The sequence below is a fragment of the Nyctibius grandis genome, chromosome Z (genome assembly GCF_013368605.1).
Source record: "Nyctibius grandis isolate bNycGra1 chromosome Z, bNycGra1.pri, whole genome shotgun sequence".
In the NCBI taxonomy this organism is placed as follows: domain Eukaryota; kingdom Metazoa; phylum Chordata; class Aves; order Nyctibiiformes; family Nyctibiidae; genus Nyctibius; species Nyctibius grandis.
In genome coordinates this window covers 68,065,263-68,209,441 of record NC_090695.1, presented here as the reverse complement: position 1 = coordinate 68,209,441, position 144,179 = coordinate 68,065,263, and the positions used below count along the sequence as shown (strand labels likewise).

General features: G+C 39.8%; 1 protein-coding gene across 4 annotated transcripts; it reads left to right on the top strand.

Moving 5' to 3' along the window:
* Positions 1-27,053: 27,053 nt before the first annotated feature.
* Positions 27,054-86,069, top strand: ERCC6L2 (ERCC excision repair 6 like 2). Of its 4 annotated transcripts, none has more exons than XM_068423705.1 (19): positions 27,054-27,523; positions 30,963-31,387; positions 34,477-34,596; positions 36,008-36,201; positions 38,393-38,554; positions 39,789-39,996; positions 41,429-41,569; positions 43,112-43,225; positions 44,735-44,854; positions 53,947-54,018; positions 55,203-55,348; positions 60,398-60,493; positions 61,872-61,971; positions 65,273-65,425; positions 66,545-66,625; positions 67,658-68,855; positions 69,573-69,727; positions 83,450-83,637; positions 84,855-86,069. In XM_068423705.1, exons 1-19 carry the CDS (start codon positions 27,505-27,507, stop codon positions 85,828-85,830), a joined length of 4,668 nt encoding a protein of 1,555 aa, XP_068279806.1. In that variant the 5' UTR covers positions 27,054-27,504; the 3' UTR covers positions 85,831-86,069. The 4 variants fall into 4 exon arrangements, with proteins under 4 accessions (XP_068279806.1, XP_068279809.1, XP_068279807.1 ...); XM_068423708.1 differs by having other exon boundaries at positions 83,450-83,525; positions 84,855-85,046; XM_068423706.1 differs by lacking the exon at positions 34,477-34,596.
* Positions 86,070-144,179: the final 58,110 nt, after the last annotated feature.

The following is a 144,179-nucleotide window of genomic DNA, read 5'->3' as shown; positions in this document are numbered from 1 at the left end:
AACCATTACTTTGTGCGATGAAGAACCCCACTGCATTGCACAAAGTTTCCTCTTCACATTACATGCACAGAATAAAATGGACACATATAAATCACTATCACTTTATTTATCAGCTCTAGTACAATTTGATAGATGTTCCTTTGTTTATCCTAATATGTTTCTCCTGTTTAAATTGTTCCAATATGTAAAGCAGTCTTTGTGGAGTCATACTAGAAGACCAGAAGATGCTCCACAACAATTTCTAAATCATGAGTTATCCACTAACATGTCCTTACTTTCCTTCTCTGCTTACTTTATGCGGCAAAGAAGCCCCCAAGAGATACAATAAGAAGTTAAAGTCTAGCAATTTGGGTATGGCAGTTTCTTTTAATGATCCACAATGTCCCCTCTCCATTTGGAAGCAGAGGGGGATGGCACCTCTTCTGGTTTAGGTGAGAAAAGGGAAGCAGCACCCTGCCTGCAAGCCATCTTCTTGTTCCAGAGGGGGCTCTGGAGGAGGCCACCAGATACTTGCTGGACTCTCCTCTTCTCGTGCTTTTAGGAAAAGCAACTTAAACTACCAGTGACTGTAGAGAGGAGTTTTCTGCCACACACCACTCACAACAATTGGTTCAAGTAAAGCCCCACAAACATGGGTATATATTCTCCATTCATATTAGTTTGCTTTTGTAAACAATCTGAGATTTTTATCTCTTTTATCAAAGTGCAGGAAAATCCTATGAATCGTCAGGAGGAGAGATTTCCATGTTAACATCTGCCTGGCCATTCTGAAATATTTTTGAGATGCCTGTCCTACAGAGCACAGACAAAACCATGTGGCTTATGCCTGGCTGTATTACACAAATAGTATTTCAAGGTGTGGTACAGATATGTGGAAGCAGGTAGAAGGAAAAGACCCTCCTGCTGTTACTAAGCTGTGATTTTTAGACCTAGCTGAAACATTTTTTAGATAATTCAAGGAAAAGAAAAGTTAATGAAATACTTTTTGAACCATTTCTCAACTTGCTTCAATGACTTCATTCCCCAGTGCAATTCGTCTGTCACCTTTATCAGAGTTGAATTCACCAAAACAAAACAAAAATGAAGGGAATGTATTCTACATTTAGTTACAATTAAAGGTTTAGATTTAGACAAGCTGCCACAGGGAGACGTAATTTGCACATCCTAACATCATCCAACCCTCCTATGCCAGAGGGGGCAATTCATCACTGTAGAGGGGTATTTGCTGTTTTGTGAGAGCCCTGCTGGCAGTAGGCTCCAAGTCAACACCTTTGTTAGACATCCTAGTCATGTCCTCTTCTGGACAATGCTATCCGCTCCTTCAGCTGCTCCTTCAGCAGCCGGGAGTATCTAGGACTCTATACTGATATTATTTATATTGAACCAGCAGTCTGCAGCTGAAGCTTACTCACACATCACAAGGTGGGGAGAAGAAAATTCCTCAGCATTAGAAACAAGATTTCATGCCACACACATAAGATCACATGCACTTATTCTTTTAATCTAAATTTTTGCCTACATGAGGACAATAAAGAGAAGTTCTTAATGAAAAGGTGGACATAAAGGTGAGACTGCAATTAAACCTGGAGTTGGAATGGTCTTAAATGTATTTATTGAATCACCTTCTCTTCTGTTTCCATGGTGCTTACCACAGATTCCTTCTTTCCAGCTCCATTTTGTATCATGCAAAAATTAAGTGATCAAAAAATCGATCTGTTATAGATACAGCCCCATCCTGTAATATTTATTCAGGCCTCAGTTAATAACAGTTTTGTATTTCTCACCTAACGCTTGAATATTTTCATGATGTGTTCGGTATTTGATGAAGTAGTTCTAGCCCCAACGAACTCCACAATGTGGAATATCTTTTCAAAATAGAATCACAGAAATAAGATGTCCAATGTTAGGAATTTTAAACATGTTTCTTTTGTGTGGAATTAAGGCTGACCTTGACTTCCTCTTTTTGGAGACTCTGGATGCTGTTTAATACAAAAGGAGTTATTTTGCTAATAAAGACAGCCTACTGTGACCTTTACGTCATCTGTGATACAAAAAAACTCCCAGCATAGCAGAAAGCAATGTCAGATTTAATTTAAATCTTTGCAATTCGAACTGTCATCAATGATAAGTTCTTCCTCATCAGCAAGAGGGGAAAATATGTCCAGTAGTTTGGAAAAGTGTGAAAACCTTCATGTTAATGATAGCAAGTTAAGTATCGAATTCCAGGTTAAAATTTTGGTTGTATAAACTTAGGATGACTAAGCACAATTTTAATAAGGCAATAATATCTCATGTCAAAAGACTTCAGAACACTTTAGGAGACCAAAAAACTTCAACTGGTAATGACTTAATCTCACAGTGCTAACGCTGATCAGTATAATTGCCTTCTTTTGGTGACAGATAAACTGAATGAAGTTAAGATGCTCTTTTCTGAGAGATGTTCCTGGATCATTTTTTGGTGGGCATTTAATCTGGAATTAAAAATGCTTCGTTGATATAAAAAAGACGGCCTGAGTGCCTCATGTGAGTGTTAATGTATATTTAGATCAGTATCTAGCGTGTCTAGCGGAGTCCCTCAAGGGTCGGTACTGGGACCAGTACTATTCAATATATTCATTAATGACTTGGATGAGGGAATAGAGTGCGCTGTCAGCAGGTTCGCTAATGACACAAAACTGGGAGGAGTGGCTGACACACCGGAAGGCTGCGCAGCCATTCAGAGAGACCTGGACAGGCTGGAGAGTTGGGCGGGGAGAAACTTAGTGAAACATAACAAGGGCAAGTGTAGAGTCCTGCATCTGGGCAAGAACAACCCCATGTACCAGTACAAGTTGGGGGCAGACCTGTTGGAGAGCAGCGTAGGGGAAAGGGAGCTGGGGGTCCTAGTGGACAGCAGGATGACCATGAGCCAGCAGTGTGCCCTTGTGGCCAAGAAGGCCAATGGCATCCTGGGGTGGATTAGAAGGGGTGTGGTTAGCAGGTTCTCCTCCCCCTCTACTCTGCTCTGGTGAGGCTGCATCTGGAATATTGTGTTCAGTTCTGGGCTCCTCAGTTCAAGAAGGACAGGGAACTGCTAGAGAGAGTCCAGCGCAGAGCCACGAAGATGATTAAGGGGGTGGAACATCTCCCTTATGAGGAGAGGCTGAGGGAGCTGGGTCTCTTTAGCTTGGAGAAGAGGAGACTGAGGGGTGACCTCATTAATGTTTATAAATATGTAAAGGGCAAGTGTCATGAGGATGGAGCCAGGCTCTTCTCAGTGACATCCCTTGACAGGACAAGGGGCAATGGGTGCAAGCTGGAACACAGGAGGTTCCACATAAATATGAGGAAAAACTTCTTTACGGTGAGGGTGACTGAACACTGGAACAGGCTGCCCAGAGAGGTTGTGGAGTCTCCTTCTCTGGAGACATTCAAAACCCGCCTGTGTGATATGATCTAGGTAATCCTGCTCCGGCAGGGGGATTGGACTAGATGATCTTTCGAGGTCCCTTCCAATCCCTAACATTCTGTGATTCTGTGATTCTGTGATCTAGTGGAATGACTTGAATCTTGGACAATAATTTCGTCTCTGTTCATGTCATTCCTGCTACCTTCTCAGGAATTTGTAGCTAGGGAGTTGAGAAGATCATTATTTACAAAATTCCTGGCAGTACTACATAGTTCATATTTTCTCCAATGGACTTACATGAATATTCATTTCACTACCATTTTATCACCACTGAGCAGAGAAACAAAATAGAAAGTGTTTTATCCTCTCCCTGTTAAATATCTAGACCATGCTTTTTACAACTAAAGGTTCAGGTTTTAAAATCACGTATTTCATGAATAAAGGGTCATTACAAGTGAATGTTATGGCATTCCTTTTTTCTGTCTTTCAGATCCACTCAGTAAACAAAGTAAATACAAGTCACAGAAAAAGGATGTCTAACTGCAACTCTAGTTAAAGAAAGAAAAAAAATTGTATATCCTCATTACTGTTTAAATAACATAGGTTTTATATAAAGTACACAATAAACTTTGCTTCTTACCAATTTTTAGTATTTTTATACTGGATATTTTTTACATTTTTCCTTAGGAAATGTTTATGTTTCTAACAATATTAAAACTCGTTCAGGATGGCCAACTAATTTTTGTGTAAACAGTAAAAATAATCATAAGACACCATGCTGGAAGTCCAAATTACCACCCAACGTGTATCTTATTTTTAGATGTCATTACTCATGCATTTACTTTAGATATTCTTTTGGCTTTACTTTCAGCTTTAACTCCACAACTCAGCTTGACTTGCCTGCCATTTTTGTATGCCCACTGAACCAAACTGCAGTCCTCTCTCTGACAGAGCAACATCTTAAAATTTTTGAAAGTACAGCCTTGTTTCAAATGTCTTTGCTCCTGAAACCTTAGTTCTTCTACTGTGGAGAGATAAACAGTTTTTAGGCAATATACCCTGCCTGGAGCATTGGGCAGTTGTTACAATTACAGTCAATTGTCCACTCCCCTACCCCAGGGAAACTGCACCAATGCTAATAAAACCTCTCTAATGCCTTTTGGACTTTGTGTGACAACATAGTTTGAGAATGACAGAAGAAAGATAATGGTGGTAAATTCAATCCAGGAACATTACTCGCCAATGTAGGTGAAAACAGGATTCACATCAGTTTGCTACTAAAAGTGGCAGGAGATCTGACATGAGGATGGGGACTATGTTGACAATCTATTACAGTATTAGGCACTAGGAATAATACTGAGACACTAGGCTTAATAGTGTCTTCACACACTTCAAAATATTAAACTTGAAAGCACAGGACAAGTCACCATTCTTGGTCAATATCAAGCATAAATATTTCTACTGCATATTCAGTTAACAAAGGAGAACTTTGCTTCTGCAAAATTCTGAAAAGCAATCTTTTAATTTCCTAATGTATAGTTTGTAATAGATGGCAAAGATGTTAGTTTGAATAGTCACAGAAGATTATTTTGGCCATCTTGTTGGATGATCAAATAAGTATATAATCTATAGTTCTTAAAGAATAATGAATTTGGGAGTGTGCATTAGTATATAGATGCATACACAGCATATACAGCACAGACAAAAGCTTCATGGCATATTTCCATACCTAAGGATTTAGATGTCTTCTGTGTTTATCAGAGCCATGGAGTGAAAAGAAAAAAAATCATCATTCTGATGATCCTTCTCATTAAATGTCACTCAGGCAGCTGGGAAGGGTATGCACAGCACTCTAAAATGACACTGAAGAAGAGTACAAATGTTTTTACTGTACTCTCACTCTTGGCAGGTCACTGTGATGACTTCTTTTTCCTACTTGACCTTTCAGCTTATACATGTGGCCTCCAGAACAGCTCTCTTATAGGGTCATATAAAACTCTGTCCCTTCTTGTATACTCCGAGTCCAAAATAAGCATAAAACCCCAAACTCTTTCACCGCTTTTGGGCCCAGACTTTCACTGGACTCTTCACTACCACTAGACTCTATAAATGCTTCTAGCCTGCCCAGGTTCAGGCAAGACTCAGTTGGTTTTTGGCAGCTAAGTAATTAATCATCTCCTATCAAGATCTACCTTTCCACAGGGAGCAATCTTCCTTAGGTCCTGGCACTCAGCTAGTGCTTTTACTCCCACAGTAATAGATAAAAAAACCTGTCTTCTTCCCATTCTTAAAGCAAAAAAAAACCCCAACAGTGCTAGGCTTCTCCCTTTGAATCCTCCAAGAAACTTAATATTGGTCTCAGCCACTCCAGAGCTAATTAAGACCTTCTGGGGCTTGCCGTGTATGTCTTATGTAAGGGTGATAAATCCCACTAGAGTTTTCTGTACCTCGGAATGTCTAATTCAAGAAAAATTAAGATGGGATGCCTTTTTTTCTAAAAGAAAAGGGTGTTTCTACCAGAGGTGAAAATGAAGACCTCATCATCGTGCACGGTTCACACCACAGATCTTGATGCGAATAATTTCAAGAAGTGCCTTAAAGTGTATAGATTGCATTTATACCCTATATACCAACATACTGGGGGAATGTGCAAGAAAAGATGGAGCAATAGGCATTCCAAATACTTCACTGTACCAAGGAAATTACAAAGGCATGTGGCAGTAATTAGACCAAACAGCTTTCATCCTGGTGTTAACTGAGATAGACAGGAAAGCTCTAACAGGTAAGAGTATGGGTTCATGGGGTAGGTGTACAAAGGCAACAATCTGATAGGATTTTCTGATACTGTGATTGTTTCTTGCTGTTCCAATCCTACTGTAAATTAGAACTAACACATAAAGGTGGTTGGGGAAGCTCTAACCCTGTGCCAAAACTCTAGCAGCATAAAACTCCATACATAGCAACAAATCCATACCACGCAGTAAGATCCACCTATACTGGCATTTGCTGACACCATTGTGCTGATTTGCCCTAATAGCTCAGGTTTTACTGTCAATGTTTATTATGTAAAACAGTACTTCAGGCTGTTGGTACCTTCCATATCCAACTTACTACGCATTTTGCAAAAAAAAAAAAAAAAAAATCTCCATTGTATATACCTTTCTGCCTGTTTATTTTGCTGCTTATTGAAAGAATTACTATATATTCGTTGTGCCAGCTCCACTGCAGATCACAGGATTACATCACTGTTGACTTCTAAGGGCAACTGAATGCCTCATATGCTTGTTCCTATTGGTGGAGAACTCCTTAATGACAGGTACAGTAGCAGGAAGCATTGCAATTGTAAGAACAAGTTCTGGGAAGCGAGGAACATTACTTTTAAACATTTTTGCTAAGCTATCCTACCTCCACACAACACACACATCTTTCAAATAAAAGAACACGGCCAGATGTTTAATGGCCCTCCAGTGTGGTGGGCTGCTTCCTACATGTGATGTAATTGTGAATCATAATATATCATAAAGTTACTCAGTAACAATCCAGCTTATTTTCGAGCATTTTGTGACTCTACATAGGAAAAAAACAAAACAAAACCAAACTTTTACAGTGAATAAAGTGTTTGGGGTATTCTTAGCCAAAGAATGATTTTACACAGGTAAAAACAGCTCCTCACCAATACTTGCAGTGCAACGGCCTATTACAATTCATATTTACAACATCCTGCCTATATATTATAAATATTGTGCCATTGCAGACTACACTTTTCAAATGAGACTAAAACAGTACATTATGATCAGTTATGATAACTAAATAATTTGGTTTTTTTTTCAAGAGCTGGCATGGCTGCTATGGCCTTCTGACTAAAATCCAGCCAAGAGTATCTGATATCTTATACTTATTGAATATTTTATTCAATTTAATTAGCTGGATACCACGTGGACTTCCTGACATATATACTTGGTTATAGCAATGAAATTCTAAGCACAGCTGAGGAAAGACATATATATGAAACCTTTGCTTGCTCTGTGATCTGGTATTCATGCAGTGTAGTGAATGGGTTTCTCAGGAGAAATTTATGTCTGCTTCTAGTCTGTGTTCCCAAAAGAGGTTCTGGATGCTGGTACATCAAAATAACCCAGGTTTATGCTCTCTTTTCCTCAATTATCCATCCCTCCTGAAAGCAGATCCTGCCTTCAGCCTTACATGCTTTCTGTGGCTAACAGTGCTACCTTTGCAGCCCATATGTGATAGGATTATCCTACAATTGGATATAATGTACCTAATGATTCAAGCTCTTTTCTTCCCTAGAATTAATAGTCCCATATCCAAACAAGAAGAGACTCCATTTCAGAGACAGACAGAATGTGTTCAGTTATTATTCTAAAAGACACTGAAGTTTGTGGACACAGTCTGAAATCAGTAAACATTTTAAATGTGCATGTTCCCCTTGAAGAAGCAGGCAGGAATGGCAAATACGCTGAAATGGAAATTATGCCTGTGCCAAAGTCAAGACATTTATCCAGAGAAAGAAAAAAAGGAAAACAGACTTGAATTATGCAATTATTAATCTTTTTTCTTCTGCTTGCTTCATGGTTTAAAATATGGTTAATATGAAAAACTATCCTTTTATTTCTATATCAGACTAAAAGGAAATTAAGATTGAAGGAACATTCATTTCTGAGTGATCTCTACCTCTTCCAGTGCATGTACATTCTATTCCAGATAAAGCTTTTGGTTTTTGCTCCCACTTTTCCCTTCCATCCATTTTCATGATTTGTTTATCATTTAGCATTTTTCACAAGACTAATATGTGGCATGGATCCATTGGAGGACTGCTTTCAAGCCTTTTCTCCTTATCTTGCTGTATTTGGATGCTCTCCATGTTAACTCACCAAGGATAGCAAGGCTTTCTTCTTGAGCCTAGGCATGTGCTTTAGCGCTCCACCTTCCAAGTGGGAGTTGTTTATTAAGCAAAAAGAGCAGACATTGCCAACCAGAATTGAGAACTTGCTTGACAAGAAGCAGAAAAGAGACATAAGATCGGATGGTGCACTCTAGCTAAATGGGGTGTTGCCATTTCCTCTCACTCGACACCTAGGTTGCCCTCCCAGATGTTAGTGTTAAATATCAAGCAAGTGTAGAGTGATTTCTTTTGGCTGCTGAGTTGGATTCCTCTTCAGGCTATGTGGCACAGAATATGAAAGATGAATAAATGATGATAGATGAAGAAATAATCTGTATGGCTTAAGTTTCTAATCTGAAAACAAATCTTTATCTGTAACACTTGAATGCACATCTTTATAAACCTGTACAGCCATAGGGATTGTAACAGTATGTAGAAAATTTGGGCCTAGGGCCTGATAAGATTTCTAATGAAACACACCTAACTAACTGAAAGCAGTAGGAGTTGGCCCTACAACTTCCAATAAACTTAAGATAAAAATCCTCCTCAGCTACTGAGGAAGCTATGAAGAACTTGAACAATGCTGACATCAAATGTTTAATAATTATCAGATCTTCTCAGGTTGCTTTTAATTTCATATTTTAAAAGCACAGAGAAACTTCAAGCCCTCTGTATTAGGACTGGTATGCATAGAGCTAAGGTGTTAGACCAAAATAGTTTAGGGAACAAAATGCAAGCTGAGACACAAAAGACTAAAGAGAGGTTAGCATTGCAAAAGGTGAGAGTCAGACTGGGGTCAGTTGGATAAATGACAACAGACAGCTTATTAGCTCTCTCTAGTTAAGGCGCAAACAAACGCTTCGGTAAATTGCAGGGACCACAGATGCGCTAAGTTTTAGAGAGGCCAGCAAGGGGGGGAAATAATTCATCCTTGGGGCTGAATCTGGCTTCTCCCTCTTTTGACAGCTACTTCAGTTTCATGGCAGTCTACTTTTTCACAGCAGTCAACCTTCCAGCTAGTTTATACACAGTGTAAACTTTACAAGTAGTACCCATAAGAGAATCCCACAGCAGTGTCAGGATCCTGATGAAGGCTGCAGACCTTTTCCCCAACCAAAGCAAGAAAAGGAGTACAAAGTAGACAGAACCCGCATGCAACCTGCACCTCATGTTTCAATTCTTCTATTGCCCAGTTTAGTATCCTTCCTTTGTATAGCCTGCCTCTACTGTCGTAGGAGCTTAGAATCTTCCATGTGTTTAAGAAAAGACTAGATGTGGCACTTAGTGCCAAGGTCTAGTTGACACAGTGGTGTTAGGTCAAAGGTTGGACTCGATGATTCCAGAGGTCTCTTCCAGCCTAGTTGATTCTGTGTTTCCTACGGGCATTCAGAAATAAACTGCCCACCATATAGTCCCATGTCAAGACAGGGCTTACAGTCTCACAACTAAGCCTGATTCACTAGCCCTTACAAGATTAAAGTTGGGTGGCCTTCCCATGAACTTGAAAGACACAATTCTGAAATCTTAAATAACAGTGCTTCAGGCAGCAAGGAGAACAATATTCAGGCACTACTGTAACACAGAAAAAAAGTATTCCTTAAACAAAACACGAGGAACTCTAAAGCCAACATCTCAATTGCATTGTAAACCTTCTTTTTCTGGGTAGCTTTCAGCTGAGCTGGCAGATAGCATCAATTTTTGTTTTCTGAGAATGCCCTCAGTTCTACATTAGGAGCATGTCCCTGGAGGATAAAATTTTACTATCATTTACATAGAAAAGATGCATTATCAACACAAGCTGCCTTTCAAGAAGAAAAGTACATCATTTTTTTTACCATCAAATTATCTTTGGTTCATACTTTTGATAACATCTGTCAGGCATGGCTCACTGGTGCTGGCAACAAGTGCAAACTTCAATGTATGGTCAAAAAGGAAGAACTGCCTTAACTCATGACATAGGGGATGGAATATATGAAACAGGCTTTGTCTTCTCAGCACCTGAAATTTCTCAAAGTCATCATTATACAAAGCTATAATTATCAACTGCATCTCTCAATCAAGGACCACTTGTGATTCAGAAATTCAGATGTTTTCTGATTCAGATCCTGAAGGGTTTGTTTTCCACAGAACATAATTTCCACATTCCGTAATATTTCCGAGTGTTATTCTATTTAGCTCCATGAGCACAAGACTAATAGGCTGATACACCCAACTGGTTCATATGGGATCCACAGAGAAGCATTTTTATTACTTTTAGTCACAGAGGCCACTTTTGAGGCCTACCTTTCCAGACAGGGAGCATTTCCATTGTTTGGAAGTTGGCCACAAATAGATCATCTCCTGTAGTAAGACAAACATTTTCCATAAAACATAATGCAGGGACTGCAGCCTAACATTACCACCACTGTGGATCATAAATGCAACTAGAAGTTATTCTCCCTGCTGTTCTTGAGGCCCCACGCCCATATTCTTGACCAGCATGAATCTCTTCTTCATTTCTGAATCTCTCCTCAGTCCTTAGGTTTTAGGCAAAACTAGCAATTCCCCAAAATGAGCTCCTAGTCTTGAGAAACCACTTGCACAAGTCTTGAAGGTGGGCTGATGTAGAGCTGCCTGTGACTAAGAAGTCCCAGTATATTAGCAATTGGTCTGCAGCCAAAAGTGTGTGAAAAACTGTTGAACATGAAATGGACGATAACAATAATTTTAGGACACACACATCACACACACCCCTTATTATCTTTTTTCAGGTCAGTGAGAATGGCTAATTACAGGGCAGTGGTGAAATTCCAGAAGATGTGTTTGAATTATAGTGTCCTTTGGGGATGGCAAATGTCTTCCAGCTCCAATCCATTTCTCAAGAGGGAAATAAAAATGGAAGTCCCTACATGCCACAGAAAGTGTGTCTGGATTGTGTCTCTCTAGGACTAGAGATGTATGTGTTTATTAGGTATAGCAATGGAGAACATTGCAGGGAGCTGAAAATGTATTTTGGAAGGCAGAAAACCACTACCAAAAAGCAAAGTCTGCCAGTGTCATGCTACAAGATTAGACTATTGATTCATAATGGTGTTTACTATTATCCTCAGATTATGTGGTAGGGAATATGACTGCAGAATATTTCAGCTACCAGCTGTCAATTTGAAACTCCCCCAATCTACAGATATTTCATAGAAGAGGAACTGTTGATTGTCCAGTTTTGAGGGAAGAATTATCTATCTTCAAAATCTACCAATGCAGCTAATTCAGTTAACCCAGTTAAAGAATTTAAATCTTTTAGTTACACATGAGTAAGAATTCTCAGGAATGTACAGTCTACACAGCTCCAGCCACTTCACTCGGGGCCTCTGTCCATGGTGCCAGCCCAGGCACTTCCTTTTGTGAAGTCTGCTAGGTAAGTAGCACAACAGAAGATCAGAAAGTATAACTACTTAGGGATGAAGTATCGGAGGAGACTGAAAGACACAATTTAAGATGTCTCTTTAACCTTCTGGTGGATCCTAGGAAAAATCAAATTGCAGCCTTTTGTCCTTTTTCTAAAACAAAGGCTTTAGAATAATATTAATGTAACTCTACATGTGAAGAAAATGCCTTTGGTTCCAAAAGCCTACAATACAGGCAGATAACAGAAAAGGCAAACCAGCAGAAGGCATGCAACAAGAGTAGAATGATAAAGCAATGACACTGAGCCTGTGTCTCTGTTTTCTTCAAATATGTTCTTTGGGTTTTTTTCTCCTTCTGTATTAACTGCCATATTGAAGAAAGGATTGAAGAAAGTAATGAGCTAAATGCAGTAGTATTAAATGGGAAGGAAATGAAGCTCAGCAAACTCAAAAGCCACTTTTCTGCATAAAACTCGACCTAGCAGAAGCTGTACCTTTTAAGCTGAACTTTTCTGGAAAATACTTGCTCCAATCACACAGAAGTAAATTGGCAACACAACATAAGGCATCTAAACAAGAAGGCCACTTGTGGAGATGCCATCGCTTCATCTTCTGTGAAAGAAAATGGGCCCTTACAAACTGGATTATAGCTCCATCTGTAGGAAGCTTGGACATAAATAATTTTGTGAGTCAGCAAATACACATATGAATATGTCCCTCAGCTCTGAGATTTCTTGTACCTGTTTTTGAAAGGCTGCAGTCTCTAATTCTAGCTCCTCTCTATTCCTAGGAATCCTTCCTGGAGTCAGGAGGAAAACAAGCAAAAGGGAAGGCAAGAAAGAAATAAAAGTGGGATCATAATCTATGTCTTCATCATGGTTACCTGAACTGGTTTATATTACCAGTTCAGGTAACTGGGAAAAAGCGTTTTTATAAAATACAGGATTGTGATGTGACTGGAACACTTTTCAAGATTTAGTTCCCGTGCCTCAAGCATTTTTCTTTGTCAACTCCAATGTTAAGACAATGTTTTAAAGTGCGAGCCAGTTATGATTGTTCAATTAGAATAAATGTTTTTTTTTCCTCAGGGAAAAATATGAGTTCTGTAGGAACTAGGCATATTAACAAGCCTTTTCTCCCTGTCTAAGTGCCTGGGCCTTCACTCACTCCATGAGGCCACAGCTATGATGCAACTGAAAGTAAATACACAGCAATATCAATAAACTAAGTAGGTATTAGCATATTGATCTAAGAGTTTCAACTGTGCCTGAATACTGAATAATCTAAGCTACCTTCAAACTGGCTTGCTTGGTGCAGTTATCTGTATCATTTCAACGAGACAGAGCACAGTGCAGGCTGCAAAGCCTACCGGAAAAAATACCCCTTGCTGGGGTCTTTTCTGATGTGGCTGAACTGCTAGGTGATACCCAGATGAGCTAATTTAAAGCTAGGTCACTGTGGACAAGCTGAAGAATGCATTTCCCGGTACAATTGCTATAACTACATTGGGGTACTCTTTTAATTTAAATACAATAGAGAACTTTTTTGGGAATAACTTACCCTATTTACCTAAACAAATTAATTCAGTAATTTCTTAGTCAAAACACATTGTTAGAAATCATACTCCTTATATATTACAATACTGGGAGAAGTTTTCAGTATACATGTAGACTAGCTGGTTTTGCCAAATAAAACTGCTTTTGTCAAATGACAGTAGCTAGTTTTGGTGGTGTATTTTCATTGAAAGTGATACATAAACTTAGTAAAACAGTACTCCATTTTCTTATCTTAGAGACATATTCATTCCAAAACAGAGTGCAGAGTCAGTCACTGAGCCATATAGTCTTTTCTGGTTATGCTATAGCAATGGCCACACTCATTTTAGTTGATGTAGGAGAACGATTTCTGTGTTGACATAAGATTATTTTCTTGGCATGAATGATGCTGTTTCACTGCAGATTTGTATATGATGTATTTCTGCAGCTAAGCTTGCAAGTGAGTTTGGGGTCCTTTGACTTCTGTATAAATCTCAAATTTTTAGTAGAAAACAACATAATACCAGTAAAAGTTGTTCTTAGAATTTGAGTTTAGCAGTGTAAACCTGGAGTTTAGAAATGAGAAACTAAGAATCAAAGGACACTTTATTTCTGGCTACAGTAAGAATTCCTTTATCTCTGGGGCAAGTCTTTCACTTAACCTTCTCACATTTGATTGCTTAACTATGAAATACATTGCTGCTCTCGGTACACGTTGCAATATGTTACTGCTTAGGTACCAGAGATGCTGTGAAGGAAGATATTGTTACTATTAACCAAAGTATTTGAAGAAAATTAATTAACAACATCTTCATGCAGTTTATAGTGTATTTCGTTTTCAGTTGTAGGTTTATCCTGTCACTATTTTGCATTAGTACATTCCAAAGTTGGTAATACAGCAACGTGGAGGACTGGGTAATCCCATAGGCGTTTTCATAACATACTGCTGTTTGTTTGCTATTTGTAAGCTACAGTGTCCGACAACAATTTGAAAATTCCTGTAGGCATTTTTCCCAGTGGCTAGGTTTGTTTCTGGTGAGCAACTCAAAGGCACAAGATCTGTTTGCCTTCTTATTGCAATGGTGACAGAACATTAGCATCAATTCTAATCCCTGAGAATACCGTAATCTAGATTTACCCTGCAGGAAATCCCCCCTAGTGAATAAGATGAAAGCAGTTCATTTCTCCTGAATAATCATTCCTCGTCATTTATGAAGTGGGAACAGAGTGCCAAATATAACGTATGAAACAAAGTACATACCAAGAGATTTTGACTGACTTCTCCAGATCAGACTTTTAAAGGACCTCTGATAACAATGAATTCTGGTTGTTCCAGCGTGAGCTGCAAAGCAGTTCACAGGGTGAACTAATATTCAGCTATGTGCACTCTGTACTTTGGATCTTTTTTTATATTGCACTCTATGTGCTGTAAACTTCCTTATGACTTTGCAAAACACATGTGATTGCATCATCTACTAGTCTCCTCTAATAATCTCGAAGTTTTTGGGCCAATTTCAACTGAAGGGAGACAGAATCACAGAATCTTTGACAAAGCTAGTCAGACTGAGTTTTTGGGTGATCACACATCCAACCTCTCGCTGAAAGGCCTAATTTCACGTTAGAATATGTTGCTCAGGACTTTATCTGGTCAAGTTTTAAAAATCTTTGTTATAACTACATTTCTAAAATTTAATGAAATTTGTCATCTCGGTAGAGAGGTCAATACGAGTGTTGACAGTCCTTTCCTCTGTCAAAGGAAAGGCAGATAGGAGGCAGTTAATGCACATTTTGCTTGGCTTCTGCTATTCAGCTGATAGCTGATGTTATTATGGCCTATGGAGGAACTGGCAAGAAAGAACCTGCTGAACATAACAAGGGAAAAAAAATACACTTTATTAAGTCCCCTGTTTCCAGAATAGGATGGAAAATGAAAAAAAAAACCAAAATGGTAAACCAAATTTTCTTTTTCCAACTATTTCTTCACTCATGAAATGTAGTTCCACTTCATGAACAGCATTTTCATATTAGAGATATAAGAAGCATATATACATAACTTGCCCAGATTAAGAAACCTTAATTGCAGACCTCTTTCAAAAAATGTAAACCACCTAGACAGATTTAACTAGAATTCCATTTATTTCTAAAGGCTGAATTCAGATGGGAAGGTCTGGTTTTGTTACCTACTGTCTAATCTTGCAATTCTTTCACAAGTCCATCATTTTGCTTGATGTAGCAGAGTTCATTTAGAAATGCATCAGAGCAAGAAAGCATCAAAGACTACAAAATGGATGTCAGCATCTCTAGTTAGGCTGTAACACAATTCTGTGGATTCATACAGATGTACTCAGACTTTTCTAAATCTAGCTAAACCTAGATTTATGAGCAAATGTCATGGAAGAGGCAAAAAATGGCCATGTGCTCTGCTTATGGTTTTCACCAGAAAGAAAAACGTTATAAATGTAATATATTCTTATCATATCTTAGAGATTGTAGACTTCTGGACCTCTGAATGTCTCACTATAGTAAGAAAATACATGAAGGTTTATTGAGTGGGTGACTGGCATGCCAGTAATCGAGCAATGGAAGACAAAAATCTTTCTAATGCAGTTTTTCCCGCACATTTTATTGCACTCTATCAAACACACCTGTCAATAAAAAAACCTTAAAATAATTGATATAATTTAGTACATTACATCAGAGGCATCAACATTGTTAAAGACCTCTCCAAAGCAAACAGCTTAGACAAAATTTGTTTTTCAGACTGACTTCATTGCTCTTTGAATTGCTACCTAGCCTCTAAATATTAAAGAAAAATAGCTTAAAATGATAGAAATAAATCTCAGTATAGAGGTAAAGGCTTACATTTGAACCACCCCAAGAAATCAGCTGTAAGTCTAGTAACTGTAATTTCTGCATACCAGCACTGTTTAGCAATCCAGCACTATGTATTCTTGAAAGGGAGAGTGACATCAAAACCACTAAGCATTTCAGGGATCCAGTAATACAGACTGATTTCTTCTTATTTCAGATGTGGTTTGTTTAACTGACAAATTGGATTTTATTTCCTATTCAACTATATCTTTCAATGACCGATCATCATCCAGCCCTGAAATAAATGTTACCTGATTAAAGTAGTAAAGGTTAAGACATTTAAAACACATGCCACAGATCTCAGAAATCAAGTCAAGATGTGTAAGGGTAAGAATTATTAGAGGATTTATGAAATCCACCCTGAACAAATTAATTCATCAGTTTAGTCAAAGGCCTGTCAATGAATTCAAGAGCTTTTCAAAAAATAGAACATCTGTTGCATATTTAAAGGTTCTGTTTATATGTGAATGTAGTGGATTATTCTTTCTGTGGCAGGATACACAGTTTACATAAATGTATTTGGAAGTTAATTTGGAATTGCTCTCAGGTCCTTGAGGATCAGGGGTAATCCATGGAGGATTCCAGCACTCTCTACTCCTTGAGCATTTGGAGTGATTAAGGAGAATTAGATCTTGAGTGAAGCTGCAACATACATCCATAAATCTGGATAATGACATTGTCAAAACAACCTATTACCTCACAGGAGTTAATAGTAGCCTTCCTTTTTTTTTTTTCTTTTTTTTTTTTAAAGGAAACAAGATTACAAGGCTTTTCAGAACCAAGATGGAAGTCTCTCTGCCTTCTGTGGTCTTTCTGAGATGACATAATAACCTAGGCTCTCATTTGTCCTAATATTAAGTACTGACTAAACTCATTCTGGTTTAGAAAATCACTTAAGCTAAGGCTTAAGTCCACTCAGCTAAAAGACTTTGTTGTACTGTCTTTGTTGTGAAAGTATGGTACTGATCAGAAAATGTGCATCAAGCAAAAGTTTAAGCACTTAGCTTTGTTCTTCTGTGTATCTATACAAATATTCTGTTGCAAATGAACACTCCAGATTCTGCAGAAAACTGACTTGATTGTGCTACTTTGTACTAGCTATATTAATTTCATATACAAACAAGTATAAATGAATACAGCCACCTACTAATTGAGATTTTTTTAGTCTTTCTATATTTTGCCTAAAGTATTAATAGAAAACATTACACCAATGCACATGAATGCAAACGCTATTCCTACCATACAGAAGACACAGAACCTCACAACTATTTGGCTTAGAAGATCTTTCCTCTGCCTCATTTTCTATGGCGGATGCTGCTACTCCATTTATTTTTATGGCTCCAGTAGTTGTAGTAGTTAGATGATAAACATCAGTGAAGTCATAATAACAGTACATCTGTCTTAACACAGAATTATTCCCTCCCACCTACACACACAGAGCTGGGTACAAGTGACAAGTTAATCTCTTCTTTAAGAAAAAAAAAAGATATGTAATATGCATGACTGGCTGTGATAAGAATGCTCTTGGGAATATTTTTTCTGCTATTTTTTTCTCTTTTAATTACACCTACGACTGCAGATTTGGATTTTTTCCATGTCCTTTTTTTTTTTTGGTGGAAGTCAATGGACTACATTTGACAATTGGCCTGAGGAGTCAGTTACTTGTGCCTTATACTTACAGCCCAAGACCCACATGGACAGAATCAGGCCCTACGACTCACTCAGAAGGGATGGCTGAATTTGAAAAGGGCTGATAAGCTCTGGACTGGCAGTAATCTTTAATGTTGTGGGAATACCCTGGCAGGCCTGTACAGAAGAAGCACAAGCAATTGAATGCTGTATATTTTTGTCCTTCTCTCTGGCTTTTTTTTAAATCCTTTCAGCTTTATTTATTTACTATACTTAAAGCATGAATCTTCTTTGTTTTTGGAGGGCAAAATGAAGCATTCAGCATGAGAGAGCACCGTGCTGAAGAAGGCAGGTCCATTGCTCGGTGCTGCCCTGTGGCAGTGCAACTAGCTTGATTACAAGTCTACTTAAAGTCAGCAAATAATCATCCTCAGAATCAAAAGTATTCTTCCAAATGCCCCTTCTTTGGCCCTGGTCTGTTCCTTAAAAGGCACTAACAAAACCGGTAATCTAAAACTAATTTAATAGCAAATATTACCAAAAAAATAGAAATCTGTTTGGTTTAAAAATAAGAAAAAAACATTAAGGTTGGGGTCCTATCCCAGAGTAAGACAGAATATTTGTTTTTTATTTGGTTTCAACAATTTTTTTTATAAGGAAGCCTATTACCTGTCTTTCAGATAAATTAAAGCTAGAAAAAATATGTATGTTTCTGACAGTAATAGCAACCCCTTTTGTAAGCCATATTGTGTCTTTCTGCGGTTTATAAATAACTTATTCTGTATGCTACATCTTCAAAAAAATCTGATATCAACTCAGAATTTACTGGATAAGGTGAATCACAGAAAACAAGAGAACAGTGCCCTTCAAAGTAGCTGAGAATGTGCTTACAGCTGCAGAAGCTACCTATGTTTGATTTGGACAGTAAGACTTAGCCATTATGGAATATGAATCAAGTTTAGTATTCTGTGACTTTATTACATTTTAATTGTTGATACTTGCACTTAGAAGCCTTAATTACAAACTAGGAATGGGTTTCAGTTTGTTTGGGGGCCACAGCATATGCATGCACATGTATGTGTTATAGATATGTTGTTTTATAGATAGACAGGTTGTTTTGAATAAACCTAACAGAGATGTTACCTATTACAATGATCAGATAACTGACAACAATTGTGATATTAACCCAATAAAAGGCACACATGGCAACTTACCTTTCCATTTAACATATAAGTATTTCTGATGATTCCTTTAAATTACATTAACTTTTAATATAACTGGCTTAATAATTTCTCTGATGCTTCAGTAATCATATAATGGTATTTCTCCTATTTTATCTTCAATGTTATTCATAAGCAAAGAGTTGGAAAAGTCTACCAGTAGTTTTACTAGTATTGTAATTTGTCGCTGGTGTCACAAAATTTGGGGTTTTTTTGTTTTTAATTTTTTTTTAACATAACAGTGAACATTGGACAGCGGCTTAAAATCAAAGATATACTTCGCAGTGCAGTTCCCATTGTGTTATGAAATGTCTCTGTGCTTGGGTTACTGGTTTCATGTATTTGTTATATTAAGAGCTGATTCAGCAGAAATAATCTCTGACATACTGGTCCCAGACGTTTGTGGTTTCTGGCACCAACAGCAGTCTGATCCTCCTAGTAAAAGAGGTTAACTGACTTCAGAGTTGGGGAAAAATCCCCCAAGAACAAAAATATCCCTGCCTTCCACATGAACATGCATCATTCTTACATGCTTCAGGGGAACTGACTGGTGAATTGTTTGACAAGCCCCCAGTTTAGCTTGTCTAGCTCCAGTTTACAGCTTTAACATATTTGTACACAGCTATAATATTTCCCTAAAACCTTCCACTTCATCAAGCTACCCTATTTTGCTAGATGTGTTGTATAGATAACACAAAGAAGAAACCCAGGAAATAACTTGTATAAAGCACTGCATTCTACTCACAGTATTGGAATAAGATTATTTTTGTTTAAACAGGAGTTGTATTTTTTTACAGAGCTTCAGAGTTGCTTCCTAATATGCCTTTTTCTCTGTGTATGTGTGTTTGTCTCTGCATGTTTCCTCAAACCTGTAACACATCAGGTTATGGCTCACACAATTAATGAGGCAAACTGCTTAAAACAAATCAGAAAGGAAAAAAAAAAGATTTATCTTTAGGAGGGTAACTATATACCATTTTTCTTTATTTTTGGATCATCACAGGAGCCTAGCAATTCACAGCTGGCATCACATTTCCAAGATGACCCTACAGTTTCATTTGATTTGAGATGCTTTGGCTAGGTTGGACCTGATGAATAAGTCAGATGGCTGTTTATAAGGGTTGTGTATTCCAGGTTTTGTGATTTTAGTTATAAAAGCTGCATGTCCCAGTCTCCCACACCAGATCACATTTGCATGTTATTTGCTTAGGAGGCTTTAAATCATGACTTTCTTGAGGACAGCTTACCATGTTACCCCACAAAAAAAGAAAATAAAAAAACATGTCTTCCCAGTTTTAGCCTTTTTTTTTGCTCTCTTTCTGCGTGTGTGGTACTTTTAAGTCTTTCCCTTCAGGATTTGCTGTCAATCAAAACTCAAAAATGTGAAATCAAACCTGAGGAAGCAAATACTTTTTATTTTTTCCTCAAGGAAAAAAAGGATTACGGGAACCAAACTCAACTGTAATCTCATAAATCATTTCTATGACTACTACTCCTAATGGAAAGCTCTGTTCCATTTCTGAAATAATTTTTATTTGTAAAGTGAAACCCGTAACACATAATAAAAGATCCTCTGAAGAACAATTATGCTGATTCGGTTTAACCAGACCCAGAGCATAACTGAGACTGGTGCACAAGCCTTTCAAATGTCCACATATTTTTCTGAAACAGTCAAAACTGCTCTACACAAATATCTGCTACAAATCCAATGGAGCTGACAAGCCTCATTATCCAGTTCCCACTCCAAGCAATCATGAAATCTGAGTGTTGCTGACATGATCCATTTATATACAATACTTATTTAAGGACAAAACTTTACATTTTCCTCAAGTCCCTCTTTAACCAGACACTCGAAGGAAATGAATCAATACTTCGTAACACTTGTGGAATCAGTCTCTCTGGTTTATTCAAGCTGAGTAACACATCACCTGGCAGACAAACTTGAAAGGACAATTTTGCAGCAGGTTATAAGAATTATACTACCCCGGCTTCTACGAGTTAGTAAGATTTAGGACTGGCTAGACTCTTTCTGAAAATGAGTTAACAATACAAGGGATATCTGATTTACTGAGTTAAACTCTCAAGGTGTTATCTATTTCTCATGTGTTGTACACACGTTTAAGTGTTGTGCAGCATTTCCAGACATCCTTAGTTAGCATTTTCAAGCTTTTATTTTCTGATGGATGATACAAAAGAGAAGAATGACTTGAAGATCTTATGAGTCATTAAGAATAACTGGAAGATGAGCTTGGAAATATGCATATAGCTAGGTAAGCATTGGTGCCATGTCTTTTGGCACTGGGCTACAGGGCAAATAGGACTCTGGCCAAGCAATCTGTCTGGTATTTAAAGCTCTTAATTTTTAAATAATAGACAGCATAAGCAGTTAGCCACAACTCAGTTTGCCCAACAGACTTCTTCAAAGAATCACAGAACGGCTGAGGTTAGAATCATAGAATAGTTTGGGTTGGAAGGGCCCTTTAAAAGCCATCTAGTCCAAACCCCCTGCAACAAGCAGGGACATCTTCAATGAGATCAGGTTGCTCAGAGCCCTGTCCAACTTGACCTTAAATGTTTGCAGGGATGGGGCATCTACCACCTCTCTGGGCAACCTGTTCCAGTGTTTCACCACTCTCATAGTAAAAAATTTCTTCCTTATATCTAGACTGAATTGACCCTCTTTTAGTTTAAAACCAGCACCCCTTGTCCTATTGCTACAGGCCCTCCCTACTAAAAAGTCTGTCCCCAAGGGTCAGAAGGCTCTAGAGAATATCTAGTTCAACCTCAAAGAAGGGTCACCTGCAGCGGGTTGTTCAGGCCTATGTCCAGTTGGGTTTTGAATATATCTAAGGACAGGGATTCCATGACCTCTCTGAGCAAACTGTGGCAGTGTTTGGCCACCCTTGCAGCTGAAGAGCTTTTCCTTATATTTAAACGATACTTCCTGTTCCAATTTGCACCCATTGTCTCTTGACTTGGGCACCACTGAGAAAAGTAAGGCTCCATCCTCTTTATATCCTTCCATCAGATATTTATGTCCCCTGACACTTCTCTTCTTGAGGCTACACAATCCCAGCTCTCAGCCTCTTCTGGTATGGTCAGATGCTCCAATCTCTTAATCTTCATGGTTTTGGACTTTCTCCCCTATGTCCATGCCTTTCTTGTCATGGGGAGCCAAGAACTGGACATAGCACTTCAGCTGTGGTCTCACCTGGGCTGAACAGAGGGGAAGGATCATCTCCCTTGAACTGCTGGGCAATGCTCTTCCAAGCACAGGCCAAGATACTTTTGGCCTTCTGTGCTGCAGGGGTCCCCTGCTGACTCGTGGCCAACTTGAAGTCCACTAGGACCCACAGGTCTTTTCCTGCAAAGTTGCTTTCCAACTAGTTGATCTCCAGCCTATACTGCTGCATAGGGTTATTCCACACCTAGTGCATGACTTTGTTGAACTTCATGAGATTCCCACCTGCTCATTTCTCCAGCCTGTCACAGTCCCTCTCAGATGGCAGCACAAGCATCTGGTCTGTCAACCACTCCTCCCAACTGTGTGTCATCTGTAAACTTGCTGAGGATGCACTCTGTCCCACCATCCAAGACACTAATGAAATGGCCAGTACTGGCCCCAGTATCAGACCCCAAAATACTCCACTAATAATAGGACTGTAGCTCGACTTTGTGCTGCTGATCATGATCCTTTAAGCCCTGAAGTTCAGCCAAGTTTCAGTCCACCTCACTGCCCATTTATCTAGTTCATACTTCATCAGCCTCTATATAGAGGATGTTACAGGAGAAAGTGGTGAATGCCTTGCTGAAGTCAAGATAAACAACATACACTGCTCTCCCCTAGTTTACCATGCCAGTCATTTCATTGTAGCAGGGCAACGGGTTGGTCTAGCACGAGTCTGACCTCCTGAAGTCCAGGGTTATGGTCCTGCAATTTGTCTTGTTCCCCTCTCTCAAAATCCTGGACTCCACCATCTCAAGGTCACTACAGACCAGGCAGAGCTCCATGTATCCCCGCTGCTCTCACAAAAAAACACGAATTCTGCTCCCCATTGTCCTGACTCATCCTTCCTAGCCCAGGTCTGTCCACAGCAGCACTGCAGTCACATGAGCTATCCTGCCACATCTCTGTAATCTCAAAGAGACTAGCCCTGCAGCTGCACACAAGGGCTCAGATGTCCCTTCTTTGTTCCCTGTAGGGTATGCATTAGCGTACACACACTTCAGAGCGCCGTTGGCCTGATTTTCACAAAGAACTCTGAGGGCTTCTTGAATACTGTGTAAAATACTGTGGCAAATGAACTGCTGGAGAGACAAAAGGCCTTCCAAAATGTTAATTCAGTGCAGATCACATTACCTAGTTCCTCTCTGTAGCACTTCTAATGCTGCCATGCTTAATTAATACCACTGAATTGAACCACCTCTTCTTTCATCTAGTATAGAATTAAAAAATTGACTTTTGCATTTTCAAAAATTCTAGGCGCCTGTACTTTGCATGGGCTTCAGTCAGACTTGCAAATGCTGACTGCATCTGAGAATCACTAACTTGCTTTGTTTTCAGACAGACTGATGTGGACGATGCTGTAAATGTAACTAAGCTGCCCTTTTTCGATGTACATCAGTTAATTTATCTTCTCTCTGTGCCAAAGAAGAGTGAACAGGAAGGCCACAATGTTACATGTGAAATGCTTTCAGGGATATAGCACATATTTAAAAAGTGCTTATCCCTATTATTCTATTCTTTTTGGTTGTTATCTGAGCATAACTCTTCTCTTATGAAATCTAAACTAAGTCAAACATGAGCAGAGTTCAAATTTTCATATGGGGTTTGGATATATTCATCCCTGCAGAAACATGGTGTGAGACATTTTCGACATTGTGATAAATGATTAAGTCCCAATAGGATTAAAATTTATAATTTATTAACAAATAGAGATAAGCAAACAGCGCTGGGTGCGCCAGGAGTCTCCGCTCCACCAAGACGCACCCCCTCATATTCAGTTTCCCTCTTTTTATACATTTTTCTTAAAATCTCCTCCCTCTCTTTTTCCCGTCATGGGATATCCCATTGGTTCTTCTTTCCCGCCATGTGACATCCCATTGGTTCTTTTTTTCCCGCCATGTGATACCCCATTGGTTCCTTATACTAATACATATTTATAACTATTCTAAGAAAAGTTGATCCTTGTAAATAAATTCCAGGAGTAGACATATCTTCTTCAGCGTATGCACTTCCAGGAATAGGCATATCTACTTCAGCGCGGGTGTTCTTCACCCCTTAGGGTCTTCTTCAGGTTTCTCTTATCATTATGCGGTTAGCAACAAAGCCGGTTAAGCTGGTATACTAAAATATTTGTTAGGTGGCTTTTGTAAGAAACAGGAATTATATACATACCATCCTGCTTCCCCTATGTCTGTGCTCATACAAGGAAGAGACAGAATGGTTACATATACAAAGAGGGTTACATTTCATCATGCTACCCTTGTATTGTTTCATACTGACACGAATCAGGAGAATATATTTCACAATCCCCCATTTCCTTTTTTTTATAGTATTGATTCGTGTTTTCATTTCCAATCGAGTCAACACTTGTTGAATTGGTTTAAATTTTAGATTTTCTTTTGTTTTTATAACCATAAGGGAATGAGTTTTCTTTTTCCCTGGTTCCAGATCAATAGGTATTGCAGATATCTGCATTCCTTGTATAACCAAGTGGATCAGCCTAGTGAAACAAGGTATTAAGCATGGAATTATTAACAGTCCCCCACATATCCCTATTATTGCGTGTTTCATTCCATAAGTAACCTCCTGTCTGTGTTCTGATAGTTCCTCTTGTCTATGCATTTGCTGTTAGTTGGTTGTGCTGATAATTCCTTATCTAGTTACAAGCTTAGCATATGTTATTTTAAACCTACTATCTTATCTAACAGGATGGTTATCCTAGATCTAGGAACACATTTTTCTTGTTACACGAATTATCCCATTTACGCCCCCCTTTATACAGTCCTTTGTTCCTGCATACGTGGCCTCCAGAATCCTCTGCGTTGTGTCTGTGTCCACGTCCAGTTGCTAGGTGGTCGTTATCGGCCTCCTGGTGGTCGTTGGGATGAAGGCCGAAGTCTTCCTCAGGTGTCCTTTAGGAGACCTGGGTCCTGTACACGCGCTGTGGGAGTATCTCTATATATTTGTTATTAGTCAAGCAAATAAGTCAGCAGTTGTTTCTGTATATGGCATTAGTCAGCAAGCAAGTGAGCAGATTGTTTACTCATCAGGATGTTTGCGGAGCAGATGTTTACTTATCAGTATGTTTGCGGTTCCTCTTAGCTAAGTTACAGTGAAGCCCTCTATACCCACATACGATTTTATGAACAAAGTTAACCTGTTTATTACAGACATCCTAGTAAATAACTTCTACCTTGAGCTAGAAAGATTTCCTGAAAAGACTTTTATACTCCAAAAACTTTCAAAGATACATAACAGAAGAAAATAATTCTCTGGCCTCTGAAAACATTTTCATGATGGGCCTTGTCCTAACCTCTGTGGGCCAGTTTGTTTTCTAGCTTTTTTTCCAAAGTGGAGATACAGAAACTTCTTGTAATCTGCGAGAAGAATTTTAATGGCAAGAGGAAAACTACCTGACTACATGCTAACCAGCTGCTCCTGTTAAGGGTGTGATCCTCCCTTTGTTCTCCCTCCTTAAGGGAAGAGCTATAAGAGCATACCTAGCTGTAATGGGGACTCATCCTAGTGACTTCACTGGGATTTTCAGGTGCAATTCTGTTTCCAGCTAAGCCACTGAGGTCTTACCACTGACATAAAAGCAGAACAGGATCCTTGGAGTGTAAGCAGAATTTTACTGCCTGTTTCTTAGAAAAATTAAAGTGTTTAAGCAAGAGTTTAATCTGTTTCTTATTTCTTTCTATTGTGAAGTCATAATATTGTATTTGTGACTATAAAATAACAGCTGTACTCTGCATTGAAGAGTCCTTATTAAACACAAATATCTCTGTAAGAATCAAATGCAGCATTGTGTTTGTTAAACAAACACCTTGTGGTATAAGCACACATCTATCTTCAAACATGATGCAGTTTAAAAGCTTGCCTTAGAATCAGAGCCTATATTCTCACAGATTTCTCTAAGATGCTCTGAGGGCTGAAGCGTATTAAGTATCTGAGGTCATGGTAAAGTTATATTATGTTTATTTTGCCAAATTTTTACTCTGAAATATCATCCTGTTTTCAGCTTTGGTTTGATGATGGTATAGTTCTCGTCGCACTCCTTTGGAATTAATGCAGTTAAATGCATGACTACATGTATTTTTTAAAAACAATGTAATTTATTGGTTCTATATTACATTTTTGAACAACCTCCCGCAACATACATGGTGCCTGATGTTCATGCAGTTTATTGTTGCAGCAACTGCATTAGTGTTTTCATGCCTGCTATTCTCCCATTACTCTAATGTAACTGGCCAATCAAAGCCCATACATCTTTCATTAACTTCTGTTAAACAAAATTCTGGCTAATAGCACACAGTTTAAAGAAGGAACTTAACATTGCTCCAGGTTGCGAAGTCCTCATTACTCTTAGAGCAGGCAGGTAGCTGCCTGCATGTCAGCTGCACACAGGAACAGCACGTAGAGCCATGTACTTGAAAATGTATTGCCTTGCCTTGTTTCTGAAGATATTGTAGGATGTAGAATTTTGATTAGCCAGTCTGACTATCCATCTTCATTGCACGCAATTTTACTGCACATGCCAAAAAGATCATGTTTTATTCTCTAATGCTTTATCTCTCCTTAACATGTCATTAAAATGATTTAAGTTACTCAATCCCGCGTCCCAGGCCTGCACAGCACCGCCACACGCACCGCAGCCCACCCGGGCGTTTCTGTGCCCAAGCGCACCGAGTTTGGGGCGGGTGACACGGCCACAGCGCCGCGACGGGACAGGCCGTGAGCCCCACGCTTTGTCCCCGACACTTCCCCGCACCCAGACCGCTCCCCGGCCGCCTCTCGCGACACCACCAGCAAACCTCGCGATACTTCCCGCTCCTCCCCCTCACTGCCGGCTCCCGCCGGAACGCCGTACTTCCGCGCTGCTCCTCCCGCGGTACGGCTCCCTCCCCCGGGCCCTGCAGTCCGGCTGTAGCCGAGCGGCCGCGGCGGTGCGGGGCGACAGGCGCGGGGGCGAACGGGCCGCTTGTCCCCGTCCCCGGTTCCTGCCCGCACCCTACAGGGGCGGGGAGCGGGGGCCGCCCGGCTGTTATCGGGGCCGGCCGTGGTGCGGAGATGGGGGGAAACCGTCCCTTGCCCTCCCTGACACGCTGTGAGGTGCCCGCCGGGTGACTGCTCGGTGTCCCCTGGGTCGCCTCAGCGCCTTCCCGCTGTACCTTACCCGAGGGAGCGTGTGGCCTCCAGCGAAGGGGTGTGGGCGCTAGAGCGGCCCGCGTCCCCCTCCTGCGGCGGTAGGCCCCGAGAGCGGCGGGCCCGGCTGGCTTCTGGTCCCCGCATGCCCCCGCGTGCCTCCGCCCGCGGGCCCTGCTGGGCTTTGCACGGCCAACAGTAAAAATGTGTGATGATGTCCCAGGTAAGCATCTTCCGTGTGTCTTTCCAGAGCGATGTTCAGACGCTTATCGCTTACTCACGTTAGCCCAGGTGGAAAATGAGAGCAGGTGTGGAAGTTACGAGGAGCTTGGTAACCCATGGTGGGAGCTGGCTGTCAGTGCCTTGTGCGCACATCTCTGTGCCACAGTGCTGCGGGGTCTCGCCTGACAGCAAAGCTGAGGCGTTTGGATGTAAGGTATGGTGGTGTATATGTTTTAGACATAATCAGAGAGAAAACTTATTAAATCGGTTGTTTATCAGAAACATTAGAATTTGTTTCTTGGGACAATGGGGACAAGGGGGAATTCGAACCATCTCATTTGAAAGACATTTTAGGGATTGTTAGCCTCTTATTTACAACTTTGTAGTAGCTTTGCAATTTAAGAAGGGCAATGCTATTAAGAATTTCCTTGAATTTTGATTTTACGGTCATTCTTTGGAGTGTAAAAAAACGTTTGCACTCTACATTAAGTGGTCAAACCTATATAGTTAGAAAGCATCCATGGTACTTTTGCCTTTTTTTGTAGAGGAGTAGTTGTTGAAATGACCTAGTATGTGACAGTAGGCCATTATGAGCATAATTTAGTATGGTCAATACATATAATGGCACATTTCTTTCAACTGTGATAAAAGGGGTAAATATAAGCAGACATCTTAAATACCAGCTTTCTTCATTGATGGCAAGTGTGCTGTACCCATGCTAGGAAGCCATACCAGATAATTTTCTTCATTTTTAAAGATAGTGCCCTACATAAATTATAGTTCTGGTTCAAAACCCAAGAAGTTAATGAACCTGGCTAGTTAAAGTAACAACTCTTGCTTTGGCTTGTACAGCATTATTTTCTGGGGTTTTGTAGCAATGGTGTCCTTAATGCCATTGCTTTGCTTTTCTTTCCCTTTTTCTCATTCTGTTCCTTGTTTCTCACTAGATTTACAGTTTGGTAATAGTGAAACTGTTGTCCAGTGTGATTTATTCCACTTTGCACCTGGAACCCAAATTCTGACGAGTCATATGCAACTCATTAAACTCAAGTAAATGCTTAGTTAAAAACAAAGGCACTGTCATCTTAAATCATAGTTTTAACTTGAGAGTCTTTAATGTCACGTCACTTCAGATATTACTGTAAAAGAAAGTAATTACGGAAATGCTCTTTCTTACTTTAAACTTTGTTTTGCATATTCAACAGTGTATTGTATATAGCTGGTTTCATTTTTTCAGTCTTGCTTTTTGATTTTGAGAAATTGCTCAAAGATTAGATGCTACAGGATGAAGTTCGTGTGCACATTTCTTTGCATGGATTTGAGCATGTGTGAGAGACAGTACAAATGCCTTAAACTTTATAAGAGATTAGTTATGTATGATTTGTTGAATATAGTCTGTGTACTTCACCCTTTGCCTCAAAAAGATACGTTTGAGCTTCAAGTCTCTGAGAAGGTCAGCAGGAATGGCTGAAGGTATGGAGCAGCTTACGTACAGGTCACAGGGTGTGCGGTTGAACTTATCAAGGATGATGGGGGGTGTTACGAAAGAGATCTGCAAAGTGATGAGTCTAATGGAGAGGTTGTGGTTTATGATCTTGTTAGTATAAGAACTAATGGGCCATCAGTTTAGATTGTGGGATCCAAGTTCATAGCAGGCAAAAGCTTATCAGGTGTTAGAGAGCAGACCTGCAAAATTCATAGTCAGAAGACACTGAATGCAAGAAATCTGCATATGTTGAAGGTGGAATGGAGCTACTTGAGAGAGAAGTCCACTGGGGTTTGCTAAACAGACAAACCACACCTGGACCAGGAAATCTCTGTAGCTAAAAGAATACTTTAAGGACGAAGAATTTTAAAGAGAGGTATTCTGTATACTTGTGCTATTTTTATTGTTCCCTGGATGTCACCGTATGGCCACTGCTTGTTGCAGAATAGCGGGCTACGTGGATGTTTTTGTTTTCTTTTAGTGTATATAATTTAATTAATTTTTAAAAATGAAGTATAATTATCACTGATCTAACTAATATGTTGTGGAGAATAATCCTGTGACCATACGCTTCCAGGACCTCAGGAACTAGTGAGAAGAACCTATCTTCTCCTTGATTTTTTTGCACTGACACATAAAAATGGGGGAAGGTGGAGTTTCTTGCCTACAGGACTTCCTCTTTTCCTTACCTCTGAAAAGTAACTGAATTGACATACCCAGAAAGTTGTACTACCGCTGGTCATAGTTATGAAGTACGAATACTTGCTCTAATGCAAGATTTTTTGTCTCTCTCCTTCACGTAAAAACCTTAAGGTGCCTCTCACTGCTGCTGATAATGACTTTCTCAGAAGTCTTCAAGAACTTATTCCAAAAAATAGATAAGAAACAATGAAAGTTCTGAAAGTAAACATATTATGTTCCTCTCTTTGTTTTGGGACAGCTTAGAAGGGGAAGGTTGAAAATTGTTTCCACAAACACAAAAGGCCATCACTTCCTCAATTCAGATTTGGAAAACTTTGTGTGCAACCGTTATGTACTAGGTCTCTCTTTTTTACTATGAAGAGTGAAGGCCTTGCTTATTCTGATAGAGATATTTTGTTGGGTTTTTCCATGTCAGTATGATGTGAATTATTTGGACTCTGTTACACTGCTCTTCTTATCTTTCTCTGTTAGCAGCATTACACACCACTTAAAAAATTATCTTTGTGCATGAAATGTAAAACTGAGCTGAAAACGAAGCAGCTCAGTCACCTCTGTTGTTAATATTTGATATGCTGTATTAATATTGTAGTGAGACTACATAAAGGAACAGATTTTAACGGTTCCAGACTGGACAGCTATGTAACCAGTTTACTGAGAAATTAGCCACTTTGATGAACAATATAGGCAAATTATATGCTACTAAGTGTTCTTTAGAAACAACAGAAGTGTACCTTAACATAAAGTTTTTTTACCCCTTCCAGACTTTGTTAGGAGAAAGGTGATGTTTTGCTATGCGTTTATGTTTGTAAAACAATTTACTGACACTACAGTACTACCTTCAGGTAGATCAGAAGTGTATCTAATACAGAAGGCCTTTTTGACGAGTTCACATGATCTGTTAGTTGGACACTAAACCTACAGGCATCAGGATATTGGTGTTTGCCTGTGTGAAGCCACTGTGGAACAACTTAATGTATCAGAATATGACTTTTACGTGAGATTTTTTTCCAATAGACTATCAGATATTTATAAAATAGCAGCACTTCATCAAATTATAAGTTAATACTTAGCTCAGGATTTGGTTCTAAACAGTAATCAGTATCCTAATTCTAGTGCTGCCTTCAGTAAAATCTTTTATCTGAAGTTGTATGCATTTTGTCAAATTTATGTCCCATGTTTTATTAGCGTGACAGAATGAAATACTTTGTACGTGTGGCCAGTTTATCACTCTCTGTGTTTGTTTTTTTTATAGATAATTGGCATATTGGGGAGAAATGCCTTGCCCCTTGTCTTGAAAATGGGAAACTTCACGAAGGAACAATATCCTCTATTGAAAAGGACAAGAATGGAAAATCATTTGCTGTTGTATCATTCTTGGAGTCCGAAGAAAGGAAAATACTAATAACTAAACTCCGTAGAGTCAAAACCAGTAGGGGACCCTGGAAGAGCTTAATATTTGATGATGGTGATCTGGAAAAGCCTTATTTTCCTGACCAAAATCTTCCATCTCCTGCAGTTGCTTTTAAATTATCTGACAATGGCGATTTTATCCCATATACAATTAACAGATACCTGCGTGATTATCAAAGGGAAGGAGCCCAATTTCTGTACAGGCACTATGCTAATAAAAGGGGGTGTATTCTTGGAGATGATATGGGCCTTGGAAAGACAATACAGGTATTCTTTTTGATTGTTACATTGTGAGAACAGATCATTTTTTTGGCAGTGTGTTTTGTGTGAGATGTAAATCTTTTTTAAAAATAATGTATTTAAGAAAAGCCACCTCAGTGGAGCTTAACCTTCCTTGTCTGTTGTGGAGTTGGAGGAGGCAGGACGCAACCGTCCAAGACAGCACTTAAAGCCAGGAGCTGTTGCTATATTTAAGATTCAGTTCTGACAGACCACAAAACTGGGTTGTGGCCCCTTTTAGTGTAAGTACGGGCAGTTACATTGGTTAAAATGTTAGTATTCATTTTATGTTGAATGTACTTTGAGGATTGCTACCTGTGCATCATGAAAGTAATTTGCACTGGAGTATGCTAAAACTACAGCTCTTCTATTGACTGTAGCTTTTTAAATGTTTTTTTCCTTTTTTTCTGTGGAAACCAATAGTTTGACTGTACTGGGAGCGAGAAGGAGCAGACGCATTTACTCTGATCTCTGGAATAAGTGCTTAAGATGTTCTATGTTATTTTTATCGCTCTTTGGGAAATACAACTTGGGTTGATGAAAGGACAAAGTATAGCTGGATTTTTCCATTATGCCTTGAATCAGTGTGGCCCAAAGGATTTATTTATTTTACTAAAATTAGGCTGGTTTTATGTTTGAAAATTCTCTTTAATCTGTCTGGTTTTAAGTTAGCAGCTTGAATCTTATGGTGGCTAGTCTTTGTCCCCCTGTCTTTTCCTACCTCCACATGTCAAATGCAAGCTCATTCCTTCACTGACAAATCCTGGCTGTAGGGTCATTTCCCCTTCTATTTAGGAGAATGTCGACGGACACCCATCAGTGCAAAGAAGTATTGTTCTGTAGCAAACTTGACAAGAGGACTGACTGAACTAAACTGGCAAAGTTTCTGGGTAGAGCATTTAGAGGTGCATCATGGATTTGTGTAGCTGCTGATGATCTGTTAATAGATGTTTATTAAAACTAAACCACATCCATTTACCTTATGTTTTACCTAAGCTTGACCATGTTTCTTGTCCATGACAGTTTAAGAACTTGGTAGTTACGGAAGTTTGTTTCTGCTCAGAACTGCAAGTATATGATTTCATATAGTAAGAAGTATCTATATAAGGTAGCAGTAAACTGAGGGGGAAAAATTCTTGTCTTGCTTCCATCTCTTGTTTTTTGAATCTCAGAACTGATTCAGTAATGACCTGGTCACATTTATCACAGAGTGACAGTGTGTTCTTGTCTGGAATTCACATCCAATAGTTACTTCTTTTAATCACAGTGTCAAGTTTGCAGAAGAAAGAAGTATTGAAGAATATCTTGTGTGTTTTTTATAAAACACAGTATTTGTGGTTTTCAAGTTCACTATGGGAAAGGCAGTTCAGTGGATATGAAGTAGGAGAAGATTTCACTTGTTTAGAAGAGATTAGTATGTATGAAAGAATAAATATTAGTTAAACTTCATCAAGTAGCAGGTAACTGATCTAGTCTTGTAGAAAACTTGTCTTATGTTTGTCAGTTGGCTGAACCTTTTTATTTCTGAATTATAGGTTGATTTATGAGATGAAGACTTTTCTAGAAAACTTTTGCATTTTAATATTCTTTGTACTTCTGACCTGTTTTTTGCTTAAATGGCCTGACTGTATGGCTCTTTCATTTCAAGCTGAAGTTGAGGTGGATGCATATAGAATAATGTTGTTTCTTAACATGGTTGCAGTAAGTTCAAGTTTCCTGTTAAGACCCTTAGGTTGCTTCCTGCTTTATCTGGAAGAGCCAAAGCCAGAGTTGTCCTCTTACAGCCTGTCGCTATTCTTACAAATTTGTGATGCATAATTCTTCCAAAAATGGAGGATCTGGAACACACATGAAGATTTTATGTTCAGTGGAATTTTATTCTTATTCTTGAAAGGATGACAAAAAAAAATTAAAGTCAAACAACATGTGCAAACTTGCAGTTCCTCTTAGCATCAGTTTATATGAAATATTATGTATAAAAATGTTTGGTTTTCTTCTACATATCTCTTTCACACCCTGTGGTCCCATATATGATGGGTTTCCTCTCTCTTCTACTCATCTGCATTTACCCTTCTCAGTTATTTTTCCTGCATTTCGGCAGTCTTGGCTGGTTCTTTTCCCCACATCGTTAGAGGGTGAAAGCTCTGGAAAGTTCCTCTTTTTTTTGGAAAGCAACAGATGACAGTTTTACATCTGCCCTGCTGTGAGCAGCGGTGTAGCAGCTGCAAAAGGAAGCAGCTGGAGCTGGCTGCTCAGAGTAAAGGGGGCCTGTTGAATTTTCGAAAGAAGGGCACCTCTCTGATAATGCATCTGCTTCTTGCTGCTGCTTAGCCCCATGGATACCAAGTGGGTTTTACAGATTTGAATGTTCTGGCCAGATATCTCTGTGCCTTCCTCCTGTTTTGGATTACCATTGGACCAGCTTGGAATAACCTGTGCTGGCATGTTTGTCCCCACTGGTCTATTATAAGTGTTTCCTTATAATCAAAGGGAAATCACCTTGACTGGTTTGAGGCAGAGAATATAGGCCCAAACACAACAGAAAGAACTGGTTTTGAAGTTAACAACAGGAATTGGAAGGAATGGAACATACAGAAAACAACATATTTGTAAAAATCTGACCTCTGGTTTAAACCTCTTCTTTCTTTTGCAGAAGTAGTGTTTGGAGTATAGTTAGCAAGTGTCTCTTCCTTCTGTTTTCTCATCCAGGATTCAAGTGTCCTCCTGAAAATGGAGGAAAATTGCAAGATGTGCCTTATCTCTAGTTTTTGCTGGCTCATTCATAATCTCTTTTGTGTTTTTGGAACTTCTCCACTTAAAGGGTGAAAGAGTACCATAGAGCAATTAATTGCTCTTATAATGAATTCAGGATTCTCCAAGGGAAGGGGTTCCAATTTTAAAAACAGATTGATTTCAAACAAACAAAACCCCAAAACAAGCGAAAAAAAACCAATCCCCCCAAACCCTCTTTCTAAATCTCATCCAGGATTTTGTCCTAAACGTTTATTTTCAGTGGAACTGACTCACTTTCTGTTTGCATTTTTGTACATAATCACTGAGTTGTTTTCTTTCTCAAGGTCATTTCGTTTTTGGCTGCAGTGTTGCACAAAAAGGGAACACGTGAAGATATTGAAAATAATATGCCAGAATTTTTACTGAGGACAGTGAAAAAAGAATCAAAATGTAACCCCAAGAAGGTACAGCTTTTAGTGATACAAGCTTAAGGATTTTGGTATAAAGCAATACTTAGATTTTTTTTTTCTGTTTGTTTGCTTTAGGAGTTCATGTGTATTCATTTTTAATATTCAGCTACTTAGGTAGATTAGGGTTTCATGGCATTCCTAGCAGTGTTAGGGAAGCCTTCAGTTTTCCAGATTGTCATAATGCATTATCTAACTGTTACTGTGCAATCTGTTAATACTGTTGATCTGCACTAACACAAAACATTTGGAAATATCTGGATAAAATTTGTGGCTGGAGTACTTTGAAAAGCCCATGTCAGTGAGTAGAAAATTATAGTTTTGTGTTTCTAAAGTACAAAAAGCACGTGTGTATATATTAACATAATATTTGAATAATTAAGGCAAATGAACGTCTTTCGTAATGTCAGAAGTAAGGCTGACTGATAATCTAGGTAATCAAATACAACAAATGAAGGTACATGTAAAAGTTCTGTGTGAACGAGAGAAATCTGAAGATCATTTTAATTCTACTCATCACAGGGCCCATGCAATTTCTGTTTTCCACTGCTATTTTTATTTTACTGGAATAATTGGAATATTTAAATGGCAGAATGGTTCATATGACACTGGCTCTGTGAATAATGGATATAGGTTCCTCAGGAAAGACTGGCAGAGAAGAAGAGATGAAGGAATAGCACTTCATGGTGAAAAAAAAAATAGGAATGCGTCCAACTGGAAATAAGAAGAAATTCACTTTGAGGACAATTAAGTATTGGAACAGGTCACACAGAGAGGTTGTGGATCACCCCATCCTTGGGGATTTTGAATACCTGAGTAGGGAAGGCCCTAAATATCTGAATTCAGTGTTGCACCAGCTTTGACTAGAAAGTTGGATTAGAAACTTCCCGAGATCCCTTCCCACCTCATTGATTTTATTATTCTATGATATTATGTGATTTGTACGAGCTGTCTTAAATTTTTAAAGCCTTTTCAGGTCTTTCTGTTTTGAAATCATATATTGACTAGACTTGTGGATTGAAGGAGGCTGCTTACCCCCTTCATCCTTTTGTTTTCTCCATCTGTGAAACATTTTATGGTACACAGATACGGATGCTATAACAAAGCAAAGTGATAGTATCTCATGTCCTGTTGCAGTTGTTAAAGTATAATTTGAGTAAGTAGCACTGCTTTGGTATCTTTTGTATTATTGTTTTTCTTCTGTACCGTTTGGATAATCTGAGTAAACTGATTACTTTTGAATTTATATTGATTCTTCAGACATTTTCTATACTATGCTTCGAAGTGACAGAATTAAACATTCAAACTATAAAGCAATAAAATAAATCTCAAGATTTTGACTTTTCTTACTGAGATAGTGCTGTGTTGTAGTTTCTCCAGTAATATTATAACAGCTATTTGTTTTTAGACTTTCCTCATAGTGGCCCCTCTTTCAGTGCTGTACAACTGGAAGGATGAGTTAGACACATGGGGGTACTTTAAGGTCTCTGTCTTACACGGCAGTAAAAAGGATGATGACTTGAGTCGCATCAAGCAAGGGAAATGTGAAGTTGCCCTTACAACATACGAGATACTTCGCCTGTATTTGGATGAATTAAACAGGTATTGATTTTAATGTATTTTTCTACACACAGAATTTTGACTGTCTTAAGTGTGCATTGTTCTTTGCAAGTACTTATTCTTTCTGTGTAATGTATTTACTGTTAGACCCAGTGACTCCTGTTGAAGAGGAGAATCCCATTTAACTATCTTTGGAGAGTTTACTCTATACTTTCTTAGTAGTGAGATGCTTGGAGAAGTTTGAATAGTTTTCATGAAGCTGGTTTGCTGTTAACTCGTTCATGAAGTATTCTCCGAAAGATGCAGGAATTGTCTGCCTAGAAACTGGTGGTAGCTAAAAGATATGCAGAAGATATTTCTATCATTCAGTATGGTGTAAGGAGAAAAAAATCTGGAATTTTTAGCAAATGTTCAAAATGTATTTTCCTTGTTATTTGCACTTTTCACCAGCTTGGTGAAATTCTTGAGTCCTAAAAACTTCGCAGTATAAGATGTGTGTATGTGTCTGTGTGTGTAGTTCTAAATACCTGATGGACTTACCAGAATCAAGGTCTTTCTGACAACAGATTGTATTGGACATCCTACTTTATTTGCTCCATAGGTGTCAACATTTTCAAACTAGGAGCGTTGCCTTTCCTTTGGCTATGTTCAGGAGTACTTAGCCTCTCATCTCATCCTAGTGGTCCTCTTTCCTTACATCATCTTGGAAGCAGGGTACAAGTTGCTTGAATAGCTAATAGTAGCAGCTTGCCCTTAGCAGCTGGTGTTGTCAGTGGCTCTGCAGATCTTGTCGTTTTAGGTGTTGGGAGAGGTCCGGGCCACTGCGAGTGTCCTAGTCTTCTGGACAGCCATCACGAAAACAATCAGATCTCCAGCTCTGTCTGTGCTCAGGTCTGAAAAACAAGTGCAGATGGGAGAAGACTAAAGGCATTGTGTTACCAGTACCCTAATTCTTACTGTTGTTTTTCTGAGGAACTCTTCAAGATTGGTCATTGAATAGACAGTGATCAGGAAATAGGTGCATGTGCAGAGCAGATCTGGTGTGTGACTGATTGCTTGCAAATACGTTACTTCAGCATGCAGCTTTACCAAACTGTTTCTGCAGAGCGTGGGACTGAATGGGCCTATGATCTTGACACTGGAAGAAGCTATGTGTCTTGCTTAGCTAGAATGATGGATTGGCCTCAAAAACTGGTCTAAAATGGTTAATTATCACTAATAAGAATATGTAGACTGAGTTATGTATGTAAATCAGCATAATGAGAGATTAAGTTGAAGGAGCTGGCATATGGTTGTCTGTTAGGCTCCTTTCAGAAACTCCAATTTTTAGCAGATTTTATGAATGTGAGGAACACAGATATGAATGAATGTATTTAGCAGGCGTCAAAAATGACCCGAGATCTGCCTTCAGATTAGTGCAGCCTTCTCAGGAGAGAGGTCTCCTAAAAATTTTTGCTGCTTGAAGATTCATCAAAGTGGATGTAATTTTGTTCTGAAATATTTATTCATATATATAAAAGGATCTCATAAAGTTAATAAATCTCTTCCTACTGACTTCATGATTTAAATTAGGTTCACAGTATTCAGGTCATTCTACCTCCAAGTTTTATGCCTGAACTGACTGCAAAATATCTTTCGGTCCCTGCTTCTAGATATGTTCCTCCTAGTCACAAAAACACAAAATATTAAAACTCCTCTGCCATATTGGTATCATGTAGATATTAAAGAAGTTGCATGATGCTTTCATGTAGGAAACCAAGCAGATTGAAATGCTTTCAGTCTGCTGCTCAGTACACGGGATAGGTTTTGTTGGAAAAATGAAGCACAACTGTGTTAAGCGTGTTTCAATAGTTTACCTTCAGAGATTTATTTAGTTTTTCTACATCTTACTTATGAGTGGAAGCAGTGCTGGTGAGATGTGGTGTATTGATTGCTCCAGATATTGAAAGCTGCTTTCTTCACAGAAAGCATTTGATACACTTAAGAGTAGTCCATTTATTTGGCTGTATAGTTTAGCCATTATACTCAACTATGGCGACTGAATTTACTAAACAAACAGAATATAAGGAAACTAAGTACTATAATACAATGTAAAACAGGAAAACCAAGTAGCAGTGTTTTATAATAATCACAGCTACGTGTGTGGCTGACTTCACTTTCTATGTGTATGTGGGCTGTGGGCTGACGGGATAAGTAGTTTCAGTGAATAACAATATTTGTTGTTGATCTGCAGTGTAGAATGGTCTGCTGTGATAGTGGATGAAGCACATAGAATCAAGAATCCAAAGGCTCAAATAACTCAAACCATGAAGTCATTAAAATGCAGTGTTCGCATAGGTCTTACTGGAACCGTTCTTCAAAACAATATGAAGGAACTTTGGTGTGTTATGGACTGGTAAATAAAATATCTTTTTTTATTATTTAAACACCTGTATATGTTAACCATGCAGTGGGACTGGGGTAGGGCTGACTGATTTGGACGCATCTGTGTCAAAAAAAACAATAAATCACAACCCTCCCCCAAAAAAACCCAGGTTTTTTTGAGAATGTGAGTATGGTTTTCCATAGTTATACTGGAGGTAAGCTCCTGGTAGATACATCTGCAGTATATATTTTGCAGTTATTTAATAAATTTGGTGCTCCTTTTATCATGTTTTCTTTGGGGAATTTGGGAAGCAGTTAAAGTTATTTTCTTTTTTCCCCTATGTTTACCTTTCTTTTTTTAAGGACACTATTTTCTTCTTGTTCGTTTCTCTTCTACACTGTAGATTGAGAATCATTACACAGTTTTGAACAACGTTGTGCCTTTGCTCTGTCCATGTGCAGGTCGTTCTGACTTACTTGGAAGTTGAGAGTAATAATATTTTGCTGTTTTTCAAGATGCACAAGTGCACATATTTGGAAAGCAACAGTCTTGTCCAGGAAAACTTTTAATGGAGAGGGAGAGATGGAAATAAACCTAGATATAAATCTAAACATAGAAGACTTACTGGGCATGCTTTACAGAGGAGGAAAAAAGCAAACATGCCTTAAATATAAGGAAATACAGACTGATGAAATATTAGGAAAGAAATACTTTTAACAGTAAGCTTAGTGTTGCATCCTGTGCTGATAGTAATAGATTGTTCTAATACGTGGTGCTGCCAATGTTAACCAAATTTTTTCCTGTTAGGTTTGCTAGGATTTTATTTATAAACTGCAATAGCTGCATAACCTGATTTTAATAAAACCAGTAAAAATTGAAAACATGACTGCTTAGCTTCCAATTTAGGCTCCTGAACAGTAGCAGCCTTGTAGTTTAGAGGTTCTATATACTTGTGACTTCTGTTGCTCTGCTGAGCTTTAGTTGTTTTGGAGATGGCAACCCTTTTCTAAGGGACTCTCTTAACATTTGAGGATTACAGTAAGTAGATAAAAAAATGGCATGTCTGGCAGTAGTATTTGTTTCTATTTATATACACAATTTTTATTAATTTCTCTAGTGATTGTTAATTTAAGATCTCTTGCTGTTAGCCAGAAAGTTTATGGTATGCTTTTAATCAATGGAGAAGGATAGACTGCCTTGGAGTAAAGAAAATGCTGTTATTCCTTCGCACACACACATACACCCCCTTTTGTTTTTTTAATAGGGCTGTACCAGGACTTTTGGGTAGCAGACTACATTTCAAGAAGAAATTTTCTGATCCAGTGGAGCATGGCCAGAGGCACACTGCAACTAAAAGAGAGCTAGCAACAGGTCGTAAGGCCATGGTGAAGCTAGCAAGAAAAATGTCTGGCTGGTTTCTGAGACGTACCAAAGCGCTTATCAGTGATCAGTTGCCAAAAAAGGAAGACAGAGTAAGAGCGCCTGCACATTTCAAATACAATGCTAATGAATATATCTCTTCTTTCTTGTTTTTGTTGCGTTTTTTCTCTTTCATCATGCCTTTATTAGTTTATGGTTTTCTTTTGGACTTAACGAATTTAAGAAGAACCCAGAGCCTTGGAAAAAATGCCCATGCAGTAGTGTGCTTTGTTCACATAATTACTACGATTGCTTGTTGAAATGGAGTTAATCAAGCATGAAAATGCTTGGCTAGACTTCTGACTAGTGATTTACACATCTGGTTTATGTGCAGTTTTGTATTTATCTGTGCAAACCCAATGCAATGTATGTAAATCTCTTGAAATTCTGTGTAGGACTTCTGAATTTGCAGCTTGACACGTTGTACATAGAACAGTATGCTTTTCATTTTTAACTCCCTCATTTTCGATCAGTAAATTAAAGAAAACCCCCAAACCTAAAGCTGATTGTTGATAGGTCTGTAATCCTGTTCATCTAATGGTATTATAAATATTATATAAAGTAAGAATACTTATGAGTATAGCTAAGAGTTCTGATAAATTCTTATTAGATATATTTGTGCTTTCCTTCTAAGTAGACAAACACATTCGTTTGCAGCTGGTTTTGTTTTCAAAATTTTGTATTTATTCTTCATCCTTAGTATATAATAATGTTGTCTAAACTGTCTTCTGAAGGAAAGATTAACACAAACGTCAGTCAGTTGCTTTTCTAAATCTAGCAGGTTTTATTCTTTTCATTCTCTTGTTCATGTGAGTATATGTTCAAGTTACTGCTGTATTATTACAGCTCAGCATGATGCTGCTGCTGTGTGGGTGGCCTACCTTAAGGAATGATCTTGGGATTTCTGTCTCCTGCTGCTTAAGACTAAAGATGTCATGGAGATGCCACCCATGGTCTCTAAGAGGGATAAGAGTTTTGGCCATAGCACTGTGTAGATCCTTGCCTTCTCATTGCTTATTCTGTTTGTCCTGCCTGTGGTAGTGCCCTACAACAGCTAGTGCCTAAAAAGAGGAAAGAAAGGGTAAATTAAGCAACTGGCAAAGCAGAGGGGAATCCTTAATTACAATTATGCATTTATTTCTCGTGCTTTTCCCTCCTCCCCCTATACCTCCACAAAAGCCATACTGAAAGATTTATAGAAACCTAACAGCAGGTTGTTGTACCTTAATACTGTTACTCTTTGTAGAATTTTGGGAGGGGATAGAATAACTATACATACATTTTTGGCTACAATTTAATACTATTTTTGTGTCAAGATCCAGATTTTTTCATTTGGTGGTTGAATAATTTAATGTAACTATTTGAGCAAATGTGTTTTTGTTTTCTACTGTATTTTCAATGTTTCATGTTTTTTGATGCAGTGCTCTTTGCTTTTCATAGTATGCTGCACATAATTATGTTTTGGGGGTTCTCTCTCTTTGGCAGATAGTATACTGTTCCCTGACTGAATTCCAGAAAGCGGTGTACCAGGCTGTGCTAGAAACAGAGGATGTAAGCTTAGTATTACGAGCAGGAGAGCCCTGTAGCTGCAACAGCGGCAGTAAAAGGAAGAACTGTTGTTACAAAGTAAGAACTTGCACTGTTTGGATTTTAGAACATAGTCTTTATGTTTTGAGTGGTGGATTGGTTTTCTCGAGAGATTCTCTGCTGATGAAGAGCTGATTGAAATGGCTGTGTGGTTGTAGGCCTCCTGTTTGGGAAATCCCAACTGGAAACGTGGGTGGTTGCATTGCAAGCATGATGGAGTTAGGCACTCTGGGATTACAGCAAAGCTGCTTTGCCTGCCCTGAGCAGGTGGTTGTTATTTATGTGGTAAATTCTAGATTTGTTGTATTAATAAGTGCACCTGTGAAACAGTTGATGTTCACAAGGATATTGCATTAGGATGCTTGGCATGTGTCAGGTGTGCTGCTCCCATGCTCCTCAGGCGGTCAGTGCAGAAACTGCAAATCAGAGGCATCCTGGACCCAGGAGGTTGGGCTTTGCTTGTGTTATAACTGCAGTTGGATTGTGTCTTTCTGTGCCACTAAACATGCGCTTTGCTGAGCTTCATTGAAGAGAGATCTCCTGACATAGAGCCATAGAGCACAAGCAGAACTTTGTTCACGAGTAACAGCTCTGTAGATTTCTTCTATCGTCTCTGGACTTCATTAACACTCAATTAGTCTAGCTTTGTATTTGTTTTGTCCATATCCCTCAGTCACCTCAGATTAAGCACGTGTTTTTAACGTTTAGAAGTATATGTCTCATACTTCTCCCTATTTTCTTTCTGGCATGTTTTGATTCTTGTATAGTGTTTTTTTTTCCAAATGATGTAGCGTATTCAGTCTTCTGCATCTTTCTTTAAAAACAGTCCCTCTACCGGACTATTTAATGTTCCATGGATCCTAGCCTTAGTTCTTTGCATGCTTCTGTTTCTCATGATGTTTTGTAGGAAGAAGTAAAATGCTGTTGAGCTAAATTCACAAAGGGCATTAGGCAGGCCTGCAGATACTTAAGTGCTCTTGTGGACCATCGTATTCCAAAGTTAACCATGAAATTTAGTAACTTGAGAAGGGAAAGGAAAAAGAATATTGGTCAAATCGGCCAACCATAACCAGAAAAATAGCTGATGCTGTTGCTGCTGCGTTGTAGAATGTTTGAAGTTGTTTGAATTACCTTACTTGAGATGTTTATAAAACTTTATACATTTCTGCTGTAGAGAAAAGTAAAGTTAGCAGTTGTAGGGTAAGAAGTCATTCAAACAGCTCTGGTTTGATTTACATTTAAATCAGTTGTAAAGTTACTGTCTTTTTGTCTACCAAGGAATTCTTGCTTATCTTAGTAATTTCTGTAGATATCACGCTCTTTGAATGTTTAGCGAACTATGAACATAGCTGTGGGTTTTTTCTCTTTTTGAAAAGATGTTTTCTATCAATAGGATCACAAAGGCGAGGGGGGAAAAAAACCTTGTTGCGTTTTTGTTAGAAATATAGTATGCATCTATTTGGGATTGCTAATGCATTAAACCTTGTAAGAATAGCACTTATTTTAGATTGTTTCTTATTTTCAGGATATTTGCATAAACTTTTTCAGGATTTGCATAAACATTCTTTTTTTTTTTAATAGGTAAATGCTTATGGTGAAGCGATTAAGTCACTGCGCTTCAGTTACCTGACAATCCTACAGAAGGTTGCAAATCATGCTGCACTGCTGCAGACGGACAACACTAGCAAGCAGCAGGTTAGTTTCAGAAGTATCTAAAAAATACTTGTGGAAAATGGGATGAAAACTCTTGAACGGAAATTGCTGCTGGCCTCCTTTTTAAGTCTTAACTAACTGAAATTAAGATATTTTGCAAAATTCCTTTTCCATTCAGTAGTTCAGTATGTAGCCCTTATTTAATAGATAGAAATGCTGCACAACAGTATGTTGATTTAGTTGATGCATATCTGAAAACAAGGGTTATAGAAACATTAGAGAGCTTTAGGGTGAAGAGTAATTTTTAGTGATTTCTAATAATGCCTTTTCTGTTCCATTTATGATAAGTGCCTAGTAAAAGGAATGTCTTTGTGCAAATGAATAAATAATAAGCAATTAGAATGTGTTGTTTTTCTCTAGTATTTTATATTCAGAGCTGAGTTTCGTTAAATAACGAGAAGCATGTTTTAGTAGAAAATGCTCAGTAAGAGAACAGAATCAGTTTATCCTGTTACTGTGGCAAGTAACCTGCAAGACCCACAAATGTCAGAGTTCTTAAAAATGCTTCTGTGTGATCCTTAAGATCCAAAAAGGAACAAAGGAATTTAGGGATGTTACCACTTCTCAGAATCTGCAAGGGGATGGAAATGAGAAAATTGTAGCTAACTTTGGCAAGTTTGTTCCATTAAAGCAGTTTGGCTTTTTAGGAAATGTTACTGTTAGTGTCCAGGGCCTTATACACAGTAAATATTCAAATGTTTTCAGGGTTGTAGTTTTTTTTTTTTTTTATATTGTATGTGTAGTTTTTGTTGTAATAAGATTTGAGAGTTTAAATAGCCACTGAAATAACAATATATGAGTATTTTGAGACTTACTATGTTGTACGGCATACATAAATTATTAACCTCTCCAAAAATCTACTGAAGAAACTGGTAATTGGCAGTATTTCTTACCTTTAATACTAAAGTCCATCATGTGTATTATTTTTAGGTGAGAGATGAGATCTTTTCTGCTCCGCTGGTAAAGTAGGCTTAAAGTGTGTGGGCACGTTGAAGTTGAGAGCTACCCAGATTCAAGCAGTGGAGCTTTAATGTGGCTTTTGAACAGTTTAACTGCATTTCCCATATTGTTTTTTGTCATATCGGTGGGACAGTATGTAATTCCCGTATTGGCTTATCATGCCAGAGACTCACGAGAAATGCTGGTACACAACTGTTGGGTTATGCAACCCTCAAGCTGACAGAATTCTTGAGACTGACAATTCTGACCAGTCCTATTGCAGTCTCTGCTCAGGAGAAGAAATTTTGGGCATCTCTTACTCTAGTAACTGGAATCCATGGTTTCAGATTAAGATCCTCTTTCTTTTTTAAATGAAGCAAACCAAAACACACAGGAAATGTTTTATCCAGCACTTCAGTAGTGAACTGAATAAAAACACATAACTTTCTGCTTGAAAGAGCTTCAACCTGTTTAACTCCTTGTACGGCTTACTGGTATCCCAATGTAGCTCTAATTTTTAACGCCTATTCAAACTTTCTGCTTTTCTTCCAGGAAGCGCATATCAAACGGGTGTGCAGCCAGGTATTTTCCAGTTTTCCAGATTTTGCGCAGTTAAGCAACAATGCAGCCTTTGAAACAATTTCAGACCCAAAGTACAGTGGAAAAATGAAGGTAAATCTGTTCTTTAGAGGAAGAATAAGCATTAGTAATAGTAGTAGATCTGCAGCTGTAGTATATGGATATAAGAAAATATACACCTAATAGTTGTGGTTTTTTAATCATTCTGTTTATGGTGGTGGTACCACAGCAGAGATCTCCTGTCTTCAATCAGGGTGCCTCTGGGCAAAGCCTGGATAAGAATGATCTGTGATGCTGAGGTATCCTAAGATGTTAGCTTCACATATTTAGTAGTGGTTGCGGAAATGAACCTTGCAGTCAAGGGGATTGGGATCATAACATTATGACAGATAGTTCCATGAAACCATCAACTCAGTGGCAGTCGGAAATGTTTGGGGAAGGAAAAGAGAGCAAAACAAAATCCTTATGGACTTAATGATTTGTGCCTGCCTTCAATACTGTGATTGGTTCCAGTCCCTACTCTCAAAATGCATGTGTTAGACCTTTCGAAGGTTCAGAGGAGGGCCACTAAGGTGATCAGTGCTGTGGGACAGAAGCAACCAAGTAGACTGGGACTCTCCAGCCTGCAAAAAATGTCTGAGGATGAATCTGAGAGGGACGATCATGAGTAGTATGGAACCGGTGAAGCTGTACTGAGTGCTTACTGTCTTTTCTAACCCTTTGGACATCAAATGAAGCTAATGGGAGACAGGCTAAAGATGAATGAAATAAATGTATTAAGTGTAAACCTGTAAAACTCCTTACCTCAGAAACTGGTTTCAGAGGGGAACAGGATGAATAACTGAAGGATGTCTAATGTAGCTAATTAAAAAGAAAACCATATTAGGTTTAGGAGTGTTCTTGAGCTGAGAGTAACTGGAGGGTGAGAAGCTATGCAGAATGGAGTGTACTATATTTTTGCTCTCTCTATAAACCTGGATATTCGCAGTTACTGGTTGGGACTGGAGGAGAGGCAGTGGCCAGGCCATGTTTTTTGTAACAGTAATGGTTGTTATCACTGTACTGATTTGTTATTATGCAGGCAACATCCTTCTTTTCTGTTATTGCATACATGTGAAAGGCCCGCGTATTACCTTTGTTATATACACTTTGTTATCTCATGAAAGTCAAATTTATTTTAAAATTATCTACCAGCAAATATTTAATACATACCTGTTAAAACTAAGACCATGATCTTTAGTGATGCTTATGAAGCTCTTCTTTTATTGGTTAAAACTAATTTTGCTTTCTCTAGAAATTTGTCTTTTGGGGCTATTGCATACTTTACTCCAGCACTGCCTTATGACATTTTCATTTTGTTTTTGACACACTAGTGAACAACACAGGCAAGCAAAAATGCCTGAGTTAAGGCAGAAGTTCAAACATTATGTGCCTTTAAAGTCGGCAGCTTACAGAGCTGCCTCTTGGGAGGAAGCTGTTCCAAACCGTGGCTGTAAGTCTGAGTTGCTTCTGGGACAGCATAGACTGCAATGTCTTCTCAGGGGTGGAGCTGGCTGTGGCTGTGTGGGTCGAGTGTAACCTTGTCTGGTCACAATAACACTCTTGTGCGTGTCTGCAGTGGCCGTGGGTGCTCAGGAAGAAAGTTCTGCTACATTGCAGTGCCGGACTAAGAACATAGCTGAGGTGGCAAGAGAGCAGGGGCTGTAATCTTTTTAAATATACTGAGCTTGGTCTGATGGCTTCATACTGATGTCAGGCAGGTTGAATGTTTACTTTTGACGTTGAGAGGTCCACATGGTTAGAAAAATGAATCTCTGAGCTACCAGTAGGTAAGTGCCAGGCCAATTTAAATTTCTGGATAAATTACCCAAACATAAGTAGAATAATAGAATAGTTTGAGTTGGAAGGGACCTTTAAAGGTCATCTAGTCTAACTCCCAAGTAGAATGAGATGAGAAATATGTGATTGGAAATAATGAGCTACTAGCATGGTGGTTCCTCCTTTTGTGTGTTTTTTTTATTGTTAGTGAATCGTCTAATGCTTAACCTCCAAAAACCAGAACAAGACAAAAAAACCCACAACCTCCCAAAAAAACAAAACCGAAGTCCTAAATAAGCACATACTCTTGAGAAGAGCCTTGGTATGGAGAATTTCAATTTTTAAAAAATGTGCCGTGTATATCATGGAAAACTGGATTTTAAAATCCAACCTTGTGTTTTTGAAGTAATATTTATATTGAAAAAGATTTCTTCAGTATGTTTGGTAGATGAGAGATAAGTGCAATATAAATTTCTGTAGAAAAGTAAGAAACGAAATAAATAAAATTCCTGTAAGTCTTTCACAGAACATTTTATTACTCTGACCTTTTAAAAAAGTCAGATCAGACACTACACCGCAGTAGTAATAGGCAAAGGTACAAAGCAATACAGATCTTTCTTTTCCTCCAATGTAAGAAACTATGATCTGATATTATTATGAGGAGTTCTACTTGTTTGGTTTGTTTTTTACTTTATGAATTATAGAATAGAAGCATTTTCAAATGCAGCATTTGTGGCAGCCCAGTAGATTTACAGAATAGGCTCTCCACCCTGGACTTCAGGAGAACAGACTTTGGCCTCTTCAGGGACCTGCTTGGGAAAGTCCCTTGGGATAAAGCCCTGGAGGGAAGAGGGGCCCAAGAAGGCTGGTTAATATTCAAGGACCACCTCCTCCAGGCTCAGGAGTGATGCATCCTGACAAAGAGGAAGGCAGGCAAAAACGCCAGGAGGCCTGCATGGATGAACAAGGAGCTCCTGGATAAACTCAGGCAGAAGAAGGAAGCCTACAGAGGGTGGAAGCAAGGGCAGATAGCCTGGGAGGAATACAGGGAAATTGTCTGAGCAGCCGGGGACCAGGTTAGCAAAGCTAAAGCCCTGATAGAATTAAATCTGGTGAGGGATGTCAAGAGCAACATGAAATGCTTCTATAGGTACGTCAGTGATAAAAGGAAGACTGGGGAAAATGTGGGCCCTCTCTGGATGGAAACGGGAGACCTGGTTACCCAAGATATGGAGAAGTCTGATGTACTCAACGACTTTTTTGCTTCAGTCTTCACTGGCAAGTGCTCTAGCCTCACCACCCAAGTTGCAGAAGGCAGAGGCAGGGACTGGAAGGATGAAGAACCGCCCACTGTAGGAGAAGATCAGGTCTGAGACCATCTAAGGAACCTGAAGGTGCACAAGTCCATGGGACCTGATGAGGTGCATCCACGGGTCCTGAGGGAACTGGCGGATGAAGTTGCTAAGCCGCTATCCATCACTTTTGAGAAGTCGTGGCAGTCCAGTGAAGTTCCCACTACTGGAAAAGGGGAAACATAACCCCCATCTTCAAGAAGGGGAAAAAAGGAAGACCCGGGGAACTACAGGCCAGTCAGTCTCACCTCTGTGCCTGGCAAGATCATGGAGCAGATCCTCCTGGAAACTGTATTGAGGCACATGGAAATCAAGGAGGTGATTGGTGAGAGCCAACATGGCTTCACCAAGGGCAAATCATGCCTGACAAATTTGGTGGCCTTCTACGACAGGGTTAGAGTGCTGGTGGATAGGGGAAGAGCGACTGATGTCATCTACCTGGACTTGTGCAAAGCATTTGAGACTGTCCCGCACATCATCCTTGTCTCTAAATTGGAGAGACATGGACTTAATGGATGGACCACTTGGTGGATAAGGAATTGGCTGGATGGTCGCACTCAAAGGGTTGCAGTCAACGGCTTGACGAGTTTGGTGACGAGTCGTGTTCCTCGGGGGTTGGTGTTGGGACTGGTCCTGTTCAACATCTTTGTCGGCGACATGGACAGTGGGATTGAATGTGCCCTCAGAAAGTTTGCTGATGATACCAAGCTGTGTGGTGCGGTCAACACGCGGGAGGGAAGGGATGCCATCCGGAGGGACCTTGACAGGCTTGAGAGCTGGGCCTGTGCAAACTGCATGAAGTTCAACAAGGCCAAGTCAAGGTCCTGCATGTGGGTCAGGGCAATCCCAAGCACAGATACAGGCTGGGCAGAGAAAGGATTGAGAGCAGGCCTGAGGAGAAGGACTTGGGGGTGATGGTTGATGAGAAGCTCAACATGAGCCAGCAGTGTGCGCTTGCAGCCCAAAAGGGCCAACCATATCCTGTGCTGCATCAAAAGCAGCGTGGCCAGCAGGTCGAGGGAGGTGATTCTGCCCCTCTACTCCACTCTCGTGAAACCCCCCCTGGAGTACTGCGTCCAGCTCTTGGGCCCCCACCATAAGAAGGACATGGAGCTGTTGGAGCGAGTCCAGAGGAGGGACACAAAAATGATGAGAGGGCTGGAGCACCTCTCCTATGAAGGCAGGCTGAGAGAGTTGGGGCTGTTCAGCCTGGAGAAGAGAAGGCTCCAGGGAGACTTCATAGCGGCCTTCCAGTACCTGAAGGGCCTACAGGAAAGCTGGAGAGGGACTTTTTACAAGGGCAAGTAGTGATAGGACGAGGGGGAATGGTTTTAAACCGAAAGAGGCCAGATTTAGGTTCGATATTAGGAAGAAATTCTTGACTGTGAGGGTGGTGAGACACTGGCACAGGTTGCCCAGAGAAGTCGTGGCTGCCCCCTCCCTCGCAGTGTTTAAGGCCAGGTTGGATGAGGCTTTGAGCAACCTCGTCTAGTGGAAAGGTGTCCCTGCTCGTAGCAGGGGGGTTGGATCTAGATGATCTTTAAGGTCCCTTCCAACCCAAACCATTCTATGATTCTATGAATATTTTTCCACTTTTGATGACCTCTGTTTTTCTATATATGATGCTTTATTTTAGAAATGTATAATGTCTATTTCAGTCCAATGCAAACTGGTTGCATTTTATGTAAGAACTACTGAAAGAATTGCTTACTTTAAGGGGAAATTGATTTTTCTCTTCTAAGGGAGACTTGAATTTTGTGTTGGTTCATGAAATATATCTTAGTATAAACAGAATATTCTGATCTGTGTGGTGATCTCTCTGTGCCTGGAAGGGGAAGTTTTATGTAATAGGCCCAGTAGCCATCATTGAAAAATAAGGTGGATTTTGAGGCCATGAAATGTGACTTCAGAATAATTATGATACCAAAAATTGGTTCATATGTGTCTGGTATTGTGGTGGCTTTTTTTTTTTTTTTTTTTTTTTTTTTTTTTTTTTTTTCTGCTGCTGATTGCATTGGAGGTTTGTCTTGTGAGAAAAGATTGTCTTAACTCTTTAGTTTTCTATTCTGGATTTTAAAACAGAAGGTGTTTGGGGTGGTATTGGTTTTTATGCTCTGGAAGCAAAGTCATTCAGAAGGTATTCCATTTAGAAAGTTCTCTTATCATCAGAAAGTAATCAGAGGAGAGTCATCAGATACTAGAACTTGAAAATTATATATTTTTAGCATGTTTATTTGGAAATAAATGAGACAAATTATAGTAAAGTGTTTTTAATAGCGTTGTCCCACTAATACTTTACATTTTCTGTTCTATAAATAAATTCTAGAAACTAATCAAAATACTTTTGTAACTTTTATCTGGTAGTATAGACTGAACAGGTATTATTTAGTCCTTTAAATTAAAATTTAGTACAAGCAACCCAGAAATTTTGGCACAGGTGATTATTCTTTTGTAGATGAGTGTATTTGGAAAGGAAAAGTTTGTGGCATTTATTTAAATTTATTCAGGGTGGGGGAAATGCTGGGATTTGTTGAAGAAGTTCATTAGCTAAGCAGTTGTAACTGTTTTGAAGCTTTGAAAAGGTTAACCTGTCTGCTAAAATACCTTCTGTTCTCTCACCATGCAGAGATAAAACACATAGGGAAACATAGCTTTTTGTACTGTGGAATATGCCTACTGCCACCAGTAAAATTAGAATTGCTTGGACAGAAGTGGGAGAGTGTGGCATATTGGTGTTTGTGTCCTACCTTGTGCTGTGGCTGCAGTCATCTGTACGTGTTTTGCAAGCTGTAGCGTTTACAACATGCCACCCCAGGTTTGCTGTTCAGAATGAAAGATTATAACAAAAGCCTGGAAAAAACAGTCCCTATAATCCTAATGTACACTTATAAGCATTGGTGGTATACCTACAGCTCTAATACATCCTTGTGGTGGAGGTGGGTAATAACACAGTAACGTGATCTGAACTTCAGCTATTTTTCTGGAATTATCCCTTCATTTTCAATCATACTGCAGAACATAGAGTTTCGAGAAGCTTTGCTTACACTTTCTATTGCAAGGTGAATTTCATGCCCAGATTTTTAACTTGGAATAGTTGAATATGTGAGAATTGAGTAAAGGAAGTGTACTGCCTTGCTTGGAAACCAGCCTTTTTCCATCATGAATGTCCTGGTTTGGCCTAAACCAGGCCAATTTTCCTTTCAGTGATTTTTACTTTCAGCTAAGTCTCCTCTAAGTAACTGCACTTTCTGAAACTAACTGCATGTTTTGCAGACAGTGTCTGCTTCCAGGACTGATAACGCTCAAAGTTTGTAGTTATCACTGAGGCACCGGTAGGGATGTTGTGCAGAAAGGCTCTTGCTGTACTTGTTCTTAGAGAAACCAAGGTCACTGCTGAATTCCTCACTGCTTACGAGTGAAGAGCCGAAGGGAGGTTGCAGCTGCAGGGGGGAGCAGACAGGGCAGGTGACCCAAAATTGACCAACGAGGGTATTCCATCCCATACACGTCTTTCTCAGTATAAAGCAGGGGGATCACGAGTGTCTCGCGTTCTTTCTGCTATGGCCGGTGTCCGAAGAGGACTCTGTCCGTTTTCCTGCTGCCCCCGATCCCGATCCGTGCATCCCTGAATCCAGTTCCCGTCTGTCACTGGGCCCAGCCTGGGCCTTCCTGGAGCCTGCCCTGCAGTGCTGGTGGGGACGTGGCTGACTTCAGGGGAGCTCAGTCTTGGTTTTGTATATATATTTGTATATACTTGATTATTTCTATTATTGTTATTATACTCTTTTTCATTATTATAGTTTATTAAAACTGTTTTAACTTTCCAACCCGGAAGTCTCTCTCCCTTTTCCCTTTCCCTTTCCCTTTGGGGGGAGGGGGGGGATAACAGAGAGCATCTGCCGCAGGTTTAATAGCCGGCCCAGCTTTAAACCGTGACAATGAAGTAAGAAAGTGAGGACCTGCAAAGTGTAAGGACAAGTGATTCCATTGCTTTTTAAACTCAAAGATTAGAGATTGTTCACACAGAAGTATTGGGGACTACTTGGAAAAGAAGTAAGAAAAATGAGGGTAGTTTTAAAAGCCTACAGTAATTGTCATTATTACTTTGATTATTTCTACAGTTTTGTTAAAATTCTGGCTCAGAGACTATATGCTCTCTGAGTGAAAAGGGCTATTAAATGTCTGGGCACTTGAAATAACTTTTTTTTTTTTAAACTACACATATAATATTTCCACAGACATCCATTTGTGGAGTTTTGGAATACTGTTCTTAATTAATATAAATATCTTAGGAATAACTATTATTGGATTGATTATTTATTTTGCCTGGCATATTATCACTATTTTAGTAGGAAAATGAAAGTCTACCTGAGCCCCTTGCAAATAATGGTAACTTCCACTATTAGACATAACCCTAACCCAGGCAGGCATGGTTTTGAAGGCTTAAAAACATTCTAGGCTAGCTTGAATGTCTGTATACAAACAAGGTATGCTCAGATGTGAGAGGTAAAATTTCATCACAGTCAAAAAACAACTCACAATGTGTAGTAATGGGAGATACGCATTTAAATCCATGTGGACTCTTAGGAAGAGCGTGTTACTTGTGCTTGAGTATGATCAAGTATTTCTTTTTCAGACTAATGACTTTCAGGATAATACTCTAGTGTGCAAGCATAGAATTTATTTCTCTTTGGCGCAAAGCCATTCATTACTTTTCCCTGTTCATCAGAGCTGTTCTTTACTCCAGAATACCTAAAATCCCAATGGACATGACATTGATCCATTTTATTTAAACAGACTGGGTGGATTTGTTTATGTGTTCTCCTATAGGAAATTCATTATTTGACCTATACTTTACTCTAATAATAATAACAATAATACAATACTCAAATTCCTTCTACTTTAAAAGCATGTCACTGTTTTTCTTCTGTTTCTTAATGTGGCTAAATCAAATGCAAATTTAAGTCATTTAGCTCTTGTTAAATTACCTGATGTGGATTTTTTTCTCAGTAAAATAAATCCTGGTTTATATGTTGTTGTACAAATGAAACCAGGCAAAAACTACCTTGTGTGTACCTTGTTTTCACATGTAGCTGTCTGGCTTATGTATACAAAAGGGCTTATAAGTGATGTGGAGTTACTATTTTATATTCTAGATATTATCCAGAATTGTAAATTTAATATAAACGTTCCTCATTATTTGGTTGTCAAAGATTTGTTAGGCTTTTAGTGAAATCAGTGTTGATTAACAGTTTATGTATTTATCACTGAATAAATATAATTTTTAAATATTTATTGCCCAGTGGGAGAAAATTCCTCTTTCCCCTTTGTGTTATTGCTTCTGCGCAGTACTCTGGAGCTGCCATTGCCAGGTGTGGACATGCTTCTTTTGAAAGTAACAGTATCACTATTATACACAAGGCTCTGGATTATTTGCTTCCCCACCAGAAGAACATTGTGTGTGGGCGGATTATTGGCATTTCAAGGTCTGTGCAGAGTCTGGGAAGCTGGATCCTACTGTAAACAGAGCAACAGACAAGAGTGGGAGCAGGGAGTGGCATACATCTCACTGATTATTTTAAGAAGACAAGTTCCAAGAAGTTCTGAACTCAGATGCAGTGCAGAAAACTTAAACAGACCTTCCTGTTTTCAGAAGAATTGTGTACATTTGCTAAATGCAAAAATTCACAAGCTGAGCTAACCACATGAGATGAGTAACTTCTTCTTGCAGTCTATGCACTGACACAAATAGGTTCTGAATTTACCTGTTAGTAGTATGATTGCCTTTTTTCTAGCAGGGTTTCCATGTAGATCACTGAAAAATACATAGGTCAGGTATCTCCATTACCTTTGGCACATTTATTACATTAGTAATGTTTTTTGTTATGCCTCTGTTTGGCTTTGCAAACAATTAATTACGGTGTAGCCTGATTAAAGGCTGAAAACGCAAGTAAGTGTGTATGTGATGACCTGTAGATAAAATCTCTTCATTTGTATTCTGTGGTTCATGTACAGGTCCTTCAGCAGCTTCTAAATCACTTCAGAAAAAACAAGGATAAAGTTCTTCTTTTCTCCTTTTCCACAAAGGTGAGCTCCGTATGATTTTTATCAATTAACTGCAGTAGTAGGTTCTGAAGCTTAAAGCACTGAGGTGACAGCTGTCAACCACATTTCCATTCTCTCTGTACTACGGGAAGTAATGATGAGAAGGAGAGTGTGCCATACTCCAGAAGCATGTTGAAACCCTATGTTATCTCATGATAAAAAGGTGATGGCAAAACAAATGTAACACTCTGCTGCCTTCCTTAGAGCTTTTTAAAATTGTTGTATTGCTTCAGGTGTAGATAGGTCGTACTGAGTTCAGCTGTTATGTCTTTAGTTAGAGCAGTGTTGCGGCAAAATATGACCGAAGTATCATACAGCCTTTGTGTTAGCACTGAAAGTAGTTAAATTTGCTCTGTTCTACTGGTTTTTGACCATCACCAGTGATGAAACTTCAGCCGTGAGACTTATTACACCAGTTGGTTTGAACTGAAAACAGTGTTTACGTGGAGCAAGAGGTGTATGCGCATTTCACTTTTAAGGGACTTGCTCCTTGATTTTCTTGTTAGGGAATAACATGTTTTCCTGAAATGGTGCACACTGTAATATGGTTTTCTTTACTTAAATATTCGTAATGATAGCATTAAAAAGTATTAAAAAATAATAGTGTGAATGACAGTTCAGAGTCTTAAATATTTAATCATTTTGTGGCTTTAAGGCAGACTGCAAGTTTAATATTTAGATGTCGTAGTCAAATGCTTGTGTGTCTTAGGCTGTGCTTCATGGTGTTCAAGACCAGACTGACTGCTGGTTACTGCAGTCTCTTTCACTCTGACCCTTTGAACTCTGACTGTGCATACCAGCCTCTTTCTCTCTGCTGTCTGTGGTGCTCATTTACCATGCTTAAAATCATTGTAACTTGCTAAGATGGTAGGAAACTGTTTAAGTTGCCTTCCTGCTTATTGAGTTGAACTACATCGACATCACTGAGAGGTGGGACAGGCAGCCAGGGTTGGAGGATTGAGTGAGACCACGGCAGACCAACATTCATTACTTTGAGTGCTGTAGAATCACAGCTAAAGAGTGTTGAGGATGTTATCAAAATGGGGAAGATTTATTTTCAGTGCTTGGTCTATTGAAAATATATTTGAGAAACATAGCCTCTGTGATTATGTTTCATTAAAAAGACAGTAGTAAGCACTTAATCTTTTTTTTATTTTTCCACCCAGTTGCTGGATGTGCTGGAACAATACTGTATGGCATCTGGGCTAGATTACCGAAGACTTGATGGAAATACAAAACCAGAAGATAGAATCAGAATTGTAAGAGAGTTCAACAGCATTCAAGAAATTAACATATGTCTTGTATCTACAATGTAAGAAAATTTAACTTGTAGTCTGTTTCACTTTGCCTTTCTAGTGTTTCGTAAATAGGTTGCTCTGCATTTTGCTTGATGACCTGGTAAGGGATTGCTTTTTTGAGAAAGTGAGTTATTCTCTTGTGTGTTAGTATATATAGACGCACTACTGTGGACTGAAGCTTTTTAAAATATCCGAAGACTTCCTCCCTTCTCCGCTACTGTGCTTTATGAGGATTTCTAAGATCTGAAACAAGTGGGTCTTCTGAATGCTAGTTTTAAATTTCCACTTGCTGTAGGAGTGAGGAAACATGAAATGCTGTATTGAACTGAAAAATTATCGTAGTGTTACTGTAATTTATTATCGACATTAATTAGCATATGTCTATTTAAAATACTTCAAACAAACCTTGGTTGTCTTTTAAAAATGTATTTGCCTATCGGACTTACTCATCAGTTTATGAAGGATAGTGAATTCTTTTGAAATAGAGCAATATGTTCAATTAATGAAAAAGTGATTACTTTTATTTATTTATTTAAATTAAATAATTTTTTAAAAAAATTTTAAATTCTGGTTACTTCCATGTTTCATCTTGCGTGAAGTTTGTTACCAGGCAAGGGCAGAAAGTGAACAGAGAGAAACTTTAATCTTCCTGCCCAGAGGATAACTCAGTGAAACTCAATGAAACATGCAAATGTGCTGTTCTTGCCTCTGCTGTCACTTTGGTCCTTCTTTACTGAAAGCGTGCATGTCGGAGTTAGATAGGAGGATCCAAACTACCTCTGTTTAATTAGATGTAATCTTAACAACTGTTACAAGTGCATGTCAGAACTGTCTTCAGATACTGTCTGGCATACGTGGGTAGGGTTGTGAAGAGATGTGTTTTGTTGGTCATGCACATTTGTTTGTAGTCTCCATTAGCTGTGGAACTTGGCCATCAGATTCCCTAAGACCTTCGTGGGTCCCTATTCTTTGTCCCTGAAGACAGCAGGGAATTGCTGCATCTGTAGCATTAGGAAAGACTCCCTAGTTTGTACTTCTGTCAGTCTAGTTTAGTTGCGTAATTATAACCTTTTCAGTTCTCTTCCATTAATTTACATAGAAATAAAAATAAAGGTCAGGTAAACAGAGGTGGACATTCTCATTTCTGCTATTAGAGCTCGTGAATACAGAGATTGGTGAGCTTTCCATGCCTGCTGGTGGTGCTTGAGACGAGAGTCTTGATTCTATTGTTCTTAGTGTTTCTCATAGTACTGAGTAAATGGAAGGAACAAACAATGACGGAATTGCAGTCAATATAACCAGTGTTTACTAAGAGAAACAGAAGGTGCAGTTCTTTGTCTAGTTTATCACAGATAACAAAAAGTTATCCTTTTCCTTGCTTGATATACAGTAACGGAAGCAGGTTTAATTTTGTAATCGTTTGGAAATCAGAAAGTGATTTATCCCAGTTCTATTCCACAAGAGATTCATCCTTCGTCTTACGCAGATTTCAGGCATTAGGACTTCACAGTATATTCTTTATTTCTTAACACAGTAAGTTGACAGAATTGAGTCATACTCTGCTGTCCATACTTTCTTGCAAAGTTTTTGGCCAACTGTTCCGTTGTCAACTTGTACGTATCCTGAAAGTCCCATTGCTCGAAGAGCCAAATGTTGATTTTGACTGAAAATACTTGCACAGTCTTTTGGCTGCAAAAACACATTCTGTCAAGGATGAATTCCCTGCATAGTGATCTTGAGTCTGTCATTATATTCCATTGGCATAATTAGCATACAACTTTAAACAGGAAGCCCCAATCTATAAATTAGTGAGTTACAGTGATGATGACTTCACTGTTAAATCTACAATGTTCCTGTTTTGTATTCCATTTTTATACTGGCAAAACACTGTTCCTGCCTGGAGTTGCCTATGTATAGCCCGTAGACATTTGGAAATCCTAATTTTAATTGGTTGGTGCATGTTTTGAGAAATAGGGCCTTAAAGAATAAAGTAAAAAAAAAAAAAATCAGTCTATCTATATCTATATAGCTTAACCTCAAGTCTTGTAGCTATTGTTAGCATCAAACATAGTCATATAGCTATCCATCATACTTTTATGGATAGCTATGACTAATACAGCTGTGTGGATAAATTTATTTTATGGGTGTTTAGAGAAAATGTGATCGATTTCTTCAGAGCTTGTAAATTCTATCAAACCAGGTAGGTATAGATTATGAATTTCAGACTTGAGCTTTATGGAAATATAGGTATACTTCTGTTAGAACTTCTAAGGCTCATGAAGTAAAGTCTATTTCAGAATACTTCAGTCTTGTACTGATGTTGCTGGGAAAATGTATGATTATTTGGAAGAAAGGAAGGGGAGTTTTGATCATGCTTAGAAACATTAAAATAATTGCTGGAGTTGCTGTGAATTGATAGGAGAATGTCAGAGCTTGCAACTTCATTGATGCTACTTAGCTGGAAGAACGGGAACTGCATATGTACAATAATGAAGTCTACTCAGTCCTGTTCCATTGCAGTGTTCTGGAAGAAATAAGAGCAGCAAGTGTTCCCACCTTTAAAGCTAAATCACTGTTCGCTAGGTTTTCCACTCTAGATTTATTCCTTCAGAATAATTATAAATGAAAATCTATTTCTGCTTCTCAGTTTTCTTTACTATGTGAAGTGCTTCGATCATGAAGAGATGATGGTTACAGAAATTTGTAGACAGTTTTTATCATGAAAGGTTACAATATGCACTTCCATTCTACCTGCAGAATTCTCAATTACTGTCCATTACTGGACTGCTATCCATTACTTTGTAATTTTTCACGGCTTCATTTAACTTGAATTCCTCACAACTACGTTGTAAATAATTTTTAATGTGCATGTAATCACGTTCAAAGAACTCTCAGCCATAAGATCTCACTGAAGCAGAGAAGTTACAAACTATAGAAAACTTAGTAAATAAAATTATGTAGTCACAGCTTTCATGGAAACTTTCCTAATATGATATTGTTTTGTAACGACTGAACATTGTGGTATTAAGTTGTCAGTGACAGGATATAAAAACAAGCCATTTATTTAACACAGTGTGCAGTTTTAAATAAGATGATCTTTTGAAAACTGTTGTTTGTAACAGAACTGTTATGAGACATTTCATACAGGGCTCTTCATTTGAGCTGTATTATAGTAATTTGCATAGACCATCTTGCAATAATGACTTTAACCTCTGGTTAAGATGATATTTGAAATGGAAGATATTCTTTACAATGCACAGGCTAACTACTGTGTTCATTCTGTCCAAGAAGGATGTAGGATCCATTCTTTTTCTGTTTTGGAGTATCTGAATTTTTGTTGCATACCTAAAAATATTGAAAGGTAAAATCTTTATAAAGCTAAGTAACCTGTTTAGTTAATTTTCATAGTCAAGTCTGTTTTACTGACACTAAGGCTTTGCACTGAGGTTTAATTCCTATTTCAGTTCCAAATATTGCAATTTTATGAGAAAACATTTGGAAAAACATGTTGACTTATGCTTCAGTCTGACTGTGGGGTTGGTTTGATAAGCTGAGAGGCTGAATTCTGTCCTCACTAAAAAGAAATACACCAAAATTCCAAAATACAGTAAGGTATTCTGAAAAATATATAGATTTTTAGTCAGCATTTCAAACTTCAAGAGCACTCATCCTCTGGAAACCTCCGTTAATATTGGCAGGTTCCCACATCCTCTCCCTTTCCAGATTTAACTAACTCAACACCACACCACACCTGGACGGAAGAGGCCACAACTGTATTTACATTAACAAGGATTCCATAAAGACCAAAAGGTGGTGGGGCTCCATGAGCTTTTGGTTTCTGTCTCTATTTATTCACTTCCCTAGAAATTTTACCTTTCCCACTGCTTTAAACAAGCAGAATATAAAGTAATCTATTAAAACCAGGTGCTTGGTAAACTAAATCGGATTGACTTTTTCAATTTTGTGGTACCTCATTCAGAAAAAAAACACCCTTGAAATTAGTGCTGTCTATGTCAATGTAAAGAATTGTTTTAATAGTTTAATTAATTAATTAATAGTTAAATTAATAGTTAACTATTTGGCATGTGCTATATAGGAACTTGTTTCTTATTGTAGGAATGTTAGTTGAGCCAGTTGAAAAAAGTTTTCAGTATTTGCTTGTTTTGCAGCTGGATGAGAAGTGGTATTTTCCTCGTTCTTGTTTCTATCAAATCATCCAGCTATGTGCATGCCAAACTCCAAGTAACTGAGCAGTTTTGTTAGGTTCAGCAAGGGCATTAGTTAGCTACCTCAGGTTAAGCATATCCTCACATTCTTTGACTGGCTTGCAGGCTTTACCCAAAAGCACAGTACAGCTGTTGAATGTTTAAGACTATGTAACTGGTACCCCTGTGACTCCTTACCCCCACAGTAGACAATTTTCTTATAGTGACTTTTTTCCTTGTAATGACAGGTATGAATGTTGCTGATATGCAGCTGTGTGGCCAACTATATTTTTAACAGTTGACTTACATATTGTACAAATATACTTGTGACAGTTGTTAATTCTTATAGATATGACTTACCCTAGACTGTGACCATTTTAGTGGAGGCTGCGTAGCATTATTGTCAAAACTGTGTTCTGGGATTAGAGGAAGTAAAATTTAATGCAGACTTTTTAATGAAGCTATAGTTTTCCTGCTTCTTTAATGTTAACTGGTTATGAATTTCAGTATAGTCAGTGGGGGAGTTGGCCTGTGTAGGGCTCAGTGAGTACGAAGCAGCAATCAGGACTTCTACTATAGTAAGATCATAGCAGTTGATATGACTCAGCTAGTCATACAGTTTGTAATCTTCTTGCTACTTAGGTGAGACGACTGCATTTTACAGTAGTGGTTATTTAAGTACTTGGTGCCTCTTAAGACAACAGTAGCACAAAGCTGTACCCCACTATTTTCAGTATCTCTGTTGTGCTCTTTTTATCTTGGGGAAGGGTATGCTAGTATGGACCTAATACACTGAAAAAAAATTGTTCTGTTTTTCTTGCTGTCAAACAGGGTTTTTTTTAATTTTTATTTTTTTAGGGCTGGTGGACTGGGTCTTAATTTTGTTGGTGCCAATGTTGTTATACTGTTTGATCCTACATGGAACCCATCAAATGATCTTCAAGCTATTGACAGGTACGCTCTCAAAATATAGAACTTGATCCATGTTGTACTCTTCTTTTACTTTGATCCTGTAATCTAATTGTACAACTAAACTTCCCTAAGCAAAGAAATTTTTTACATAGTCTGACTTGTCCACTAGACAGTAAGAAATGTCCAGCTGAAGTATTTTTTAGCTTTGATGTTCTTGTTTTTAACCCTGTATTATATTTCTTATTTTCCATTTTATTTTTGTGGCACTGGGATGGTGGGCTCATTAAAAAAAAAAAACCCACAACTTTTTGTGATCTCTAGAACAATTGTGGGTATGTATACCTGGATGGCATTTTTCCTCTGTTTGTCAGTACAGAGTACGTTGTAATTGACCCTAGTTCAAGTGATGTTTTGAATTCCAGAATCCTTAAAGAAAAACATTTATGTTCTTTTCTGCTTCACCCTTGTGGAGATTAGCGTCTTTTCAGTGCTCACTTCCATCTCTGATATTACGCCATTGGAGGATTTCCATGAATCTGAATTTTTATTTCAAAGCTTTTTGATCATAGGATGTTTCCCGAGGAATTTAGGACACACTTTTGAATAGCTGATGTAAAGAGTATTGGAAGCCTTCAAAATTCAGTAGATTTATATATTTTCTTGAGCAGAAATAAACTTGTTTCTGTTGTCCCGTCCAATTATGTCCTTCCACTTTAAGGGTCTTTCTGACTTCTAAGAGGTGTTTACATGCACCTATTCTGGAGAAATATGTGTATCAGAAATGTGTACTGTTGAAAGGCAGTGTCTTTAAAGAATCCTTGTCAGACCACATTTCTACAAATTGGTTCAGCCTCTCTTGAATTTTCAGAATATAATCTATTACACATATCAGAATTTGCCATTTAGATAGAACACTGCCTGTTCATAAGCTGTTTTTATGTTGTAACTTGCAAAATGCTTTACAAAGTTAAGAAAGAACAGACTGCTCCAAGTAATCTATCATCTAACTCCTATATAAACCAAATAGGAGAATATCTTTTGCAAGAGCAGATGGAGACTGGGGTGGGGCGAGAGGGTGGGAGGAGACCTGAGAATACGTAGTGGCAGATGTGTTTTCAAGAGAGATGGGAAACAGACCTTGTCATACAGATTGAGGAGAAAGCTTTTTCAACTAGATAGGCCTGGGAGGAAACTTGGCAAATGAAAGGTAAAGGAAAAGGGAATGAAATACTGGAAAAGCGAAGGGGGAAAAAAACTCAAAACAACCACAAAAGCAAAAACCAATCAACTTGTAAATGATTTAGAGTACTCCTGTTTTAGTAGGATGCTTTTGTTTATTTATTTTACTACTCCTAAGAGCTCTCTTTTATTTTTTTCGCTGATAAAAAATACGTTTTTTAATATGCCACTGTCCTTGCAGAGCTTATAGGATTGGCCAATACAAAGATGTTAAAGTGTTTAGATTGATATCCTTGGGAACTGTGGAGGAGATGATGTACTTGCGACAAGTTTATAAACAGGTAAAGTTCACAAACTATTTTCATTGAGAACTCTTTTTAGCTGTTTCAATGACTGAAAGCTAAGCTAGCCTATAGCAAAATTGTAGTTTACCTTCGTTTTATGATACATACTGTCACCTTAGCTTGTTAAGCAGATATATCATTTAGCAATTGTCAAAGAACAAAACAGAATGATATTTATATTCAAATTTTTCTGTAACTTTTGACAGTTTAATTATGCAATGTACATTGATCAGGTTATATAGAGAACAGAACTATTTTATTTAAAAACTTGTAAAATGTATCTGTGAAAGTTGTAGTTAGTAGCTGCAGCAGTCTAATTCAGGCAGCTTTTTCTTTTGAAAGCCTGGAGAAAGAGAGCAAAAATCTTGCTCGTGCTATAGCAGAAAAGACATTGCTACTCTCCTGCCTTTGAAAACTTCCTTGTAAAAGGAGGGGAAAACAGCGTGTAGTTGCTGCTATTATGAAGATAAGAAGTGATGTTGTCTGCCAGAATACTCAACCTGGAACAATTGCTCTCTCTAAATTTTGCTGCTTGCATGATAGGTTTAAAAACCTACTAGTGGGAAAAACAAAGTGTGTGGTTTGAAAAACACATACTCTAGCAACTGTTTCCTGATGAGATCAGAATTAAAACAAAAAGTAAGCAAACTCAAACATGAACAACAAAGAGCAGGCTGCAGAATAATAAGAAACTAGGTGAAATATAGACATGTTTTTCTCAACAAAAGCTGCAAGTTAAGGAATAAGGTGATTGGCTTTAAGTTAAGGTACTGACATTAGAGGCTTATAAATTTGGAGACAGGAAGAAAAGCAGTGAGATACAGTTGTCCTGAAGAATGAATTGCATAGAAAAGGCAAAGTAGGTCACCTCAGTGTGGAAATGATACCATATATTAAAGAAAGTTTTATGAGATTTGATGAATTAACCTAATAATTTCAATTTTTGGCCATAAATAGGAAAAATTTGGTATTAAGTCTTCTGTGAAAAACACCCTCTTGTAGCTGGGTTATTTACAAGGAGGAGGTTGGAGGCTGAATGAGTGCGAAATGCAGTAATAGACAGATTGTCATTATCCTCATACAGATTTAAGTAAGTGACAAATAAGAATAAGGTTTTAAGATCAAGTATTTGGATGCCATATCTGATTTCACAGAGCAGATAGTCAGAAACCCCACAACTGGAAGATCAAATCTTGAGCTGCTCTCAGTAACGTGTATGGCCCGCTTTAAAACGTTACTTCAAAAGTGTAACAGTGACTTTATCTCACGTAAATTCAATGTTTTGTAGGAGCCAAAAATAATTATAGAGTTCTGTTTAATTTTGAAAAAATGATCCAAATAAAAAAAGAGGAAACTTGTTAAAAAGAAATTAAAAGTAGTAGGTGATGGGCTGACGTCCTTACAGGTAATTGGGCAATTTTCAGAGACTCTGTATCAGAAGCTCAGAATGAAGAAGACATTGTATTAATAGTTGAAATAATATACTACTGAGGCGACTTAAATATAAAACACAGTAAGTCCAAAAACTACTTTTGAGGGACAGTGGTCTAAAAACATAAAAGCTAATAATTTAGTTTTTGAACACATCAGGAGCAGGAATTGTATTGCGGTGGCTGTGACTTTAGCAATGTTTGAAGGAGCGTTCATTGCAAAAAACCCACTTGATTTATTCTTTATATCCCCATTCATGGAAAAGCTTAGAGAGCATCCTGTTGCAAAGCTTTTCTTGTGCAAAGTACTTTTGAGGATTCATTTCAACAGTCAGTATCAGTAGGAGAGATCTCTGAAAGGCTAACAAAATGATCAATAGCAGATTACGACCAGCTGTATTCACTAAAATCCTGAAGGAGCAAGTCATGCTTCACAGAGATCTATGGAGTTGGTGATCTTGTAGATAAAGAAGACCTGGATGATATTGTCTGTTTGGCTTTCCAAAAAGCATGTATAAAACTTTGTGAAAGGCTCTTTTTTTTTTTTTCCCCAAATTGACTTGTGTTTTTCAAGTTGAATAAGAAGCAATAAACAGAGTAATTGTCAATCTGGGAATTTTTTTTTTTTACGTCTACACTTGGATTGCATTCCCTGCTATTGACACTTGAGCACAGTTAGGAAATTTTCAGTAAGTTGTGAAGAAAAAGCCTTTATCTACTATTGAAAATTCAGAAACCGTGAGTACATGTGGACATGTGGCTTTTGGTGAACTACACAAATGTGCTCTCAGAGAGCTAAATGTTGTCATCCATCCTTTTCATGAAAAGAGTTTATGTGAAAATGCTTTATCATGTTTGTAGAGTATTCTTACTGAGGCGTCTATTTGATTTTAAAATTGCTGAATTTTTTTTATTAGTGGTGTTTGGTTGTCTGACCTAGCCATATGTGACTGAAGAATCTAATGTAAATAAAATTGAAATCTAACATAATAGAAACCTGAATAAGTTTTATATGTGTCCTAAAGTATACTTTTGTAAATACCATGCATAATTCATGAAAAAGTAAACTGTGCTTAGCTAAAGTTAAACTAGAATTTGACTGTGTAGTTACTGGCCTACAAAATTCAAGAGATGTGCTGTCTAGGAAAATGCCTATCCAGTGATAGAACTAGAAGTGAGTAGAACTGAAGGACTACCAGCTGCTTAGAGACGGGTGCAAAAAATTTTACAAGTCTGGTATCCATAAAACCGTAGTTTTGACATTCTTCCACTTAAAGTCAAATATACCAATTATGTAAGTATTGAAAATTTGCAGTCGTTGGAATGCAGCTAAGCCTGCCTGGCTCCAAAAATGTTTTAATTCTGCCTGACAAACTATTTACTTGTCTTTCCTTTTCACCTGGAAGATTTTTAAGTCACTTCTGTTCAATCTACTTAGCAAGAGTGCATGACAATTAAAATATTCAGAGATCAGTAGGAGTAATCTTGTGGCTTTTATTTAGTCCTTACGAACTAAGCATGCAATGGAAAGGAGTATGAGAAAAATAGTAAGAATTTCGTATTGAGGAAAGATGAGTAGTCAAGACATAGAGGAGTGTCAGTAGTGTGTATAGTAGATGGCTGGTATTAGGCAACAATGAAGTAAAAGACTTGAAATTTTTTTTTTTTAATTCAGTAAAACCAAGCAGGTTCATATTATACCACAGTCTGTTATACCAATATCTGCCAGGGAAATTAAAACAAAATATCCTCCCTTAGGAATTTCTGCCTGCTCCAACTAAAGCTGTGTATATAATGTGGATGCCAGGAAATTCTGACATGTTGTTGGAGCAAACACTTCTGAAATCTCTTGTGTTGTTCTGTTTTAGCAACTTCACTGTGCGGTGGTTGGAAGTGAAAATGCCAAGCGGTATTTCGAGGCAGTGCAAGGATCAAAGCAACATCAAGGAGAGCTTTTTGGGATCCATAACCTTTTCAAACTTAGGACTCATGGGTCCTGTCTTACCAAAGACATCCTGGAGGTGTGAAGGCCTACCCTTTTACTTCTGGATATTAATTTTTCCTTTCCTCGTGAGATGTTTCCATGCAAAATTATGACAAAATACTTTATAAACCAGAGAAACTTAAACAGTACCAGTCTATGCAGTGCCTTAAATGAAACAGGCATGCTAATTTCTCGCTCTGATGTAGACGAGATAAATTTCCTTAAATTAAACAAAAAACTGAAAAAAGTTTGGATTATAATATCTAAAAGTTTGCTAACATATTTCTTTTCCTAATAAAAATAAAAACTTATTTTTGTGATACTTTCACGTATTGTCAGCTTTGTGCACAAACACCTTTTATTCACCAATAGCTCAGAGTGACCTTTTAAGCCGGAATTACTTATAATCATAGTAACCTTTGTATAGTACATTATGAGATGTCAAAAACTGTTTAATAAAATATATTTTATCATGCTGGATTTAAAAATGTTACAAGGTGGAAGTAAATAACTGACACTTCATATTTTAATATTAATTTCTTAGTTACTCTAAAAAGACTGTTGGCACAATTCCATAGCATATACTGCACACAAGTTTTAATTATATGCAGTATTATACATTTTTCTATCCAGCATGTTGGCTGCAGCTAACTTGCATCTTGGAATTTATTACAGCTTTATTCTAGGTTTCTTTCTGTCCTTCCCTTTATTTTGTTGTTTTCCGTATACTAGGAAGAGGCTGGAGAATGTGATATAGCAGCATAAAGACAGCATAGCCAAAAGAGTAGTGTAGTGTAAGAGCATATACTTTGGGGATATTAAGCTCAAAAGTTCTCTAAATCTAAATCAAAACAGGGTGTAATATGAACATTGTAGCAGGTATTCTGCTGTGGGAAAAAAGTTTAAAATTATTGAAACAGTATATGCATAAGATCTTCACAATTTATGCAATATGTTACTTTTCCTGCAGGTTATGTGTTAGATCAGAGAGCAGTAAGTGCCAAAATGTAAGTCTTAGTCTGGACTTTGCTGATTGTACTTCTGATGCTTATATCTCTGTAGAAAAAAAAAAACACCACCCTATTTTTTTCTGGGCTTGCCTTTGTTAACTTGAACAGATAGAGGTTTTTATTCTATACATTCTTGATTGTTTTAGAGGGAAGGGCGAGTAGAAGCAGGAGTCATGACAGCAACTACGTGGCTAAAGGAAGAGAATCCTCCATGCAGCTCAGCAAAGGTGAGGTGTCTTTGTGGAGTATGGACCAGAGGAGTATAGTTCCTGATACTACAGTGGCAAATGTGGACAGTATGTCGTTAGGCTGGTAATGCTTTTACCCTGGATTGCACTTGTCATATTCTATTGTGTGCTTGCCTTTGGTTGTACATGTTGTAAAGCATTAGATAATGTCATGCTGTCTGTATTTAAAGTGGAATATTCTGAACATCTGGTAATAGGGTATTCTGTGACCTTTACAACACTTGGATATCCTCAGTCTTAATGAAGGTATTACTAACATGCTGTTATTATGGAGCTTGTCTTAAATGCTTTTTGATAAGCAGAGTGATATCAGTATTAATGTATTAATTTTAAAACTCCTCTTCAAGTACAAAAGTTTAGTGTTTACCCTTCTGACTTTTCATTTACATAGTGTCATAATTCTTATCTCAGTAGTACACAGTTTTGGAGTTGTATTCTAGACTTTTGTAGCTTCAAAATATTTTAAGGTTGCCTGGAGGTAATTTTTATTTGATTACAGTAGGCCTCAACTGATTTTCAGAGCAGAATGTTATGTATTCATAGCTCTTTTAATCTGTGTTAGCCTGCATATACAAGGAGGTTGACCACTACTGGGAGACTTTTTTTATTAATGTCATTACACACTGTTAAGGTTTGAATCATGAACTCACTTTTCAAACTACCTTTGAAAGATGAAAAGTTGCAACAAGATCAGTATAAACTAGAAAAACATGGGTATGGATTGTGAAGACATAGGTTGTTTTAGCAGTGTGCAGCATATATATTCTCAAATGTATATTTTTGGTTATTTTCATTGTTCGGCTAAAAATTTTGTTCTGCCAAAGACTTTCATATAATTTCTCTTTATGACTTGTTATGTATTTGCTTTGTGCATTGTAATACTATTTTGTTTTTTTTTTGATGGAGTAACATAATGAAGATCCATTTCTTCTACACCGCTTTGAAATTAACTGTATTCCATATATTATTTATTTTTTTAATACCTTTGCTGTAAATTACTTTTCTTTTTAGTATGAACAACCAGAGTGTAAAGAAGATAGAGATCCTGGAAGCATTCAAGCAAGATTAAAGAGAGAAGAAATGGATTTTTGTGATTACTTTAGTGATGATGATATTCTGGAAACTTCTGTGAAAAAATGTGACAGAAGGAAGCCTTGCAATGCAAATAATTTAATGGTAACAAAGGGACAGCTTTCCTTAATGCAGTGTGGATTCTCTAAGTTGTTGCAGAGAGAAACTGAAACTACTGAAGAAGAGTATAGTAATTATAACTCTCATCATTCAAATTCTGATAATCAGACTATAAGAACAAGTGTAAATAGCAAGCATAGTGATTTTCAGAAATGTCAAAGCCATGTGCATGTTTTGGAGCACAGGAAAGCTGCTCAGTCACCAGCTGGAACTGATAAACAAGATACACGTAGTGCAGACTGGCTTGTTTTACCAGGCTCTGAGGACGAAGGAGACAGAGAAAGTGAGGATCAGTGCATTTCAAAGCAAAGTGATGTAGTCATTGAAACTGAAGGGAGTTCTGAAGAGAATGATTATGTCATCTTTCCCACCCAAGTTCCAGCATACCAGCAACCAATGCTTACTAAAAAAGTTGAAATTTACAGGTCAGAATCTAAAAATTGTGAAGAGTTAGCAAAAGAAAAAGATGGGTTGGTATTTAAGGGAGACAGTAGGCAACGTGGATTCCATAGTACTGACTCAAATTTCAGCAAAGTCATGTCTTCTGAAGACGTCAAGAACAGCACAAGCGATTTGAAAGGGGCAAGCGATATAAGTGATGAGTCTGATGATATTGAAATTTCACATAACTCTGAATCAAGAAAGTTCAGAATGTTCAGCTTTCCGAAATGGAAAGAAAGACACGCCCATAACAATGGACTAGGCAACTTCTCCAAATCTCTGCTACAATCAAAGAAGCCCAATAGAAAAGAAGAGGAAGGTGATTCTCAGAATATAAATGAATTTTCATCCTCTGAAGATAACTTACCAGTTGAGAAAATTCATGCCAGAAGGCAAAGCTGTAAGTGTAAACGACAGAGAGGCAGAGTTCAGTTTGGGTCTAAAATGCTTCATCCTATTCAAGATACCTCGGTGGCACAAATGAAGTCTAGGAATTATGCTGTGTGTAGAACTTCTGCAAGTAAAACTGAATTTGAACATCACAAGCAAAAAGTGCAATCAATGGACAGATACTTAGGTAACTAGTAATTTAATTTCTTTGCTTTTGTTTCAACTAAAGTAGTAACATGTTTAATTTGTCATTGTTGGCACATTTTAATTTCTTCCTGCTAGACATGTTTTTATTACAAGGTACTAATAAATGCTCTGCTAAATTATTTAGTAGTGTCTTTCTGTATCTCTCTTTTTACCTATTAGCCTTACTTTCCTGTCTTCTGAGGTGATGGGTTGCTTTGTAATATTTTGTTAAACACTTACTGTCTGTTGAAAGATGCTAAGATTGAAGATTTATTAAGAATTTGCAAATCTAAATATTTGAACTGTAAACCCCTAAGTCTTGATGGGGCTGTTAATTTTTTTTTCATGGACATAAGTTTTCATTTAAGTGGTTTGAGAGTTTGAAGTACCATGTAGAAGATTTTATTCCGTTAGAGACTTTAAACATTAATAATGCAGCCATTATATTATAGATACTTTGAAACTTCTCCTTTGTCAATCTGAAAAAAAACCCACTGAAATGGAAGCAGTATTAAACTGTCTGGATAAATCTGAATAAGTCTAATGATTGTTGTTTGTTTCATAGATCTGAGAAACTTGGTGCTGAGGGAAATAATAACAAATTTTACAACTTTCATGTAAAACTTTTTTAAAATTACAGTATTCTTCTTCAATGCAACTGTGTACCTTCAGGGTTTTGGAATAAATCTTTGATTATATCTTTCTCCTAATATATCAGATGGTGTTCAAGAAGTGGCATATATTCATTCAAATCAGAATGTGGTTGGATCCAGCAAGGCTGAGAATCGCTTGAGCCGATGGGCAGTGCGAGACGTATTTGAGTTGAAGCAGTTTTCCCAGCTCCCTGCTAATGTAGCAGTCTGTAGTGCCAAGGTAAAGAAAAATGTTTGGGAAATGTTATTTTTACTGGTTTTATCCTCATTTTTAATCTTAAAAAGCTCTAACAAATTTGTTTTTCTGTTAATGGCCACCATGAATGATCAAAGCCACTGAGGATGGGAGGAGGAGGCGGCTCAAATGGAGCTCTAGTAAATTACTTTTGTGTTTTGTTTTGGGTGGTTTGTTTTTTTTTTTTACATTGGCCAGCTCTGAAGGAGTTGGGAGTTAAGCAGCAGAGCACCCTCTGTGGGATTTTTTCTGAGAGCAATGGTAAGATTAAAGATTGGGTGTTTGAAATCAAATTCTGTGCCATGTTTTTCTGATTTGGGGCTTGAAAAAACTTCAATTTGTCTTGGATCCAGTTAACAAAAATTCAGTTGCCACAGTACATGCTGGAATCTCTGTGGCATAGAAAGTCAAACATAAATCAGTTTGCACATTTTTTTTGGCGGGGGGGAGGTGGACAGATGCAGTTGCTATAATGGGTTGAAGTATTGGTCATTATTGTCTATGCTTAACGTCTAAAACGTAAAACTAGAGTTTACTGGGAGTGCTCATTAGCGGCAACAGATACGTTTTAAGCTTTTTGTTTGTCATGCATTTTGTTTAATTACATTCGAAATACATACAAATCTGGAATAAATTCAGGTACAGCTTCCAGGTTTTTGTTCTTATTACATAGTGGTTTTAATCTGCTCAGATTATCTGAACACTTTGTTGTTTGCCCTGTAGTAAACATTTGCCATTTCCTAGACTGATTCTTAAGATAAACCACAAGCATAGAATAAGTAATTGGTGAATGTGGAGTTTAGTCTTTACAGACATATCAGCAACCACTATAGAAATTGTAGACAGAAGACTATGTCGTTCTGGGGCGTTGAATATCTGCAGTGGCTAAGAGTTTCTTCCAGTGTTGTTGATGTACTGTATTTAATTAAGCCATTAACAGGGATGCCGAAGAGTTTTTGCACTGGGAAGATCAAACCAGACAAACCAGTAGAAGTGAGGCCTTTTCAGTTCTAATACATTTGCATTAGAATGTCCCGTATTAACAGAAAAGTTGATCAAAAATACTGAATACTGTGGAAAGGCCCTTATTTAATGGGAATAGCTGACAACATTAATAAAACTAAATATAAATGAAGGAAAACTCTGAAGGGAGTACTTTGAATGAAACATCTGTTGATCCACCTCTGTTCAAAACTAGTTTGTGGGAGTCATTTGTATTGTTCATGTAATTTACATCTCATTATGTACAGTTTGTGTGACTGCAACTGTTACAAATTAACTTCTCTTTATTAACTTCAATCAGTTTTTCTAAGGTATCTATTTTTCACTCAGAAGCAACAGTAGTATCAATTCTCTTGGAGATTTAAGTAGGAAGAAAAGCAGCAATAATGATGGACAAGGCTGCCTCTTCCTTGGCTTCCTGTTCTTTCTTTGATGTAGAGGCACTAATCTAGAAGTAATCCCTAGATTGCTGACTATTCTTAAATGTGGAGCTTTGAATTTTTTGTGCTCAGCATAAAAAAAGAGCTGACAGAGCTTCAGAGACAACTTTGAAATATGATCTACTTAAGAGTGTTACTGCTGCTATTTTCCTTTCTTCATTATTTTATTTTTATTTTAAAAGGCATTCTGTGAAAAACATGATCGTTGTTGCTCTTCTGGCCATCAGTCTTTGCTGGTCATTTTTCACTTATTTGCCATCAGTTTAAGCTAACGCATTCCCTGTCAGAGCAACTAATTATGTTATAAAGAGAATGCTGGTTTCAAATAAAGTTTTATAAAAAAGGTTTTCAACAGATTGAAGTAGCATTTTGTGTAATATTAAAAATACAGCAGAACAGTTTAAATTTCCATCATTATTTTTGATAAATAAAATTATCGTATTAAATATTGGACTGTTAATTGTAACCTGGTAGGTATTGAAAGAAAACCCAAACTTTTATCAGCTGAAATTTCTCACTGTTGTTGCTTTCTAGCATTATTGTTCTGTTTCTCAGAAATTGCATAGCTGTTTCTGTTCGCTCTGGGTATCAATGATAACATTCTTGATCAGAAGCTTTTTTTACAATGTATTTGTATTGAAGCTTTATTTAATAGCATCATGAAGGCTCCTGAATAATGCCCTGATAATATTTATGTCCCCTTTTTAAGCACATTTAATCAATTTGTCTTATTTCTAAATAGAAGGGTTAGAAAAAGGATCTGTCATTTTATGGATAGGTCTCTTTGGGACAAAAGTAAAATATCCTTTGTGCTGTTCAGTTCACCTATACCAACTCTGTCTTCCTGCTTTGCAATTTTGCGCTGCAATCTCTCTATAATAATTAATTTCTGACATAAAGTTTAAATACATTTGTCAAGAAATGACTAATATCTCTGGGAAAGGGGTTCAAAAACACTTAAAAACTAACCAAATATTCCATTGAAGTGGACGAATTTTAAGTTGGGAAATACAGCTTTTCCTACAAATCTTGGATGAAGACTGAGTGAAACATTTTTGCTTATTGCTTACATATGAATCCAGAATGACATGTGTAATAATGTTATAATAGTTAATAAGCAAAAAGTAATAAATAATAAGCAAAAGTAATCAATTAAGATAATCTCTTGTAAGAACATTGACATTTTGTTAATTTCTTGCTATTGACTAGTCATCTAATCACATTTTGGATTCACTAAACTCCCATGAACTTTTGCATCCTAGATTAAGTTCTTTAGGTTCAGTAGTTAAGTTATGGAAATGAGGTGAATATAAGCAACAGCAAAAATAAGTTGCTGGAAAGGAGTGTAAAAGAAATCTTCTTCCTGGTTTTCTACCTGCAGTAGATAAAAGGGGTATAAATTAGGTTTGTTAGTCCTTCCTTTATTGCTGAAGCATGGAGACTACTGTAGCCACTTGAGTTGTAGAAACTGCTTAAAACTGGAGCAGACTGCAATACCTGTGAGGGCTCTTCCTTCAAAGTGAGAGAGGCTGCATGGGAAGAAAGATCCTTGAGAGCCAAGGTAGAAGGTATGAGAAGCAGGGAGTTTTGTTCCTCAGAAGAGAACTTTGAAGGTATGTAGAACATCTTATTTAAGAACATAACTAACTAATAAATAAATAAACTTGGATTTAAGTTGGTTATAATAAGTGTAAGATTTGAACTTTGGGTTAAGAAAAGGTGTTCATCTTGGTGAGAGTCTCTTTTCTTAATTTTACTTCAGAAGGTCTGTGTTAGATCTGAACTGTTGGCACTAACGTAATTCACAGCCAAATCTCTCTTGACCTTTTAAACTGTAGGTTTCAATCAAGTCTATTTTTTCATCCAGTAATAAGTAGTCAGTCTGTCCTTAATGTTACCTGTACTAGTATTCATATAGCCCAGCTACCTTTTCTCTGAAGTAATAGAACATATTGTTTTAACCTGCTATTGTTCTGTACCATTAAAGGCTTAAAGAAACAAAATCTTGGGTTTTTTTTTAGGAGAAGTAGGTCTTGCTAATATTTCTTCTGTTCTTACTTGCTTTGCGCTCCAGGTTCTGTGACAGTCCTGGTACACTGACTGCTTCAGGGCCTTTGACTCTTCTTTCTCACGAGGTGGTAGGGAGCACAGTCATACTCTCTATTTTTGTTTGTTTTAAAAGGAATTGTGTAAATTGGCTAGTTTAGGTAGAAAGTTCATGTTTATAATACTGAATGCTTGTTTAGTGTGTATTTCCATAAATTCTATATGACTATCGAAAATACAGTTAGGTAGCAGCAACCAGAATATGAAGTCTGCTGTTGAGAAATAAAAATGGAACATCATGAGAGCTCTCTCACAACTTATCAGCTATGAAAGGTGAGATAAACTATAAAAGTAGCAAAAGTAACAATATAAAGTATGCATTAATTATATAAGCAGGAGCATAAACCATATTTTCATTGAGTATCATTAGTCAAAATAAGTTCTGTCCAGCATCTGAATTAAAGAAAGATAACTATTTGAAGCTAGTTTATGTATGACAATAGTAGAAGCAAACCAATGTGAAAGGCTTCATCGCATGATCCTGAAAAAACTAAAATAAATTGTGGTTTGGCAAATATGTTCCCTTTATCACAGAAGTCCATGGGATTGCATGGAAGTGGAAGAAGACTCTGTAGTTGTAGGTGAGTTGGAGTAGCATTTTCAATGAAGAGAGATACTGTTGTGTTGTTATAGAGGGAGCTTTCGTAAATAGTCATTTACAGCAGCGGATATGTGCTTATACGTTGTTTTGCAAGTATAATCAGAGGGGTACTTAAAAGACTAACAGGGTTTTTTTTAGATAGACGTGGTATTCATATACTTAGTATTCTACATTTAAGGGATATCTAGAATTACAGTAAAAATATTTTAACTTACTACCAACAGTTCCTGAATTGTACATATTATCCTGTGTCTGAAGGTTGTCCATATTCTGACCATTGACCACAACTTGCAGTGTCAGATCAATGTAGATTTTGAGAAGAAGGGACAGAAGAACAGTATGATAATCGTCCCTCAAGTAGCTGATGTTTCTGGTAGTGTTGCTTATGTGGAAGGCACTGAAGCGTGAATAATTAGAGGTGTTTAAGAGCCTCAGTAATTGAAACAAAGCCAGGGATTTTTGTTCCGTGCAGAGGTGTGGTAGACAGCTGTTCCTGAAGAAATTTTGAAGATACAGTTTATACATCTCAACTTCCTCCGTAGTTCTAAAAATTTGTTGTACGTCCCAAAACCTGAGTGTCTCAGAAAGCAGTCAAGTGTCTCTTTTTGCTCTAGCTATTTGTAATCTTCAGCAAATCATAAATGTTAAGGCAGAAGTTATGGTCAGTTCTGTGGTACCACGATGCAGGGAGAATCACACCAGGCTTCTGTATTCTAAACATCTGAGGGTCAAAAATGAATGTCATTTAGTGCGGCAGATATCTACTCCATTAAAAATTACTGAGAGCTGGTCTTTGTTACTTCCATATGCATTCGACTAGAAAGTACACTTGATGTGCTGTTTCATAGATTATTAGTAACAAGGGTTTTCTGGTCTTCTATGTAGAAGTCTGAGTGAAGAAGATTATATTAAAAATTAATCTATTGGAATAAATAACTTGTTTTTCCTGCATTGTTTTGTGTGTTGGTTTTAGGATGATTTAATGCCATTGAGTCATCTTTGTTCTGCATTTTAGTTTCAATTCAAGTCTTCTGTTTGCAGTTTGGTTAAAAATTTATTGTTTTTTCACAAAACAAGTGGAAGATTATTGTCTCTATTACCTCACTACTATCTGTTCAGATGATAGTTCCTAATTTTGTTTTGCATCTATGTTGTGTAGCTACAGAAAGACGGGTATTAGAAACAAAAGCTTCTAAAAGAAAACCTGTGAAATGAACCTGTAGACTCGACGTGGTGGACTTACAAACTCAGAAAATAATTTTCAGAGCAGATCTACATGTATTTCAGCCTTTCAGAATAAAAAAAAAGTCTTGACTCATTCATGTGATATTTTGCTCAAAATTATGCTGGGAAAAAATGAGTGTGTTAACATTTTCTCTAAGACCTTAGTCATCTACTAAGTATTTTTAGAGGTTTTGGGTTTTTTGACCTTTTTTTTTTCTGATGGCTTCCAGGTTCCAAAGCAACCTAGTTGATTTTCAGTCCAGGAGCTTGTTACTTTGGGTTTTGAGTAATTTGCACTGTTATTTGTGAAGCTTTTTCTTAGCTACCATAAGAAATAGAAGCCTCCCAGAGGCAAGATTAAATATCTTCTTTTAACGTTTGTGATCTCTTCTGAAGTAAATTACTGCATTCCTTAAATAATTTCCTAATTAATTTCTGTGTTAATTGGCAAAAACAGCCCATGTGAAATGTTTTACGTAAGTACGGAAGTCTGGAATAGGCTTTCTCTAGTTCTTATAAAGCTGAATTTGTGTGGTATTTCTTCAATAGGAATCTTGGTGGTGGTGTTAGAGCCTGGGGAAGACATTGGAGAAGGCTTGGAGGTGTCACAAAAAAGACAAAAATGGAAACAGGACTAGTAGGTTTGAAAAACTGATGATCTCCCAAATTAGAGCTAATTTGCTCTTTTTAATATGTGGAAAAGTATTAGTCATAAGAACCTGTAGTATACCTGTTGATTACGTGGAGTCTCTTTTTTTTCAGTCAACTGCATGTTTTCAACTTAAGTTTACTTAAAGTTTTACTGAAAAGAAATGTACAAAGACAGCCATTCAATTGAGGATTAATCACTATGGCAACAGAAATGTGGTGACTGAAAAGGGGGAGGATGTATTCTCCCCTCAGCTTCCTGCCAGCTGTCATATTCAACCTCTGCAGCATGAATTCAGGCCAAAATATAGACTGTGACCAGCTCTAAGAAACTATATCTGTATTTTTATAAATTGGTACAAGAATCGCACTATAAAAGAAGACTTAATCCTATGAATTGGATGACAGACATTTGGCACTCTTGCTGGTGTTTGACAGAGAAATAACGGGATGCTTTGTAGTAAAACCTGGATTAATGGTAAACCCCTCTTTATGTTATTTCAGTGTGGTGTAAATGAGAGAACTAAGCATGCTGTCAGCCGAGGAAGAAACATGCCCTTTGTATCTCCAGTGCAGATTTAAGTGCTGCTGAGAATACTGTAAATACAAAAGTTGTGCTATTAAGAACCTCTCTTTATCGTATTTGTATTACATTGACTTTTGGGGAGATTATTTAAACAAAGATTTTCTATCAGTTATAGTAACTCTGATTGCAGCATGTTTGCACAGCTTTCAGATTCAACAAGTTTAGATAGTTGTTTATGAAGAGTAGGCTTTTGGGAGATAACATTCCATTTTCCTTGCTCTTCTGGGATGGGGAATGCTATTCAGCTTTAAAATAGTTGTTCCCAAATGACTGGCCTGTAATGCTGCTTTATTGAGTTTACAGTTTCAGCTTACAATGGAATTAACAATTTCAGTATGGCTTTTGTTTTTTTGTTTTTTTGTTTTTTTTAGTGAAGTGAGTTCATATGTGGCAGTCTGTGAGGCATGTAGTTGCATATTCATTATGGTGTACGTGCATGGCTTTTTGTTTTGCTGATGTTTGATGGAGGGGTGAGAGAGCGAAAGAAGATAGGTGCAAGTCCACAAGCTTCTGCTGGAATAACCAGTTAACTTAGCTTTGAATTCCAAAACAGTCTGATTACTGTTGTGAATTAAGAGGAGACAATAATAACTATATTGATATACGGTCAGATTTTTGTTGCAAGAAAGTGATATGGCTTATAGCAGTTCTTTTTGTTGACGGGTCAACAAATTAAATAAAACTGCTCCCAATGAGAAATTCTTGCTTGGTTACCTGACTGGAGAAGAAGCAGACTCAGAAGTAAATGCAAAATAGAGAGAACACAATCAATCCTCAATTGACTTAGTAGTCAGTTCTCCACTACCAAGCAAAAGATTAGAGTTTATGGAATGTCCTTGGTCTCAGTTTATACAAGCAGAAAAGCTAGATATGACAACTAGGGGAAAATAACTACATATTACTCTGATTAAAATTTCTTTACTTTTATCATCAGGTATAGGTAAATACTGGTCTCATGGTGTTGGCAGAATATTTTGGAGGAGTAATTTGGACCTAGAATAAGTCTAGCGTTTTTCATAGCTTGAAGAATATTTCGGCTATTGGTCTTCTGTGATACAATCAAATATTAGATACCTTGGTATTCAGAGCCAACATCCTGAGTAGCCTTGTTTAGTTCAGAAAGTTTGAGTATAAATGTAATTGTCCTAGAATATTCTAAAATTTTAAGGTAGGTTAGCTTCATTTTCTAAGGCAGTTGAGGTACTAACCACTAGCTATACAATTACCTCTAATTCTCATTCTACAATCCTGTTTTGTTAGAACAATAGACAAATTCAGTCTGAGTGAGACTGCTTTTCAACTAAGAAAGTTAAATTCAGAGGGAAAATTAATGTCCACATCAGAAATCATTCTAAAATACGGTAAGATTCAGGCTTATTTCAAACTGTGGAATGTGTAAGTCACGATAACACTCTGAATAACTACATAGTTTCTTCAGTAGTGTATCCTCTGTAAGCAGAAAAGCAGGTTTTATTTAAGAATCAAGTGAAAGTAGAGACATTCTCATTATTTGATAACTTTTTTTAATTATCTTAACCATATGGACTTCATTTTTAGAGAACCTACAGGAAGTATTATGCGGACACTATTCTGCTTTGCCTTCCTTGGCATGCAGAATAATTGTTGTTTGACATGTGTATGTGTAGAAGAGAGAAGGAAACAAGACTAAGAATGAACAGCTAGGTAGCAAACGTTTCAGGGTATTTATATATGTCCTGACAAGTAGAGGAACCATAGGTAAAATAAAAACAATATCTAAGAACAGCGTATGTTCAAGAAAAGTATACAGAAAGGTCTTAGTAATTCATACATATTATGGGAAAAGCTCCCGGAGAAAAAAATGAGGAAAACTATAAAGGAAAAAAAGATTGGCTTAAATAATTTAGAGTTGTAATTTGGGCAGATAAATTTACTGTAGTGCAGTAAATGTCACCTGATCAAAATAATAACGATCACCCAAAACCCACTGAAACTCACAGTGTATCTGGAAAGTCATGTGTTTTCTCAGGTTTTGAGGAGAGTAGGAAAATATAAAGTAGAATATGGCATAAGGGTTTGTTGTTTGCTTGCAAGCTGTGTTTTAAGAGGACAGTCATACTGAATTCACTGTGTTTCATGCTTTTGTATGATTTAGGTGACTGTAAAGCAGCTAGAGATTTCAGAAGGCCTTTCTTGTTTGTTTTAGAAATGAAAACAAACAACGAAACTGTGTAATGGAAAGTATCCTGGATATCTGGCAGCAGTGGTTTCATGCATACCTGAAGAGAAAAGCCTGTTAACACTGTATGTAGTACAGTGTTATTACACTTGATCACAGCCTGTATGTAATATGTAACTCAGAGAAACGGAAACTCATTATTGGCATCCAAAATTTGATATTTACATTAGAAAAGAAAGAAAAGAAGTACATAAGAAAAGAAGTAGTGCTGGAGGAAAATATCTTCTGTGCTAGGAAGATACAATGTGTTTATGTTGAAAACCCCGTAGAATAAGTGGAACATGAAAGATGAGAAGTGCTTTCTTTGGTGTATTTTTTCATGCGTGGTAAGAGTCCCTAGGTTTTCGGAATACTTTTTAAGCTATTTTCTGCACAACTACGTAGTAATCCCTCTTCTTTCCCACTGCAATATATGGAAAGCCTCTTCAGAGTGAGTGCAGTAAATGAAGAGGGGATAGGATAAGAAAACAAGTGTAAGACAGGAAGGAATGGCTGCACTCTTACATGTTGTTTTCCATGAAGTGTTGCAAAGCACTTCAGAATTTCATTTTACTGTACTTCCATTAACTTTATTTCTTTCCATTTACTGGGATATTTTCTGTACTGTAACCTTTTCTCACATAAATTTTTGAATCAAAAAAATGTTGCCTTCTACTAAACAACTTGCATCTGTGGCTCTTTGTCTGATGTGTATGCCTTTGAAAATAAATTGTTTATGTTGAACTTCGTGTGAAGATGTTCTTGACAATGTGGAAGTGCACAAAGTTGAATAAAACAGTAAAAATGTTAAATTCAGTAACTCAATAGAAATTTCTCTTTGATATCGAAGGAATTATTTTGCTGTACCTTTTCACCCCAGCAAGGTACTGGTTTGAGAAAGGAGAAAATATGAAGAATGCAGAAATGTGTAATGGTATTACGGATAATTCAGTATAGGCACACTGAATTTATCAGATGATGAGTAAGTATGTGGTCAAGTTTAAGTGAAACTTTTCCACTTAGAACAGTGAAAATTTCATAACATGCACTGCAAATGCGTAATGTCTTCAATATAGTTAAACTTTTAGTAAAGACTGCTTTGATGATTGCTGTCAATCTTTTTGTAAAAGTTCTTTTAAAATACATATAGCAGATACTGTATGCTATACTAAGTATTTCTTTAGCTTTGCATCGTGTATTTCAGAAGGCTAATCAGAAGAAGTGCTATGCAGTGCATGAAGAATATGATTTAACACAGTGTGTATGTGTGATGGTATAATGTTTGGCAAGAAAGCTTTTGGATTTCGATATTGTGATTTTTAGTTGTCATTCAGAATAACTTGTTCATGTATTTGAAACTTTTAAGCATATGTACGTTTTAAAGTGAGAGAAGGACGTGCTATTACTTACTTAGGCACTGGATAGAATCTTCATTCCAGGAGAAAGAATTTGTGATGCTATTTGTGCAGTTTGAGTTTTTTACTATTTTTCTTCTCCCTGTGTTAAATTGGTTAACATTTTTTAGTAGTTACGTGGCTGAGCCATAAAGCAAAACCAGCCTTGCTATTTCGCAAAACAGTTGGATTTTTTTGACAAAATAATTGACTTGTTCTTCTTAGTTCTCCTTTCTTCCTTTCTATTGAATCACTCTTTCTAGTCCTGAGATATGTTTATGGACTGATCGCTATTGTCTTTCCAGTTTTCCAATAACAGGTTGAAAACGCTGTAGTCAGATCTTATATCATTAAAATGTTCTTTCGGGAAGTTTAGCAACAGTTGTACTTACCTAAGTACGTTAATTAATATACTGTACTTTAAGTTCAACAAAGATAATACGCATTTCCAAATGCACAGAATACTTCTTGTGTTCCAGGATTTTCGTTTCCTTTATTATTCAGTTTTTTTGGTCATAACATTTATTGATACGTAAAGGGTCTGACATTCAATAATATAAATTCATTGCTAAATGCACTAGTATCAGTAGTGTAAGAACAAGAGTCAGAGGTTCCTAGCTGAATCAAATTATGTTAATTTCAGTCTTGCTTTGCAAGATTGCCTTATACAAATGTTATACTTGATAATTCAGATGAACAAGACCAGTGCTGTAAAGTCAACATGGCATTTCACGTAGCAGCAAATAATGGGACGCACACAATAGTTTGGTAGAGAAAATGCTTGAGGAACAGAAAATAGAAAGCTATTGAAAGGAAATGTTTATCATGGAATAGATTTCAGTTGCTGAGTTAGAAGACAAACACTGAAAGAGTTGTAAGGAAATCAACCATGAGAGGGAGGAATTAAGGAGAGTAATACATGAAGTCAAGTTCAAAAGGAAGGAAAATAGTGTGGAATATTGACAGTGCTCGAACATTGACTGAAGTTTTCACTTTTTTTAGTGGTAACGCTAGTAGAAAGTTACAGGGAATATCGTCATCTGTATGTGTGTAAAGCTTACCTCTACCTAGAGCCTCATTAATGTATTGCTCAGAGTAACAAACTTCAGATTTGACCTTTAATGAAAATGGAGAGATCTTAAAAACTGAACTAAGTGTTTTAGTTTTACTGACAAAATGTTTATCATTTTTGAAAAAGAAATTACTGGATATGGGATTTGGGGGCTGGGTTTAAGTTGGCAAAATTTCAAAAACATTCATAAGTTCAACAGAGCCAGTTGTTGCATTTCAGCCTAACTGGGTTCCATTTAATCAATTGACTTTGCTCCCGAGAGCTGAGAAGTTTTTCAAGAGTAACTCATAGTGGCTGTGAGCTCTTGAGGTAACTTATTTGTAGTAACTTTTTCTGCCTTCAGGAAAAAACTTTAATCAGTTAATTTAGGTAGAAGAAGAGGAGCTCTTTATGTGTATATGGTGGTATTTTGCTGCTGTTATTTCGGGTTTGGCAGTGTGAGTCAATGTACTTAAAAGTTTTGTGCTTCCAGAACAAAATATGCCATTTGTGAGTTTATTTGCAATTAGCAGTACTTTTTACATTAATTCTGATTCTTTGCAAAGACAAGCAATTTCATGACTTCTAGTGTGTTTACCACATTTGGCTTTTTTCCCAAATAGATTTTTAATCTTCTGTGTTTGAACAGATGTGTAAACCAAAGTATTGCTGCCTCATATACTTTAGTCTTATTTAATAAAAGGGAGATGGATGCATGTTTATGGGGATTTAAAATACTTTTAAAACAGGCATTGACATGGTTAGGCTTGTATTCTACACAAGTTATGCTTGCTTGAATTAAATTACACAATCCTGACTGAGTGACAAATACATTATCATAGTGAGATCTGAATACTATAAATATTTTTGATGCAAAAATTCCATCAAAATAAATATTTTAAAACTAGCATTGCTTTCTTCTTTCAAAATGCATTTTCCAAGTGAAGTTTTGTATTACCTATGCGTTTCTTTAAAAAAAAAAAAGTAAACATTTTAAATGCATACAGAATTAGCAAGATAACTGTAGAATACTTATCCTGTAGATAACATCTGCTAATTCAATCTTAATTTTGTTACTATGATCATAACATTATTATTGGGTCTTAAGGTTTTTATCTTAACTGGGGCCTTGGTTTCAGTTTTGTGTAGTATACCTTTTAATAGTGCAGTGAAATTCTAATCTTTGGAGTTGTGCATTTACCTTAAAGAGTGAAAATTTATTCCTGTAGGTCCCTTACTATTAATATCTCTTTCTGTATGCTAGTTTGAGGTTACTTGCCAAAGTAATGGATTGAGAATAGATGTGAGATCCTAAAGCTTAAGAACATTGGGAACAGCCCATGGAAATAAAGGAACTGGACATGGATCAAATAGAAACACATTGGGAAGAAACATTGTAGATCCAAAACCAAATTTTGAACTGCAGATGACAAGGTGTGAACACAATTTGTGTTTTCATCTCTCAAGTAGTGTTAGTAGGGGGACTGAGGACATCACTAAGCAGTTCTTTCCACTGATCTCATTTGGAAGAAGAAAAAAAAAATTCTTTAAAATAACTAAGGTGTAAATAGGATTATATTTTTGTGAAAAATGTTGACTGTGAATGCATGATGAGTTGATCTATAACACGATCTTCTTGAATTTGATTAAAACATTAGCTTTTTGTGACCATTACATTTAAAATTTTAATCTTACCAGTTTTAGTCTTATCTGTATTATAATGCAAGTGTAATGTATTTTTTTTTTCCTGTTCATTTACAGGTAAGTATAGTGATAACCACTTCTGAAAGTGTCTTTACGACTCTGAATAATTGTGTTGAATAATTGTGTGTATGTGTGTGCATTAGAGATTGTGATATTGACAAAAATTATTTTACCTTAACTTTGGTATCTTTGAATAGTGGTGTGATTATTTATGGTTTTTCTTTGAGTGTTATATTGCTAAAGTAATGAAGAGTTCTGAATATGTACTGTGCAAAAGTTGTGTAACATACATTAACAAGCAGGAAGCAGTGAATCCAAATAATCCATTAATCTTGATACACAATATATATTCCTGTATTAATTTATCTATCACGACTGTGAGCTATTAACACAGGCATTTTCTATTTTATAGTAATATTTGGAGGTTGTAACTGAGACTTGAGTCCTGTGGCGCAGGATTAAGTGTTTGTGTAACCCATTTATGCATTAGAGAACTTATATAGATCTTTAATTTAGCCTCACAGTTAACCTGTTTGGAAAAATATCCCACCTTATTCTTAGAGAACCAAGACTTGCCTTCAGTGTGCCTGGGAGTTTGTGACTGAGTAGGGAGTTTACACTGCAGCTCTGAATCCATTTCTTAGCACTCAAACCATTGAATGCTAGCTAAGAGTGACAGAATTGGGCATAATAGAGCTCATCACTCTGTCAGAGACACAGCTGTTCTGATGATTTCCTTGTCTCATTTTACTAGAAAAATGAAGAAAACCCAGAAGAAGACACAGCAGAGAAGAACATTATTAAGGGAGAGCAAGAAATATTGGCAAACAGTAAGCAACATCACCTGTATGTTATATATCCTGTGACCCAGAAAAACAAAAAAGTACACAGAGTAGGTTCAAGCACCTTCTTGATTGGAAAGACACCCAAAGAAATCCGCAGGTGAGACTATTTCGGTGAGGTGGAAGTAGAATTCTAAGCTTGAAACAAACTTCCCTCTGGGCAGTTGCTTTTGTCTTTGCTTCAGCCATAATCAGGGAATATTGATGATTTTCCATGGCAGGAGCAGAACTAATGGGAAACTTCCACTCACACTATACAAAGAGTACCATAATTGATTAATAAAATGAGTTGAACCCACAAATCACTTTAACGCGTTGATTCAATGTGTCATATATTACATAGCTGTGCAGATGTCATCACCACCAGTATTCATGGTATGTGCACCATGCAGTATTACAAACCAATGTTTAAACTGTATAGAAGCGAGAAATTTTATAGTGTGAGCTTCTGACTGCCTACTGGTTTTGCCCAGCTCTCATCACTTTCATTGAAAGACTGATAAAAAAAAATTAGACTTTGTATTTATTTTTTAACATGGGGCTCAATATTTTTTAATATTTCTTTTAGTATGTTGTTTCCCCCGTCATGTTTGGAAGGATAATAATTTTTGTGTCTCCTCATTTTCCTGTTTTCCCCAAACTATTGCTATTAGTAATAGAAATACTTACATTCCATTTTTACATAGGTAGAAATTCAATAGCAGTAGCCAGATAGTATGCGGAAATAGAAAGCAGAAAGCTGTAGCTAACGAGGGAAACCTATAGAACTGGGATTTGGTATATATATTTTTAATTTAGCCTTGAGAAATAATAAGTTACTATATGAGAGTCGGTATTTAGGTAGTATCTCTGAGTGTTCAGAATGTGTCATATTAGCCAGCTGGCCTCAGGTATCCAAACTGTTACTATTGATGTGCCAGATTTGCTTATTATTATAGATATTGAAAATTCTAAATATTAGAGAGGCAGGTAGAGGAGAACCCTTTATGCTAAAAATACTCAAAATTGTAATCATAGTTATTTATAACTTGTTGAGGTAAAAATTTTTAAAGGCAATCAAGTAATTAAGGATGTTATTCAAGATCCTAAAGCCGTATCTAGCAAAAAGCTGAAGCACATTCAGAAGTCACTTTGGTTCTTCTAAGGTCATTATTTTCTTCTTTGCTAATAAAAACAAACAAAGCTCCTAATAAGGAAGTTACTTTTAGTGATTACTTTCTGGGAGATGTGAAATATGTGAATTGAATGAATTGCTTGAAAGCTGCTTTTGTTTCTAGTTAAAGCAGTCAGCATGTTTTTCCTTCTTTATAATTACAGGAGACAATTTGAGGAAATGGTATCCCACTTTAATATGGGATCAGTGGAAGAACTGGCAGAACATATTGCAAAAGCTACATCAGAAACAAGGCAAAAGATGTTGAAGGAATTCTATGTTTCCAGGCATCCAGAGATGGAGTCTTTCTTCCCAGTTGAAATACCAGCACAATCTTCACATGACTATGAGGAAAGACAATTGGGTACAACACGCTCCAGAAAAAGAAAATCTGTTGATAACTTGGGAAGATCTAAGTCTAGATCTTCATCAGCTAAAGATCTACTTCTGAGTGGAATTACAGAAACACAGAGCCAGCAGAGCTGTAAGGGAGAAGTAGGGCAAGTTCACAACGACTGCTACATGCAAGATACATGTGTTGATGCAAAATATAAACAATCACCCACTGTTGCTACTCAACATATCGAAAGGAGAAACAGTCAGGCATTCAAGGATTTTATGGCGTCTGGCTCATTAAGCAGTAAATCAGAAATAATTGAGGTGCTGTCTGTAAAAAGCTGTGAAGGACAGCAGGACTCCAAAGTAACACAGCTGCCAAGAAAAAGATCCCTGTCTCAGTCAGAAAATGGGGAGAGAAAAGCTCAGACTTGTAAGAAAAAGTCTTTTGGGGACTTACTTGGAGATACCTCTATTCTCAGTGACCTCTTTGGAAATGATGGAAACGGGCCTACAGAACCACCAAGGAGATTCCCTTTAGGGCAGGTAGAAAAATCAAAGGAGAGACCAAAAGACTTCTGGGACATGCTGAATGAGCAGGATGAGGAGAGCCTGAGAAAGCTCACGGACATAGCAGTCATAGAGAAACTATGTGAAAGAGCACCTCATTCTCCAGTGACAGAAGAGAGAGAAGTGTGTGAAAATTCTCTTTGGAAAAAAAATGAAAATTTTCTATGGAAAAAATACAGTCCAGACGATTCAGATGAACCATCCACTGCTATATTTTGTAATGTAGTAAAATGAAAATTTTCTATGTGAGTTGCACTATAATTATCTTAGTTAAACATTAAAATATGCACAACTTCAGCAGTATGCAGCAAAACATGACACCTCCATGAAGTTAAAGGCAAAAGTGATGAATTCATATTTATGATGATACTGATATATGTTTTAGAGATGTGAATATATATGTAATTATATATGTAATATATAGTACATATGTACTGTATATTATTAATTTTAAATTAAATTTTTTAACATTTTCTGAGTGCACTTTGCTTTCTTGCATCCTGATTTTATTTCTAGACTCAGTAGCAGTACTAAGTAATTTTTCCCCTTTACTTCCATTTGGACACCCTCCGTCATCTCAGCAGAATCTAATGATATTAGAAGGGTTTGACAATGGTACTCTGTAGAGGTTTGGTTGAGTGAGAAGGGGCACGATCCTGTGTCAGTCACTGAGCAGTCTGAGCAACCCAGGCTTTGAGCAAGGGTTAAGCCCAGAGCTAGCGACCTTGCACTCCCCTTGCACGGAGCAGAACAAAGAACCTCATGGTGCCTGCTTCGCGGGAAGCAAAACTACGTCCGGGAGGGGAGGGGGCGGTCACGGCTCTGAATATGTAAACCTATGGACCAATCACAAGTGCGATCGGGGCGCGCGATTAACATATGCATAGTCTATATAACTACTGCTTTCTTTGTTAATAAACGAGAAGCTTCCATACTCACATTGAGATCGTGAAGTTTACTCCAGACCGTTCCCCAGCACCCGCGAGCGCGCCTCCCCCGGTTTTCCCCGTACTACAACTGGTAGCAGAGGATGGTTCCCTTCGGCGTGCTCTCTCCGAGACTGCGGTAAGCAGCGAAAAGGAGGTGTTGGGAAAAAGACGGCTGGGAGCGGTGATGTTCGGGTCAAATAGGGCAGAACAGACACTGGAAGGGTTGGCCACCCAGCTCCCAGAGTTCAGGTGATGTTCAGGTTCAGTTAAGGACAGAGCAGACACTGGAAAAAGGGCAGCTATGGAAATAGAGGCTGCAGTGGTGCTGATTGCATATATCTTCTCTAAGAGAAAGAGCAAGACAGCGGAGAAACAAGCTAATTAAGCTGATAAAGTTGGGCCAGCGCTGGGGACATTTTAAAGACACAGCGCTTGTATTTTCTGTGGAGGAATGGAAAGAAGTGGGAGACATTATGTGGGAAAAGACTGTTGAGAGGGACCCCGAGGAAGAAGAAATTAAGGAGGTGCGTGAACTCTGGCAAAACGTGATAGAGACTTTAAAAAATATGAGGGCAGAAGGAGAGGTCGCCCGCGCGGCTGCTGAGATGCGGCCGGCGCCACCGGAGCCCAACCCCCCCGCTAAAACAGAGAAACCTGGGGTTCTGGCTCGTTTCTTCGGGTTACCGGCGGTTAAGGGCATGTCGGCAAACATAAAGCCATCCGTGGCTGAGGTTCGTACGGCGGTAGAAGCGGCGAACTCCGGGGAGAAATGGCGCAGCAAGAATTTAAAGGAGGAGGTTGCGAACAAAGAACCACGTGGCACTCCTAGGACCGCATGGCAAAGGGAGCGGAAACAGGAGGGGGAGGGGTGGTCAGCCCCTCCGGACGCTGCGCGGCTGGCTGGCGGAGAGGCGGGTGGGCTCATCCCCTCTGCGCCGCCGGAGTACCCGCCCCTCCCGCCTTCACCCTGTCAATCAACATCGCCAAGCGCCGTTGCGAAAGTGGTCTAACCGCTAGGTGTCTCGGTTTTCACCCCGGCGGCCCGGGTTCCATTCCCGGCATGGGAATCACGTGATTGGAAAATTCTTTAACAAACAAAAGCTGCAGCTACACAGTATGGAGTAAAATCAGACGCTGTAGCAATACCAAATATACAGGTTTAGTACTTTTTTTGCCTGTTAGTGAATGTTTTACATGTGTAAGGTTTTGGTTGAGATGTTAAATGGTGGAGGAGTACTGTGGATGTGAATGTGGGAAGTAATTTTAGTCATGTGTAATTGGTTATAGGGCCTAAGTTGCAGTAATTAACTTGTTGCTGATTTATGCAACAATGCCTTGTTGCTTTGTATGCATTAATGTTTGGGTGTAAAGAGTGTGTATATCCAACAGGGAGACACAGTATTTAAATTGACCAACCTAATGTTACAACTGCTTTGAGGTGGCCTATGACTGAAGAGTGACTGCAGATTACTAAGGGACTGGTAGAGGAACAGTTAAAAGCAGGACATATCAAACCCTCAGTTAGTCCTTGGAATACACCCATTTTTGTCATCCCTAAGAAAAGTGGAAAGTGGAGATTATTACATGATTTACGGAAAATTAATGAGCAAATGCAAGCAATGGGAGCATTGCAACCAGGTATTCCGTCACCTAACATGTTACCAGCAGGATGGCATATATTGATTGTAGACTTGAAGGACTGTTTTTTCACCATATCTTTACATCCTCAGGACACCATGAAGTTTGCCTTTTCTGTTCCTGTTATCAACAAAGCGGAACCAGCTCAAAGGTATGAATGGGTAGTTCTGCCACAGGGCATGAAAAATTCACCTACGTTATGTCAGCTTTATGTGGCATGGGCACTGAAACCATTGCGCCAGCTATGGCCACAGACTATCATCTATCATTATATGGATGATATTTTGTTATGTCAGGCTGATCCTTTTTCAGAAGAAAGTCTCCACAAACTAACAACAACGTTGGCGGAGAAAGGTCTCGTGATTGCACCAGAAAAGATTCAACGAACTGATCCCTGGAAATACTTAGGATGGACAATTTCGGATGCTCAAATCCGGCCTCAAAAGGTGGAGCTACATACAGATTTGAAGAACCTGAAGGATGTACAAACACTTCTCGGAGATATTCAGTGGGTCCGTAACTGTGTCGGTATCTCGAACACCGAGATTGCCCCCCTCACCGAACTGCTGCGACGATCACACCCTGCTGACACCATACAGCTGTCTGAGACTCAACAAAGCGCGTTGCGGTCAGTCATCGCCAAATTACAAACTGCATGGTCATCACGACGCATTCGTGAACTACCTGTGTCTCTGCTTGTAATTAACAGTGAAAATATGGTTTGTGGTGTCATTTGTCAGTGGCAAAACAAAAAGGGGAACTCCCCCAGGGCTACAACCAATGCCACTACAAATGCCACGATAAAGATGAAGCTTTTTGGGTGTTGGAATAACAGAAAATGAGGTAAAATCTATTGTTCAAGCATGTCCGAGGTGTGGGGCTCAGGGACCAGGCATTGGTATTGGTGTAAACCCGAAGGGCTTGGCAGCACTTGAGCTATGGCAGATGGATGTAACACATATTCCAGAGTTTGGGAGACAAAAATATGTACATGTCACAGTAGATACCTTCTCGAGGTTAATCTGGGCATCTGCAATGTCCAGAGAAAAGGCGCAACAGGTTTGTAAACATTTGTTGGCGTGTTTTGCCAATATGGGGGTGCCAGAACAGATCAAAACAGATAATGGGCCAGCATACACCAGCCAAAAGTTTCGTGTATTTTTAACACGCTGGGGAGTGAAACATGTTACTGGTATACCACACTCCCCGACAGGTCAAGGGATCATCGAACGCACCCATAGAACCATAAAGGAATATTTAAGGAGACAGAAGGAGGTAGATACTGATCCAACATTGCGGTTGCATAAAGTGTTGTTTACTTTGAATTTTCTGTGTTTAACAGGGGACCGAGAAGAACCACCGGTTGTTGTACATCACCAGCAGTTGAAATTTAATAACAACACCATTATACCTCAGTTACAGGTGATTTATCGGGAACCTGCTACAGGGGAGTGGAAAGGACCGGTGCCAGTGATCCCTAGTGGCCGGGGATATATGTGCGTGGCTACAGACCAGGGACCACTTTGGGTGCCGAGCCGATCAGTAAAACCACACCTCCCCGAGAAATCGGATGGGTGATGGAACTGGTAAAAATGGTTCTTACAGGAGTTCTTGTGATTGCAGTTATCTTGTTAATGTTACCATGTTTATTTTCTTGTTTGCAGAAAGCGTTAATGAAACTTGTGAATCAGGCCTGGCTTGCTCACAAACAAGAAGGGGGAATTGTAGAGGTTTGGTTGAGTGAGAAGGGGCACGATCCTGTGTCAGTCACTGAGCAGTCTGAGCAACCCAGGCTTTGAGCAAGGGTTAAGCCCAGAGCTAGCGACCTTGCACTCCCCTTGCACGGAGCAGAACAAAGAACCTCATGGTGCCTGCTTCGCGGGAAGCAAAACTACGTCCGGGAGGGGAGGGGGCGGTCACGGCTCTGAATATGTAAACCTATGGACCAATCACAAGTGCGATCGGGGCGCGCGATTAACATATGCATAGTCTATATAACTACTGCTTTCTTTGTTAATAAACGAGAAGCTTCCATACTCACATTGAGATCGTGAAGTTTACTCCAGACCGTTCCCCAGCACCCGCGAGCGCGCCTCCCCCGGTTTTCCCCGTACTACAGTACTCCACATGTTTTTCTGACCTAGTAGAGACTCAGGGTCTTCATGAGATAGGGCTGATGTTTTTGTGTCTAATACCCGCCCTCCCCCCCACTTCCGCCATGATTTTGCTCAGTCTCTGTTTGAAGCTGTGGAGCTTCTAATTATCTTCAGTATCCTGTAGTAGTGAGTTTCTCAGTTTGGCTGATGTGAAAAATCACCAGTTTTTGTTTGTTCACTCTTTTTCAGTGCAAGATCTACAGCACATTAAGTGATGTTAGATGTCAAATTTCATCTTTCACTACACTTTCATCTCCCATTTTTTATTTTTATAGACTTCTGTCATGTCTTTGTGAGGTGGTTCGGTCTGGACAATACTTTGGTGGTGTTTACTTTTCTATGCAAGGAAGGAAGAACAGGAATAGTCTTTTAAAATTAAAAAAATATATACACCGTTTCCTAGTGAATTTGAGGAAGAATCTAATGCCATTCAGTAATTCAGACTTACTGTTGTCTCCGATTATTTCATTGATAGGAAAAAAAACAAATACAGTTTATACGGGGAAAACATTTCTTGCTTGCCTTAATAAATGAAACAATTTTCATTTTGTGAGCATTGTATTCTGAAAAACTTCAAAATACGTTGATGTATTACATGTGCACTTAGAAAATATCATGCAATTGCATGTGCAGATTGCTGATTGTTTTTTTTATTTAGTTATTTAAAATATGAATATTTTAGTATGAGCAATTTTGTGGGCATTTGTGTGGCCACATTTTTTTTAAACTCAGGCATGCATAGTCTTGAAATCAGTGAGGTAACTTTTTTAGGAAGTTAACTGTAATCTTCTGTTGAGTTTTGCTGTTGACACTGAATTTTACTGTTAAGTGTATTGCAGCTTGAATTCAGCTTCTGATGGTTGTCAAAAGGTTTATCAGTCATATTATGCTTACATGATTGTAATTCTTGCTGTGCTACATCAGTTTGCTCCAATGTGATACTTTAATCATTCCTTCAGCAGGAAAAACCTATGAGTGTGTCTCGCAGACACTTCACCAAGGATGTTGCTTAGCACATTTGAAGTACACAGATTAGACTAGATGCAGCAGTTAGCTACCTGGGGACATTTCAAGAACCACAGAATCACAGAATGGTTTGGGCTGGAAGGGACCTTCAATTATCATCTAGTCCAACTCCCCTGCCATGGGCAGGGACACCTTTCCACTAGACCAGGTTGCTCAAAGCCCCATCCTACCTGACCCTGAACACTGCCAGGGAGGGGGCACCCACAGCTTCTCTGGGCAGCCTGTTCCAGTGTCTTATCACCCTCACAGTAAAGAATTTCTTCCTAATGTATAACCTAGATCTACCCTCTTTCAGTTGAAAACCATTACCCTTTGTCCTGTTACTACAGGCCCTGGTAAAAAGTCTTTCTCAGTCTTTCTTACAAGCCCCCTTTAAGATTGAAAGGCCGCAGTAGTAAGATCTCCCCAGAGCCTTCTTTTCTTCAGGCTGAACAGCTGCAACTCTCAGTCCAGCCCTTTGACCATTTTTGTGGCCTTCATCTGGACCTGCTCTAATAGGTCCATGTCTGTCTTATACTGGGGACCCCAGAGCTGGATGCTGTACTCCAGGTTTGATCACATGAGAGTAGGGTAGAGGGGGAGAATTACTATCCAAAACTGATGCCTGGAGGACTCCTGTAGTGATCAGTCAGCCTTACGAAGGTTCAAGTTAATCACCCAGTTTCAAGTCAGACCGTTCTCTCAAGCTACTCCATTATCTCATCTAAGCAGATGACCAGCAATTCAAGGAATAAATTACTCAAGCACACTGGGTGTGTACACCACGCTTCCCTTCACCACTGAAAGCGTAGAGAATCTGTGTTCCTGATAGTATCCCACTGTTTAACTCCATTACCCTTTGAGCCTGTTTTCAGGTAGGCAGCGGGAGGCAGTTGTGGATATATTAATCAGCAGGCGTTATCTTGTGGCCCATAATGGGCCTTAGTGGAAGTATGGACACAGGAATGTCTGTTGCTTCTACTGCGAGGGCTGTTGGGGAAGCCCCTTACAGAGCAGTCTGTGCTTGAGGAGAGCACTGGTGCCAGTCCCTGCTTTATGCCACCCCTGGTACATAGGCAGATTTCTGTCTGTAGCGCTGGGTATTGTGTGTTCCTCTGGCTTTGGCATGACAGCTGCTGGGTGCCTGTTTTGGCTGCTGTGTTTCAGCCAAAGCAAATGTATTTACACGTGTTTTCTGCATTTGACTTTATCCTCAACGCTGGAGTTGAAATGGGTCTGGTTATGATTGTAGCACTTCTCACAACATCAAATTTGTATACTATTACTTCACATTCATAACTTTCAGGGCAAATATGTTGGGCTTTTTAAACATTAGTTTTGCCCAGCAGTTCACTAGTGCTAACGTAGGGTTGCAGACCCAAGCTTTCAGAGTAAAGATGTGTAAAACTGGGATCAGGCTGTAACTCTTCTCTCTCTTATGCATGTATCAAATGTGTGCATTATCAAATAGAATGATAGATAATAATGCTGTTTTTTTCCCAGTCATGAATAAACACAGGCTGCACCCCATTCAACTACTTCTACAACAGAACATACTCATTCTTCCTCTTAAGATGGCGAGGAACATGACCTCAGGGTTCCATTTAGCATTTTGGATGCAAAACATAGATAAATCTATACATCTCTGAGAACATAACAAATATCTTCCAAGGTGTGCTTGGCGGGGCAGGGGGCAGGAAAGCTGCTGAATCTCGTATTCATTCCAATACCTAATACATTACCAGTATTTCAGAAAGAAAGGGTTCACCTTGTCAGTTGTTGCGAATATGCAATATACTATATATGGAGTAAGGAATTCCTACATACTGACAAGTTATCATCTTACTCCTGAAACACTGGCTGTAATAAAATTTTGAAATTAAAACTGTTCTTCGCAGATTGGAGAAGTGGTTATAAGATAAGCAACGTCACATCCCATTTGCCAAATTGTCTTGTCACATTTCTCAGTGCTATGGGATCATGCGAAGGAGCACCTTATCATAACACACAAGCAAAAGAGGCCAGGGCTTCATGTTGCTCTGGAAACCTTAACCCTAATCTTTGATTTTTGTAAGCTTTGAAATCTCAAATGTAATGCTGTATTAGTATAGGGTTTTACATTGAATATACTGTATAAATTGTTTTATGTGAAGGGTAAATGTTATGAAATTTTAAAAGCTTGGACACTGAAGCTGCACAGCAGCAGTCTGTGAACGGTGGTGGTTTTTGTGGTCTGGATGACTGCCCATTGGAAAATAAGCTTAAATTTGATCTGGAGCAGCTTCTACTTTAGGTCATGGGAAGCTGTTGCAGGCTTTGCTCTGTCTCTGTGTTAACCATTATGTGCTTATTTTAAGTGGAAGCCATCTAAAAAACTTAATTGGGAAATCTGACTTAACTACCTGGAACAAGGAGCTCAGTATTTAACATACATGATAAAGCAGTAAGAGGTTTGGTTTTTGCAGGCAACTAACATAAGTAAGATAAACGTGTTCCCTAACTGTTTCTCTCACCCTGAATCTATGCTGTTACCATTGTATTGTACCCAATGACATTTAAGTTACAAACTGAAATATAGGATAGTCAGTTGGAGCAGTTTTTAAAAAAAAGTCTCAACTAAAAATAAACTAAGCAGCCATAAAACTGTTAGTTATTGATACATTTGAATTGCGTACAGCTGAAGGAAGTCAACTTAGGACAGGGAATATGTGGACCTTCTCATTGAGGTTAATAAATAGGACACGAATTAAGGCCTTTTGCTGGTGGCATCATTATTGATTTTGTTTACAGCATTCTTCTGCTTAGAGAGGCAAACTGCTGCTTAGCTAAGAAGAGAAGATTTGGTGGAATGAAGAATATGGCCATCAAATATGTAAAAAGGCTGCTGCATAGAGAAGGGGAATAGTCCCTTCATGTCCATAGCAAAGAGAGAAGAGTTAAGTGGCTTAAACTGCACCAAAGGTAACTAAAGTTAGATAATAGGGAAGCCGTGTAAGGGTGAATGTTGTGCTTGCATAGTGCCAATATTGGAGGTCGTCAAGAATGGGAGAGACAAATATCTGTTAGAAGTTTCATAGGTAAAATTGACCTTATTTTAGGCCAGAAGGAGAGACTGGTAGCTTCTCAGTCCAAGGGCCGGAAGGGGCTAAATAACCTTGTTGGTTTCAGTTGATATCGGGGCACTAGAGAGACATTTCCCTGAGCACCAGTAGGTTGTCAGTCATGGTTTAAATCAGTAGATACTGGGGAGGGCAAAATCTGATTGAATTAGGTAAGATTTCTCATTTTACTGCTTTTAGAAGAACCCCAGAGCAGTGGAACTGTACAGATACAAGGCTGAACTGCAGGGCTCATTCCTGTACAGAGTACGAAGCCATCATCATTTTCCTGAAGTACTCAGGAAATTATGTTTCTCATCTATAAGGTGATGACATGCATAAATCAAAACCTTCATAGAAATGGGTGTTTTATTCACGTGTATGCCAAGTACTGATAATATATTTGTGGAAATGCATCTGTTATCTGCAATTAAACTGAGCGTCAGGAAGATGTCTTGAAGTAAAATTTATGTCACTTTAGCTTCCTGTGCAAATTTAACAGATTTTACTAGGTAGTATCACCTGAGTCATAAATACTGCAATTTTGTGCCCTAGGGATCTGCGTGTAAAATATTTTTGTGATGAATAAGATGTGTGATTTAAAAAAAAAGAATCTGAACAAATTGAAAAGGGAATAATTTGACCTATATTTAAAGGCACATCCTTCAAATATTAAAAACAGACAGATAATTTTTGTCTTCTTGGAAATCTGTGATTATCATTTTGTTTGGCATTTAAAATGGAGGAGGCGTTGGGGGATGCTGTCTGTAGGATTATGGTAGAATGGAGTTCATACAGCCTCTGCGTGCAGGTACCTGCACGGTTGCAGGGAAGCACAGGCTAGAGGGAAACCATAACAGCCTTCTAGCCTGAGGAAATGGCTTCACGATAGTTATCACCTGATCTCAATATAAATCAGCCAGGAGGAGAAGGGTGTCTTTTTTGTCATCACTTTCAGCTGGAAGTGTCTCGCTAGGTTTTTACTGTTACTTCTTGTTTCCTTGTTCTTTTACTTAGTGAGGTTCCTCTGGCTGTGGGTCCCTGACCTAACCAATAGTTCCCGTTGCCTTCAATGGAAATTCTTTGGGAAAAAAAAAAACAGGTTGCCAGTGACATAGCAAGAAATCTGACCCTGCCTATGCTAACAAACGCAGCTCTGTCAGCAACCTGTTTACAAAACTGTCACCAGACCTAGTTAAAAACACTGTGTGTGTCCTGGGTCTGATTTGCAGTATAGTTTGGGTCTTAAGCATGTTTTGCAAACTGGAGCTATGCTTATGACTAGATTTGGGAGTTGCCATGTGGTACACAGATTTCATATTTGGTCTGGGAGAGTGAGATTGAATAATTGCAGATAATGAATATGTTTGAGAAAGTCAGGGTGTGCTTACAAACATTTAGTGAACACAGTAAGGCAGTTTGAAGGATGTATTTGCTCAGCTTTAGGAGGTCATGACTTTGAGCACCGAAAGGCAGACTGACGCCAGTGCCATGGCTTTGGCACAGTGAGTCAAAGCAGCATTAATAGGAGGGAAGGGAAGTTGGTAACAGCATAGTCAAAGTATTGCTGGATGCTTTAAATATACGAATGCAGTCACTAGGTATGAAAAGGATGGTTTAAGTTACTTGCTTAAGTATCTTAACAGCAGAAGGAGGAGAGGGTTCTGTTCTTCCAAGGAAGCATTTAACTGCCTTTGCTGCTAGGTATTTTTCTGTTCTTGCAGTGTCCTGCATATTTAATTCACTGCATACCTTCCATCTTATGCAACGAATGAAATAATATTTTTATGAAAACTCTTTCTCCTTGCATTTGCACATTCCATGATTCAGTACATTTTGACTGGTGCATCCTTGAGAAAAAGAGTAATAATCATCTAAGTAGACCTCGTGCCAGAATCTACCTTCCTCATTAAGGCACCTGAAAAGGAGATAACTGACTTAAAGTAACTCTGGGAATTCAGTTTCTGCTATCTAAACTGGACATCTAGATGTGCAGATGAGAGAGGTAGGCAGTGATCCAGAGCATTTAAGAGGTACACCTCTTTTCCTATAGATGCACATGTAGATCACAGGAGGATCTTGTGATGCTAAATGAGTCTGTATCTTGTGTGTGATTCTGCCAGCTAATTCTGAAAGAGAAGGAAAGTACGTCTAAACAACATGATTGGAGGGCTTCAGAGTTGTTTGCTTGGCATGCTAACCTTTGTTTAGTTGGCATCCAAAAAGCTGAATTTCCTTTTTCAAAGAACAAGTGAAGACTGTGCTCTAAAATGAAAGAAGTAATTGAATACAGGTATGTTGCGTATGCACGATACTTGAGGACAGGTTATCTCAATTGTTCTTTGAGTTCACTTGAGCTGAGAGGATGGAATCGAGCGGTCAGAACCTGACCTTGTGTCTGTGTGTCTACACACAGTACGACTGAATTGAGATTGCACATGTAACTTACACAGAGTGGAGCATGAGCAGGCCTGCTGTGCTAAAAGCTTTGTTTTCTGAAAATGGACAAACACAGCATAATTACATTAGAATTTGCACCGCTCTAATGTAGCAAGTTCCAGTGCCTGAACATTGGTAGTATATTTATAGATATCAACATTAGCAATCTCTAACACTGCAGCCGTTAAAGACAATGGCAAAGCAGTGGGGATAGCTCAGATGCTAAACGAATACCAGCTCAACGCAGAACGAATCTGTGTTTTACTTCAACAGAACTGTTTATACTAAAGGGATTTTCTTTCCTTATGGTTTGATATAAAGGTTTTTCCATCAAGTGAACGCTCATGTAAACATGATCTCCTATATCACCCTGAAAATCATTCTATGCCAATTACTTTAAAAACAAATACCAGATGTCTATTTATATTGTTTGAGGTAAATGCTCACATCTGTCAGCAGCACTGGCCTCTCCATGATTCAGGCTGCAGTGGAAGTTCCAGCACAGTTTGTAGTTGTTCTGGTTTATAATTCAATGGCAGAGAAAACAAATTTGTACTGTGGTCTAATTGGAAGCATAATTTAAGTACCTCTGAGAAAGCTGTTCTCTTAAAACTTCTCTTTTGTGCTTTGGGTCTTATCACCTCCACAGTAGATTCAGATATGAGCTTGGCTTGGTCCTTCTATGTACAGGTATTGTGCTAGCATAGCTAGAGTAATTCAGGCTCCTCTTGCCTCTCTGGCCACCACTGTTTTGTAGTTGCTGTTATATATATTGTTGGATTACAGTACACTACTTCCAATTTAAGAATCTTATACTTGGAGGGAATATCAAGGAATATCTTCTCTTTAATCACATGTTAAGGTTCTGTTCTGCTTCTGACGTGTCACTCTATACAGTATTTGACAAAATAGAATCTAAGTTACCTTGTAGTGGACATTATTACTTTACAATACTACATGCCCTAATCATTAGAGGTAGATAATATACTGTATATAAAATAAATTGTAATTATATTGTGTATACTATAAATTACAATTATTTTGTAGATTATCTGTACAATATAATCTACTTCTGACATACATGGAGAGAAATTATGATTGTATGAAATGCATATTTTAGGCCTGTGGCAAAACAAATAATAGGTTTTATACCTACATACAGTTGTTTGAACCTTGGGAATGTAGAACAATTTTGTGGTTCTATCAAACTGTTGTAACTGAGTGACTGACCATCTGATGGCATTTTGTTTCAAACTCAGAAACCTTAGGCTGCTAAGAAACCTCTGAAAAATCATAACTTGCATCCATAGCAAATAACCCTAGTTCAGTGGCATTCATCTCTCTGATTCTTGGGAAGCTGCACACATGAACAAGGAAGATAAAATATAGGAAAACGCACTTGGCCTAGACTGTGGTATTTCTCTTGAAACATTTCTGGATATGTATGAAGATATTATCTTCATGAATTCTGTTTCACTGAAAGAAACAGAAGCAGTAGGAAGGCACTTAAAGGGAAAAGTTGGAATTGCTGTTGCTTATGTAATGGAAAGGTTAAAATCCTCAGTAATAGTGAGGAAAGCTGTTTAAAGCTGTTTTTTTAATCTTTTCCTTTACCCTTCAGTTCAGGCACTCTACGTATTAACATTTGTGAATAGCAGTAAAAGGAGGAATATCCTAGCTAGTGACTGAAGAAGCCGAAGACATGTAACCTGTTTGCACATGGAGACCCTGATGTCCAGAATGTCAAATTGTTTTGCCTCCCTTACCCCAAGAAAGGCAAAAGGTTTAGGCCTTTTTGCAATGCTGCAGTGTTTTTCTCTGCATGGTTAGGTATTTAGACTGTGGTAGTAGGTTCAGTGTGGTTACAGTTTTTTATCTCATACATGAAGTCTTAACCTCTACCATGAGAAGAGACAGCTGTCTCCTGGTAGTCTTGAGGATGATGTGTCTGGAAAAAAAAAATCATGGTAAGAAAATAATTTTAGAAAGTTTAGAGAGTTTAAAAAAATAGAAAGAGACATTTTTATTTTACTTTCCTCACCATGGAAATCCCAGGAGTCATCTTAATAGAAGACTTTGTGTTTAAGAGTCAGAGTGAGCAATAAAACCCTCTGTATTTGAGTTACTATAGTTTAAGCATGTCACCAGTTTATCTTTTGTTGTTTCATTCCTTCAGAGGCGAGAAGTGGATGCTCAGAACCGCTGGGAAGCTGCAGTGAGTCTGTTCCTCCTGGTGGTAGAGAACTTCCATTTTTAGCCTTGCAGGATCACAGGGTAACAGACATGAAGGCTGTGATATGTGTCTGGCCTTACCTTTTGTTTTTATTCAGGCGGGGAACTGGGATTAACTAGAAAAGATTATAGCTACCTGGTAGTTTGGTTTGGATGAGTTGAGATGGCAGTCACTGTGCAGCTGAGGCCTCTTCACAGCTGCCGAGGCTGCAGCTGATCTTGAGGTGCACCCTGGAATTTCTTCATTCTTGGCTTTGTGCTGGGACAGTCATAGGGAAAAACTGCAAATCTGAAAGGGAAAGAAATAAAGGGATCTTTCCAGAAATGTGGTGTCCTCTGCAGAGAAGACGGATGATGTCCTTGGGAAAAAGTTAGTGTCCATGAGCATGCAGTTAAAGACTATACCGTAATGCATTTACTCGAGTTTGCATGAGCATTTTTAATGCTGGCATTTTCTGACTTTTCTAGCATATTTCTATGCTACAATATTTCTAATATTTCTAGCACAGTTTCGACAATGTGCTTTTTGAAAACCTTAATATAAAACCAAAAAGAAAAGAAATTCTGTTACTTAGAAGTGATTGATTCCTACATGGATCATCATCAACATTTAGAATGATGATTTCTGTTACTTGGCTAATTGGAGTGGCTAATAGCAGGAAGTAGTAGGTTACGGTCTCTGCAGTGGACCAGCCAGTTAGGGAAGAAAGGATGCAGTTGCTAGTAGATGTCACAGAAACTGGTTGAAAACAAGAGTGCTGACATTTGTGAATTCATCTGCACTCTGGGGAGAGTGTGTATTTAACACAATGGATCATTATGCCCTGGCTATTCTACTTTCCTGTTGCATCTGTCTCTTGGAGTCTGCTCTGCTTTTCCATTTCTTCTTGTTATCCAAGCTAACAAGCTTCCTCAAGTGTACTGCATGGGCACCATCAATGGGTATTGATGGTACAACAGGCAGAATTTCTGAGCTCTCAGTTCTGGTGCCACAGCAGCTCCTGGGGGCCAGGACTAGAAATTGCATTAAAAGTCCCAAACTGTCCTATAGATCCTTTTGTAATTGGGAGGCTGCTCAGTTGATCTGTGGCATGGGTGCACACACAGTCTGGTGATGGACATGGAGGAGGTGTGTGAGGTCATGGTTGTCTTCTGTTTCAGTGGAGTATTCAGAAAATAGTGGTGCTACTCTCTAGGAGACTTATATGGAGCACGGATAAAGAACAGTTTTTAGAACTTTATGACACGGCCAAAATTTGGCACATTTTCAGAAGGCTAGTACTGGGCATGACCCTGACAGTCTTATCCCTTACAGCAGGGTAACCCCTTTTCCCTCCCTCAATATCTTTCCCAAAGCACACAGAGAAAATAGATTTTCAGCAAAATAGCTGTTAAGAAAAACATGCGGAAAAGGGAGACTGCTCCCCTTTAACCCCACCTTCAGAACAGCTGTACTATTTTAGTTGAAACTTACCAGAGAAATTCAGCCTGACGCAGACACTCAGAATGGAAAATTTCAGCTTGAGCACTTAGAGTTTGGCAAATATATAAACAACTGAAAGCAGGGTCCTATAATGGAAAGTGTTAAGCAAGCTTAACTATTGGTGGAAGTAACAGCAGTGAGTATAATACAAGTATAGGTGTGCATTTGTATGCATAAGGAGATATAGAGTATTCAGGATGATGGAGTAGATACCAATGGCTTAGCTGGATGATGGTATTACTGGTCAGGCACAAAGCAACAAAGGAGGTACAGAAGTCAATCTGTAAGTACCTTTGCTTGTTCATTTTTAGCTCTGCAGGGGCAGTTCGACAGATGTGCTGCAATTGTAATGCAGGAGAACTCCTTACCTGTTGAACGCAATGAAGCCACTTCTTTTAGACCAGCATAAAGGAAGCATTTAAGAAGAGCTGGACAGGGGTTTGGCCGATGTCTCAGTGTTTACGTGTACTCGCTTGCTGTAAGGCTGTCAAGAATTAAGCTCTGGAGATGATATTGAAGCAATAGAGTAACAGCTGTGGAAAAGTTTGCCCTTTGCCTGTTCTGTGTGTAGTTTGTTCTCATCATCCATGCAACGTAGTTCCTATGCTTGGGACAGGAAAGGACGTGAGTTTTTTATATGCAATAAACTTATCTGTCTGGTTTACTTCACTGGATTATAATGGAAAATAATATTTGAAACACTAACTGATTTTAGCTTAACTAAACAAGGAGTGACAGAACCAACATTATTCTTTAGGAAAATTGTGGGGAGGGCTTTTCCTCATCTCCCTATGCAGTAAAAATAGCTTTAATATGTCTGCATCAGCAGTTTCTCATCCTGAAAGCTGTGCTTAGCTGGCATAGGCTTTTTGCCATTTCTCTTTGGCATGGTATGCACGTACTGTAGTAACCATTTTTTTGTCAGCTTGTTGCTAATAATGAGCCACCTAAGCTCTGAAAACCTCCCTCTGCTGTTAGCTGTAGAAGAATGCTTAAAGGATTTAGGGATGTCAGTCATCATCTTGTTTTTTAGCAGGAGTGTGTGTATGTGTGCGTGGGGACTAGGGGAAGAGAGCGTGAGCTGGAGTTCAGAAATTACACTGTGTGTGTGGTCTAAGGCTATTTCTCATTTCATGAAATGCACGCTTCATTCCTGGCTCAGGAAAAACTTGCACGTCACTGAATAAGTCCCTTATCCACTTTCCAAAACACTGAGGAGATTTGAAAGGGCTCTGTGGGTGGACTGCTACTATCAGCAAAAGCAAATAAGCTAACCTATTTAGCTAAGCATTTTTTAGTACTTAAACAGAATAACCTTCAGCAACACTTGAACAGTTGTGGCCAGCTAAGGGAAGAGAAGGGGAAAAAAATGCAGAAATTTAAGCAGTCACACCTTAATTAGCGTTAAAGGCTGGATTATAGTTCTTGGTGTGTGAAGGTGCTGTCTAATCAGTCCAGAGAGAACACTGGGGCATGGTTAAAGGAACTGACTGTTCTGCTAGGAGTCCCCTGTGGTGTGCTGGTCATAGTTTGTTCAGCATTTCACCTTCGTTTAATCAAGTGTGGTGCAAAATCATTATAGTCACCCCAAAAAAGATGAATCCAAAGTCTCCTTGTATCAAGCTGTTTTGGTGTCCAGCATAAGTAAATGGTTCTACCCTGGAAAACCATGGGTGTCCAGCAGCAAAGCGTTAGAGTACTGAATGGTAGCTCTGTGCTAAATCTCGGCGTCCAAAATAAATGACAAGTTTAGTTCATGGCAGAAAAAAAAAAAAACCACAATAACAAAACCCCAAACAACAAAAAAAATCCCAGAATGCAGTCAGGATGCTAACGAACCAAACCAGTAACTTTGAATGGATGAAACCCAAATGACAGGACAGCGCCAGGGAGCCTTACAAAATGTTACTATTCATCTAATTGGAAATGATTTCGCCAGAACAGAGTTGAATACTCCAAATTCTGTTTTCAATCCATTACTCAGTGATCAGAATATCATTAATCTTGATAGATTTGCTCTAAATGAACAATGTAGCTGACACCACAGCTGTCCGACTCATGTATTTATAGGATTAACTTCGTTACTGCTCTGAGCTAAATCAAAATGGAAGAATCTCTTTCAGAGTGTATCCTGGACAGAGATCTTGGAGACTGAGAGATCAGGACAAAGCATGGTAATGTAATTTGGTTAAGGCATCCAGTGACAGGTATGAAGCAATGATCTCCTTGCCCTAGGTAGTACAGGATGGACCCACACCTCTCAGACGTTCAGCAGGGTGCAGGGCTACAGGCCTTTGCCTGAGGAGAGAGGTTCATTGTGGCATGAGATAGGAAAAAGTTGGGTTGAAGGTGAAGGATTTTCCTGAGACCTTTTCAGCCCAAAACGCGGCTTTGAATGCTTCTCATCTGCCAGTACCAATGCTAAACTGAGTCCCAAGGATCTCACGTTCTGAATAAACGGTGGAGAAATGAACATTGCCAAGAGGCCATTGATTCACAAGGGAGAAGGAAAAGGTATTTGATGTTTTTGCTTCCTTCATGACATTAGACATTCCTGCTTGCCCAGGGCAGGCCAAAGACTGATGAGTTGCCAAAGCCATGTCACATGTTGTCTTTACAGGATGCACAGAGCCAGAAAGAACTGGTGACACTGCAATTCTTGTCTGTGTCCACAGCTCAGCACAACAGACCTCCCCCATCACACCTTCCATGTGGGAATGAGTGGGTTGGCTTAGCCTTCACTTTGATGTCATATCTGCATCTGTCCCTAGTAACCTTCTCCCCATGGGGAAACTGAGGCACGAGGCAGGTGAACGGTTCATGCAAAAGGTCTGTGATGGACCCAGGTTGCTGTAAGACCTGAGCTGCAAAACTGTTCTTTCCTTCTTAGATTGTGTAGCATCCTGTAGCAGATCTTCCACTGGGCTGGCTGGCAGACCTGCCCAAACAGTGAGCACTGGAGGGGGTTGTGACATGAAGCACTTTGTGCGGTCAAGGATGGTATGGAAATCTCCAAAGCGTGTGCACATACAATCTAGACGGGTTAGTCAGCATAGGCCCAGAAAATATAAATGTGTTGGGGCATGTGTAATTAAAAGTTAAGGGCAGACAAATCTGGACAGCAGAACAGCTTAGCTGATGGGGATGGGTGGGATTTGAAGACATTTTTAGGGTTTACTACAGGCCTATCACAAATGGTCCAGAGAGTCCTGAATAACAGTATACCAGTGCACTACAAAAGTCATTATATATAATATTTTCCCTGCCCTTGGATGACAGCAGTTGATGTTGAAGTTCTCCACATTTTCACCAGCTCCAAAGCTGAAATTCATCTTCTGTTGTTGTTTGTTTAGTCTGACTAGTTCTGGACAAGGTGTTAGCCCCTCATTCATTTGTGCTTAATGCACAGCAGCAAGTCCAGCTACTGAATATGGGGCTTTTCTGGGCAGTTGTCTGCATTAGCGTCTGGCTCCTAAGAGCAAACTGTGCTGCCAGACCTCCATGACACTGTCCAGACAAGGCTTTCCCAGGGCTGGATGAGCCTAGGAAAAAAAAAAACAACCCCAAAACCAAAACTCTCTTTGAGAAATCGATGCCAATTTTGAATACTGCGCTGTAAAGTGCTTCTGCTTGTGAAGCTAGCAACCAGAAAACCTCTGCCTAGAAGAGAGCTCTGAACCAGCCCCTATTATGGGACCTGACACAGTTCTTGGTGGTAAATGACCACATTACTCTTTGGGGCCTGTGGGTGTCAAAGAAAAGATGCATGTGAGAAACGTCACTGGCTGAAAGCGAGGGCAAGTTTTGAACACTAGAGGTAGTTTAGTAGCCCAAGCCTGTTTCTGATTAAAATCGGAGTCCTTCAGATGAATGGAATGTAAACCACATACCAATTATTGGAATCCCATAAAGGAAACTCCCTTTTCCATCTGTCTGTCCATCCATCTGCCCACCCACACAAGTACAGTGTCTCAGAAATATCCCTCTGTAGAAATGATGGAAAAATTCAGTGCTGGCTTCCGTTTTCCTTACCTCCCAGGTGCTGGATGACAACTAAAGAGATGAAATTGCAGTGAAACCACTTAAACACTTATCAAAGAAACAGACCTGCTAATTAAAAGGATAATACTTCCTGGCACCAAGACAAAACACACAAAGCTGAATCTTGAGGCCTTCCTCAAGTAAACTTCTGTGGGAACGTGGCTGTGTGAGGGCTGCAGGAACAAGCCTTAGAGTAAGACCTGCTCAAAGTGAAAGCACACTAGTTGTTAGAAGAAAACACTAAGGCATGCGTATGCCTGTTTCATTTGCTAGGTCTCTCATTGCTTTGCATTCCCATTGCACTCTTTATTGAGGCTCTTTTGTGGAAATGATTACAGTAATTAATCTTCCCATCACTTCTGTGAGGCAGGAGGTGTTTCTCCCAGGTCAGCTGTGCATTGCAAGCATCACAGTATCTATTTTACAGATGGTAAAACCAAGACACAAAGTTCAGATACAGCAGATCAGTGCTGGAATATGGTAGAGTCCCATTCCTGGCTCTAACCACAGTACACACTGTTACTCCTAAGTATGCACTAATCTCAAGCCCACTGCTTAAATGAGCAGATCTTCCCTATATGAATGAAGGCAATATATCTGTCTTGGTGAGCATTCTCTACTAACATCCATGACCCCACATAAAGAATTTAGATCCATGATAAAGGCAATACTATGGCATGCTTTTTACATTCCTACTATATTTGTAGGACAGTTCAGTCTCAATGCAAAAGGCAGCCTTTGGACAGCTGGAAGAAGTTTTAAATGTTAATAATTTGGATAAGAATTGGTTCTACAGTGGTATTATGGTCTAGTTCACAGTAACTGTTTTTTGATACTCTGCTGGCCTCTAGAGGGATAATTTATACACAAGCTGAAGCAGTAACCTAGGGATTTTAAACATTACTGCCTGCTCTTCAATCTTCCTGCCAGGTAATTCTTTTCTATTTTGCAAGGCCCTTAAGTAATGAGGCTTTGTAGCCCTTTTGGAAAAACTTTTTTTCACTTCCAGGGTTTTCCTTCTCTCTGGGCAATAGATGTAAGGTATGTTTCTTCTGCTCGAGTAAATAAGGGTAGAAGATCCTGGCAATAAACACCTCTCAACTGCTGAAGTGAGAAGCTCTGAGGAAAATGTGCCAGAGGAGTGAGTGAGAGACACAAATGCAGGAAAGAAAATACATCTTTTTATGTATAACATGTATTCATAATTTAAAAGCTCCTAAATGCTGAGAATTCTTCTCATGAATCCTGTCATGTTCAGTGAAAAGCGTAACTGCAGTGTGTTAAAAAAAAAATAAAATCACGGCTTTGAAATCCCCAGAAGGCAGCACATCTTCCTCATTTTTTTTCTGCTTTCTGTTTCTATACTTGCTGCGAGGGTTTGCTGTATTTTCTACTTCATTCTCAGGCCCCATCTTTTTTATTTCTTTCAGGATATATGTATTAAATCTGAGAAAAACTCTAAACAGAAAGGTAGACAGTTTTCTGCCGAGGGTAGGTAGTGGTTTGTAACCATTTGTAAGCTGCTTTCAAGGAACACTGTAACTTTGTTCAATATTAAGCACACATTTTCTTAATGCTTAAGGTGTACCCTTCTGTCACTTCAGAGCGTAGGAGACATCTTGGCACATCTATATGAAGACCTGAGTTATTTTTCCAAAGTCAGCTATACCCTTTATCCAACACCAACAGCATACATCCTCCAGGTCCTCAGCTCCATCCTGGCCCTTTGCCTCTACTCCCCATGGCCAGTTCTCTCACAGTTGAAATGTCTCTTGTCTCCTCAGGATATCTCCATTACCACTCTATTGGCAGTTTTCCACTTGGATGGAGGTTGGCTTGCTGGGCCCCAACCCTAACTAATTTTTAATATTGTAGTGGTACAATAATTGTAAAATATGCTTATATTATCTTCTCCTTTTCCCTTGGAGGTGAATATCAGGAGCTTTCAGTGTAGTGAGGAGCCTCATCTAGAGACCATCCTGATGTCAAATGCTATTTTAGCGTTTAAGTTGACATACTTGTTGACGAAATTCTCCCACAAAGTCCTTTGCATCATTTAAACATGTATGGCAAATATTACTGGGTACCACAAAAGGTCAAGTAAGGCCTCTGTGGTAGGGTACATGTCTGTCACTGGATTTGCTTCCAGCAAAACACTGAAGGAAGTAAAATGCTGTAATAATCAAGATCTGCATCTGTAATCTACAGCAGAATTCATTTTGCCTTCAGGAGGGCTAGGCTTCCAGTCTGGTGTGGAAATACAAAAGATACCGCATCACTCCAGCGTGCCTGCCTCCCATGGAAAGATTTCTCCTCATTTCTCCTCTGTGCTGTTGCTCTGCAGGTACATTGTCAAAAAAAACACATCGAGTTACCTGTTATTCATCAAAGTTTGCATGGCCTCTGCAGCACATACAGCAAGCTGTCAGGTTAAAAGACTGAAGCATAGTGTAGTGACATACAAACATGTGGTGAGCACTTTTTAAATTGCCTGAGTAGCTACTGATGCTTGCTGTGTCCCACTCAAGAAGCCAGACAAGGTAGCCTGAATAAAGCTAATCTTCATGAGGCTGTGTATCTGCTAAGTGCAATTGTCAGAGATCATGGCGACTCTATGTAATTTCTATGTATTGTTAGTAAAAACTGTGTCTCCAAATGGAGAAAGAATGAAACAAAGGAAATCCTGAGTGTTTGATTCAATTAAGAAAATTAACAGAGCTGTGCAGAGCTGCAGAGTTTCGATGTTGTTTTGCGGGCTTGGTTAGTGCGTGGTGTGCAAAAAGAGGCAATCAAAAAGCAGCGAATGGCTGACTTGGCCCTAAAATGTGCACTAGAAATTACTGGATTAGTGGCGACAGTAACTACAGATGCCAGGGAACTGGAGTAGCGACATCTCGTCTGTGCAACAAATAACTAGGGTCAAAGAGAAAGCACAAAGACCACATTCAAAGACTGTGTCCTTTTGTTGTGGGAAACAGCCTCACAATGCAAATGCGTATTCGTTCAAACAAACCTTGAAGAAACTGCTGGAAATTGGGACAAATTCAAAAAATATGCAGGTCAGTGCGAGCCTTTCAGGAAGACAATACCAGAGTATTTTGTATTCATCAGGTTGCAGGTGACAGCACAGAACCAGATGAAAATGTTGTAGCGATTCTGCAGCTGCAACGTGACAACAACAATAATCACCATTTATTAAATAAGAGTTAAAATGGAGCTTGATATAACCTCCATGGTTCCTCTAACTTCACAGCCAGACTATCACAGACAAAATACAAGGGTGAATATGCAAAAAATCTTGATGCTATGAGCAACTTTAAACAGGGGAAATTCATCTCTTTCTCTTGGGTGTTATTACAGTAAAGTTCACATGTAGTTGTAAAAAGCTGAGGCTAAAACTCTGAGTTGCAAAGCACAGGAGTGGTGCCTTCGTTAGCAGAGAGCGGCAAAAGGATATTCATCTGATCTGCTGAAGTACAGAATATCCAGACAGTTTACCATGGAGACCAAATTAGGTGCTGAATCTCACTGCCTTCCCTGCCCCACTCCCACCCCAAGCTTTGGTCTGAATTACTCATTATTCTCTTGAATTTGGAGGCTGTAACAGGCATGCAGTGTCAGTGAATATGGCTGAGAGTGCCTGAGGGATTGAAAAGAAAGGGAAAAAAAAAAAAAGTTCCTGCCTAAATAAAAATGGAGCTTCAGTTCCAGGTATGTCAACTTTGGATCAAAACTTCTGGGAAGTCCAAGAACTCCATGGTTTCTGAAGATTTCACTTTTGCCTAAAAGATGAACAAGTGATCTTCCCACATGGAGCAGAGGCGTACCATGTGCTGGGAGGTCTTTCCTCTCCTTGCGTTTCACTCTTCCACGTCAGCAGAATGTCACTGTGCTTGTGTTGACAGAGGAACTTAGCAGCTGCTGCATGCTGCCAGGTAGGAAATTATTTTTGCAAATAACCGACTTCTAAGTCTTGCTCTAGGAGTACAGGTAAAGGTCTTATGAGAATGACAGAGACATGAGGTCCTTTATGGCACCAACTGTAACGGTATTCATTTCAAGCTCTCAATTAAGTTGCAAGTGTTGGTTGCTTGCCAGTGAAAGCAGGAGGTAGCAATAGTGACAAGGACCTGAAGACAGTAATTTTAGGGCATATTCTGATATGATGGGGCGAGATTTACTGTGAACCGACATTGGCTAAACCATAGTGTATTATGGCAAATGGATTGACTCATATGCACAAATAACTGTTTTAGCCTTCTTCAGTTGAAAACAAGTTAGCGTAGTTAATTTGTTTTTTCAGATGATTGTTCCCATGAATCACAGGTCTTTTATACTCCAAGCAACATCAGGGTCTTGGGAAGATGCTGAATCAAAAGTCTTTGAAAGAAATAACCAGATATTCGTATACAACTAAGGGAAAAATTTTGTCAGTAATGCCTCTGTAACTTTTTAATATCTTTTTTATAGATTCATAGAGTTTAAAGCCACAAGGGACCATTAGCTTCTTTCACAACCATTGAATTTTGTTTGCTTTATGTTAGAACATTAAGCATACTTAAAGTACAGGAACTTTAAACAGCTTTCACCGTGCTTTATACTTTCAAGGTTGTCCAGAGCAACATATGCATAGATAGCCTTCAGATGTTCATTATAATTAACAAATCTTACTATCCAAAAGCCAACCGTTCCTATATGGTTTTTCCACATTATTTTGCTGTATCAAGAACACAAGATACGAGGGTAGCTGTTCCATCATCCATTCTTATTCATCTGCACACACTGTCAAAAACAAGACAACTGATTTCCAGTAAACCCATTGGGGTTTCTTTAGTTTTTTTTCATAGAAACAGGAATATGGGGGGATCCATGCTGGCTTTGTATTTTTAAGACTCCATCCCACTGCCTTGCTCAGGTTTGAAGTTGCTGAATAGGATTTCCAATGGGAACTCCAATAATGAGTTCACCTTTCATGACTGGACTCTTTTTCCTCAGTGAGATTTTAGAAATTCTCCAAGAAAGGGAAGAAACTCATTGGAATAATAGAAGACTGCTACTTTCAGTTTGCAGGGGAGACTGTTTCTGGCCATAGCCTGAGTGCATCTATTCAGCACACTGAATGCAGTAGCACAAGGGACAGGACTGTTTAATAAAAACGCTGTTATCTTTTTTTTAGCCTTCATTGTTGAGGAAACTGGAAGGTATTTACTGAATCAAGCAGAGCTCGGTGGTGAAATGCTGCCACTTACAACGGAATTCTCTCCCTCTTAACACATTTAACGTGCAGCACATCGCCAAGAATTCAGCAGGTAATTGCTCGCTGTGAGCAGCGATCTCACTTGCAGAACTGCAGAGTACTCACGAGAGCCATAGAAGTCGATGGAACTGGTGTCTGGAAAATGTAAAGTGCCTGCTAGTGCCAAAAAGTCTGGAAAAAAATTATCCTAGGAGCCTCAGTTTAGGCCCTGAAAAGAGTTGGCCCTTTGGATATTAATCTGTTTGTGCTCTTCCCATCTTTTATGGTAGTCCCTCATTTCATAGGCTTGTTATAAATGCAGCCTGTGAAGTGCTCAGGTATTGTAATAAGAAGGAAAATAGAGAGATCTGCAAGCAACTAGCACTTCTGTCTTCAAAGTTGTGTCTGAATTATGCAAAAGGCACATGCAGAACATTGGGGATGGGACACACTGATGACTAGCAGCCCAGTCTGTAAGCCCTCACTTGCACACATGCAAGTAAACCCAAGGAAGATTTTATGAGTGAGGGAAGTTCTGGTGTTCTTCATTTTAAATAATTGAGTCTGAAACTTCATTGTGTAATTTTAGTTCTACATGTGTGCACCACACATGCAAAATACTGCCAACTGTAGTAGCTTTGCCTTTCAGGATCCTTATAGTCCTAACCCTAACTGGAGGTTCCTAAAATTTTCCTTATATTCCTACGCTTCTCTTTCACTAGAAAACTGCTTGTGGGTTTTCTACATCATGTCATCTTTTATGTCTAAATCAGAGAAATAAGTATTTATTTGTCCACAAACACTCCCTCCATCACTCCAAAATCAGAAAGAAAATCAAGAGCTTTGCATTCTGTAGCCTTGTCCTGTCCTTACCTGCTTTGGTTATCGGTTCTGTAAGTGGTCATTTACTGACCCAGTTGACAATTATTTAACTACTGCTTTGTTTTTATCTCCCTGCTCCCTCTTTCTTTCTGAGGCTGTCCTGTCTGGTATTTCAGTGAAAGCATTTCTCTGATTATATTAATATTCATAAAAATTGCATCATCCTATGCACAAAATCATACATTCTTTTTCCTAACACAGCATGAGTTGCTTTCTCATCTTTTCTTGAAAGTGGTACTTAAATTTGCAGTATTTCTCACTTTAGATCTATCAAATACCACAGAGCTTTCTCTTCTACCAGTAAACGGAACCTCATAAATTTTTAATGGCTATCATTCAGTGTATTCCTTACTTCAAAGGCACTTCTGTGATCTTACTGGAATTTCCCTTCTTGAAGATATATCCATCAAAACTGTCATTACATATAATTATCACTGGAAAAGCAAAAGGTTGACTAGATACAGTATACGCTTACAGTAACTGTAGGGACATGGCTGAAAGATCACACATGGATGTAAGCCTCAAGGGTGTAAGCTCCCCTTCTAACGCCAATCCATAAGACAAAGGAATTCTGCAGTATACTGCTCTCACAGCCCGAGTCTGTAGGACATTTCTCATTCATCACACAGAAAATAGATTAGTTTGTAATGAAGCAAACAAATCTCTAGCTGGTGCATGCTCCCTATTTGACGTGCTATGCTTCTTTTTGCTCCTGTTCTCCAGTTCATAGAGACCAAATATGGTGTCCTTGGGTGAAACAGGAGACCAGGGGACTGCTGGGTTCTTCAGGATTTGCAACTTCCAGATGTTTTTATACAACTGTTCGAAATTGAGATGTTGAGTGTATGGCTTTCATTTTGTTTTTCTACAGTACACTCTTTTGCCCCCCCTTCCTTTGTGTGGTATTTGAGATGGTTTAAGGTAAGGGCATATATTGTCTATCCATTTTTATTGTGCCTCTGGATCTAATCAGTGCTGCTAGTGGTTGAGTGAACTTCTCTGTCTAGTAGCTTTTTACAAGCTTCTTTATGCTGTCTCAGTAGTTGTGTCTTTGGCAAAAATGTTTGACACTGCTGGATTGAATGAAACAGAAATTTTCAAAATAATTTCTGAACTCTGCTAATGAAAAGGACTAATGTGAAAAAATAAATCATTACTTTGAAAAGACCCCTATGTTGTGTCTCGTAAAAGAGCCTTCAGATGTTCTTTAGTATGAACTGTATTTATTTTTATTACTCTTCCTAATATCTACTAATGGAACCTTCTATTTATGTGCTTTGTCTTCAAAGTGCCTTGAAAACATTTGTTATCTGAACATCTGCAGGATTGGATGTCCTTCTACCATTCAAAGTGTCTCCCACTACTACACAAGATAATCTGATGTCTTAAATGATTCCAGCATGACTTTACCACATGCCAGACTCCTGGGAGGATGATTTTACTTTAACTTTAAACTTGTCTCCTGTTTGCTCAAAGGTTTGCAGCATATTTTAGACATTCTTGACTGTCGATTAAAACACGCTACAGCAAAATAATGCATTTCTGTATGACACAAAAATTGTAATTAATTCTTTTGCAACTGGAGTTTTTTAATGCATGCTACCTGGTAGCCTTAATCTCAGACTCATGTGAAAGTCTAGTGCAACACAAATGTATATTAAGATCTTCCATTCCAGTTGGACTTGCTTACCATGTTCTTCCTTCACTGTGACAAATTTGCATTTTTACTTGTGGCTTAATTGTTCCATCACAATCTAGTTATAAGAATTTAATGCTTATTCTATTGTGTGAGCTGGTCACATTCATGGTCTTCTACAGGAGTCAAACTTTGCTTCTATGGGTGTTGAAAGGGAGTTTCAAGCAAGGTAGATGCACACAACTGATGATTGACTCAGTTGTGAAATTTCCCTCCACAGACACAGGCTGCAGAGCCTAAGGGCTACTCCCTGCCACCATTTGTGATTGCCCTTCATCAGAGATTATCACCTCCCAGCTCTCAGAATGATAACAGAGTGCTCCCTGATTCCCTGCCAGCAGAGCTGGCTATATTAACCTAGCAGTCACTTAAGGTGATTTACTGTGATTTGCAGCTAAGGGGAGAGTATTATCAGGCAGCAAAGGAGCTCAAGAAGTCCATAGCCTCCTCCACAGCATCTCCTGTAGATCCCTGTACAGCAGTGGAGCTCAGGAGTAACTTTCTGTATCAGTGAGATCACACTGCTGAAAAAGAGGATTAATGAAGGTGTAATCAATTGAACAGTTTTGCTGTTGAACTTAACATTCATTGGGATCTTATATATCCCTTACATGGGGTATGAGTCTAGGTTCAGCGAAACAAAAAACCCACACCCAAAACCCCAATTTGCACAGACTTTCAACAGAAGAGCATAATAATTCAGCAAACTCAAATTTGGAGCTGAACTTTCATCTCCTGCTCCTGGACAGTCGTTCAGGGCCTGTTTGTCCTGTTGGGACCTATTTAATTTTTCTTTTTTCACTTGGATCCTTTGGTAGTTGAGATTGGGAAATGGCAGATGAATGTGTTTTATAGGAAAGTTTAAAGGAAAGAGTTCATGCGGAGCATGTTATCAATCATGTCTTGTAAATACGATTACAGCATTTACACCGCATCACATCAAAAGCCAAATGTTATGTGACATCGCCACCATCATAAACTTTAAGGAAGCTTTTTTAAAGCATAGTGATCCATCTCTGAAACCGGGTGCCTGCTGTCAGCATGGGAAGCAGGAGCGCTCCAATCTGAAAGAGCTGGTAGCAGAGGGTGCAAATGCCAAGCTGTCAGTGGTGTGGCTGCTTAGGGAAGAACCAAGAGATTCACTGTCACCTGCTCCAGTTGCAGTGAGGAAGTCTGGCATCTCTCCAGCTGTGCCTGTGATGAAATCATTATGTGTGTCTTGCTACAGCATCCGGGGAGTCGTCTGACCATCTGACTTTAACCTCTGCCTTCCGCTATCCTGGTAGAATTAACTTTAGTTAGTCTCATTGGTATTTTATTGATAGAATTTGGGCTTTTTTTTACTAGAATTTTACAGTGAGTGTGACTTTTTAGATATTTCTATCAGGATTCAGCAAAAGTAAGTTTTTCATGTTATGTCTGGGAACATGAACCTGAACAGAATCCTTGGGTCTGAATTTTTACTTGTTATTGAGATGACTGTAAGTGCAACCTGTTTCTGGCTTGCATTTTTACCTGCTGTCACAATCACACAGTGTGTACATCTGGCCAGTAGCTTTTATGCAAGAAAAAGAACGTGACTTTGCGGAACACAGTGACTGAGCATGATTTATTCTTTACTCATTAGCTACTCATCAACTCCCCTGTCAAGGATTCTGGGTAATGTAGTCCACGGGGCCTCTCCTTGGGGTAAACAGCACCAGATGGTTAACGTTAGTGCTGTGAGAGATCACGCTACAAAAAGCCCTAGGCACAGGAACCTAACACAATACAACTGCGCTCCAAAGAGTGGGCTGTGTGCCTGTGCTGTCTGCAGAGGCTCTTTCTCAAAAAGACAGCCTGTGAGACTCTACGCAGAGGACTTGTGGGCACGGGGAGGTGGAACGGGGACATGCACTGGAAAAGAAGTTTAGCCTCTGGGTGCTGGGATCTGGGATCAGGAACAATGGGAACACAAATGGTTGGTAATTGGTATTTCGGTTCTAAAGGAAATTCCAATGGTTTGAAACAAAGCTTATTCCAAAACAGAACAAAATTCTAACATGCTCCCATCAGACAAAAGTCTGACAGGTTTTGGTTACTGTGGTAGTATTGAAAAGAATTTAGTTTCAGTATTAGTGTTCTAGTTCTACAGAACGTTGAAAATTAAACTTAATTAGCCATGTGATAGTGTCAATAATGTGTAACTATTTAACGTTGTATATATATGGATTGCAGTGTTAGATAAACTTGATATTTTTTACAATCTGAGCAACTAAAGCTTAATCAAACTGGAGAAATGTCAGTTACATATTCCAGTCTCTTCCTGACAAATTTGTGGAAGCAAACCCATTTCCACAAAGCTTTCTGACACTGACAAACTGTGTGTTTTTAACTAGTAAGTGGAGACACTAGCACCTATCTTGTAACCGTTGTGGCCTGATGGTTGCTGTTCCTCTGCTACCATCTGTAGGAGGTCAGGAGCTGTCCTGATAGCCCCATCCAGCACTGTTGTGCTAAACCCAGATATTCAGGTTTATGGACCAATATTTAGCATATTAGCAGTTTTCATATGAATTTCCTTCTTCTCTTCAGTTTGGGACGCCAAAGTGCTGAGTTCTAGGCAGTTTCCAAGGCACTGCTGCCTGATCAGACATCTGCTTCATCACTCCATCTCATCAGAGTGTAGTGGCCTTTTCTGGTCTGCTTGTTCCTAGATACAACCAGTTTTAGAAATGTTGTAGGTAACACCAACACTGTCACAGGCAAAGCTAATTTATCCTAAATTTTAGGCTTTGAAATATCTCCAGAATAGCAATTTAGTTGTCCCTGGTACATTTTTAAATTTTGTTGTACAATCCAAGATGAGAATTTCCTGTAAGGCACAGTTCTTCCTTGATTTGCTCAGGGGCACCTTGCCACATCTCTTTGGAAACCAGCAGCTGGATCCAGCAATTAGGAAAATGAAAACCACAGTTTTGTGCAGAGACATATTTGTGGGGCCATGATGCTTTGGCCCCATGACTTCTAGCAAATTGTCTAGTTTGCATTCGCAGCAGGCAGTAATGAGAGATCAATGTGTCCTTCCTAATCTTTGGTTAGAACTAAACAGGAAGGATAGAGACCCGGATAAACCCTTAAAACAGCTTTAAGCATGGTCTCTGCATCTAAACAAGATAATAACTCAGGACAACAGTGATTTCACCAACCTGATGTAAATACATTCTGTCCCATCAAGAAAGAGAAGGTAGCTTGGATCTGCAACTGGAGCTCATGTTTGTGCTGGTAATTACATACTTAATGTCATTTTTAAAAGGGACATATGCCGTAAATGGCTGTGGTCTCCCACAGGAAGTCACAAGGTATCACTGAAATCTGTACATCTCAAAAAATCATCCAGTACATCTTTCTTGGCAGAAGTTCAAAAAAATCATCCAGCATGCCTTTCTGGGCATTTGCATTCTTATTTATCCACCAATGTGGACAGAGCCCATTACATGCAGATTTCAGACTAGGACATTTAATCAAGTCAGCAGTGACAATGGATATCTCCTGCTATCAAGAGGGATAAGTGTCCTCTGTACTACAAGCACATCCAATCCACTCTACATACAGAGAGCAGTGTGCAGCTGTCCTTCTGGGAAGAAGTAAGAACAAGTAGACTTGGGGGAGCTTTGACTTCATTGACAGACTATGAAATGCAGTCAGACAGCAGAGGTGAGCAATTTCTCTGCTGCCAAAACTTATCAATTGTCAGAGCTCCTTGTAGGATGTCTTATCACGTGTCCTGCTCTTCGTCTGTCCAGCACCTCTCTGAGACATGCCAGACCACCAGTGCTCAGGCTGGTCTGTACACCTCTGGCAATTTGATATCACTTTCATCACTAACTGCTCTACTTACTGCCAAAGACCAACAAAATGAGGGTGGTTTTATATAAAGCTGAGGTGGGTGAGATGGGGCAAGATACCCTTTCAAGAGGTCCAGCAACTTCAGCTGCGGGTAGATAAACAGAGTATTTTGTAGCTTGAGAATTTGTTTAGATTTGTCACTGCTTCATGGTAGTCCGGAAAAAACGGCTGAGGTAAAGTATCATTTCAGTTCCAAGTATTGAAGTATTTTTTGTTCTACCCCTCTTTCACTTTTCTTTGACACCATGGGAGAAATTCAGTTGCTTAAACATAGATGTCTAGCATCATTTTAGGGCTCCCACAAGCCCTTTACAAGGGTTTCAGGTGTCTGAGAGTGTCTGAAATCACAGTAGGCTCCTGCGTCGAAGCAACTGCAATTGGCTTTATTGCTGCAGTTGGACTATGTCTTCTGTGAGGTACCTTAGCTATAACACCACTGCTATGGTGTAGAGGAATAGGTCTGGCTTTTTACCAGTTGCAAGCATTTGCTAAGAAGAGGAAATTCATATATTATTGCAGAGGGATGAAAAGACCAACAAAGGAAAGATGGGTAATTCTTTGTGCTTTTAGCTCGTATTTGGGGAAGTGACTACTTCAAAGCACTGCACACACAGCTTGTTCAGCCTCAAGCTCCAAGTATTTATTGCCCAGCTTTCTGCAGTCCAGATCACTTAATCCCACCACAAACTTCATCCGCCACTCAAACCCCTCCTTGCCTCCTTGGCAGACAGGGGACCCTATGGAAGTGGCAGCCCTCTGCAGATACACTGAGGTCTACCAGCAACCCTTCGCTAGGTCCCACCCCACAGCACACCCATACTGTCTGGTGATATCAGCCCTGCTTCTGCCAGCCAGACATTGCAAGGTTAGCTTTGGGTGGCTGCTACCAGCTAGGTTCCCGTGCAGCCAGCTTTGCTCAGACACTGCTGACTCTGTCCGTCCTTGGTGTGAAGTCCTCTCTGCACCATGGGGTGGCTCCTCTCCGCGCTTGGCACAGGCTCTCCGTGTTGGGAACACAGAACAAAACAAAGCCCTCTGCCACCTCCAGCTGAGCTTTTTAACTTTGTTACTAAGCCAAAAGCTGTCACTTGTAAATTCAGTGTCCTTCTGTAAGTATACTTAGAATAATAATCTATTAACAATCAAAACATAAACAAGTTCCAACAAAACCTTCAAAACTCAGCACATGAACTTATCAGTAAGCATGTAAATGAAGACCTCCAGAGCTGTATTTTGTCCTTCTCTGGGGAACAGAGATGGATTTAAAATTAAAATTCTCTCCTGCACCTAAAAGGAGACCTTTAACTTGTCTTCTCTGTCTCTCCTTTAAACCTATCACTTCAGACAGTGTTTAGTCTTTTCTCATCGTTCCTGTCTTGAACTATTGTCCTCTGCCATGCCTTCTGTTTGTCATGCCTGATATAAATTTAAATTCTTTGGGACAGGGGAAATATATGTATTTGTAAAATGTCCGGTAAATTTATGATGCTGTGGAATTTATGATTGTAAGTGCAGGACATATTTCAGTTTGACATTCCAACTTATATTTTCAAAGCCATAAATAAACTATTTATGAGCAAGATCTTGAACATTTTATTTTTAACATGTTATACTTGAATGTTTATTTCAAGGATGGATAAATATTGAAATAATGTGGGCAGAACATATTCCTCACTTTCTCCTTCTTCAGGCAATATTGAGGGGCCAGTGCCCTCTTTACTGCCAGAAAAGGGATGTTTTACTCTGCTTATGTGGATCTAGCATACTGTGCATCACCAGCAAAGAGTGAGCAATGATGGGTTCAGCTAAAAATGGCTTCGGAAAGGACAAACAATGACTCCCTTTCAAAAGCACTTGTGAACTAAGCTGATATGCAGAAATGTTATTTTTATATAGCACAGAGTGAGTATGAATGTTCATCTCTTAAGAAAATATCTGAGTGCAGCTGTTGCTCTCTTCTCCCATATGGTTATGCTTTTAAGCATGGCTTGAACTTGAAGCATTTTCCATTTACAAAAAAAATTATTTAACAAAATCCTTTTTTTCCAAAAATAATATTCACATGTGAGTCTTTACCTCTGATATTTTTCTAATTAGTTAATCTCTTGATGCATAGTTCCCTTGTTCCCTTCCTCTGCTTTATATTTATTTTATACCCATGGCTCTGAAATCTTCCTATCCAGTTCAAGAGTGTGGAAAGTTTAGGCTGCCTAGTTTTTGCTTCAAAGGATCTTAACTTATCTATTATCACAGAGTGTAAAGTCTCACAAACCAGGTGTGCCACCTCTTTGTTACAGACTCAAACCAACCCTCCTATGTTAATATGCTCACCGATAGAGTTTCCTGTTGTATTTGTGAGATTGTGGTAAACTCAGCCATCAGCGTGGGCAGATGCTGTGGTAATGTATCGCTTACATCCTTAAGAAGAGGGAACATCCCTTTGAACATGGGAATGTGTCATGCAATGTACTCTGGACCGCCTGGCAACATGGCTGAGATTGCATGTTAGGAGCTGGGCTCATATCTGTACTGACAGTGAAGCGTAGCTGTAGATGGTCATTTTCTTTTAAAGGTAATGTTCTGCATGGGATGTTAAACAGACGTCCTTTCTGGTAGCCATGCAGATGGAAGCAAAAATTGCAGTGAGCCTCTCAAAGAAGATTGGTAGACTTTCAATCTCACTGGCAAGGCAATAGCCTAGAATGCTTGCTGCTTATCAAATGGCCTTCAGGAATGCCTTTTTTGAGCACCACATTATTTTAATGAAAATAACGAAAATAAAAGCAGTTTATCTTCCCATATGTAATCTATTACTGGCTGAGCAAAAAAGGCACGTGCTTTTTCTGCATCTACTTCTATGGTGGATCTTTATAAGGGAGATGAGAGCAGAGCTGTTTATCTGATTGGGAAATGCTGAAAAGGCTATGATATATGACTGATAAACAAAAGTAGTATCTGAAGTTGCCAATTTCTGCTGTGCAGGCAGTGCATCCATTGTGACATTAGATACTAGATCTTGTTTTCCCCTGAGCATCCTGTATAAATATTCTGTGACAGTTTAACAAACGCAATTTAGTACATCTGTAACCCTCCACTATCCACTGCTCCTAACCTTTGCATTCCATGTATGATGCTGGGAGAGGGTGGCACATGGAGTCTCATGACAACATTTCTCCATTACAGACTTGCAATATAAAATGGCTTGTGGTCAGGCAGCTACTGGGAATTATTATATTTCCTCACCTTTTATTCTTTCCTTTTTTTTTTCTTCTCCTTTTGCAAGTGTTCCCTGTGTTGGTTAACACTGTAGTCTGAATCACATGTATATCATACACCACCGTTTCACAAGTGTTTGGTACCTGTAGCTTCCTCTGCTTTCATGACAGAGCTAGGAGGTCAGCATTCAGGGCTCTACAGTGGTAAGTGCCCAGTTCAAAAGCCACCTTGAGAAGATGTGAAGAAGACATCTGGATGCTTAATATTAGCAGAAAAGACGCTAAGAATTATGTTGTTGTAGTGAGTTGTTAGGGAACACTTATATTGCTGAGGACTAGAAAACGGAATTTTAGAGAAGAAATTATGCTTTTTGGCAGTTCTAAAAATTAAACAATAACAGGTCAAGCCTCAAAAAATTGTGAAATTGCCTTAAATCAACAGTTAAAAGTATATCATAATGAAAGTCACATTCTTTTTATTTTCCCTTCTTTCTTTGAGGCTTATGGCTGCACTGCAGTTTTCAAGCCTTAGTTAGGGACTCTAGACACTAGTCACAAAAAAAACCCAATTTGGCAATTTAGGTGCTTGAGGCTTTAAGAAAAAGGATCCAAATAGCCTGAGGATCTGGATAAAATCATGCATAAACAACTTTAAAAAGATAAAAGCAGGCTTTAAAATACCTGAAAATGGATCAGTGGACCAACTGATTAGATAACAATTATGCAACCTCTGCATAATTATTAAAAAAAACAGGATGAAGTCTCTGTTCTTCCCCATCTTTATGTGTGATCCAGAGCCTGCTGAAATCATTAGTAGAACAATGGAATGATTCCCATCAGCCTCAGAGCAGGCTTTGAACAAAGTCTTCAGTCAGGACGATGGGAAGGCTGGAGCCACAGCCAGGGAAGCTGGAGATCATGAGGAAATATGGGGCTTTTAGGGTAATTTTTGTGTATGTTTGCCCTTCCTGTTCACCACGTGATTGATGCACAGATGGTGTTCAGCTACAGAAGTGAGGGCTTGTTCCAAATTTGGGACTATTCAGAACTTGCATTTTCAGGGAGAGTAAATGTTCAAAGAATTTAGTATTAGCTTGCCCTCAAAAGCTAAATGCAAAATGAGGGCATGTAAAATACATCTCCAGCTGAAGAACTACATCCTGTAAGATTGAAAATTAATATGACCAAGATTTAAAACGTGGCACTGATGACTCAGAAACAGTATATGACTGTAAAAAAAAAAAAAAAGGACAGAAAATCAACATTCATGTGAACCTCTGGTATTCACTTCTATGTGATGAAGGCCCAGTGGTAGAGTTTCACCCTAGAAATTCCACTCTTGATGGTTAGCAGGGGGCTTTCATGTGTACTTTAAACTCCCAAGTGGTTTCTTTAACTTCCTTGGGACTAACAGGTGATAAAAGTTTCTTCATATGCATAAGGACTTCCCTGATTTTACACCCAGCCGTGCTGCTCCCTGCCACTAACACACAGACTAGGGAACTACTGACATGTCTGAACACTGCTCACTGTGCAGGTGACAAACTTCTGCCTCTCACCTCTGTACAATTTTTTTGTTTGACTAGTTGACAGGCCAAGTAGCAACCAAAGCGTCCAGATTGATGCAGGCCACGCTACTCAGTATTGCAGTCTCCTCTCAGTGGGCAGTTTTCTTCCCACCTGCTGCCTTGAGGAGGTGGCTCATGGAACCAATGCTCATCTCCTGGATTTGAGAATTCTAAATTTCTGAAATTCAAATAACAGGAAGCCTTTGATAAAGTCCTACGGACATTATCAATATTTCCATAAGAGCTAGGACTACTTAATCATGGTCTACTGACCACCAGAAAGTTCTTTAGCTTTCCAGATATGGTGGTCTGAGAGAGTTTGTTTTTCAGTATAGCTTCCTATTAGTTCTAATTTTGATCAATGTTGGGAATAGTGATTACATCCACCATCCATGTAAATCTAGTAACAATTGTGTTGTTTTTTAAAAATCCTGGCTGTCATTATTCCTCTCTCCTCTCTTTTTCTCTGCTTTCTTCTCTGGCCTCTGCCCAGCTACAACAGCTGTGTGTAGTATGTGTTTAGGTGTCTAGGAAAAGAGCAATTTGTACCCTCAGGAGCAATGAATGCATTTCTAAAGAAACATTATTTAATCTTCCCATACATGTTGATGCACAGACTTTTCTTAATTCTGAATTTATGTATTTGGGTCTTTATAATCTCTGTAAGAATTAGATCCGTGAAACTAATTGAGGTATTTTTTTCTATTGCTGTTTGATCAGATTCCAACTGAATTTAATTCTGAATGTCTGTGAACCTTTGGTGTTTGCTGTCTGCAAATATTGAATGTTCGAGCTTAAGAAGAACAACTGCTTACCCCTCGTGAAAGGGAGGGAAAGAATTCTAAATGAGCACTTGAATGCTTATGAAATAAAAAGTATTTTATGCTCTTGGCTGTGGTATGTACAACTCGGAACTCACTCTCACCAGCACTAGAAGAATTTCGTCATGGTTTTAAATATGGAGGTTTGGGTAAGCCCTTGCGTGAAAATGCCATACAAAAGAGTTGCAATCCCAGGCGATGGAGTACCCACGGAGCCAAGCAGTCTCTTTCCAAACTGCACAGAGATTTAAGCAGGGTGGTGTATATGATCTCAGATGGGGCAAGGAGCTTGTACAATGAAAACCCTGCTTCTTCAGTGCACCGAGAGCATATGAGCTTGCTTCAAAGTCAACAGAAGTAAAGGGCATTCAGTGCCTTGATATTCGGCACAGAGAGGTGTGTGAGTGAATGCCCTATGTTACCATCACTTTGCTTTCCATAAGTGCCAGTACAGTAGCACCAGGGTTGGGTGCCCACAGACAGTGAGCGCTCTCCACAAAGGCTTTACGCGAAGCACTGGCAGAACCAAGAAACATAGGCGAAGTCCTCAGCGATTTCTCCAACCCCAGTTCCCTGTGCGTCTCCATGATTCCTGACAGGCCTTCCAGGTATAACAGCCACCATAAAAAATTAGGCCTCTTAAGTGACAGGAAAGATCACAGGCTTGGATTCTTTCTTGAGCTTGCCCAACAACGGCCATCATCTGGCTAACCATCACTGTGCAATAAGTAACTCAGATCAAAAAGTGAGCCATATTTACTGTCCTCTCACATCAAGGCAGACAAAGAAAGAGCTATTTATGTACCACTAAAGCTAAAGCAATACAAAGATAATTTAATCTAACATCAGAAAAAAAAAATCTGTCAGAAATTCCACTCTCAGGAAAGGCTATTATCGTTATTCCTAGTTCAAAGTCCAGGAACACTAATGTATTTCAGCAGCTAATAAAATTACTCTCTGGGATTTTTTAAATTTGCAGTCCACTGTGCTTATACGTTCCAGGGATAAAAAGGAAAAATACATCAATGCTTTGAAGAAATGCTGTCTAAAATGGAGTCATTCCATCTGAAAAGAAATCAACTGTAATATTATAAATACCTAGCTGTGATACAGTAGACATTGAGGCAGTTCACAAAGAAGTCATTGTACAGGTGGGGAAATTGCTGCATGGCCTGGGGAGGTGGATTGTGAAGGTTACCCAGAGCAGCGCTGGTTTCAGGAGTGCCCAGCAGTACACGTGCTTACCAGGTCAGTTGAGGTAAGCAAGTCTCCTTCCTTGCACAAGTAGAGGAAAGACAAACCCAGAGCAGCACCTGGGCTTCTAACCAGGCTTTCTAAGACTGACAGTGCTAGGCTAATGAGAAATACAAGATTAAAATCTGAGCCTCCTGGGCTTGTCACATCCATCAGCATATAGTCCTCACCCCTGTTCTCCATCAGTAAATCCACTGGTAATCTAGTGGAAGACAGGACACATTTTTTAATTTGCAAGGAAAACATGATTGAACTTTTGGCATACATTTTGACCTTTTAGTGTGAAACTCTTGCTAAAACAGTAGAAGAATTTTGGCAGGCTAGGGAGAGGAGAGGAAGAGGTGTACTGAAACAAAGGAAGGAAGGACACCAAGATACCCTTCCTGCACTAAAGACCTTCTGAAAACATCAGTGGGTCTGGGGTGTGCCTGCCTACTCCTCCCCCAAGCTGCTCAAAGTAGACAGGTGACAATTTGTGTGATGCTGCTTGGATCACAGGAAAGCAGGTAAACCTTCGTGCTTCTTTATTTCTTGTTTCTTTTTGTGCACCTCATTTGTGGTTTCCAGCTGGTGTGGCTTGGGGACCTCAGTAGCTCCAGCCCTACCCCAGCAGGAGTGTAGGAGTGATGGCGAGTTCCCAATTTTTTTTTGACTACTGTCTTCTCAGTGAGGTGGCCTCATTTCTATACTTTACTTAACTTCGGTTTGCCCCCACAATATACAGTTCTTTCACTTCTATATTTGTCCATTTTGGGGCAATATAGTATTGCCAGAGATAGGGACTCACCTCACAGAAACTGTTTCACCCTCACTAACACTTCGCTATTGCTCCTGCAGCTGTTGTTGCCTCCCCCTTCTGCTGTACCGAATAACAAATAATATGCACCGGGGAGTGGAAAGGGCCTTTTTACAGCTACATATTTTGGTCACGCTGTAATGAGACGAACAGGAGAAAAGTCTGACTACTGACCACCCCAGGTGCTAGGCAGGAGGGTGGCTGCTGTTGTTTCTCTTGGTGTTGCTACAGCTGTTGTTCCCCCACAGGGATAGGCTGCCAACGTTTTAACTCTATCAGTTACACAAGTCTCACTTTCTCTGCAAAATGTATGTATGTATATATGTACACATAAATATATAGTTCCCATAGTTTGCCTTTCCTCCTGCCCCTCCTCAAATCCAGTGATACTTCCCCCACTTTCTTTCCTCTTTAGCTGTCTGAAGCTCGTTTTCTTTGTCCCCAACTTAGAAATAGCATTTGTGGGGGGCCGATTTCTGGCTGGCCTGGGGGATAATTTCCCCTCAGAGAAACGGCCGTGTTCGTGGCAGATAAACTGGCCTTGCTGACGGCTTGCTCAGGGGGCTGGGAGCCAGCCTTCCCTCCTGCAGTGCCCGTTCCCCAGCTCCGGAGCTGGCTCAGCTGCAAAGGCAGCTGAAAAGAGCTAAGGAGAAGGTGGATACCGTACAGCTTGCAGCTTTATGTCTAGTTAACTTGTGAAATATGACTGTGTGCAATGAACACTAAGGAAACACTAAGATTCAGAAATTAGCACAGAAAGGCAATGCAAATGTAGCATAACTGAAGAATGAATCAAGGTGAAAGTATTATTTGCGGCATACACACATAGAGCCTCAAATGGAAAAGACATCACCAAAGTTTCCATCGCACCCCAACTATTTATGTTTGCTTAACTACATTGTGTTTTGTGTTTTTTTGCAGAAAACTTTAATATGGAGTCTCTACATGGATCATTGTAAGAGTGAGCATAACAGTACTTCAGTAATTATTAAAAGATTGGTTGCAGTAGTGCTTTGTTTGCTTGCTTTTTTTTTCAAGATTTTAAAGTTTACCTTCCTAATGTGCCTTTATTTCCTTTTTGTGTAAGTAGCAACACATACCTACGCTGCAGCCAGCTTGGTGAGAGTAGTAATTTGCTAAGAAATTGAATGTAAAATCACTTTCAAATTGATAGTAATCTACCTCCCTTTAGCTCGCCTCTGCACAGTCATTGGAATTTTGCTTTGACTGTGAACCAGAGTTTGATGAAAGAGTCTTTGCTTCTCATGTTTGCATCCTGCAAATGTTATGTCTTAAATCCCTCTTTTTTCCACATGACTTCATGTGCTAGCAATTTGACTTAATGAGTAGCTACAATAAATGTACAGTATGGAAATATTGTTATAAGTCTGCTAGAGTGTTCCCATGCTTAAACAAAGTGTTGCGTTGAAAGAGATGTAAAATATATAATTACACTGAGGCCTTGAACAAAATCCTGCTTCTTAGTTCATTCTTACCCTTTTTTGGACAATGTGAGCGGGCCTTGTTTATGCCTTCTTGTTGAACGGTATTGCTGAGCTTCTAAGCATCAGAGGTTTACTTTCCCTATCATCATCCATGGAAGCATTCAAACTATTAAAATGAATAGATTTCCTTGTGTGTTGTTTATTCTATTTGAAGGTCTGCCAGATTCCTTATGTAATGAAGTCATTAAAAAAAAAATCTCACATATACCCATTGGCAATTTTATCTGGAAATTTAATTTACTGGAGGCAACAAACAAGCAGAGCTTAGAATTAAATGCAATGAGATTTCCTCTCTGGTGTATATACAAATATTAGACAGGTTAAATCTGCATTCCCCTCTGCTTCAGTTCCAACCTGCTCAGTCTGTTTTTGCTTGCCTACAAGAGCACAAGTCATGGCTGCAAGTGTAGGTTCCACAGATGAGGATTGCGATTTATTTATTTATTTTTTTTTAAGTTCCTTTGCAACCTAGATCTTCCAAAAGTTAAGGAAATAAGTTAGTGCTAACTTATAACCTAAACAGCTCCAGTCTCTCCTGTCCCCTGACTCCAGGCTTTGAAGAAGTGCGTGTGCCTGGTGCATTTCAGGGGGCACCTCGGTGCCATTTGCAGGTCTCTACCTGAGTAACTGATGAGCTGCTGTTCTCACATTTTGCATTTTCCATTGACCTGCCAGTGCTAGCAAGGTCTTCTCACCTGAGCACGGGCTCGCTCTGTGAGCCATGTTTTCCCTCCTGTATCTCAGCTTTCTTTCTTGCAGAGACACAATGTAAGCAGTAAAAATCCCTGGCTACAGTGTGTCATGGGAGACAAAATGTGGCTGGGGAGTCCTGCCCCATGGGCCATGAGACAGCTCCATTTCAGCCCTCATGCTATCAACAGTGTTTCCAAAGTGGGAATGCTTCCTGTTGACCCAGTTTGTCAGTCAGAGATTTTTGTTATTTCTAACAGAAATTCAACATTTTCTGCTGGAAGCAAACATTTGTTGGTTGAAACTTCATTTTTCCTCCAAGAGATGTTTGAGCAGAAGTTCCCTGAGCTACCATCACTCTGCTCCTCCACCCAGTTAGTTTTAGACACTGCTCTTGGGGTTTGTACTAAATCACCATCTTACCTCTGGACTAGGCAGCTCATATATGTTTTTATCAGTTAGAGTACGTCAGGAAAATCTCTCCTTTCAGCAGTAATATTGTAGGGAGGCCTGGGCAGACTACAAAAGGCAAAGTGCGGCATTAAGGCAGTAAGTCAGCTTCGTTGGGGGCCCAACTGAAATGCCTCTATGCAAACGCACGGAGCATGGGGAACAAACAAGAGGAACTAGAGATGTGCGCATACCTGCAAGGCTATGACCTTATTGGCATCACGGAGACGTGGTGAGATGACTCCGATGACTGCAGTGTTGGAATGGAAGGATACAGGCTTCTTAGGAAGGACAGGCAGGGGAGATGAAGAGGGGTCGTCTAAGTCAGCGACCAGTTGGAGTACATGGAGCTCTGCCTGGGAGTGGAGGAGAAGCCGACGGATAGCTTATGGGTCAGGATTAAAGGGAAGGCAGGGACAGGAGACGTTATAGTGGGCATCTGCTACAGGCCACCTGACCAAGAAGACCGAGCAGGTGAGGCCCTCTACAGATACATAGGTGTAGCCTCACGTTCACAGGCCCTGGTCCTCCTGGGGGACTTCAACCACCCCGATATCTGTTGGAAGGACAACACAGCAGGGCACAAGCAATCCAGGAGGTTCCTGGAACACATTGATGATAACTTCCTTCTCCAAGTGACAGAGGAGCCAACGAGGAGAGGTGCCATACTGGACCTTGTTCTCACCAACAAGGAGGGGCTGCTGGGGGACATGAAGCTCAAGGACAGCATTGGCTGCAGCGACCATGAAATGGTGAAGTTCAAGATCCATAGGGCAGTAAGGAGGGCATGCAGCCAGCTCACCACCCTGTACTTCAGGAGAGTAGACTTTGGCCTCTTCAGGGACCTGCCTGGTAGAGTCCCTTGGGATAAAGCCCTGGAGGGAAGAGGGGCTGAAGAAAGCTGATTAATATTCAAGGACCACCTCCTCCAGGCTTGGAAGCGATGCATCCCGACAAAGAGGAAGGCAGGCAAAAGTGTCAGGAGGCCTGCACGGATGAACAAGGAGTTTCTGGATAAACTCAGACACAAAAAGGAAGCCTACAGAGGGTAGAAGCAAGGGCAGGTAGCCTCAGAGGAAAAAAGGGAAATTGCCCGAGCAGCCAGGGACCAGGTTGGGAAAGCTAAAGCCCTGACAGAATTAAATCTGGCCAGGGATGCCAAGGGGAACATGAAATGCTTCTATAGGTATGCCAGTGATTAAAGGGAGACTGGGGAAAATGTGGGCCCTCTCTGGAAGGAAACGGGAGACCTAGTTACCTGGAATAGGGAGAAGTCTGAGGGACTCAATGACTTTTTTGCCTCAGTCTTCACCAGCAAGTGCTCTAGCCTCACCACCCAAGTTGCAGAAGGCAGAGGCAGGGACTGGAAGGATGAAGAACCACCCACTGTAGGAGAAGATCAGGTCTGAGACCACCTAAGGAACCTGAAGGTGCACAAGTCCATGGGACCTGATGAGGTGCGTCCACGGGTCCTGAGGGAACTGGCGGATGAAGTTGCTAAGCCGCTATCCATCATTTTTGAGAAGTCGTGGCAGTCTGGTGAAGTTCCCATTGACTGGAAAAGGGGAAACATAACCCCCATCTTCAAGAAGGGGAAAAAGGAAGACCCGGGGAACTACAGGCCAGTCAGTCTCACCTCTGTGCCTGGCAAGATCATGGAGCAGATCCTCCTGGAAACTATACTGAGGCACAAGGAAATCAAGGAGGTGATTGGTGACTGCCAACATGGCTTCACTAAGGGCAAATCATGCCTGACAAACTTGGTGGCCTTCTACGACAGGGTTAGAGTGCTGGTGGATAGGGGAAGAGCAACTGATGTCATCTACCTGGACTTGTGCAAAGCATTCGACACTGTCCCACATGACATCCTTGTCTCTAAATTGGAGAGAGATGGACTTGACAGATGGACCACTCGGAGGATAAGGAATTGGCTGGATGGTCGCACTCAAAGAGTTACGGTCAATGGCTCGATGTCCAAACGGACACCAGTGATGAGTGGCGTTCCTCAGGGGTCGGTATTGGGACTGGTCCTGTTTAACATCTTTGTCGGCGACATGGACAGTGGGACTGAGTGCGCCCTCAGCAAGTTTGCTGACGACATCAAGCTGTGCGGTGCTGTTGACACGCTGGAGGGAAGGGATGCCATCCAGAGGGATCTTGACAGGCTTGAGAGCTGCGCCTGTGCAAACCGCATGAAGTTCAACAACGCCAAGTGCAAGGTCCTGCATGTGGGTCAGGGCAATCCCAAGCACAAATACAGGCTGGGTGGAGAATGGATTGAGAGCAGCCCTGAGGAGAAGGACTTGGGGGTGATGGTTGATGAGAAGCTCAACATGAGCCAGCAGTGTGCGCTTGCAGCCCAAAAGGGCCAACCATATCCTGTGCTGCATCAAAAGCAGCGTGGCCAGCAGGTTGAGGGAGGTGATTCTGCCCCTCTACTCTGCTCTCGTGAGACCCCACCTGGAGTACTGTGTTCAGCTCTGGGGCCCCCAACATAAGAAGGACATGGAGCTGTTGGAGCGAGTTCAGAGGAGGCCACGAAGAAAATCAGAGGGCTGGAGCACCTCTCCTATGAAGAAAGGATGAGAGAGTTGGGGCCGTTCAGCCTGGAGAAGAGAAGGCTCTGCGGAGACATTCTAGCAGCCCTCTAGTACCTGAAGGGGGCCTACAGGAAAGCTGGAGAAGGACTTTTTACAAGGGCAAGTAGTGATAGGATGAGGGATAACGGTTTTAAACTGAAAAAGGGCAGATTTAGATTAGATACTAGGAAGAAATTCTTGACTGTGAGGGTGGTGAGACACTGGAACAGGTTTCCCAGAGAAGTTGTGGCTGCCCCCTCCCCGGCAGTGTTCAAGGCCAGGTTCGATGGGACTTTGAGCCACCCGGTCTAGTGGAAAGGTGTCCCTGCCTGTGGTCCCTTCCAACCCAAACCATTCTATGATTCTGTAGCAGTGCTCAAAAATAGTCAGCTAATCTGTCCTTGATCTTGACACCCTAGTTCATCCTCATAAACTCGAGATAACAGTTTTTCACATGAAATCACAGAATCACAGAATCACAGAATCACAGAATCACAGAATCACAGAATCACAGAATCACAGAATGTTAGGGATTGGAAAGGACCTTGAAAGATCATCTAGTCCAATCCGCCTGCCGGAGCAGGATTGCCTAGATCATATCACACAGGAACGCGTCCAGCCGGGTTTTGAATGTCTCCAGAGAAGGAGACTCCACAACCTCTCTGGGCAGCCTGTTCCAGTGTTCGGTTACCCTCACCGTAAAGAAGTTTTTCCTCAGATTTATGTGGAACCTCCTGTGTTCCAGCTTGCACCCATTGCCCCTTGTCTTGTCAAGGGATGTCACTGAGAAGAGCCTGGCTCCATCCTCATGACACTTGCCCTTTACATATTTATAAACATTCATGAGGTCACCCCTCAGTCTCCTCTTCTCTAAGCTAAAGAGACCCAGCTCCCTCAGCCTCTCCTCATAAGGGAGATGTTCCGCTCCCTTAATCATCTTCGTGGCTCTGCACTGGACTCTCTCTAGCAGTTCCCTGTCCTTCTTGAACTCAGGGACCCAGAACTGGACACAATATTCCAGATGCGGCCTCACCAGGGCAGAGTAGAGGGGGAGGAGAACCTCTCTCGACCTGCTAACCACACCCCTTCTAATACACCCCAGGATGCCATTGGCCTTTGTCACGGTTTAAAGCTGGGCCAGCTATTAAACCTGCGGCAGACGCTCTCTGTTAACCCTCCCCCCCCACCCGAAGGGAAAGGGAAAGGGAAAAGGGAGAGAGACTTACAGGTTGGAAAGTTAAAACAGTTTTAATAAACCTATAATAATGAAAAAGAGTATAATAATAATATTGGAATAATCAAGTATATACAAATATATATACAAAACCAAGATCGAGCTCCCCCAATGTCGGCAACGTCACCACCGGCACTGCAGGGTAGGTTCCGGGAAGGCCCAGGCTGGGCCTAGCGACAGTCGAGAGCTGGATTCAGGGATGCACGGATCGGAATCGGGGGCAGCAGGAAAACAGTCGGAGTCCTCCTTGGACACCGGCCATAGCAGAAAGAGCAAGAGACCCTCGTGATCCCCCCGCTTTATACCAAGAATGACGTGTATGGGATGGAATACCCTCGTTGGTCAATTTTGGGTCACCTGCCCTGTCTGCTCCCCCCTGCAGCTGCGACCCCTCTTCGGCTCTTCACTCATAAGCAGTGAGGAATTCAGCAGTGACCTTGGTTTCTCTAAGACTAAGTACAGCAAGAGCCTTTCTGCACAACATCCCTACCGGTGACTCAGCGATAACTACAAACTTCGAGCGTTATCAGTCCTGGAAGCAGACACTGTCTGCAAAACATGTAGCTAGTTTCAGAAAGTGCAGTTACTTAGAGGAGACTTAGCTGAAAGTAAAAATCACTGAAAGGAAAATCGGCCTAGTTTAGGCCAAACCAGGACAGCCTTCTTGGCCACAAGGGCACACTGCTGGCTCATGGTCATCCTGCTGTCCACTAGGACCCCCTAGGTCCCTTTCCCCTACGCTGCTCTCCAACAGGTCTGTCCCCAACTTGTACTGGTACATGGGGTTGTTCTTGCCCAGATGCAGGACTCTACTCTTGCCCTTGTTATATTTCATTAAATTTCTCCCCGCCCAACTCTCCAGCCTGTCTAGGTTTCTCTGAATGGCTGCGCAGCCTTCCGGCATCTCAGCCACTCCTCCCAGTTTTGTGTCATCAGCGAACTTGCTGACAGTGCACTCTATTCCCTCATCCAAGTCATTAATGAATATATTGAATAGAACTGGTCCCAGTACCGACCCCTGAGGGACTCCGCTAGACACAGGCCTCCAGCTGGACTCTGTCCCATTGACCACCACTCTCTGGCTTCTTTCCTTCAGCCAGTTCACAATCCACCTCACTACCCGATCATCCAGACCACACTGCCTCAGTTTAGCTGCGAGGATGCTGTGGGAGACCGTGTCAAACGCTTTCCTGAAATCGAGATAGACCACATCCACAGCTTTACCATCATCTATCCACCAGGTTACGTCCTCATAAAAGGCTATCAAGTTGGTTAAGCATGACTTCCCCTTGGTGAAGCCATGCTGAGTTCCCCTAATGATCCCCCTATCCTTGATGTGCCTAGAGACAGCACCAAGGACAAGTTGTTCCATCACCTTTCCGGGGATGGAGGTGAGGCTGACCGGTCTATAGTTACCCGGGTCCTCCTTCTTGCCCTTTTTGAAGACTGGAGTGACATTCGCTTTCCTCCAGTCCTCAGGCACCTCTCCCGTTGCCCACGACTTAGCAAAGATGATGGAGAGTGGCCTAGCAATGACTTCCGCCAGCTCCCTCAGCACCCGCGGGTGCATCCCATCAGGGCCCATGGATTTATGGACGTCCAGATTGTTTAATTGGTCCCTGACCCAGCCCTCATCTACCAAGACAGATTCCTCCTCTATCCTGACTTCTTCTGGGGCCTCAGGGATCCCGGGGCTGCTCAGGACAGCCTCCAGCAGTATAGACAGAGGCAAAGAAGGCATTCAGTAACTCCGCCTTCTTTTTATCCTCTGTCTCCAGGACCCCTACCTCATTCATCAGTGGGCCTACATTGCCTCTAGTGTTGGCTTTACCTGCAATGTATTTGAAGAAGCCCTTTCTGTTGTCCTTGACCTCTCTTGCAAGGTTTAATTCCAAGGAGGCCTTAGCTTTCCTAGTTGCCTCCCTACATCCTCTGACAACAGACTTATATTCCTCCCAAGTGGCCAGCCCCTCCTTCCATGATCTGTACACCCTCTTCTTCCACTTGAGTTTGCCCAGCAGTTCCCTGTTTAACCATGCAGGTCTCCTGCTACCCTTCCTTGACTTCCTACCTGCTAGGATGCTCTGATCTTGAGCTCGGAAGAAGCAGTCCTTGAATGCTAACCAACTATCTTGAGGCCCCTTACCTTCTAGTACCCTGTCCCATGGGATTTCCCTTAGCAATTGCTTGAAAAGGCCAAAGTTGGACCTCCTGAAGTCCAGGGTTGTGATTCTGCTAGCTATTCTGTTCCTGCCACATGAGATCCTGAACTCTACCATCTCATGGTCACTACAACCAAGGCTGCCCTCAACCTTCACCTCTTCAACCAGACCCTCCTTGTTAGTGAGGATAAGATCCAGCAGCGCTCGTCTCTGTCCTGGTTTGGCTCAAACCAGGCCAAATAGTCTTAGAGAACCCAAGGTCACTGCTTACATGTAAAGAGCCGAAGGGGGTTGTACCTGCAGGGAGGAGTGGACGGGGCAGGTGACCCAGGATTGACCAGCAAGGTATTCCATCCCATACATGTCATTCTCACTTTCCTGTTTATCACTAACCCACTGCCTCCTGGAGGTGGGGCCCAGGAGGGAGGGGCCCTCCTGTCTCCCACTGATTGGTACCAGCTTTGCCAATTCTGCAGTTAAAAGCCTGCAGGTGTGATGGCAGTGAGAGCTTTTGCATTTTGCCCTCTGCCCGTGCTGGGTGGAGCTACTGCATTTTCCCCTCTGCCCATGCTGGGGGAGCAACTCTGCCCGAGGAGGATTTCCAAGCTCTCAATCTTGGCTTTGTATATATTTGTATATATTTGATTATTTCTATTATTATTGTTATTATATTCTTTTTCATTACTATAGTTTATTAAAACTGTTTTAACTTTCCAACCCATAAGTCTCTCTCCCTTTTCCCTTTCCCTTAGTGGGGGGGAGAGGGTTAATAGAGAGCATCTGCCACCTGGTTAATAGCTAGCCCAGCTTTAAACCGTGACAGTCTCCTAGTTGGCTCATCCACCATTTGCATCAGAAAGTTATCATCAATGCACTGGAGGAACCTCCTGGACTGAGGATGGCTGGCTGAGTAGGCCTCCCAGCAAATATCAGGGTAGTTGAAATCCCCCATGACAACCAGGCCCTGTAATTGCGAGACTGCTCTCAGCTGCCTGTAGAAGGCCTCATCACCCTCCTCATCCTGATCCGGTGGCCTGTAATAGACACCCACAACAGTATCACCCCTGCCAGCCTGCCCCTTAATTCGCACCCACAAACTCTCAACTCGCTCCTGATCCGCCCCTGGACAGAACTCAATACATTCTAGCTGCTCACTCACATAAAGAGCAACTCCACCACCTCTCCTTAGTGGCCTGTCTTTCCTGAACAGGACATAGCCATCCATGACCACATTCCAGTCATGCGAGGCATCCCACCAAGTCTCTGTAATTGCCACTAAATCATAGCCCCCCGACCGAACACGGATTTCCAACTCCTCCTGCTTATTCCCCATGCTGCGTGCATTGGTGTACAGGCATTTCAGGGAGCGAGCTGAGCACACCGATTTCACCCCAGGGGGATGGGAGGCCTCCTGGTCTACCTCAACACTAGAGCGTTGCCCCAGTGGTGCAAGCCCAGCTACTACCCCATCCCCCTTCGAATCTAGTTTAAAGCTCTCCGAATGAGCCCTGCTAATTCCTGTCCCAGAACCCTTTTGTCCCTACGACATAAACCTTTCCCATGTATTACCGTCACACCTGTTGTCTTATAAAACCAGCCATTATCAAAGAACCCAAAGCCCTGCCTGTAGCACCAGTCTCGTAGCCAGGCATTAATAGAGAGAATCCTACTATTCCATCCCACATCATCACCTGAAAATGGAAGGAGGGAGGAGAAAACAACTTGTGCCCCAGACTCTTTCACCAACTGTCCTAGGGCCTTGTAGTCTTTCTTCATCCCCCTCAGACTACGGGATGCAGCTTCTTCCCCACCTGTCTGGAAGATCAGCAGGGGGTAGTAGTCTGTGGCCTTCACCAGGTTGGGGAGTTTCCTGGTGATATCCCTGATTCGGGCTCCAGGCAGGCTGCAGACCTCCCTGTGATGGGGGTCAGCTCTGCATATTGGGCCCTCAGATCCCTTTAGGAAAGAGTCTCCAACCACTAAAGCTCTTCTCTTCTTCCTTGTGGAGGAGGTAGCTATACGCCTGTCAGGTTTTTCTGACTGTGGTGGGACCTCTGATATAGGTTGCCTCTCCACCACATCCCCATTGGACTGGCTGTATTCCACTAGGGCTTCATATCTATTTCTCCGAGGCACCTGTGGAGGCAAGGTAGGCAAGGAGGGCACTCGCCTTTTGCCACGGCCATAGACTTGCCTCCACTCACTCCTCTCCTCTAGGTTATTGTTTTCCACCTGAGAGGGGCAGAGTACAGGGGTCCCTCGATCCTGGGAGCTCTCCGGCAGGTGCTCCCATTTTTGTTGCAGGGAAGGCAGAGCCTGGCTCCACCAGTCTATCTCCATTTCAGCCTCCCCAGTGCTCCTAAGCCTTTCTACTTCGGCTTGAAGCCTTTCAACCTGGCTTTGCAGCTGTGCCGCTCGGCCGAGCAGATCATCTACCTGCTCACAGCGCACACAGCCCCCTGTCACCACAGAGACGCTGTAGCATTCCCTGCAGCCTGCGACCTGCACCATTGCCTCCTTCCGTGGGAGCTCTGTCTGGGTTCCCACATCCATTTTGGTCTTCTTCCGCCGGGTGGAGACCATTGTTCTTTCACTGAGCTGGGAAATACCTGTTGGTGACACCCCTGGTTCACAGCTCCTTGGCGCCTTCCTCGCCTTGTGCACTGGGAGGGAGTCAGCGCCCTCCCCAACGAGCTGCAAATGGCTGCGGCCTCTCCCGCCCTGGGACACACCCAGTCACTGCTGACTCCCCCTCTACCCTCTGGGCAGGGACTAGTCCCTGTCCTCCAGGAGGCTTTTTATCACCCAATCAACAGGGGGTGGTGCTACGCCCCCTCCTCTCCTGATTCGTTGCCGGGAACTTCCGGGTCCGGGGGGGGAGCGGGGGAAGCAGCTCGGGGCTGCTGCTCGGGGGGGCCCAGAGTATGAAAACCGCCCGGTTACAGCCCCATGTCGCCCTCGCCCCCGCACTCACCTCAGTCGCTGCCGCCACTGTCGCTGCTGCCTGTTTCATGTTCTGTCAGAACAGACATTTCATGAAATGTCTGTTTCATGTTCTGTCAGAAGACGAGAAAGGGCTGAAAATCCCACAAGGAATGTTGGCAAGCCCTAGACTAATGCTGGACCAGCCTGCCACAGGTAATGCTGTGCAGCATCACACTAGGTCCTGGTTCATGAATGCCTTTCCTGAGCGGATATATGTTACTCTGAGGTCTCCTGCTCTGCTTTACACTACTCAGTGTCGCGGACTCTCTCACCTGACCAGCTCCTGAACTATTTTGAAAAACTTATTCAAAACTATTCTAAGCAGTTTGTAGCACCAGCACAATAATAGCACTGTCACACTGTTTTACAAGGCTGTAATTTGGTTCCCTCCCTGGCATAAACCAGGAGAACTTTAGTCTGGTAGTTTCTCCACTTGGTGACTGGCTTACTGCCTTGTAAAACAGCACGACGGGACTATTACTACTGGAGTAAGGGACAGGCATCAGGAGATCCGATTGGTCGACACCTCTTTTTCATTTGGCATAATATTTTTCTTCTTGGAAGTAGCGTATAAAACAAAATGTTTGCAACTGTAACACCTCATAATTTACTTTTTCCCTGCAATGCAAAATCAATTTTAATATAGTTTGCTTAATTTATAACCAACCTACTGATACTATTATTCATTGTTTACACAGCACCATAACCAAGGGGGATGCATCCGCCACGCAAAGTGGAGAGGACAAGGTGGCCATGCCGCCCACCACAGCTGGTGGCAGGCCTGCAACCCCCCGGCTCCTTCCTGTGAGCCTGCGCTGGCTGGGAAGGCGTGGGACGTTTCATAACACCAGCAGTGTTTTCCTAAGTACCCTCATGGCTCCTTCTGAAAAATTTGTTCACTTAGGCTTGCACGGCTTCTACATGGTAGGGAAGTACTCGCTATCCCTGTTTGACAACCTGCGTTGTCCCTGTCCCAGCACAGCATGCGGGTTCCCCTCTGAGTGATGCCCCACGTGCCAGAGGGAACCCAGGGTGCTGCAAGGGGCTCTGAACTGTGGGGCTGTAATGGCCTGGGCACAGAGAGAAGCGCTGCAGCACGAGGATTTTCACAAGGTCTTTACTTCCTCTAAAACTAGGTGTATTTTGTGATTAAACGTCTCAAAAAAAAAAAAAGAGCTTTCAGTATCTCAGAACCAGTGCTTCTGTGTGTGTAAAATTTCTCATTATTCTCTTCTGCTTTGGCACCCTTCAACACATTCAGCTTGGAGCATGAATTGTCAACCTGAAGCTGAGTTATCTGTAGGAAAAAGAAGTCTCTTCTGACATAATGCCACCTAGGCTTAGTTCCTGGTCCTGGTTAGTTTAGGCCCTTAGGGTCATGGTTCCTCATATCATCAGACCCAGTCTCTGTAGGAACAGCATTGTTACAATTCTGACTTATGTGAAAATAGTGAGCAAAGAACAAATTTTGTTCAAACTACCGCTTGCCAATTTTTCCTTTTAATTTTTTCTCCTAATTGGGTTTACTTAGAACCAAATTCTGAGAGTATCTGCCCAGCATGAGGTCAGGCTACTGCTGCTACTGCTCAGACTTGGCTGGTGGGGACATCCCCTGCAGACATGAAGGTTTCACCTCCTTCTTTTCTGCATCTTCTGAGGCAAGGGACTTTTTGGAGATGGGTCAACATTGCATTAGCACCAGGGCATACTCCAGCTGTACTTGGCTAGCATGGGACCCCGATGGCCACAGTGAGCCTTAACAAAACAGAAAAGTCTGCAGGCTGCTACAAGCTTTGCTAGGGCTAGGTCAAATAATTCAGCCAATTACCTCTTTTTTCATCCTTAACCTGATCTTATACAGTTAATAAACATTGCTACACATCACACAGCCAGATGAACAGCATTTGCTCTTCTAGCTATGCAATTGCACATCTCCTTGCAAACTTGACAAATTTCTTGTTAGCTGCACTTGGCCTCTGAACTGCTACCAAGCGATCTCTTGCAGGTTCTCTTACTCCAGGATGGCATTGAGCTGCCTAAGTGTTGCCTCAAATCCAGGTTCACTCACACATGTAAAAGCTTGTCATTAGAGTGAGATTTATCTCCTCAGTTGTCTTTTCTGCATTTGCACCTCTAGTTTGAGCTGCTCAGGAGAACTGTAGCACCGAGTGGTGACCACCATTGGGGCCAGGCTCTCTCCTGCAGATACCTGCTGTGTCCTGACTCATGGTCCCTTGCCTGATTTTGCAGTGGCAGGATATGGCCCAGCTGATGGCCCTGGGTCTCAGCTGCCCGCTGCTGGTCCTGCTGCGAAGGAGCAGAGAGAGCAGTGCGAACCAGCACAGGTCACATCCCAACGTGTCCCTGTGAACCCAATTAATGAGCTTATTGCCATGAATGCTAATCGCTCGACTGTGAACAGCGGCAGCTGAGAAGGGAGTGTAGATCGCCCAGCCCACCACCTCTGCTGCAGGGGTGGTAACCTGCAGCCAGGAGCAGCAGCCACAGCAAATTCCCACATAAACTTGAGTCGGATCCCTTTAGGGAACAGTGTGCTAATATATTTCAAGCAGACTGGGACAAGTGTATCAGAAAAAAACACGTGTGTGCATTCAGTCTTGAAAATACCCTGGAGGCTGTACAACTCTAATTTAAATCCTTTTCAGACCCCACCAGCAAGTTTCCCTGTTAAACCCTATCCACTCAACGTTACTTCACTGTGAACCTGCTGAGGATGTGTAAGGTGTAACCGACGCCCGGGTCTGAGGATGGCAGGGAAGGAGCTTCATGCTGTGTTGCCCCTCCTGGCATCAGCACCCAGGGAGTCGCCTGTGCAGCTTCCTGCGGTCCCCATGTTCTCTGGCTGTGGCCATGCCCGACTCGACTGCCGCGGAGCCGCCGAGGGGGAGGTCAGGGGTGTACGTGGGAGGACTCTGGGATATGCTGTCAATGTCAATATTTTTCCAAGAAAATGGAACTTTTTAATTTAAATTATGAAATCCGTTTCTCTGAGGGGAAGCATGGAAAAAAATTACATAAGCTCACCGATCAAAATCTAACAAGTTTATACAAATCCCAGATCACTCTTTTTTTTTTTTTTTTTTTTTTTTTTTTTTAATTGAAGAAAGCATTCTGTACTGAAAAGAGAGTCTAGTTCCCACTTGGTAACATTCCCAACATGCTGCATGCATCTTGGCTGTGTCTCAGAGACACTCTTCAGAGTGCTGCTGACAGGATTTAAAGCTCACCAGTGGTACTGGGCTCAGTGTAAAGCCCAAAGCCAGCAGCCGTGGGGGCTGTCTGTGTTTGCATGCATAGTTAATCGGACATTGATTAACATCTTCAGTGCAACAAATCCCTGTGGATCACAATTTAGTGGATCCCTCTTCAGTCCTACAAAGAAAATGTGGCGTAGCGCAGTCCGTGTGAGCTTGCAGAAAACCGGCTCCTGAGTGTGAAGTGGGAATGTTTCTGGTCATGTCATCAGCACTTTAGACAAGTTTCTTGCTTTTGTATAAATGTTTCAGGGTGGCACCCTTTATTTATCAACCAGCCCTCCCCTCCAGAAAAATTCCACACTAGTTTATTCACTGCTAACCATTTTTTTCCTTCTTTTTTTTCTTTAAAACTTTCAATGGAAACCACAACTGATCATTTTATTAGCCCAGTGTTTCTACTCTGAGAGATTGCACACCTGCAGGTTTTTACAGGAGTTTAGTTTTGGTCTAATTCCTATGGGATTTTGTCCCCCTCTCTTAACAAGAATCAGAATAGCTTACATTCCTGCACCATGCCTTTCCTCCCAAAGGATCCTAAAACCATTTACAAACTATAAAAGCTGCCTTTTCTGTAAACAGAAATCACTTTACCCAACAGTGAAGTGCAGCCACCTGGAGGAGAGGGAGAGTGGAGAGCAGCAGCTGTTTAAAAGTACCCCACATTGTTATATTTTAAGCTGGGAAGCGATAAGTACTGTATCCAGCTGGATGTACAGCTGGAATTTAAGAAGGTAGGATGTAATTTTTCAAACTGTAATTTGACCAAGAGAACATCCCCTGTTCTTGCCCCAAGTGCAAAGAGGCATTTAATTTTAGCATGCAGTCAGGATAGCAGCTTATGATTTATCAGAAAGAAAATCAGGACCTCTGGCAGGAAATTATCCTAAAGCTACGCAGAAAGGAAGAAAAGAACCAAGTGGATAATCAGTTCCCAAGCACAACTGTGTAGTATTATTTCATGAAGGACTAAGTGCTGAGCAATCTCAGGCTGCTTTGTTTTCCAAGTCTCAGAAAATCACAGCCCAGGGTGATATGGCTGCAACAATTCTCTTGATGGCACTCACAAAAATAATCTTTCTCATCATTGTCAGAATATAAGAATAATAATAAAACACCTACTAGTGTTGATACAAGTAAAACCAAGTTCACGTGAACATACTTGAGGCTGGTTTTGTTTGTTTTCAAAGATATTTCATTTTGATGACTCAGAACAGATACTAAGCTCTGTTATGGTGAGTTGTGCACTTGGCAACATGTACATGAAAGATACAGAAAAATCAACACAAGTTTGGAGTTATCATGTGCATCTTACCTGACTGGGGATGATGTGCCAAGGGAGAAATCTACATGCATTTTAAAACACTGCAGCCAGAGTAAAGATTTTAAACAAGCATCCTACTGAAAATGAGTTTCACAGAAGACGTTAACAGCTACTGAGGCTGCAGTTGTATGATCAACGCAACAAAAATTACTGCTTATTTATCACTCCTCATCCAGGGGTCTTCCAATGATCCCAAGGGAGACAGAAAGGGCTGTTACTCCAACCACCATGATAAAAAGGCACCATTCCTCTTTTAATTAATAAATCCAGATTTTTTGAAGTCAGAAGAGACTGTTAAAGCACCTATGCTGTCCCCAGGCTATCACAGAGCAGGCAATTCCTGAGAGTCGCTCCTTTGCTGAGGCTGGTGCTTGGACATACTTTAGAAAGAGGCACTTCTTCCTTTGACAACAGGAGGAAAAGGAGTGTCCTCTGCTTCCCTTAGTAATGCTTTTCTACATTCTCCTAAAATGAAATGGTGGTAAAGCACTGTCATCCAGTGAACAACATAACAGACAGAAAGCAGAAAGGGAGAGCTGAAAAAGGACTGAGTGGCCTGTGGTGGCATACAGGCAAAGGAGAGTGACCTGAGCCCAAAATAACAAAAATGAACTTGTGCTGTTCCCTCTGCATTAGTCCCAGAGGTACCTGGACTCTGCATATGAATCTGGTGTCCTGCCCCAAATCAAATCTGCATCCTTCTCTACACCCTTCTGTACTATTCATGTGAAATGCCAAAGTTACTGCACTTTGACCAGGGTGTTCATTGCTGTTCTGAAGTGCTCTTGACAGAATGTGAAGAAAATAACACATTAAAAATAAAGTTGTTCACAGGCAAAATAGAAATAGGATAAATTCTTCCTGAATTTCTAAATATATCACAAATTGCAGAAGTAAAAAGAATTTTAAAAACAGTGAGTTGTCTGTGTAGCTTATTTTTTTCTCGTCTTCCCATCTGGCCAATGAATACAATCCAGTTTCAGTCATGCCAGTGAAATCCATGCTGAGCTCAGAGCAGCATCATCATGACAGAACACCTATACTCAAACAAGAAGTAAACAAATTTTCTGCAGCTTCATTCTTCTTCTTGATCTAGATTTTGTGACTCAGTTAACACCTTCTCTCTAAATTTATACTTTCATTCAAGTTAGATTTTCCTACTACGGTGACTTCCTCAAAAAAAACCTACTAGATGGCAAAGTTAGAGTTAAGACGAGTTGACTGCAGCAGTTCGTACATCTAATTTATTTTTGTTTATTAGCATTAATTGAAGATAACCCTTTTAATTCCATTTTCTTCCCACATGCTGTTTCCATGTTAGAAGGTCATTTGCAAGGTATAAGTCATAACTGAGTTCACTCCATGAAAAGACAGAGCATGTAATTCTTGCAAGGAGATCAACTGATATTTCATCCCTCAGCGATGGGAGTTGAGTTGATGAGTTGAGTCCACAACAGGATGAAGATAACATCAAAGTCATTGAGGGAAAGAGTAACTGTACCTGAAGAATACATCATGATCAAACCTGTCAAGTATGTCTGCAGGAAACCTTAGAAGGCCTCAATGTTTTTATCAACTCTATCTTTTTTAAGAACTGAAGTGATACAAAAGCAGGGGGAAATGATTATAGAATTTAAGTTCCTTTACAGTATTTCTTTCAGGGCCATGGGTCAAACAGAAATACACCAGAAATAACCCTGGCCAAATTTATTTGAAAAGTATAAATGCAACTAAAGCCACGGAGGCTTTGGAGACACATTCTTTTAAGTATGATGTGTAAGTTTCTTATTCAACAAACGTTTACACACCATCTGATTTTGAGAGTATCCCATCAAGTTCAAGAAGCCTAATAGGGTGCACAATTTTAAGCACTCTTGAGTATTTAAAGATACTTTTTGTCTCTACTTCAGCTTTATTCAGCAAAGCATATTTTGAGTAGATAGATACATAGAAGCTGGTTATACTTTGAGAAGCCTGCCTAGAAGTTGTGTTAATTTATACAATGGACAAAAAAGAATTTGTACCTTGGACATATGAGAGAAATGTGTACATAAAGGTGTGCTATGATACAAGGAGAATCACATGGATGGAGGAATAAAAGTCACGTAAAGAATTTACATGTTAGCTTGAAGTGTTTGTGAACTAGATAGAAGAGATATTTGGGCAGTTAGTGTCCATATTATCAAAGCTGTGTTCTGAATATATTTGAAAAACTACTTTTTGGCAACCACATAACCCTGATTAAATTACAGCATTAACATAGATAACATATGGCAATGGCTAGAGTTTGTAAATGTGCATCTAAGTATTACAGCTTGAGGGTAAAAACAGAGCCAAAGAGAACTGTTTTCCTAGGAAGAGATCTCTGGCATCTGCCGTTTATTTTTTTCTGCTAAATATGAAAGGAGATTTGTGGGTATGAGAAAAGGCTTTGACTTTGTTAGAAATCTTGCTCAAAGAGTAATAATAAAGAGTATTTAACTTATACTTTGTGAACTAGTATTTATTGTGCAAGTAAGTAATATCTTCTGTAATAACTTCTGTAATATGTCCGTGTGATTGTTCAGTAGGATGTACCAAATGAAAGGGATATTTAACAGGTCTATTTTTATCACTGCTTCTACCTAACAATCTACCACATATGCATACCATGTGGAAGACATGGGGCCCAAATACACAGACTCAGAGTAGGTTCAGGACAATATTTTAAGCAAAATGGAAGCTTGGATTCAGGGGTAGATTCAAGGTCAGCCTGAAATCACCTTTTCTGCTCTTGCAGGACTTCACATCTGCATGGCATGCAGAAGGCATGAGAGGACTGTTCTTGTAAGTTATTAGTACTGGAAAACTCACTTGCTAACAGTCATCATTGTGACTGTCCACTGCTTGTCCCTAAAATTCCAGAAGTAAAGCTATCTTCAAGAAATTCTACCTGCATTTTTGCCCCATGCAGAAGAAGAAGCCCTCTCACATTTCAGATGTGATCCACACCTGTGGAGGAGTTTCTGATCTGAGAAACACCCAGACTCTTCCACCTAATCCCCCACAACAGAAATGGTCAGTTGTACTGAGTAGGACCTTGGCTCTGTAGCAATGTGATATGGTTACATAGAAAAGGATAATATCCTTTCATAAGACTCATTAATCTTCCTACTCTGTAACAAGGATATAATGCCCTATTAGTAGAGGATAATTCAGAAAAGCCTCTATTACATTTTATGGGAGCTTTCCATGAAAGTGCGTTCTCTTCTCCTTTCCTCTGCAGAAATGCAATGTGACTCCAAATTGAGTCCATCTCTCAAACTTTTTAAAATTAACTGGATGGGTTGCATGACCTGCAGTGGTCTACAGTACCTTCATTTAAATCTGACGTAGAATGGGAAGCCAGCCATTTCCCAAAATACAAACTTTTCTCATAGCCATCACAGGGCTTTTAAATGCTTTAAATCCACATCACAGGAGACTAATGCCACTTACAGTACTAAGTGGCTCCCTTTTTTGTTCAGGTAGATGTCTGCTCTTAGGATTGTATAAGACCTGGACACTACTTCTAGAAGTGATTCTTCCATATTAAGTTTCAGGTAGTCACCCAGGTAAGGAAATTACAATATTTATGTTGTATCCTATACAACAGGCCAGTTCCTATAGCTATTTGTAAGTTCTACCCATCAGCTGAACCATTTCCAGGTACATGAACAAAAAGAAGGAATTTTTTTCCTTTTTTTTTTTTGATTTCTAACACATGAGTCATCTGATTTGATACTGTAGATGCAATATAGTTATTGAATTCCCTACCTCTCTTTACATGATGGAACAAAGATGCTATTTTCCAGGGGACCTTCTTGCTGTTTCTTTTTCTAAAGAGTCCAAGTATGTATTTAGGTGAAGCTGTTTCATATTTCATGCTTTATGGGTGCTTTGCATAGTTTTAAATAGACTTGAGTTCACAGAATTCTGTGAGGTCTAAATGAGATTTTCTAGTGATTAATAGAAAGGTATCAG

Excerpts from the sequence above, each read along its gene's own strand:
- ERCC6L2 (XM_068423705.1), top strand. Across the intron at positions 55,349-60,397 it reads ATATGTCTTGTATCTACAAT|GGCTGGTGGACTGGGTCTTA; the intron begins GTAAGAAAATTT and ends TTATTTTTTTAG. Across the intron at positions 65,426-66,544 it reads TTACCAAAGACATCCTGGAG|AGGGAAGGGCGAGTAGAAGC; the intron begins GTGTGAAGGCCT and ends TGATTGTTTTAG.